Source organism: Halichoerus grypus, chromosome 11 (assembly GCF_964656455.1).
Source record: "Halichoerus grypus chromosome 11, mHalGry1.hap1.1, whole genome shotgun sequence".
Classification (NCBI taxonomy): Eukaryota; Metazoa; Chordata; class Mammalia; order Carnivora; family Phocidae; genus Halichoerus; species Halichoerus grypus.
The window spans coordinates 12895582-13039760 of NC_135722.1; the positions used below are offsets into that span (position 1 = coordinate 12895582).

Consider the following 144179-nt stretch of genomic DNA (forward strand, 5'->3'; position numbering starts at 1 on the left):
CTCCGACTTCCTTTTATGAAAGGCTCTTTGTTCCCTATGTTTGAATATTGTTGAACCATATCCTCTTTGGTGGGATGATTTTGGCATCTTCAGCTAAGTTCTGCACTGGTTGTGCCAGTAATGCTAGGTTGTAAGCTGCATGAAGGGAGATGCCCTGTCTAGCTTCCTCATTTTATGCCCTCACTCAGCGTAAAATATGACACCAAGCATGCATCCCAAAAGCATTTGTTGAAGAAATGTATTCCTGAAAATTGATTAGGAAATGCCAAGCAAGATTGAAAATTGAGTTGAGTTGATCAAGTAAGATTTGTGTAATATCATCAGAGACACCAGAGTTGAAAAGGAGTGCTAAGGATCAGAGATGCAATGGGTTGTAATGGAAAGGAAACAATAAAAAAAAAAAAAAAAAGGGACACCTGGGTGGCTTAGATGGTTAAGCATTTGCCTTGGGCTCAGGTCATGATCCCAGGGTCCTGGGATCGAGTCCCTCATTGGGCTCCTTGCTCAGCGGGGAGTCTACTTCTCCCTCTGCCTGCTGCTCCCCCTGATTGTGCGCTCTCTCTCTGACAAATAAATAAATACAACATATAAAAAAAGAATAAAAAACAACAAAAAAACCCCAACTTGTAAATGTCCATCTTGGTTTGTGATTCTCTACCTGAGGGATTTGGAAAACCATTGGACCATTCTGAATATGGTTTTCTTTGTCTATAAAGGGGACCAATGACAGAGTGGATTCATAGAGTTGTTATATCATATAAGGTGGCATGTGCAAAAGCACTTTGCAGATTTTTGGACACTCTATATAGTTCTGGTGCAGAAATTAAGGAAAGGAAATGGCAATTCTAATGTAAGTTGAAAGAGAACAGTTGATTTAGAAACTAAGAAAATAGAGGGCTCTTTCTCAGTCAATTGACTTTCATTTATTGGGAGATCTGGTACATTCACCAGTTGATGTCAAGTTAAAGAGCATGCATCTCTGAAAACTTTCCCTGTTTTGCTGGGCTGGGCCACAGTATTCCCTCCACTCACAAGAGTGGTAGGAGACAATGGTGGTGGGGGGCAAGGTTACACTATACTCAGATCTTCCTGACTGAAGAAGCTCTGCTGAGACAGTTCTCTTAACCCGAAGAAACCCCAAACAGGCTGATTTGAAGTCCCCAGGACCATGCTGACTCTGAGTTCTTGAACTCAGGTAAATAAGCATGTGGATCAAGCACAGAGCTGGGGTCTATAGCCCCCAGGACTACTGGATACTGGAACATGTGAAATAGATTCAGTTGAAATAGCTGCTTGGGCTTCTCTGAGCCAGGGGATGGCTTCCTTTCACCAGCCAGCCACTTAGGTCTGGGAAGCAGGAAGCCATCGGCCACCTGAGTCCGTGAAACACAGCTGGGACCATTCCTGGTGCTCAAAAAGAGTTTCTGGGACTTTCTGGGTGTGTATGTGGGGAAGGAGTCCTGGAAAAAGAGGAAGCTCGCAAATCACATTTCTGAAGTCCTAGTTGAATCTTAAAATAGTAATTTTCAAGCTCTTAAGACTATATAGGGGCATCCATAAAAGGCTTCAGTGACTCAGGATGTGATGGATGTCTTGGGTTTTATATAATTTTGGGCTTCTGTGACACAAGGTAGGAATGGATGCAGCATAATTTAGTAGATAGGATCTCAGGTTGTGGAGAGAGATATGCCTGGATCCAAATATAGGCTGCATCTTTCACTATTAGTGCAATTCTAGGTGTTTCTGAAGCTCAGATTTCTCATTTATTAATTAAGCATTCATGTAAGCTTTGGTTATTAAACACACACTATGTGCCAGGGTCTGTGGTAAGCTTTTTACTTACATATCAAATTTAATTGAAAGTATCAACCTCATACAATGGTACTAAGGATTAAATAAAATCATGCATGTGAAGTATCTATTCCAAGCACATAGTAACTATTCAATAAATAAATGATTGCTGTAATTATCATGAAGGTGTAGTTAAGCTTGAAATTGAGTTTTTTATAATACTCTTTTACCTTCTTATAATCTTCCTTATGCTTAAGTCATACCCTTGAGAATTTATTGGTGCTCAGTTAGTTTTCTGTGGGTGTCTGGTCCTGATTTGTGAACCAGAGCACACTTCTTTTTAAAGGGATAATGGAATTCCAGTAACTCTGGAATGCCATGGCAGGTCCAAATTTCCACCCAGAGAACTCATCTATTAAGAAAGGAAGAGGGAATAAAGGATTGATCTGGTTTTGTTTTGGGTCTTGATGTTTAGGTCTAGATTCTTAGTGTCCTGAACAGTTGAGTGGCCTTTACTATAAATGGTGTTATGCATTGAATTGCACCCATTCAAGATTTAGGTATTGAAGTCCTAAACCTCACTACCTCAGAATGGGACCTTATTTGGAGAGAAAGTCTTTACAGAGATATTTTAATTAAATTAAAATATCATATAGTTGGTGTCCTTACACAACAGGGGAAATTTGGAGACACACACACAGATACAGAGAACACTATGTGCACATTAAGACATCCATCTACAAGCCAAAGAGAGAGGCCTGGAACAGGTCCTTTATCTTACAGCCCTCAGAAGGAAGCAATCTTGCCAACAACTTGATTTCAGACTTCTAGCCTCCAGAAATGTCAGACAAGAAGTTCCACTTTGGTGGTATTCTGTTATAGCAGCCCTACCAAGGAGTACAGATAGTAACATTTTGGCTATTCTAAGGCCATAGGTGGCATCCTGTTAGGGGAGGTATGGTCAGGGAGAGCTGATGGGTAAGAATGACCAACCATACTTGGAACTGAAGTAGACCCCATCTGGAATTGACTTCTACTCTTTGGGTCAGCCTGAGCTGGGATTCCAGAAAGTGTTTACAAAGTTTACCTGCCTTAGGTGAGGAAGAAAGCTGATTCGTATTAAAGTTAGTAAATAATGATGATAATAAGTGTTTTCAAGGATAAGGAATTCACCAAAATAGGTAGATTGTGTGAAATGGCCAGCCTGAGTCATCAAATACTTTTTTAAAGAAATAAAGACATTTAACATCCACAATAACTAGAACAGAGTAAACAACATGCTCTCCATTGGAAATCTTTAAGGCACTTGTGTTAATGACTGAATAGAATATTGATTATTCATATACAAATGTGGTATTCTGTTTAGAGCTGAAGATATCCTTCAAATGGTGTTTTCTGGGAAGTACTTCAATAGTCTACCCACTTTAGTTACTTTTATAAATGCATTTAGCCAGCTCTTTTTAAAAGACAGGTATTTTTCAAACTGTTCTATAGGAAACATGAGTTCCAAGCTGTTGAAGTATATTTCCTTTATTATATTTAGTAGATAGATAGATTGACAGTCACCACCAATTTTATAATAATTTTATTGCCCTGTCAAATGTACATTGGATTTTAAGATAATCCCAACATTGGGAATATTAAAACATGAAAGAAATGTACATTTTAGATTTGAGACAATACACCAAATGGCCCATAGATTACAAAGGGTCCTGTGACCCAACACGTTTGGGAAATACTCCATACTCTTTCTGTCTTAGAGATTCAAAATGCACACTTCCATGTACTATACTTCTGAGAAGTCCAGTGGTAAACAAATATGATATTAACTTAGAATTTTTACTACTTTTGGCCTTGGAGTCCTTTTCATGTTGAGCTTGTGAGAATGAGTTCTCAGGACTCCATTTTGGGAAATGCTGGGTTAGGGCAAATTTTGTCTGCATTGACACAACGCTTGTCTGCATTGACATAGCCATCAGATTTTGTGATGCTGGAGTGAGAGAAGCTTTCTATTGTTTTGCCAGCCCATGCCACTGGCTGGGCAGGATGCTGCTCGGCCTGATGTTAGAAGCCTTTGGTATGGCAGCTTGCTACTGGCCACGGCTGTCAGCACGTTGGCCAGCTGGAGGTGTCTTCTGTCTCTGGGGCCATTAATGGCTTCACATCTTGGCAGAAGGCATTTGGGCACTGTCGGGTGATGGGATAAGGTAAGAGCTGTATACTTCCAGGATCTGGGGAAAGTTTTCTATTCTTGACTACCCCTGGAAATTCTGCTCTGCTCACCCTTCATGGGTGTTTGCTTAATATTTTCTTTTGTACCCCAGTCTACCTCAAATGTCTTTATGGAGTCTTGCCTGCTATCCTAGTGCACAAAAATTCCCTTTTCTACCCTTAACTTTTCATGCTCCCATATACATATCAGCATGGCAATCACTGCCTTCATGGAGTTTAACTTGATTGTCATGTTTGGTCATCATATTCTCATCCACATATATCCTGGCTACTGTCCTGAGGATGTCCTCAGGGAGGGGAAGACTTCCCTACTGGGGATCCCACCTAATAGCTGGCACAATGTCCATAGGACCCTCTGTTATGTGTTTACAGCTTGATTCTAACAAATCCCAGGAGAATATGTAAGTGATCACCATGTTTTACAGCATTGTGATTCCCATGTTGAACCCTTGATTTAGAGCCCAAGAAACAAGGAAGTGATAGAAGCATGAAGTTGATGTTGCTTTTCTCAGATTAATATTGCATTGGCTGGTTTTCAAATACTCTTTGAATGATGTTGCTGTAGCATATTGATTGCTGATTTTTCCTTTTTTTTTTTAAAACATAGAAGCACGAATATGATAACAAAGAATTATTTATGAACTGGACTTCATTTCCTAATATTAGGTACAGGGAAACATTCAAGCAAAAGTTTTTTACAAGAAGCTATTTGCTCATGGGACGCCTGGGTGACTCAGTTGGTTAAGTGTCTGCCTTCGGCTCAGGTCATGATCCTAGGGTCCTGGGATCAGGTCTGAGTCAGGCTCCTTGCTCAGTGGGGAGCCTGCTTCTCCCTCTGCCTGCCACTCCCCCTGCTTGTGCACTCTCTCTCTCTCTGTGACAAATAAATAAATAATAAATAAATAAATAAATAAATGAATAAAATCTTTTTTAAAAAAAGAAGTTTTTTGCTCAAAACAATTTCTCCAATAGCCTCAGAAACATGTTGAGATTCCTAAATCCCTAAATTACATGAAAGGTTATAAAATTTTCATAGAGATTGATTTATCTGGAGAGGTAACATAGCCCTTCTGCCTGATGAACAAGCCTCTCTTGCTAATGACTGATCTTCACAAAAACTAGGAAAAATCAGCAATCAATATGCTACAGCAACATCATTCAGAGTATTTGAAAACCAGCCAATGCAATATTAATCTGAGAAAAGCAACATCAACTTCATGCTTCTATCACTTCCTTGTTTCTTGGGCTCTAAATCAAGGGTTCAACATGGGAATCACAATGCTGTAAAACATGGTGATCACTTACATATTCTCCTGGGATTTGTTAGAATCAAGCTGTAAACACATAACAGAGGGTCCTATGGACATTGTGCCAGCTATTAGGTGGGATCCCCAGTAGGGAAGTCTTCCCCTCCCTGAGGACATCCTCAGGACAGTAGCCAGGATATATGTGGATGAGAATATGATGACCAAACATGACAATCAAGTTAAACTCCATGAAGGCAGTGATTGCCATGCTGATATGTATATGGGAGCATGAAAAGTCACTGGGAGCTCAGAACAGACAAAGTGATTGATGGCATTGGAGCTACACATACATACGTATGTATAGATCTGTGTCAAGAGTGCAGTCTCTGGAATTAAATTAAAAACCTGGTTCCACCATTTAGTTATGTGGCTTAAACAGGTTGTTCAATTGTTCTGAGTTACATAATGTGAAAATAGGGATTATAGGTTTTTCATAATCTGAAAATGGGGATTATTTTGTTAAAGATCAATGAGATAATAGATTTTGTATATGTGGACACATAGAAAGCCTATACTAATGTTAGCTAATAATAAGTATGATTCTCTCTCCAGGATTATAATAAAATTTCTTACATAAAAGAACATTCCTGGGACACCTGGGTGGCTTAGTCGGTTAAGCGTCTGCCTTTGGCTCAGGTCATGATCCCAGAGTCCTGGGATGGAGCCCCATGTTAGGCTCCCTGCTCAGCAGGGAGTCTGCTTCTTCCTCTTGCTTGCTCTCTCTCTCTGTCTCTCAAATAAATAAATCAAATCTTATAAAAAAAGAACATTCATGGCATTTGTCCATGAAATGATGCTGTTGTAAAATTTGATTCTTCCACAAAATGATTTTGCAAGAGACTTATTCCTAGTGTTTGATTTTTTCCAGCTTCCTCTTTACAATTCTTAGAGCAAAGGTCTCATTTTGTCTACCAATTTCTCTGCTTCCCTTTATGTTCACATCTTCCAGAAAATGTGAAAACTCACAAGGATCAAGGAAGCACATTCCTTACCTTTTATTCTTTTAAAAATCATTGGATTATGGTGCTACTGTGCACTGAGGTTACCTCAATGAAGTTTTTGAAGTTTACGATAAAGTTCTGCAGAATAATTTGCCTCAAATAGGAAGCTTATGTTCACTTATTAAATGGGTATTTCAACATTAAAATCACCTTTACAGATTGGCTTCTGACAAAGTGGCTTTGTGTTATAGTGGGTTAAAATTTCTTGATTAAAAATTATAAAATTTGTGTTTAGATAAATTTTAATTTATCTAAATGTGTTTAGATAAAACATAATATGCTTTAAACTTTTCCTGGGAACAAGGCAGGAAATAGATAAAATGAAGGAATGAAGTCTCCGGTATGCTTTTAAAGTTATTTTGATCCCTGTGTCATTTACTAGAAAAGAGAAGAATTGAAAAAAAGCTCATTGTATATTTCTACAATTTTAGGCACAGATATTACATTAAAAAAATTTTTTTTTATCATTATGTTAATCACCATACATTACATCATTAGTTTTTAGATATTACATATTTTTATTGAAAAAAAAAGAGTCTGCATAGAGGAAGAAAGCTAACTCAGTGACAGGTGAAAAGGAATAATGAGAAAATTCTTTTTTTTTTTTTTTAAAGATTTTATTTATTTATTTGACAGAGAGAGAGATAGCAAGAGCAGGAACACAAGCAGGGCGAGTGGGAGAGGGAGAAGCAGGCTTCCTGCCGAGCAGGGAGCCCGATGTGGGACTCGATCCCAGGACCCTGGGATCATGACCTGAGCCGAAGGCAGACGCTTAACAACTGAGCCACCCAGGCGCCCTAATGAGAAAATTCTAAAAGAAAGTGGTTGAAATCACATTGGTAGAATTTTTTATAGTTCTAGGAGCTGGTGAAGTCCAAAGCTGGGGCTATTTGGAGATCTTTATTATTTTTATGATGATTTAAATCCTCACGTGCTGAATTGCTAAGCTTCTGAATGTGACCATACTCATAAACTCTTACCTGTCTCTCTGGTCACCAGCTTTAGGGCAACAACTTCAGAAGTTGCCGGGAGATAAGAAAACAATATGTTCATTTGGTTAATCATTACAGGTCTTATCTTTGTTAATATAAATAACCTTAGAACTGATTCTCTATCATTAAGATAAAGTCAGGATATGGCTTTGGCATATGAGCATAATGTAAATGAAGTTATCTGTTATTATTGACATCTCTGATTCCCTCAAATTCCTTGATATATAGGTACTCACAGCTAAATAACCTTTTAGCAACAAAATAAATGACAGTTCAACTTCAGGTCAAATTTTATGCAAGATGCTTCTTTGAGGAGAGTTTGTAATATTAGTGAATATTTGGTTTCTTCTTATAAGCAGTTTTGAATCTAGTGGGGAGAGAGCAAGATGGTATACAGGGATAACTAAACTTGCTTTAGGTATGGTGGAACAACACAGAACTTTATAAATCATTTTAATTTATCTTTTTTTTTTTAAAGATTTTATTTATTTATTTGAGAGAGAGAATGAGATAGAGAGGGGGAAGTGTCAGAGGGAGAAGCAGACTCCCTGCTGAGCAGGGAGCCCGATGTGGGACTCGATCCCAGGACTCCAGGATCATGACCTGAGCCGAAGGCAGTCGCTTAACTAACTGAGCCACCCAGGCGCCCCCATTTTAATTTATCTTTAATAATTTTGAAATTAAGATACCTAGACAGTAACATATAAAAGGTGAAAAGTGATTTAACATTTTAAGGGTATTTTTTTTCCCCCAGAGAAACAAAAACTAATTTTTTAATATAAATAAGTGTTTCCCATGCAATATTAAATCCCATGCAGTTTACCTGGGCATCCTACATTTTATCTGGGAACCCTAACGTTGGGGGAAACACAGTAAGAGACTTATTCCTAGTGTTTGATTTTTTCCAGCTTCCTCTTTACAATTCTTAGAGCAAAGGTCTCATTTTGTCTACCAATTTCTCTGCTTCCCTTTATGTTCACATCTTCCAGAAAATGTGAAAACTCACAAGGATCAAGGAAGCACATTCCTTACCTTTTATTCTTTTAAAAATCATTGGATTTTTTTTTTTTAACTGTTATGTTAATCACCATACATTACATCATTAGTTTTTGATGTAGTGTTCCATGATTCATTGTTTGCGTATAACACCCAGTGCTCCATTCAGTACGTGCCCTCTTTAATACCCATCACTAGGCTAACCCATCCCCCCACCCCTTCCCCTCAGTTTGTTTCTCAGAGTCCATAGTCTCTCATGATTCATCTCCCCCCCGATTTCCACCCCCTTCATTAAGGGTACTTTTTGAGTGCATTGCAAAGTCAGAAGGATTCACTGTGTGTGTATGTTAAGGAAAGGGAGGATATGAAATTATTTAGTCTATTATAAAAGCATTTTTTTCTTTAAATTCTTTAAGATGTTGCTCCATTGTCTTTCTACTGGCATTGTTTCTGAGAAATCTGTTTTATGCTTACTCATGTTCTGCTATTCACAATGTGTCTTTTTTTTTGCTTGAATGTTTTTAAGATTTCCCTTTATTACTGGTTTTGAGCCATTTGATTTTGATATGTCTTGGTGTCATTTTTGCATGGAGTTTTTTTGTGGATCTTGAATTTGTGGGTTTCCAGTTTTCATCAAATTTACAAAATTCTCAGCATTATCTTTCAAAAATTTTTTTATATCAACCTTGTTTTTCCTGTCCTTCAGGGACTCCAATTACACAGATGTAAACTTTCTTGAAGTTGTTCCCAGCTCACGGATGTGCTGTGCATTTTTCTTTTGATTCACTTTTCTCTTAATTTGGATGCTTTCTATTGCTGTGTCTTCACAATCACTAATCATGTCTTTTGGAATGGCTAATCTATAGTTAATCCCATCCCATTTTACAATCAGACACTGTAGTCTTTACCTGATCTTTCAAACCCCTTCTTAACTTTTTTTGAACATATGGAATACAGTTACAATAATTGTTTTAATGTTCTTGATGGCTAATTCCAACATCATTGGCAGTTCTCAGTTTGACCATTGATTTTTCTCTCATTATGGTTGTATTTTCCTGCTTTTTGTGTGAATGGTAATTTTTGATTGGATGCTAGGCATTGTGAATTTTACCATGTTTAGTGATAGATATTTTTGTATTCTTATAAATATTCTTGAGCTTTGTCTGGAACACAGTTAAGTGACTTGGAAAGAATAGGATACTTCCCCCGCAAGTTTTTATTTAAATTCAAGTTAGTTAACATATAGTGTAGTATTGGTTTCAGGAGTAGAATTTAATGAGTTGTCACTTACGTATAACACCCAGTGCTCACTACAACAAGTGTCCTCCTTAATGCCCATCACCCATTAACCCCTCTCCCCCAAACAGTACAATACTTTTGAGTCTTGCTTTGTAGATTTGTTAGTTGGAACAGGAGCACTGTTCAGTTTAGGGCTAATTATTTCCACTACCGAGGCAAGTTTTTTCTGTGTGGTCTATCCAATGCATCATGACTCCTGAAAGTTCTCCAGTCTGGTTAGTGAGAGCAGCACTATTCCCAGCCTCATGTGAGCATCAAGTGCTGTTATCTATCTTTTCAGTATTTCCTTCTCTAACCTCAAATTCTTTCCTGATGTGGTGTACTGACAGTACTCAGCTAAATAATTAAGGGGGACCCTCTGCACATCCAGGGTTTTGTCTCTGTGCAACTCCTTTTCTTTAGTATCCTGTCCTGCAAATTCTAGTTGCCTTGGTCTCTCCAGATTTTCAGCTCCATTTCCTTTAGGAAGTCTACTAACCTCTCTGCACTGTGATCTGGAAACTTTCTTAAGGCAGAAACCTCGGGAAATTTTAGAGCTTATTTGCTTTTGCCTCTCAAAAATCTTTATCCTTTATTGCCTGATGTGTCTTAAAACTATTATTTTATAGATTTTGTCCACTTTTTCATGTTTCAAGTAGAAGGATATATCCAATCCCTGTTACTCCATCGTGGCCAGAAGTAGAAGTTCTGGAAGGGGCAAGTATTTTGAAGTTGTCCAAACTATATTAAGTCCAAGCCACCTTGAAGTTTTATTTTATACTACCTGCAATGAAAAGTAGATAGATTTTGCAGTGGGAAAGATCTAGATTTGAATCTTGAAACTACTATTCAATAGGTATGTGATCTTGGGCAACAGCTGTAACTTCCCTCAACCTCAGTTTAATCTTTGATAAAATGAGATGGAAAAAATTTACTTTAAACCCAGGGAATTCTATGCATTATTGTTTTGATGTCAAAATATAAGCAGTAGGTAGATTGATGCTAAAATAAATAAGAGTTAATCTGTAGTTTGTACTTCCATGAAACACCTAAAAATAATGAGATAGATCTATATGTATTCTTAGGAAAAATGTTAATAACATACTCTTAGGGAGTAAAGCATTTTGCAGAAAAATGTGTGGGATGTGAAGTGATTTTTAATTAAAACTCTGTGTGTGTGTGCACTTATGTAGAAAACACCATCTGGAAGAATATATGATAAATTTAAGTAAGTTGAGGAGTAGAAATAAGGGTAACAGAGGCTCCCTCTTTTTAACTTTAAAACTAGCTATATTTAAAAAAATGGACACATAATTTCTTTTGAGATAAGAAAATTAATAACAGAAAGAAGCCAGATTCAAGAGAGATAAGAGAAGCACATGGCACCGTTCACACCATCAATGCGCAGTAGCCAACAAGCACCAGGAGCACTTATGTGTCAGGCGATGTTAGGCTTCTTTCACGTGCTACCATGAGGAAGACCACCTCACACCTCAGAGGGACTATAGCGTTGAATGAGAGGAAACTGAGAAGACTTTTGTAGGATTTAGGCCTGTGCTGGGTGATTCTAAAAAGGATTTAGGAAGTGGAGGCAAATTCTGTTTTGAGTGTTATCAGGAATTTGGTGATTAGATATTTTTGCAATTGGTACCTAAAAAGAGAGAAATTAAAAGTGTTTAGGGAATAAGTGTTTACTCATTTTAGGTGGAAAGTGGAATGTTTAGCTACTTTTTTAGCTGTCAAGAGTTCTTGTTCATGTTTTGTTTCAGACATCGTCACAGAGTGGCCTTTTCTCAGTCATGGAGTGGCTTTGTCTTATTATTGCTCATATTCTATAAAAGTTGTTTAAGTTCAGTTGGGAACATTATGGCTAAAATGCCAGCTGTCCTCTCCCTGGTCATTGTATAACTTCTCGATATAATTGAGAATTCCTCTCTCCATTTATATATATATTTTAAAGATTTTATTATTTATTTGAGAGAGAATGGGCAAGAGAGAGAGAAGGAGCAGGGGGAGGGAGAAGCAGACTTCCCGCTGAGCAGGGAGCCTGACATGGGGCTCAATCCCAGGATCCTGGGATCATGACATGAGCTGAAGGCAGATGCTTAACTGACTGAGCCACCCAGGCGCCCCTCTCCATTTATATTTTTTACTTTGCTGAAGATAAGATGACTCTACCCAGCCTTGGAGTTAATTATATTGGCATATTGGCTCTAATCCTATAGATTTTACTATGGTTCCTATCTGTCAAAATAATGTACAGCAGAATAGGAAAAATGCAATTTGGTTTATTTACAGGGGATTTGTCTTGAGATTTTTTCCCCCAGGCTAGTGCAGGCTAATTTTTCACCAAGTGATTTCTCCACAAAGAGAGTTTACAGTTGAGGTCTATGGGGGTAGTACCTGTTCCTTTGAGCATCTGTAATTCTAGATGCTGAGATAGGATCAAAGAAAACAACCTTCATTAGTTAGCTTTCTGCTGAAGGAGAGAGGAGTTTCCCAAAGGGGAAAGTTTTCATGTTGAAAACCTTGGGAGACTTTCTATTGACTCTGTGTGTGTGTGTGTGTAATGAGGGCATTTTTATGTCTGCCACACCCATGTTGAAATAATCCTTGTTAATACTCATTTACGATTCACATTTATTGAGAGTTTATTAGTGCCACGTACTATGGTTTCTATTCATTTGCTTACCTATTTATTACTAATGAACCGGCAAACAAAAGAATCTCATGAGATATGTACTAGTATGGGAAGCAAGGTTTGAAAGCCCAACTAACCTGTAAAGGGACGCTGCTGGTGAGTGGCAGGGTTGGGATATCAATGACATACTAAACCATTCAAAATCCTGTGCTCTTAAATACTACTTTCCTGTGGACCATGCAACTAAAGAAACACTCTGCATATATAGATAATTATAGATATTTGGCTCTGACTAATGTTACTGAATCAAAACCTCCAGGGCTAGGCTATAATTATTTGTACTTTAAAAACTTTTCCTGGTCACTTGAATGCTGCTGTCCATAGACTGGTATTTAAAGACCACTAGTATAGGCTACATACTCACATAACTTCCAGTTAGAAAACTGTCCATATTATTGTATTTTATCACCATTTCTTCATTCAATATTTATAGACTACCTACTGTGTCTAAGTCTCTATACCAGATGTTAAAGGGTCATAGAAAGACAATGTATCTCAACTACCTTATAAATAATAGTGAGGGTCTTATAGATAAGTAAATAATGTAGAGGGGAAGTGATAAATAATAAATAATATTTATTGCTGCAAATAAAGTGCTATGAGTATTCAGTGGAAGAAGGAATTATCTCCAGGGGTAGAAAGTTGGTAGGAAACAAGTGCTAAGCTGGGAAAACTTCAGGGAGAGACTGACTCTTGAAGTAGCAGTACAATTTGGGCATATAAAGGTGTGCTGTTTTACATGGTATATACACTGATTAACTGTATATGGCTTCCTGGCTTTGAAGAAGTAAGCTGCCGTGTTATGAGAGAGGTTATGGATAGGGCCATATGGATAAGAACTGTGGATAGACTAAGAGCTGGGAGCAACCTCTGGCTCATGGCCAACAGGAAGGCAGGAATCTGTCTTACAACTGCAAGGAGATAAATTGTGCCAATAACATGAGGGAGCTTGGAAGCTGATCCATCCCCACTTGAGCCTCCAGATGAGTTCCCAGTCCTGGTTGACACCTTGATTGTAGCATCTCAGAGGATGTAGTTAAGCAGTGTCCACATTCTTGACCCATAAAACTATAATATAATCATCATGTTTTTAAGCCCCTAAATTTGTAGAAATTTATTATGAAGCAATAGATACAGATTTTGGAATTACAACAATACAGATTTATTTCCCTATTGAGGAATACTCACTGTCTTGGTCTTGTCTTCCCAAACAACGCTGCAATAAATATCTTTAAATATATGGCCTTATAGACAACAAATGATCAAACTAGAAGCACTTCTTTCTAATCCCTTTTAGGGCTTCCTTTACATCTTGGTTTCTCAGGATGTAAATGAGGGGGTTTAACATGGGGATCATAATGCCATAAAACACAGAAGCCACTTTTTCTTGCTCTTGAGACTCCTTTGTCCCATGGTGCAAGTACATGTAAGAGAGAGTCCCGTAGAACACAGTGACGGCTGTCAGGTGGGAGACGAATGTGGAGAAGCCTTTTTTCCTCCCTGCAGCAGCAGATATCATCAGGATGGCAGCCAGGATATGTATGTAGGAAAAGATGACAACCAGCACAGTGAACATCAAGTTAAACCCCACAAAGACCGTTACTAACATGATGTTGAAGTCAATGTTAGAGCACGAGAGGGCAAGAAGTGGGGGTTCATCACAGAAAAAGTGGTTAATTTTATTGGATTTGCAAAAGTTCAATGAGAAAGTAAAACTTGTGTTTACTGAGGCATTCAGGAAGCCTATGAAGTATGAACCAACCAGGAGCTGAATGCAGACTGTCTGGGACATGACTGTTGGATAGCGGAGTGGGTTGCAGATGGCCACTACCGGTCCACTGCCATTGCAGCCAGGATGTAGCAGTCAATTGTTGCAAAAGCGCCATAGACTAGTAATTGCACCATACATCCTATGAATGAGATGGATTGCTCTGTTTCTACAAAATTTTGCAGCATCTTGGGAGTGATAGCGGAGGTATAGCAGAGATCAACAAATGCCAAGTGTTGGAGGAAGAAGTACATCGGGGTGTGAAGGCAAGAATCAATCTTGATGAGTAGGATCATCCCCATGTTACCCACCAGGGTGGCCACATAGATCACTAGAAATAGTATGAAAAGGATATGCCAAGACTTGCGTTGACCATCAAATCCCAGGAGAATGAATTCAGTTACTTCAGTGCCATTGTTTTGTTCCATAGCTAGCAAAGATTAAGTATCATCTGAAAAGGTGCCAAGAAATAAGAGCTGAGAAAGCTAAGACCACGTGATCCTTTAACTTAATTCTGCAATTGGCAATGATATAATATTTGGTTTCACAGTGGAGTCAGAGGATATTTTCTATGGAATAATTGACTCTGCATTTAAAGTCTATACCTTGACATCTGACTTAGATAATTTAGATCTATACTTTGGGGAAATTGCCATGGATCAGTTTCTTTGTTCTCAGGGTGCAAGCTGACTTCTTAATTATATTAAGAATTTAATTTTTCTTAAATATATTTCTTAAATATATCAATTAGGGAGCATATAAAAACATACTCTTAAAAATTAAGCTTTCTTTTATGCTGCATACATTTTAATTCACAAATCCCAATTTACATAAATACAAATTATTATGTATGAAAATCTTGAGTTACCCATAAATTTCTATATAATCTTGCTCTAATTTATTTCTGTATTCTCATCTTACTCTTTCTGCCTCCTTAGTAATTCTGCTCTGGCCATCATGAACTCATGCCCAAGTAGAGTGTTTATCAAGTTATCTATGGTAAGGGACCATTTTCTTTGTAAAATTTGTAATATGTTGTGGACCAATATTTTTGCATATAGCAATAAAAAATTCTCAGCATTGTCAAAATTCTGTAATAGTTTTAGATTCTCAATCTCACTTTCAATAGTTATCACATCATAGAGTGGAAATAGAGAGTCCAACGACTGGTGCTGGTCCAAGGACCACACATTGAGTAACACTACTCTATGGTATCCATACATCATGATTTACCTATATGCTTTCCTAGCAATGGAAAGTAGGTTGCCTACTACTTATTTCCACTACAAGTACCTCAGTGTGAAATTTTTTCTAGTGACAAACATTTTGAATCTTGGGGCATGCATACATTTAACTTGACCAAATTTTTCCAGATCACATTGCATAATGGATGCACCAATATACACGCCTGTTAACTGTACATCAGGGTTCCCGTATCCTTACTTTTTTGTGAACATCATTGGTATTTTGTTAATATTTTTTATACCAGGAAAATAGTTGTAAAGTGACATCTCCATTTTAATTTGTTTTTTTTTTTTTCTAACCAGAAGTGAATTTGATCATTGTAGAATATTTTTCTTAGAATTTTGGAATCATATTTTTTGTCAATATCTCTATGAGTTAATTTATGGATGGATGCTTTTTTATGTAGATTTGAACACTCTGTTGTTAACTTGACAAAGATTTTCTCACATTCTGTTATTTATTAACTTTGTCTATAGTATTCTTCATAGACCAGGAATCTTTAAATTTAGAATAATAATTCATCATTTTTTTGCCTTTTGGTTTGTTTTTTTGAGAAAAAATTGAATAAAGCCCATTCCTGCCTCTGTTCATTTACCCAGGAGAGTCAAACATAGTAATAAAACTTAGTTTCCATTTTATACTGGTTTGCTACTACATGGTGTTTGTTGAAGCATATTTTATTTCATCCATATAATTTGAAAAAGTTATTTTGTTTTTACTTAATTTTTTTATTTTTATTTTTTTTTTTTATTTTTTTTTTTTAAAGATTTTATTTATTTATTTGAGAGAGAGAGAATGAGAGACAGAGAGCATGAGAGGGAGGAGGGTCAGAGGGAGAAGCAGACTCCCTGCCGAGCAGGGAGCCCGATGCGGGACTCGATCCCGGGACTCCAGGATCATGACCTGAGCTGAAGGCAGTTGCTTAACCAACTGAGCCACCCAGGCGCCCGATTTACTTAATTTTTTTAGAAGAAAGTAGATTAAGTGGATAGAGAGTGCTAGTAGTTGGTGTGTGTGTGTGTATGCATGTGAAATATTTAAATATTTTTAAACCATTAAATTATTTTACTTGCTATTTTAAAATTTACTCACACAAACACTGCCCCTGTTATGTTATAGGAAAGTTATATCAAACATTTATGAACAACTAATTCTAATATTATATAAACTTTTTCTGAAAATCACAGTAAAGAACATTCTCCAATTCATGTCAATATAACATTGAAACCAAAATAAGTAAAATATGAGAAAAGAAAATTAGAACCAAACTCATTTGTGAATTTAGATGCAAACAGTTTAAATAGACATTCACTGAACAAATCCATCCATGTATTAAACAATTTATAGGGTCTCAAAAAGGTTCTAGAAAATAGCTATTCTCTTCCTTTTCCAGGATTTGAACAAATTGATAAATAAAAGATAGTGTCTGTATGGGGACCATAATATCACCTTTGGACACCTGGGGGAAATTTTAAGTTTATTAATTTATTTTTTTAAGATTTTATTTTATTTATTTTATTTTTTAAAAGATTTTATTTATTTATTTATTTATTTATTTATTTATTTATGTGAGAGAGAGAGAACACAAACAGGATGGGCAGACACAGAGGGAGAAGCAGGATCTCCATGGAGCAGGGAGTCCCGACTGGGGGGACTCAAACCCAGGACCCTGGGATCATGACCTGAGCTGAAGGCAGATGCTTAACTTACTGAGCTCCCCAGAAACCCCTAAGATTTTATTTTTAAGTAATCCCTACATCCAACGTGGGGCTCAAACCCACAGCCCCAAGATCAGGAGTCCCATGCCTTACCGATTGAACCAGCCAGGCACCCCGAAAAGTTTTTTATTAGTCAAGTTATTTGCTGTCAGTGAATGCCATAAGCAGATAGCTTTTCCACCCAGTCTTGATGGCAGGGATAGGAACATGCACCTTGCATGTGGTGGGAAAGTGCATCTGGAATGCAGGGGAGTGAGGGATTCAGCGGGCTGGCTGCTGCCAAGAATATGGGCAGAACAGAGCATGCCAGGTTGTTCTCTTTTACCAATCAGATATATCATACCATCTTTTTAGGACCTTAGTGGATAAAATGGAGAGAGTCTATGATTATACAAACAGATTTCTTCGCAGGAAAGAAGCATCAGAAGCAGGGAAAAGGTATTTTCCATCAGTAATCAAGACCTATTTGTATTTATCTCAGGAATGAAGGCATTTTTAAATACTGGATTTTATTGATAAAGTTGATAAAATATATCAATTTATTGATATAATTTGTCATAGTAATATATTCTTTGAAAAGCCATATGATTTTCTCAATAGATATAGGACAACTATTTGGCAAAATTCAATAAATTTTCATGATTAACTAGAACAAAAATGAAAACAGGTGGGGACTACATTGCTGGACTAAATATTATATTTACTATTAAACCATGAGATGCAATGCCTGTAAATTAAAGAACAAGACAAAGATGCTTATTATGACTGAATCTGTTTAGTATTTTTCTGGAAGCCAGGACAAAATGCAGAAGACATGAAAGGTAAAATGATTATGAGGAAGAAACATAGTTGTTACTATTTTTAGATAATGTAATTGTCTCTATAAAAATCCTGGAGACTTGACAGATAAATTCTTAGTGAGCCTAGTAAAGTTACTAAATAGTAGCTTAATATATAAAAATCAATTGCATTTCTGTTCACCAGAAATAATTAAAAATGTTATTTAAAAATTCATATTTACAATAACATAAAAAATAAAGTACCTAAACATGTTCATGACCTTATTGAGATAATACAACTTTATTTAAAGGCTTAAAGAAGACCCAAACACAGACCAGGATCATGGAGAGGAACTCAATATTATAAACATTACATTTTCCCCCCATATTAATCTACAAATTCCATATAATTCCAACCAAATTTTGAAAGAATTTTACATACAGCTTGATGAAGTTATTCTAAAATTTATATGGGAGGGAAAAGATCTAAAAAAGCTAAGACAATTTTTTAAAGGACAACAAGGTGAGAACTTATTCTATCAGATATCAGAACTTCTTAAGAAGTGGTAATAATAAAGACATTATGGTATGGTATGATGTGAAGGTGATCAAATGGATCAATGGAATTGATAAAAAGAAATAATAAACAAGTCCACAGGTCTATGGAAACTTGATGTCTGAAACCAAGAGCATGTACTTGAATGAAAAATGGTCCAATAAACTGGAGCTATAAATGTTTATACATGTGAAAAATAATACTGTATTCCTACCTTACATTTTACAAAACTAATTTCCAAGTGGGTTAAAGATTTGAATTGTAAGGCTTTGAGAGTAAAACAACAAAATATCCATGCTTTAGATATATAGAAAAATATTTAAACAGGACGTGAATGCACAAAAAATGAAACATTGAAAATTCAACCATATTTAAATTAAAAATACCAACATTATAAGAGAGAAAAGACTAAATACTGACTAGAAATTTACTTAGGCAAATTTGTTTACAATACATATAAATATTAAGGAATTATTAATCAGTATATATAACAAATTTCTATAAATTATCCCAAGGGAAAAATTTACAAAATATATAATCAGGATAATTATAGAAGAGAAAACCTAAATGGTCAAAAGAAATATGAAAATACACACAAGTCTCTCTGATGACTTCCCATTCAGTTTTCCATTCCTTCCCCTATGATCCTCTGTACTGTTTCTTATATTCCACATATGAGTGAAACCATATGATAACTGTCTTTCTCTGTTTGACTTATTTTGCTCAGCATAATGGGAAGTCATCAGAGAGAGAGAAAAACCATGAAAGGCTCTTAACTATAGGAAACAAACTGGGGGTTGTTAGAGGGGAAGTGGGTGGGGGGGATGGGGTAACTGGATGGTGGGCATTAAGGAGGGCACACGATGTAATGAGCACTGGGTGTTACATGCAACTGATGAATTGTTGAACTCTGCGTCTGAAGCTAATGATGTATGACTATATGTTGGCTAATTGAATTTAAATTAAAAAAGTAAATAAAATCTAAACATTCTCTCCAGTGAGAGAATGCCTTTTTAAGAAAAAAATACAACTCACTAGTAATTTGATAATTGTATATTAATACTGTATTGAAATATAGTTTTGCATTCCTTAGTTTAAAATGCCAAGTTTTGGTGAAGATGTGGAGTCACGTATTTCTGGTGAGAAGGTAAATTAGCACAATCATGTTGGAGGCAAATTTGGAAATATTAGTAAAATTAAATATATGCCTTCCAGAATTTCCATCATAGGTACATATTCTAGAAAAATTCTTGACCACATAAACACACACGTAAGTGTATACATATAAATATACTCATACACACACAGGAAGCATTGTTGATCATAGAAAAAAATATAAACTATTAAGTAAGTCAGTGAAAATTCAGCAAACTGGTGCCACAACGTCCACGTGGATAAATTTCTCAAATGGATGGCTGGGTAATAAGAAGTAAGTTGCAGAAGTTAGATGGTGGCTCCCTGGATGGTTGTTACTTTATCGTAAATATATTTTCATGCACTTTAAATACTATTCTATGACAGAAATCCCTCACAAAGGAAAAGCCACATCCCCAACACATCAGTAGAAAGCGCCTGCACCCTGATGTCAGTAATGCCAGGCAGAGCTGTAGCTCCGTACATGAGATAGTCAGTTTTAGATTAAAATGTAACTTTAGTGGTGGGGAGTATAACAAACTAAACCTGTTGTTAATGTTTCTTGGGCAATCTGGTTCTTCCAAATAGCTTGAGGAATAAACAGAGTGGCTTAACTCTGTAGTGATGTAAAAAGAAATAATTCTTTTCAATATTTAGTGAGGGCTACGGGTTGAAATGCAGTCCTTTCAGGGAGTTTCCACCAGTGGGTAAAAGCACTTGTCAGAGGAAGCTAGAATTGGTCATGCTTCCGCTCAACTTAGAATCTTGATAGCGCAATGACATTTACCATTTCAATTTAATCATTTTGAATTTAAATAAAATGTATGACATATTGGGGGACACTTTTCAAGAGCTATGAGAAACCAGAACAAGGGATATACTCCCTCCCACAAGTACCTGAGTATTATGAACATGATTAACCTATATTGAACCCTGGTGCTTCTGAAGCATCCTTTATATTCAGTACCATGTGGTAGAAAGGAAGTAAGCTGACCTGGGTTTGAATTCTGGTCACACCACTTCATAGAGAAAAAGGATGTATGTAACTCCCCTTGGCCTCTGTTCCATTATCTATAAGATGGGATCACAAAATTGCTTAGAAGGTCATGATTTTTATTGTAATACTGCTTATAAAAGCAAAAATTTGGAAATAGAGTTAAATAAATCAGAATAGATTCATATTATTAGATTAATACACTGTCCAAAAAGTATGATATAAATATATGCTCTTATGGAAAGGTGCTCCTGTCATATTGTAAAATGAGCAAAGCAAGCTGCAGAATAATATGTAAAGCATGGACCCCCCCCCTTTTTAAAGGTTTATTTATTTATTTGAGCAGGGGAGTGGTAGGGAAGAGGGAGAGAGAGAATCTCCAACAGACTCCCACTGAGCGAGGAGCCCCATGCGGACCTTGATCCCACGACCCAGAGATCATGACCTGAGCTGAAATCAAGAGTCAGACATTTAACCAACTGAGCCACCCAGATGCCCCAAGTGTGGACCCTTTTAAAAATAAAACGTTTATTCACATCCATTCTCTCTTTTTCTCACTTTCTTATCTATCCATGAAAAAGGTCAAGAAGGATCCACATCAAATGTTTAGTGGTTATCCTTGGGCATGGGAGTTGGGAGAGAAAGTCTTTAAACTTATAAACTTCAGTACCTTTTCTTTTTGAAATAGCTTTAACTGTTTTAAAAAGGAAGAGGGATAGAAAGAAGTAAAGGCTGCTTGTAATGATGTGACAAAGTGAGGTGATTTATGTAAAATTCCCAGCACAGGGCCAGGCATCGAATGGCTACTCAGAATTGGTCATAATAGCCCATGCAAATAATATATGAAAAACACATAATTTTCATTCATTCATTCATTCATTCATTCAATCTTTCAATCATTTGGTCATTCATATCCAGTCTAATTCAGATCCCTTCCTCCACTGGCATTAGATCACCAGGGATCAAGGGCTTATTCCTGGTCTTGGGTGAAACACACTAGAACTCTTGGTTTTAGCTCTTTTGTTCCACCATTTTCAGCACACTGTGGGATGATATGTGGCTGATTTTGAAAAATGGAATTTGCTTTGTTTTACTTACACCAGAGTTGCCTTCAGATTCTCTTTCTGCAGCCAATGCAGGCTGATTGCCACCATGGTCTTTCTGTGTGCTTTCTTCTAATTGGGGAGTTTATAGCTGGGGCCTAAGGGATCAATACTGGCTCCTTCAGGAATCTGAGATTCTAGGAGCTGAGCTGGAATTGGAATAAACAATGGGTAGTAGTTATTTTCTGCTGAGGAACATTTAAGCTTTCTAGAAAGGATAAATTTAATTCATGTTACTGTCATTAGGGATCTGTGTGTGTGTTGCCTTGTTATAAAACAACTCTTTAAAATTTTTTTTCTTGTTATAAATCAGGTTGAACAATTTTTATTTTTATTATTTATTTATTTATTTTTTAAATTTTATTTTATTATATTATGTTAGTCACCATACATTACATCATTAGTTTTTGATGTAGTGTTCCATGATTCATTGTTTGCGTATAACACTCAGTGCTCCATGCAGTACGTGTCCTCCTTAATACCCATCACCGGGCTAACCCATCCCCCCACCCCCCTCCCCTCTAAAACCCTCGGTTTGTTTCTCAGAGTCCATAGTCTCTCATGGTTCATCTCCCCCTCCTTCATTTGTCCCTTCCTTCTCCTAATGTCCTCCATATTCCTTATGTTCCACAAATAAGAAAGTCTTTAAATTGGGGAGTTTATAGCTGGGGCTATAAACAAAATATGATAATTGACTTTCTCTGCTTGACTTATTTCACGTAGCATAATCTCCTCCCGTCCCATCCATGTTGATGTAAAAGTTGGGTTGAACAATTTTTTTTTAAAAGATTTTTTATTTATTTATTTGACAGAGAGAGAGAGAGACAGCGAGAGAGGGAACACAAGCAGAGGGAGTGGGAGAGGGAGAAGCTGGCCTCCTGCCGAGCAGGGAGCCCGATGCGGGGCTTGATCCCAGGACTCCGGGATCATGACCTGAGCCGAAGGCAGACGCTTAATGACTGAGCCACCCAGGCACCCCGGGTTGAACAATTTTTAAAAAAAGATTTATTTTTTTTTGAGAGAGAGAGAATGTGGGGAGGAACAGGGGGAGAGAATCTTCAAGCTGACTCCCTTCTGAGCGCAGAACCAGAGATGTGGCTCGATCTCAAGATCCAAGAGATCATGACCTGAGTTGAAACCAAGAGTCAGAAACTTAACCAACTGAGCCATCCAGGCACCCCAGGTTCAACAATTTTTAATATGTCTAAGAATCTGTGTTTAGATCCAGAAAGTTGACCTTGTCACCATAGTCAGCAAAAAACATGGTTATCTGAAAAAAAAAGAAATCAAAGCTAGTCTAAATTTAGGGGCATAGGTCCCTAATGTGACAAATAGGGTTACTTCTATTTGAACATATATTTTTAAAATTATTATTATGTCCAGTTAGCCAACATAACATCATTAGTTTTTGATGTGGTGTTCAATGATTCATTAGTTGTGTATAACACCCAGTGCTCATCACAACACGTGTTGTGATGAGCCTCCTTAATACCCATCAGCCAGTTACCCCATCCCCCCTTCTGTAACCCTCAGTTTGTCTTCTGGAATCCAGAGTCTCTCATGGTTTGTCTCCCTCTCTGATTTCTTCCCATTCAGTTTTCCCTCCCTTCCCCTGTGGTCTTCTGTGCTATTCCTTATGTTCCACATATGAGTGAAACCATATAATTGTGTTTCTTTGCTTGACTTATTTCACTTAGCATAAACCCTCCAGTTCCATCCATGTCGATGCAAAAGTAATATGGCCAAGTAATATTCCGTTGTATATATGAACAAGATCTTTATCCATTCATCCGTTGAAGGGCATCTCGGCTCTTTCCACAGTTTGGCTATTGTGGACATTGTTGCTATGAACATTGGGGTGCATGTGCCCCTTCTTTTCACTACATCTGTATCTTTGGTGTAAATGCCTAGTAGTGTAATTGCTGGGTTGTAGGGTAGCTCTATTTTTAACATCTGGAGGAACCTCCATGCTGTTTTCCAGAGTGGCTGTACCAGCTTACATTCCCACCAGCAGTGTAAGAGGGTTCCCCTTTCTCCACATCCTTGCCAACATTTGTTGTTTCCTGTCTTGTTAATTTTTGCCATTCTAACTGGTGTAAGGTGGTATCTCATTGTGGTTTTGATTTATATTTCTCTGATGGCTAGTGATGTTGATCATTTTTTCATGTGTCTATTAGCCATTTCTATGTCTTCATTGGAAAAGTGTCTGTTCATGTCTTCTGTCCATTTCTTGACTAGATTATTTGTTTTTTGGGTGTTGAGTTTGATAAGATCTTTATAGCTCTTGGATACCAGTTCTTTATCTGAAATGTCATTTGCAAATATCTTCTCCCATTCCGTGGGTTGCCTCTTAGTTTTGTTGACTGTTTCCTCTGTTGTAAAGAAGCTTTTTATCTTGATGAAGTCCCAAAGTTCATTTTTACTTTCATTTCCCTTGCCTTTAGAGACATATCTTGAAAGAAGTTTCTGTGGCTGATGTTGAAGAGGTTACTGCCTATGTTATCCTCTAGGAATTTGATGGATTCCTTTCTCACATTGAGGTCTTTCATCCATTTTGAGTTTATCTTTGTGTATGGTGTAAGAGAATGGTACTTATTTTCTATTAACACTTTGATAATTGTTTATTTGAAGAAAAAATTTACTCTTAATCTCTTCTTTCTTTTTTTTTCTAAAAATGTATATATTTTAAAAATAAGCCCTGGATAATTTCTTTCTTCCAATTGCACTTTATGCCATCAGAATGTTTCAGATAACAATTTGTGGAATAAGCTATTATAAGAAGTTTTTTGGCTATAAAGTTGCTAGGGTTAAACCTTTAATTTAATCAGTGAGAGTAGAAGGCTAGATTCAGTGAGTCTGTAGCTTTTGATTAACAAGCATACCTGTGAAGGAGAATTATGGTCAAAAGTCTGGTGAATCAACATTCAACATTACTTATCACATGACCAGTGTCTCAGTTAGGAATGTGTTCTACTCCTGGTAGGAAAAAACCCCAATTTACTTTGGCTTACAAAAACAGGGACTTATTTTTCCTTTATAACAATAGTTTGGAAGTTTTGACTTGCATTTTTTTTTTTTGACATAGAAAAAGTAATAATTTTTATCTGGAATTATTTAATTTCATTTGACATGATTGATCTCAAATTTTTAAGAGTCTCCTATATTTGCTGATTTGAGTTCTAACAAAATAAAATATAGTAGATAAAATAATTGTCATGTAACGTTTTGAAAGAAAACCTATGGAGGCATTTCCTTTACCATGAAAATTTGGGTAAAATACATTTGTATTTGAAAATCACACCTTAATCCAAAAGAATACACACAGAAGCAATTATGTTAGAGATTTAGAATAATAAAACTGAAATATTGAATCAAAATCCATCTTACAAATTGGAAATTGAGTTCATTAACCAGTTAAAATAAGGTTAATCAGGCTTGACATTTCGTTTTCTTATTCTCTTGTTATATTTTTCCCCCAAATTAAATTGATAGATGAAGTAGTAGCTTCTCATTTTCTAAAAATTCAAGTAAAACTATAGTCATAGGTCAAACTATATATATATGTGTATATATATAATGTATAAATAAATATGAATATGAATATAAATATAAATATATGCTCTTCATTAGGAAAATGCAAGGTTTCCCCAAATCCAGCAGACGTTTACTCACATCTTACTATCTGGAAATGTGTTATATAAGTAGCAGAGATCTCAGTGTCTTGTACCACATCTCCTCAGCTACTTGATTTCATGCATCTGTGGTGGACAGTGCTGTCTGTGCTACTAGTGACCAGTTCCCTATGGTCTCTCTCTGCTTCTCTGCCTCAGGAATATCTCCGAAACTGTGGAAGATCTTGGGTGACCTTCAAGCAAGGGTGGAGAAGGATTGAATAATTGTCTTGTCCTTCAGAGACTGAGACTGAGTTCTAGTTTCCAGGGTGTAAGCCAGCTTTCCTTCTATAGCTCACTCTTCCTGCTCTCTGCTGCTTGGGATAACTCCCACCAAAGAGGTTAGCAAACTGCATAGTGTGAGGGAACAGTTCCCATCGGACTGGTGTCACTTCAGACACCAGTCAAAAGTTCAGGGGTCTCTAGGGCCACCCCCATCTGTAGTTGGTTACAAATGTGGGGGCCTTTCCACAATCACCCTCAGGTTTGACAATTGAGTAGGATGACTCACTGAACTCTGGTGATATGGGCTGAATACTTGTGCCCCTCTAAATCCTTCTGTTGAAATCCTAATCCTCAATGTGATATGTGCAGCCCTGATGAGTGGGATTCATTCTCTTATAGAAGAGACCCCACAGAGGTCTCTAGATCTTTTTCTACCACTGAGGACATAGCAGACATTGGCAGACTGCCATCCAAAATGTGGCTCTCACCAGACCCTGACCATGCTGACACCCTGATCTCAGACTTCTAACTTCCAGAACTGTGAGAAATAAATTTCTGTTGTTTAGAAGCCACTCAGTCTATGGTAATTTGTGATAGAGCCCAAACTGACTAACACATCAGGAAAAAACTCTACATACAATTTTAGTTTTACTATAATAAAGACATACAAATTAAAAGTAGCCAAAGGAAGAAATGCATAGGGCAAAGTTTGTGAGGATCCAAACACAAAAATTGCGTTGTCCTCAGAGATGTATTACCCTCCTGAACATCAACATGTAGCAACACACATGGAATATTGCTGACCTGGGAGATTCACCTTTAGTATCCAGTTTCTTTGTGGCTCTATGTATGACATATTGCTCATGTGGCTGATCTTTCATTCTCAACTTGTCCTGGAGGTTGGGGATAGTACCTTTGGTCCCAAGTTCCTCTGTGGAAGTTAGAACTGATGAGGCATGTCTCAAAGCTTCCATCATAAATCACAAGGTGAGGCTGTCCAGTGGCCAAATTCTCCAGGCAAACAAAGACACTCATATTAGGAAGGACATTTCAGGGGCTTACAGATCACCCCAGTAGCTGAGGACATTGACCAGACTGCTCTTTAGGTTATGGTTAATTCTTCACGATACACCTCCTGCATATGTTGCTTTTACCCAAGTCCATATCCCAGGGATACAAACTAAGATACATGCCATCCTAGCTACAAAGAAAGCTGAGAAGTGTAATAACTTCTTACCTGGCTGCATCATCTTCCACACAAAATAGGAGTAAGAGGAGAATGGACAGACAACCAGCTACATTTTGCAGCAGCTAGTGAATACTCATAAGGGATGGTGAGTAGACTCTTTGCCTTTCAGCTTCTGTAGTTATTCTTTTCTCTGTGTTGTTCTTTTCCAAACTTTTGTGTGTGATGCTATATTTTCTTCCATCTCGGTCTAGACTAATATTTTCTGTAAAGTTAGCCATCTTGCTAATCATCGACTTCAAATTTTGGTTGAAGAATTGAGCTTCTATCATAATGTTTTAGAGACAGTTGCCAAACCCAAAACACCCTTTAAATCATGGGCTGCTGCTGATTTATGAAACAATAAAGTGTAGCTGGTGATTTATGAAACAATGTATGATTATACATCAGACAATTACGGCTCTGTAGGTGGGAAAGGAAGTTTTTCTTTTGATAAGGGCTAACAATCACTAACCATTTCCTGGTCATGGCCCAGATCAACCATTTCCTCCTTCATATAAATTTCAGGGATTTCACTGTTTATGTCCATTTGTCACAGAACTTATTTCCTTTTAGGGTTTCTTTCACCTCGGTACTGAATGCAGAGTACTGTGTGACTCTCCATTTTGCACCTTATTTCCAATTTGGCCACTTAGACTTCCCAACATGTACTGCTTTTCTTTGTTTTATCATCTTTACCCTCCAGCTTTACTGAAGTATAATTGGCAAAGTTTGTATATATTTGAGATATACATCTTGATATTTTGACGTAAGTATCCATTGTGAAATGATCACCACAATCAAACTCATTGACATATCCATCACTTTATATGATTATAATTTTCCTTCTTCTGCCCTCTTAGCAAATTACAAATATACAATACAGTATTTTAACAATAGACACCATATTGTACATTAGTCTCTGATTTTCCAGGGTCTCAGGACACACTTTGTCTACTTTGCCAATGACTCTCTAGCAATTGTTCCTGATCCTGGTCTTTGAAGGTACTTGGACCTTCCTTTTATAGAAGGTCTCCTCCTTTACAAAGGTGGAGTCTTTGCTGGAAAGATTCTGGTCATCCCACATTAACTCCAGGTTAATTTTTTCTCTTTCAGAATTAATGCAGGATATCATATTTGAAAAATATATCTTCTTCTCTTGCCTGATTCTTTTTCTGCTGTTGTTTAATAATACATTTTCTCACCAGATCATTGGTCTGGTGTTATTTTCATGTGAAACTTTCTTTTTCATGTAGCTAGCATGGCCTCTTTAGATTCACCATTTTCCACCATTTACCCTCAATCTACCTACTAAAGCACTTCTGTCAATAGTTTATCTTCTGATTCAAAGGGCTCTTGGACTCCCTTCAACTTCTTATTGAATTCCTATGGTTTAAAGTTATTTGTCTAGATTAAAATGACTGGTAGCCTTTCATAAGTGAATTGTTTAGGTTTTTGGATCAATCTATATTCTAGTTTTTCTATTTTTACTGGGGAGAGATATAGAAAATGTTTCTGGAAGTTTCCTCACCTTATGCAAGAAAGAGATGGATTCAGAATAAAGAAGGTAACTAATGACAAACATAAGTCATAATTACATAAGAAATAAGTGTTTTCAACTGCTAGAGAGTGTAACTAATATGGGACTATTAAGTAGGAAGTATAGCCAGATTCATAGGGACTTTTCAAAGCAGACTATTTTCTAGTCTTTAAGAACATATCTGAAATATATTTGAAGCAACTAAATACTTTGTGAAGTCTGTATATACTTTTTAATATTTTAAATATTCTCAATAAAGTATGGGTAGTATGAGACATATTTCTCAAACTATATTCAGGGGGAAAATTAGTTCCATGAGATGTTACTATATTTCTTGCATCTTTCTTCTCTATTGAAAGAGGTAGCATTGGCTTAAGTCGTGAACATGTTCCCAACTTTAGAAACATTACACAGTGGTCAAACATCCCTACTTGATGCTTTGATGTGTTGAATTTTAAAAACTTGGGTCCAACCTAGAAGTATTTTTTCTTCATCACTTTTAGAGCTTCTTTTACCTCTTTATTTCTCAAACTATAGATCGGGGAGTTCAAAACGGGAATCACAATGCCATAAAATACAGAGGCCACTTTCATATTCTCCTGGGAATTATTAGCCTGAGGCTGTAAGTACATATATGATAGGGTTGTATAGAAAATGATGACTGCTGTCAGGTGGGAGGCACACATGGAGAAGGCTTTTTTCCTTCCTGCAGCAGAAGATATCTTCAGGATGGCGGCCATGATATACATGCAGGAAAAGATGACAACCAACACAGTGAACATCAAGTTAAATCCCACAAAAACAACGAGGAGCATGATGTTGATGTCAATATTGGAGCATGAAAGGGCAAGAATTGGAGAGACATCACAGAAAAAATGATTGATGGTATTGGATTTGCAGAAGTACAGTGAAAATGTAAAACCTGTGTGCACAGAAGCATTTATTGAACCCATGATGTATGAACTAGCTACCAATTGGATGCAGACTCTTTGGGACATGATTTTGGGATAGTGAAGTGGGTTACAGATGGCTACATAATGGTCCACTGCCATAGTAGCCAGGAGGTAGCAGTCACTGGTTGCAAATATTGCATAAACCAATAATTATATTACACAGCCCTCAAATGATATAGACTTATTTTCTAATATGAAGTTTTGCAGCATCTTGGGAGTGATAGCAGATGTATAACAAATATCAACAAAAGCCAAATGTTGTAGAAAAAAGTACATAGGTGTTTGAAGTCTGGAATCTGTTTTGATGAGTAGGATCATCCCAACGTTACCCACCATGGAGGTCACATAGATGACCTGAAATACAATGAAGAGGATATATCGAAACTTGTGTTGGGCACCAAATCCCAGAAAAAAAAATTCAGTCACTTCAGTGTTATTTTCTTTTGTCATGGCTACCAAAGTCTAGAAAGGACCAGGGAGAGGACCAAGAAAAGAAAGAAAATCTTTGTGACTTCTTGAAAGAACAAGTCTCTTATATTTCAGCCACCTGTTTTTAAATTTGATTCTTATGGCAAACACTCACAACAGGATTTATTGCTTTCTATATTTCTTCTACTTCCTTGGTAAGTAATCACCACATAAAAAGTGGTATGTGAGCCATGATTTTTTTTTTTAAATTTTATTATGTTATATTAGTCACCATACAATACATCATTGGTTTTTGATGTGGTGATCCACGATCCATTGTTTTCGTATAACACCCAGTGCTCCATGCAGTATGTGCCCTCCTCAATACCCATCACCAGGCTAACCAACCCCCCCTTCCCCCTCCCCTCTAAAACCCTGTCTGTCTCTCAGAGTCCACCATCTCTCATGGTTCATCTCTCCCTCCAATCCCCCCCCATTTTTCCCTTCCTTCTCCTAATGTCCTCCATGCTATTCTTTATGTTCCACAAATAAATGAAACCATATGATAATTGACTTTCTCTGCTTGACTTATTTCACACATAATCTCCTCTAGTCCCATCCATGTTGATGTAAAAGTTGGGTATTCATCCTTTCTAATGGCTGAGTAATATTCCATTGTATATATGGACCACATCTTCTTTATCCATTCATCTGTTCAAGGGCATCTCGGCTCTTTCCACAGTTTGGCTATTGTGGACATTGCTGCTATGAACATTGGGGTGCATATGGCCCTTCTTTTCGCTACATCTGTGTCTTTGGGGTAAATTCCCAGGAGTGCAATTGCTGGCTCATAGGGTAGCTCTATTTTTAAATTTTTGAGGAACCTCCACACTGTTTTCCAAAGTGGCTGTACCAACTTGCATTCTCACCAACGTGTAAGAGGGTTCCCCTTTCTCCACAACCTCTCCATGATTTGTTTTTAAAATGAAGGCTATCTCATAGAAGGAGATCGACTTCTAATATGTGTGATTCTAAGAAACACAGATTAACACACGTTTTCACTATATTGAACAGGTATCCATATTTGCTGAAAGCAATATTCAAATATGATTTGGCACCTTTTCAACACCTGTAGGTTTTCTCAGCCATTTATCCATCTAATCCTGGTCAAGCTCCTGAAATTAGTAGCATTAATTAGAGAAATTTTCCGAGACCTGTTCAGGGTATACACATGTTTGAAGACTTTAGAGTGTCTTTCTACTACTATCCTTAGCATGCAACTCCCATCTTTTTTTTTTTTTTTAAAGATTTTATTTATTTATGTGACAGAGAGAGACACAGTGAGAGAGGGAACACAAGCAGGGGGAGTGGGAGAGGGAGAAGCAGACTTCCCGCTGAGCAGGGAGCCCGATGCGGGGCTCGATCCCAGGACCCTGGGATCATGACCTGAGCCGAAGGCAGACGCTTAACGACTGAGCCACCCAGGCGCCCCGCAACTCCCATCTTTACATGCCAGATAGTCCTCTCATTTTATATATACATGTATGCATATATATGTGCATATATAGAAAGAAGGGTAACAACATCACTTATGTTATTTAAATGCCAAAAGTGTTTCTCTTGGATCTAATTAGCATGAAGCAACTTGAAAAAATCCAGATGATGGGAAATTCTACAAATTAACTGGCTTAGACACTTCAAAAATATCAATTTCATAAAAGACAAACAAACATAAAACAAAACAGGGGACTGTTCTAGATTTAATAAGAGTAGAAAGACATTGCAATGAAATTCAATACACAATCCTTCATTGGCTCCTGAATCTGCAAATACAACATCTACTAAAGATATTGTGGGGAAAAGTGGGGGAATTAGAATAGTGAGTATATATAATGTAATTTCATCCGTATCAAATTTCTTTGGTGGGAACAGGTGGTTATAACAGAGATTTTCTTTGTTTGCAGAAGGTACATGCTATATATCTCTCATCTATCCATTTGTATGTGTGGAGATAAAGCAAAAGGGAAAGAAAAAGAATTGGTTAATGTAGGTGCAGTGCTCACTGCACCATCATTTTAACTTTTATGAAGGTTTTATATCTAAATGTAAGAAGTTAATGAAAAGCATGGATAAAATAAAACACTGTCATGCAAAAAAAAAATGGAGAGAGTTAAGCATCAATTGTTGTGCACTAAATATGCTTCTAAAGACTGTTGTTCGGAAGAGAGTAATATGATCCTTTAAAAAGTCCCAGAAATAAGAAGAAATGGGGAGCTTAGAAATTGGTAAACAGGTGAAAAAGTTGGAATAGAGGTGGTATAAAATATTAGTAATATTTTCCATTGGGAAGGGGTCAAGAAACTGAAAATATCAGCTAACACTGACAGATTAGAGGGTTCAATAGATTTAAGATGCTCTAAAATTCTTATACTTTCAACTTTTACTTAGATGTATATATTTTCAAAAATTACAAAAGATAAAAGTGAAGTTTTCTTTTAAAGTTTAGGGGAAGAGAAGGAATTTAAAAATCAATCTAAATAACCTTAATGAAGGAGATAAAAAGAATAATAGAAAAAAAAATCAAGACAAACAGAAATCACCTGAAAAGGCATAAGTCTAAATGAATTAGTGAGGATAATAAATATAAAAGGAATAAACTCATCATTAAAATTCAATGATTATCAAATTGGATTTAAAAACGTAGATCAGGCTATGTGATAGACAAAGTATTAAAAAGAACCCAAACAAGTAATGATTAAATAAATAATGGTATAAAAATAATAGAAAATTATCCATCAGTTAAATTGAGTTCACTAGGCCCACATTTCTCTACCCACATTTTAAAATCTGGAACTGGAAGAGATTATGCTAAGTGAAGTAAGTCAAGCAGAGAAAGTCAATTATCATATGGTTTCAATTATTTGTGAACATAAGGAATAGCATGGAGGACTTTAGGAGAAGGAAGGGAAAAATGAAGGGGGGTGGAATCGGAGGGAGAGATGAACCATGAGAGACTATGGACTCTGAGAAACAAACTGAGGGTTTTAGAGGAGAGGGGGGTGGGGGGGGATGGGTAAACCCGGTGATGGTTATTAAGGAAGGCATGTATTGCCTGGAGCACTGGGTGTTATACACAAACAATGAATCATGAAACACTACATCAAAAACTAATGATGTACTGTAAGGTGATTAACATAACATAATAAAAAAAATAAAATCATAATGTTGAGGAAAAGAGCTTCTTGACCAATTACAATAAGATAGAATACTGGGACTTCCATAGTATTGGTGATATTTTATGTTCATAGATATGTGGTGGTTACATGTGCTCATTGTATTTTCTGTATGCTTTTTTTCTCTCTTTTTTATTGTTATGTTAATCCCCATACATTACATCATTAGTTTTAGATGTAGTGTTCCATGATTCATTGTTTGTGCATAACACCCAGTGCTCCATGCAGAACGTGCCCTCCCCAATATCCATCACCAGGCTAACCCATTACCCCACCCCCCTCCCCTCTAGAACCCTCAGTTTGTTTTTCAGAGTCCATCGTCTCTCATGGTTCGTCTACCCCTCCGATTTTTCCCCTTCATTCTTCCCCTCCTGCTATCTTCTTTTTTTTTTTTCTTAACCTATATTGCATTATTTGTTTCAGAGGTACAGATCTGAGATTCAACGGTCTTGCACAATTCACAGCCCTTACTAGAGCACATACACTCCCCAGTGTCTATCACCCCGTCACCCCATCCCTCCCACCCCACCCCCCACTCCAGCAACCCTCAGTTTGTTTCCTGAGATTAAGAATTCCTCATATCAGTGAGGTCATATGATACATGTCTTTCTCTGATTGACTTATTTCACTTAGCATAACACCCTCCAGCTCCAACCACGTCATTGCAAATGGCAAGATCTCATTCCTTTTGATGGCTGCATAATATTCCATTGTATGTATATACCACATCTTCTTTATCCATTCATCTCTCGATGGACATCTTGGCTCTTTCCACAGTTTGGCTATTGTGGACATTGCTGCTATAAACATCGGGGTGCACGTACCCTTTCGGATCCCTACTTTTGTATCTTTGGGGTAAATACCCAGTAGTGCAATTGCTGGATCAGAGCTACCATATGATCCAGCAAATGCCTTTTTTCTAATTATTAAATATTTTTTGTACATATTTTACATCCCTAAGTTGCTTTTAAAGTACAGGTTACAGGCATACCAATTCTCTGCAAGTCAAAATGCTGCCAGTTTTTTTTTTTTTTTTTTAAATCAAAGCCACACCTCCTTTTCAAGACATTAGAGAAACAGGGTATTACCATTTTAAGGGTTAGAAGAGGTCAATTCAGTCCAAAGAAAAAATTGAGCATTTCAGGTGTTGAAAACAATGGTCAGAGATTTTGGGTCTAAAGTGGCAAGGAAATTACATCCAGTCCTCAAGTCTAATTTTTATGTTGGTTCTCTTGACAGAAGTTAGAGTTAATAGTGTCCAAAAGGAGATACAAACCATATGCTGTTTGACTTTAGTTTAGCAAATAATCTCATTTTATCACAGGATATAGAAACCTTCCCTAAAATAAATGGCTTTACAATTGGTTCTAGAAATATGTTTGGGATTGTATAAGATGGAGAGCTATATGGCCAGAGAAGGCAGCTCCAAGCAGAGGAAGTATTTGAACAAATGCATGGTGATGTTGCCCCACAAGCTAAGGGAAAGAGGCAATAGGGAGTCACATTATATACAATTAAGGAGTGTTGCTCTAATTAGGAGTAATTTCTATATTAAGTTACCATGGACTTTTTTTGTACCTCTTTCAGAGATATTCTCTCCCCCCACCAGTATTATTGACATATAATTGAATGTAATATTGTATACGTTTAAGGTATGATTGTGAGGATTTGATACACATGTATATTGCAAAATGTTTACCACAATAAAGTTAGTTAACATATCCTTCACCTCACATAATTATCATGTTGTTGTTACAGTGAGAATATTTAAAATCTACTCTTACAGCAACTCTCACAATACAGTGTTGTTAACTACAGTCACCTTTCTGTGCATCAGATCCCTGGAACTTATTCCTTTTATAACTGAAAATTTGTTCCCTTTGACCAACATTTCCCCATTTCCTCCACCCTCTGGCCCCCAGCAACTACTGTTCTACTCAGAGATATTCTTAAATAAAGTAAACTTTGTGTGTGGATCCGACTTCTTCCATTCCCAAAGTGTTAGCTGGTAACCAAGATGAACTATTTTAGTTATAAAACTTTTACTGTGCATTGACAGTATTCAGGTATTTTAGGGGCTGAATGTTGAAATGCTCCCAATTTACCCCATCAGTAGATCCTGCTACTTTGTTTCAAATTTTGATTTTCTGGAGTCTGCAAAGAACAGAGATAGAATTCCTGGTATATTTCTCTGACTTCTAGGCTTGAATTTTCCTTCTAGATACTGAACCAAGTGTCTCTTAGAAAAACGCTTGCTACAAGGTGATATTTTTGCTTTTGCTACAAATGGGGGGGGGTGATATTTTTGAGAGCTGTGGGATTAAGATCTATTCCCATAAGAATTTCAAACACTGGGGGCTGAATTGAGTGCATAGTATTGAACTTCTCAGTTGAGACCATTAAAAAATTTTTTTTCAAGTTTCTATCCCTTAGGGAATTTGCATCTTGTTTACTTCTATGAGTTTGGGGACCATCTGTTCCAACCTGGGGCTGATCTTGGATTCTGGAAATCTGCTTTTGCATCCTGGATCTTTCTTTTACTCTAAAGCTCAGTTTCTCTTTAAAATAGGGCAGATGTGGCTGCCTCTGTGGTGTTGGAAGAGCAAGTAAGGGAATACACACGCATATATCTTTTGAACAACAAGGGGATTTGTCATGAGGGGGTTATCAGGATTATCATTGCTAGAAGTCTTCTCCCAATCAAAGTGCCCCTTCTCATTTCTGTGCCTGTTATCATTGTCATTTACCTCGATGACTCTCTGGGGTCTTACACAGACAGGCAAGATCCTCAACTGAAGCTCTATCTGCAACATCAGTGAAGACATTCACATGCCCTTCTAACTTGATTATGTCCATGCTTCATTTCATTAGCTCCGTGGCTAATGAAAGTTAAAAGAAAGTTCACAGGTGGTACCTTATTGTTCTAGACCATCACTTCAGAGAGCTTTTTTGGACTCTTCCCTGAGTGCCAGTGCCTAATGAGTGATTCTGCAGAGTTGAAATCCTTCTCCCCCAGACATAGATGTCCTGGCAGGGACTGTGGCTGAACAACAAAAGGTTGTTATAAATTCCTGCTTTATTGCCTCTTCTTCTCATATTTGGTGTTCTTCCAGTGGTTATCATGTGGTATTAAGAGGGTGTCTCTTTTGTTCTTCTTCCTAGGAAGATGGGTGAGGTGACAGGCTCGATGGCATTTAAAGGGGTTTAAAGCATGAACTTTCAGAGTCCTGGCTTTCCCCCTTACTAACTGGGTGAACATGAGCAAGTTACTAAACCTCTTGGAGACTTTGGACTTTAGGTTTCCTGGGTTTAAGGATGGTATCATGCATTCAGTTGTTTAATCCATGTTTATTGAAGTGCTCAATAAATTTAAATCTGTTGCCTGATTACCTACTAAGTAGCAGACATTGTTCTAGTTGTACTTTGATTGACCAAATGCTATCTGTATTAGAAGGATGATCCATGGAATAAACACATGAATGGGTGTGATTGAAAGAGGCATAATCTCTGATGGGGAAACCTACCCCTTCTACTTTATGGTGGTGACTACTGAGAGCACCAAACCAACACTGATAATAGCAATAATGTGTATTTAGTGTTTGCCATTTGGAGACATTGGGCTCAAAGATTTTACATGCATTGTCTTGTCGAATCTGTGCACAACCCTATGGCATAAGCACTGTTATTATCTGCACTTTACAGATAAAGGAACTGCAGCTCAGAGATGTGACGTGAGTCAGCCATGACCACAAGGGTAGTTATGATATGAGTATGGAATTCAAATAAGTCAGTTTGAATCCAGAATTTAAGATCTCAGTCACCAGGTCTGAGCCAGACCCGAAGTTGAAAAAGAACCCAAATGGCAAAATCCTGCTTTTTTGAGGAAAAACATAAATTCAGTGATTTTATGTGAAATGTTCTATGTCAATGCAATAGATATTATTACACCTGCCATATGGGAGGCCCTGCTCTAGGCACTGGGGTCACATAGGAAATAGGAACATATGGATATGACTCTCATGGAAGTTGCATCCTAGTGTGTGTGGAAAGCAGAGTAAACACAGAGAAACCCATTAATAGGCAAGACAATTTCCAACAAGGATAAATGCTTTAAGGAAAATAAAATGCTGTGGAGTGATGGTGCCTGATATGAGGTCCCACCTCAGTCTGGAGAGGCCTCCTTATAGAGATGGCACAGTGGGAAAAAGCAAAGCCACCTGTGGGAAAGGATAGTGCACAATCCTTAAAGTGGGAACTAGAATGAGCTTGGTCTGTTGGTGTGTTCCAAGAACAAGAAAGTGGGCTGGAGGGACTGAAGGGGGACATGTGACAAATGGGGTCAGAGACATGGGCAAATGCCTTATCACACAGAGCCTTCAGAAGTTTGAATGTTATTCTAGTGTGATAAGGAGTCATTGTAATAGGGTCTCATCGTGGGAGAAGTGACATTAGACATATAATTGCATTGGACAGATTATTCTTGTGGCTGACTAGACTCAGATGATAAGAGCAAGAATGGAAGTTGGAAGACCTTTGATGAGGCTTATGCTGTCTTTCTTTTGAAAGATAACAGGGGCTTGAATTAGAGTAGTGTAAGGGATATGGAGACAATGATACTTATTTGCACTGTTTTGAGAAGGTAGTTTACAGGAAAATTGCTTTTGGTTTGAATATAGGAAGTGAAAGAGAAAGAAAACCAAGTTGGGCTCCTAGATGCTTGTTCTGATCAATTGTGTGAGTGGTGGTCCATTTAACTGGGATGGAGAAGACAGAAGAAGTAGGTTAAAATAAAGTGCAGATAAAGCAGATAAGACATTGCCACAAAATCAACCCTCAGTATAAATGACACATAAAATGGACTTCAAAAGGCTTTGTAAGGGACTTGGTCAAAACTGAAAATGGTGAAAAGCTAACAGTGATCCAGAGGGGTCCAAGGAGTCCAATAGCTTTGAGGGAGGAGTAGCTGGTCTCCAAATCTCTTCCTTTCTGACAGTCTAGCTTGTTATTAAAGCAGCATAAGTAAGGCACATTGATCCTTTTCACTCGAAATACTTACCTGTTTATTACGGCTCCATCCTGCTATTTATACAAAGAGTGTGAGGCTTACCTGGATGGACACCTGGCTCTGATTCATTTGTGTCACCTTCTTTGTGTCAGCTGGTACTAGGCTTTGGCCCTCAATTCCAAAAATACCTTTGGATGGAGGCATTTCCTAGGCTACTAACATCATCATGATAATTTAAGATGTTCTATGAACAGGGAAAGGTGAGATTTAAAGTGATACCAGCTTTATTGGATTGAAAAATTTCCAAAATGATTGATGCCTCATGATTTCTATATGGCTAAGGGATTTTGTTACAAAAGATGGAAGAGCTCAATTTAATCATTCAACAGATATTCACTGAGTACCTGATATGATGCTGGCACTGTTCTGGGCACCGAGGGTCTCACAGTGAACAAGAGATAAGTTTTGGACTCTTGATAGGTTCTTGACTGTCAGGAAGTTTACATTCTGGTAGGGGAGAGATATGAAATACTATTGAAAATTATTAATAAAAATTTTGAGGGCATGTGAGGACCTACAGGTAATGATAATCCCTCTGGCTATGAAAACTACCAGAATATCAGAGCCAGATGAGAACTTAGCTACCTTCCTGTCTCCCTCCCTAGCTTAATTTAGCACATGAGAAATCCAAGGCAGAGAGGTCAAAGCTCAGTAGGCATTGTTGCCCGTGCAGTGGGAATGTCTTCCTGGTCCAGTGCCTAAGCAGTACTTGGCTATGGAGATAGGCATCCTGGGTTCAAGTTCTGCGTCCACTACCTACCACCTGTGTGACCTTGGGCAAGTTACTTAAGTTCTCTGTGCTTCTGTTTCCTCTCTTATAAATGGAAGACAGTAGTATCAATTTTTTGGTGGGGATATGTGTAAGTGACTAACACAGAGTAAGTGCTAAATACATGTTAACTGGTATTATAATAATTAATATTGCCTGAGCTTCCCAATAATCTGCGGCAAAGTGCATGTGGGGGAGGACAGTGGGGACTGCTTTCCTTCCAGCTCAGCCACAGCACAGCAGGTTCTGGGCCGGTAGCTGGGGCTGGTTGGGATGCCATTCTCCAGCAGGAAGTCACCCAAGTCCATGTATGTACTCTGGGTGGAAAGACAAGCCCTCAAATGGGAAGGTAACGTTCCTAGACGCGGGGGAGCAGGGAGGCGGATTCTGCTGCGTCGGCTTCGTTTGCCTCTAGCTTTTCCAACCCCCTGTCCCTGTGGAGGCCCTCCTGCGAGGGCTTCTGGAGCCTGGCAGCCCCTTCCCACACTGCTCGCCCGCAAACACCCCTGCCCCCTCCTCTGCGATCTCCCCCGTTGCCCCTCTCCCCACCACCTCCTCCCTCCCCCCAGGGGCCTTTCCCTCCTGCAACTCTGCCCCCCCAGCCAGTTTCCCCCCGCTGCTGTTGTCATCCATCCCCCCTTCTCCTCGCCCCCCCCCCACATTACCACCCTTGACTCCTCCCCCTGCATCCTGACAAAGGCAGCTCCTGCATAGGTACCAAGTGGCACCCTAGTACCCCACTCCTTTCTGCTATTTTTGACAGCGCTGGACTGTCTTAATTTTATCCTTCTTTTTAATTTATATCAATCTTGGCTTCTTTATAAAATTGCCAACTCCTCGAGGGCAGAATAATGGCATGCCCACATTCTATGTGCCGGCAGCCTGGGTTAACCCCAGTACAGGGTCTCCACAGTTCCTTGTTGGATGCTCTGAAGCGGGCATCAGAAGTCCTTCTGCAGATACTACTGCACGGGCTAGTGCTGGCGGCTTTGCCCTAGGAGATTCCAGCCAGGTCCAGACCTCGCACCCTCTGCAGGACCACTGGGAGATGTGGTTGATGGCTTGAGGAGGAAAAAAGCAGTCTCTCAAGGAGTATCTATTGAGCACCAGCTCTGGGCCTGCACTGGTGCTAGAGATAGAATAGTAGACAAATCTGCCAAAAATCACTGCTCTCAAGGAGCTAATATCATTTTCCCATTCTCCTTCCCCTTTATAAATGACAAAGACACATTTAAATTCATCCACTCATTTAGGATGCACTCTTCTAGGTTTCTGGATTAAGACCTATATTCCAGTGAGATGAGGTGACCAACAAAGATAATTTCAGATGGCATGAATGTTATAAAGGAAGGAAAACAGGTTAGTGGTTAGGGAACGATAGGCAATGGTGGTGGGGGAGAGCACATGGATTCTGTGCATGAATTGGGAGTGGATAGAAGGTGACCAGAATGATAAACAGGTACTTCTAGTGCAAATACCTAGGGGATTCCAGGTAGGTGGGACATCAAGTTCAAGGGTGCTGCTGAGAGAGGAGACGAGGAAGCAAGGAGAATAGTCAGGAAGCTAGTACCATGGCTCCCGAAAGGTGAGCAGTGACAGGCCTGATTCTGATACATTAACATACGTTGTATTTTTAAAACCCAAATACATTGGACATTTATGAATAAAGGAGATAATCTCTAGGAAGGCGCAAGCTTATGGTCACATGGTTAATTAGTAGATGTGTAACTTTTATTTTGCTTTTTTTTTTTTTAAAGATTTCACTTATTTATTTGAGAGAGAGTGAGAGAGCCTGAGAGAGAGTGAGACAGCACAAGCAGGGAGCAGAGAGAGAAGGAGAAGCAGACTCCCCACTGAGCAGGACACCCGACGCGTGGCTCGATCCTATCCCATGACCCTGGGATCATGATCTGAGCCGAAGGCAGACGCTCAACCAACTGAGCCACCCAGGTGCCCCTAGATGCATAACTGTTAAGAGAACCTTAGTTTGGGGCTCTGGTCACTGTGCTACTCTGGCTGGAAACTCCTCATTGTGGCTTAGGGCAGCCTCACTCCCTCTCTCTTCAGCTCTGCCTAGTCCTGCCCCCAATAAATCATGTGTCAGAACACTAATTCTTTTAGTGTAAGTCAATGTTTGCATTTGTCCCAGTGAGAAAGGGACCCAAATTGCTCTTGTGCAACATTTTCCAGTTGTTTGAACAGAGTTCCAAGTTACAGGCTTTAATAATTCCAGCTACTTAGTCATTTTTTGGGTCATACTGAACAGGGAGCACTGATATGGTATGACAGTTGGATTCTGGGCAGCAATTATCAGGAATGTTTGGAATGCTTGTCCTAAGCATAAAGCTTATTGACTGTTTTCATCACTAGGTAGTGACATTTTGTGGCTTTGATGGTTGTTCTTAATTGGGAGATTTTGTTGGTCACATTGAAATGGTCAAGCTCAACTCATCTGAAGCCTAGACTTTAAATTTTATTTTGGGTAGGATATTTGTCTTTGGCAAATAAACTACTTCCTCAGCACATTGGAGAGGGTTTAAAAGGTATGGAAAATTACTACCCACCTACCCACGCACCCACTTCCATTCTGGGACAAATGGGGGTGTGTGTCCTGGTAGAAGGGGTTGGGCATCACGGAGAGGGAGTTGGTAGGACTTAGGGTAGAGAGTAGTGGCTATTTACCAACTGACATGGAAGTGTCTCAATCTTTTAATAAATGATACACTTGCAGGGGCTGTTTCCTATTTCTGTCTGGCAGGACTAGTAGTGAAATCCAGACATGTCCCTTGAGGTGGTGTAGACCAGAACTCTGGTGTAGACCAGAACCCATGTGCTGGGACACCCTGATTTGCCGAGACCTTGATCCCCTCCTCTCTCAGTTCAGCTGCGTGGGGCCCCGAGTACAGAGTTTCCTGGTGGGTCTTTTTGCATGATGAGCATCCTATTCCATTTACCCTTGTGTTTCAGATGAACATTCTAATTTTATGTCTGTGCCATTACAGAAAAATTTTTGGGTGGTATGCAAATATAAAATCCTTATCTGTGTTTTTTTTTGAACAATGGCAAACTTGCAAACATTAGCCAAATCTTCCTTTTAGAATATAGCACAACATGTTTAGGGCACCATCTTCAACCTGGATGTTTCATTTTTTCTTGAGATGAACCGAACTCAACTTTGCAAACTGAACAAACTTCAATGAAATGTAATGGGCTTTCCTCTCTGATGCCTTCTCTCAGTATTGGATTTGTTTCCTAGCTGCTCCTCTAGGCCTTTCTTCTCTCCCACCTCCTGCCTCCAACATTCCCTTATATTTCTTGCAAGGACTGAGCTAATGTCTTTTTTTTTTTTTTTGTCTGGTCCATTTTTTCTCCCCCCAACTCGACTGAAATTATCCTTAAGATGTTCTGTCAGAACAAGTCTCCCCCGCTACTCTCTTTTTCGGTGACCTCTCTGGAGAGTATGTCCAAGCTGGTATCTTTTGCCCTTACTTCCCTTCCAAGTTCTGCAAGGGCATTTTCTCCAATTACCTGCTGGCCATCCCCACTTAGATTTTCTTTCAGTACCAAAAGCTCAAGATGTTTAAGTGTAATCTTTCACTTTTACTCCATCTTCTACTTTTTGCCCCTTGGTTAATGTCACCACCTACAATGCGAAATTTGGGTTGTCTTTAGGCTTCCCTAATGTTTAATTACGTGCCATGTTCCATGGATCCAGCTTCTACAACGTGTCTTATTTATTCTTTTCCATTTCATTATTTATCCCATCAGCTGAATTCAGGTTCCCATTGTCTCTCACCCAGGTTGTTGAATTAGTCACCTCACCGGTATCCCCTCCTCCATGCCACTCATCTTCCAATCTTCTCTTTATGTGGTTCCAGAAGGGTCCTTCAAGAGCCCAGTTCCAATTACACTGCTCTCCAGTTCAAAGATTCCCTGTGGATCCATGTAGTGTACTAAATCAAGCATAGATTTTCCAGCCTGGCATTTTAGATTTTTTTCATCGTGAACTCAATGTAACTTTCCAGGCTTATGTACCATAGCTCTAACTAACTAATTCATTAAAACACTTACTGAGCACCCACTCAATGCCAAACAATGGGCTGGGTTGGTAATAAAATGATGAGTGACATCTCCTCTGGCATTTTCAGTGTGGTGGGTATATAGGCAGGGATAAGTAGTATCAGTGAGGTGCACAGGGCATTGAAGCTTATCAAGGGAGACTTAACCTGGTTAGTTAAGTCTAGGAAGATGTCCCAGAGAAAACCATGTTTGTACAAATAATAGAAATTATGTTTGAATGCTGCTGAAAAGCCAAGGCAAAATAGATTCACGAAGAAATGAAGTAAAAGTGAGGAGAGAACCTGGCACACTATTCCACAGTCTGACAGGCCTCCTACTCTGTTCTTTGAACAGTAGCTTGTTCCTACCTCAGGGCCTTTGCACTTGCTTCTGATGATCCTGCTCATCAGGATCTCATGGCAGGCTCTTTCATGTTCTTCTCACATTCACCTTCCCCTGACATCCTGTTTATCATTCTCTCATACAACACCCTGTTTATGTTCTTTGTACATAATCATCTTGCTTTTTCTTCCATTTACTTGTTTATTAACTGTCTTCTCCAGCAGAATGTAAACTCCAAGAGACCAGGCTCCAGCCTTTCTTGTTCATATCACCTGCCCAATGCCTGACACATGGTAGGTGCTTAATAGCTGTTGCCAAATGAAAGACCATGATGAAAATAAATGTATGAATAAGTGAAAAACAATGAAAGATAAGTGTATGCCCAATATTTATTCTGTTTGGCTTAATTTTGCAGAAAGTTAACAATGTTATTTTCTCTTATAGCAAAATTCCCTTAAAATTCCTTGCAAGATGAAGCTGCTCCACAATTTTCACCAATTCTTTATTGAGGAAGAGAAATACACTTCTGTGGTTTGCCTAATCTGAGGCTTATTTTTAAAAGTAAACCTCTGGAGATTTACTTTGAAGCACATACAAACATCAGATGGATTAATGGACAGATAGGTAGATGGATAGGTGTGAAATGAGATGAATTTTCCAAAATGTTAGTGTTGAATTTAGGTGATGGCTACTCAGATGTTCACTGTAAAATTCTTTCAACATTGCCACCTGTTTGCAAACTTCCACAAATGATGCTGGGAAAGAAAAAGTCCCTGAGTATATTCTTGCCATCAAGACAGTTTAAGTTCAATGTCCTATACCTTCTGCATCTTTAAGGTTGATGATTAGCATGGGAATAGTCAAGAGAGTCCTTTATAATATACTGATTAAGTAACAAATGGTACGCTTATATTGGGTATGATTTCCAACAATGAGAGTTGAGCCTTCACATGGTTAACCAGGAGTTTGGATAAGTAGAACCTCTGGATCTCTTCTATCTCTCCAGCCTGAGATCTGGATGCTGGTCCCAAGGGATTTAATAGAGCCAGATGTGGAAGGTGACTCATGGGTGTTACTTGTTGCCACAGGAGAAATCATTTTCTCACTTGTGACTCATAAGCTTCTCATTTAGGGAAAGGTGCCCCTGTCATTATTAAAATAATTTAGTGTCTTTCTATCCTGTGGGTCTGTGTGACTCTATGGCCTCTCTTGCTTTTGGTAGGTCTCAAATGGGAGAAACCTCATTATAACAAAATAACAATAATGAGCATCTGAATGGGTGTTCTCAGCTTATGAAACTATTGCTTTACTCATTTTGCCTTACTCATTTGTCCCAACGATGCTATGATGCATGTAGACCAGGTAATAGTAGACACCACACCTATTTCACAGACTAAAGTATGAAGGGTATAAATGACCTGGCCAATTTCATTGTAGGGTGTTAAGGAGCTGTAATTAGAATCTAGGTTCTGACTTCTATTCCAGTCACTCTTACTTAATGCCCAACTGAAAGTGCATGCAGGTTCTTACTGCCTCATTTTACCAAGAGGAATGAGGCTTTAGAGGAAATAGGATTTCAGGGAAGGCCACATGAAGAAAGACACAGGGAATATGAATTTTCCTTTAGCTGAATTCATGTTAAATCACCACAAAACCTCAAATCCATTTCTTCATCCTGTTCCTCTAGGTTTATGCAGTGCCTGTCATTTCTGAAAACTTACTTCTCAGCTTGACTACTCCCAAATGAAATTTCTCTGAGCAGGATACCCTTTTAGGATTGGTGAGTAGAAGTTAGTCAACAGGAATCCTTTCTGAGTTGGTGCTGTGCCTGTCATATGCTCCTCCAGCCTTCCCTTCCCCAGGACGCCTGTTCCTGCTGAGGTGAAAAGCTAACTACCTCAGTGCTTATTCCATAAGCTCCTGGCAAGCTATTGGAGATATTCCAGAAATGCCAACTGTCCATGTCTATGAATGTCACATAATTCTCCTTTACTTTGAATTTCTTGGCATAGAAATTAATAAGCATTGACTATGAAGTCAGATATCCCTGAGTCTGAAACTACTCCACCACTTCCTACCTGTGTCATCAGGCAAGTTGTCTGGCTTACCTAAGCCACAAATTGAAATGAGATTAATTATAGGAATGGTCCCATAGGGCTGTTATGAGGATTAAATGGAATAATGGCATGAAGGGTGTAGCTCAGTACTTATTGCTTGGTAGATGTTCTCAAGTTTTGATAAGAATTTTATAGATCGTGGATCACCACATCAAAAACTAATGATGTATTGTATGGTGACTAACATAACATAATAAAATTAAAAAAAAAAGAATTTTAATAATTCAGAGTTAGAATATAGAAGTTATTTTCATATATTTGACAAAATTTACCTTTCAATCTAAGTAAGAAGAATTACATTCATGTACTTCTCTTCCTTCTCTCCCTCCTCTCTCCCTACCTCCCTTCCTTCCTCACATCTTTATTGTGTGTGTCTAACATGTCAGGCAGTTCCTACTCTCATGGATATTGCAAGCATGGGTAGAAGACAAACAAATTAAGGTATCACACAATAGAATGTAAAATTTTACCTGTAGTAATGGCTAGAGAGCATATCACAATAGGCATTGACTTAGTGGGGAAGCTGCCCTGAGATCAGCAGGTGAGTGGCACATACCAGGGCAGAAGTGAGGGCAGGAGGGTGACAGAGATGTTCAGACACTGGGTTCAGGAGCAAAAACCCTGTGGCAGAAGGGAATGTGATGACTAGAAGAAGCCATGGGGTCTGAAGCAGAGGGAGCAAGGGCCAGAGTGGCATAAGGAGGGGCAGGGTGCACGGGGAGGGCCAGTGTAGGCAAAGTCTGTTGGCAATCTTAGGGCTTGGTCTTTATTTCAAGACAAATGAGAATCCACTGAAGAATTTTAGGTAGGGCTGTGACTTAATTCTCAGGATTGATTGATTAAAAGAATTGTTGAAAATTCTTTCAACATTGCCACCTGTTTGCAAACTTCCACAAATGATGCTGGGAAAGAAAAAGTCCCTGAGTATATTCTTGCCATCAAGACAGTTTAAGTTCAATGTCCTATACCTTCTGCATCTATACCCAGTGCTTGGGTTGCATATATACCCAGTGCTTATCACATCACATGCCCTCCATAATGCCCATCACCCAATTACCCCATCCCCCCCCACCCCCCCTCCAGCGACCCTCAGTTTTTTTCCTATAGTTAAGATTCTCTCATGGTTTTTCTCCCTCTCTAATGACTTACCATTCAGTTTCCCAACCCTTCCCCTATGATCCTCTGTGCCGTTTCTTATATTCCACATATGAGTGAAGCCATCTGGTATTTGTCTTTCTCTGACTTATTTCGCTCAGTATAATACCCTCCAGTCCCATCCACATCAATGTAAATGGTAAATATTCATCCTTTCTGATGGCTGAGTAATATTCCATTTTATATATGAACCACATCTTTATCCATTTATCTATTGATGGACATAGTTTGGCTATTGTGGACATTGCTGCTATAAACACTGGGGTGCAGGTGGCCCTTTGGATCACTACATTTGTATCTTTGGGGTAAATACCCAGTAGTGCAATTGCTGGGTCGTGGGGTAGATCTATTTTTAACTTCTTGGGGAACCTCCATACTGTTTTCCAGAGTAGCAGTACCAGCTTGCATTCCCACCAACAGTATAAGAGGGTTCCCCTTACTCTGCATCCTTGCCAACATCTGTTGTTTCCTGACTTAATTTTAGCCATTCTGACTGGTGTGAGGTGGTATCTCATTGTGGTTTTGATTTGTATTTCCCTGATGTGGAACATTTTTTCATGTGTCTCTTGGCCATTTGGATGTCGTCTTTGGAAAAATGTCTGTTCATGTCTTCTGCCCATTTTTTGACTGGATTGCTTGTTTTTTGGGTGTTGAGTTTGATAAGTTCTTTATGGATCTTTGATACTAGCCTTTTATCTGATATGTCATTTGCAAATATCTTCTCCCATTCTGTAGGCTGCCTTTTAGTTTTGTTGACTATTTCCTTTGCTGTGCAAAAGTGTTTTATTTCAATGAAGTCCCAATAGCTCATTTTTGCCCTTGCTTCCCTTGCCTTTGGAGACGTGTCTAGCAAGAAGTTGCCAGCTGAGGTCGAAGAAATTGCTGGCGGTGTTCTTCTCTAGGATTTTGATTGATTCCTGTTCATATTTAGGTCTTTCATCCATTTTGAGTTTATCTCTGTGTATGGTGTAAGAAAATGATCCAGTTTCATTCTTCTGCATGTGGCTGTCTAATTTTCCCAGCACCATTTATTGAAGAGGTTGTCCTTTTTCCATTGGATATTCTTTCCTGCTTTGTTGAAGATTAGTTGACCATAGAGTTGAGGGTCCATTTCTGGGCTCTTTATTCTGTTCTATGATCTATGTGTCTGTTTTTGTGCCAGTACCATACAGTCTTGTTGATTATAGCTTTGTGATGCCACCAGCTTTGGTTTTATTTTCAAGATTTCTCTGGCTATTCTTGGTCTTTTCTGTTTCCATACAAATTTTAGGATTATTTGTTCCAGCTCTGTGAAAAATGTCAATGGTATTTTGATAGAGATTGCATTGAATGTGTAGATTGCTCTGGGCAGCATAGACATTTTCACAGTATTTGTTCTTCCGAAGCATGGAATGTTTTTCCATTTCTTTGTGTCTTCCTCAATTTCTTTTATAAGTCTCCTGTAGTTTTTATACATAAACAATGAATCATGGAACACTACCTCAAAAACTAATGATGTACTGTATGGTGACTAACATAACATAAAAATAAAAAAATAAGTCTTCTGGACTTTTTAGAATACAGATTCTTTACCTCTTTGGTTGGGTTTATTCCTAGGTATCTTATGGTTTTTGGTGCAATTGTAAATGGGATCGACTCCTTAATTTCTCTTTCTTCTGTCTACTTGTTAGTGTATAGAAATGCAACTGATTTCTGTGCTTTGATTTTGTATCCTGCCATGTTGCTGAATTCCTGTATGAGTTCTAGCAATTTTGGGGTGGAGTCCTTTGAGTTTTCCACATAAAGTGTCATGTCATCTGCGAAGAGAGAGAGTTTGACTTCTCCTTTGCCAGTTTGAATGCTTTTTACTTCTTTTTGTTGTCTGATTGCTGAGGCTAGGACTTCTAGTACTATGTTGAACAACAGTGGTGAGAATGGGCATCCCTGTCACGTTCCTGACCTTAGGGGGAAAGCTCTCAGTTTTTCCCAGTTGAGAATGATATTTGCTGTGGGCTTTTTGTATATGGCTTTTATGATATTGGGATATATTCCCTCTATCCCTACACTGTGGAGAGTTTTAATCAAGAAAGGATGCTGTATTTTGTCAAATGCTTTTTTCTGCATCAATTGAGAGGATCATATGGTTTTTGTTCTTTCTTTTATTAATGTGATGAATCATGTTGATTAATTTGCAAATGTTGAACCATCCTTGCCTCCTAGGAATACAACCCACTTGGTTGTGTTGAATAATCCTCTCAATGTATTGTTGGATCCTATTGCCTAGTATATTGGTGAGAATTTTTGCATCCCTGTTCATCAAGAATATTGGTCTGTAATTCTCCTTTTTGGTGGGGTCTTTGTCTGGTTTTGGGATTAAGGTAATGTGGACTCATAGAATGAGTTTGGAAGTCTTCCTTCCAGTTCTGTTTTTTTGAAACAGCTTCAGAAGAAAAGGTATTAGTTATTTAAATGTTTGGTAGAATTCCCCTGGAAAGCCATCCGGTCCTGGACTCTTGTTTGTTGGGAGATTTTTGATTACTGCTTCAATTACCTTCCTGATTATGGGTTTGGTCAGTTTTTCAATTTCTTCCTGTTTCAGTTTTGGTAGTTTATAAGTTTCTAGGAATGCATCCATTTCTTCCAGATTGCCTAATTTATTGGCATATAGTTGCTCATAATATGGTCTTATAATTGTATTTCCTTGGGGTTGATTGTGATCTCTTCTCTTTCATTCATGATTTTATTAATTTGGGTCCTTTCTCTTTTCTTTTTGATAAGTCTGGCTAGGGGTTTATTGATCTTATTAATTCTTTCAAAGAACAAGCTTCTAATTTAATTAATATGTTCTACTGTTCTTTTGGGTTTTTTTTCATTGATTTCTGATCTAATATTTATTATTTCTCTTCTCCTGCTTGACTTAGGCTTTATTTGGTGTTCTTTCTCCAGCTCCTTTAGGTGTAAGGTTAGTTTGTGTATTTGAGACTTTTTTAATTTCTTAAGAAAAGTTTGTAACGCTATGTACTTCCCTCTTAAGGCCATCTTTACTGCATCCCAAGGGTTTTGAATAGTTTGTCTTCATTTTAATTTGTTTCCATAATTTTTAAAAATTCTTCTTTAATTTCCTGGTTGATCCATTCATTATTTAGTAGGATGCTCTTTAACCTCCAAATATTTGAGTACCTTCCAAATTTCCTCTTGTGATTGAGTTCAAGTTTCAATGCATTGTGGTATGAAAATATGCAGGGAATGATCTCAATCTTTTGGTACCAGTTGATACCTGATTTGTGACCCAGTATGTGATCTATTCTGGAGAAAGTTCCATGTGCACTAGAGAAGAATGTGTATTCTGTTACTTTAGGATGGAATGCTGTATATATCGTGAAGTCCATTTGGTCCAGTGTATCATTCAAAGCCCTTGTTTCCTTGTTGATTTTCTGCTGTGATCTGTCCATTGCTGTGAGTGAGGTGTTAAAGTCCCCTACTATTATTGTATTATTATCAGTGTGTTTCTTTAACTTTGTTATTAATTGGTTTATATAATTGGCTGTTCCCAAGTTAGGAGCATAAATATTTATAGTTGTTAAGATCTTCCTGTTGGATAGTCCCTTTAAGTTGATATTGTGTCCCTCTTCATCCCTTACTACAGTCTTTGGTTTAAAATCTGATTTGTCTGGTATATGGATTGCTACTCCAGCTTTCTTTTGATGTCCATTAGCATGATAAATGATTCTCCATCCCCTCACTTTCAATCTGGAGGTGTCTTTGGGTCTAAAATGAGTCTCTTGTAGACAGCATATGGATGGGTTTTGCTTTTTTATCCAATATATTACCCTGTGTTTTCTGATTGGAGCATTTAGCCCATTTACGTTCAGAATAACTATTGAAAGATATGAATTTGGTGCCATTGTATTACCTGTAAAGTCCCTTGTGTGTCTCTTTGCTTACAGGATCCACTTTAATATTTCTTGCAGGGCTGGTTTAGTGATCACAAATTCTTTTAGTTTCTGTTTGTCCTGGAAGCTCTTTATCTTTCCTTCCATTCTGAATGACGGCCTTGCTGGATAAAGTATTCTTGGCTGCAGTTTTTCTCATTTAGTACCCTGAATATGTCATGCCAGCCCTTTTTGGCCTGCCATGTCTCTGTGGATAGGTCTGTTGCCAGTCTAATGTTCCTACCTTTGTACGTAAAGGACCTCTTGTCTTGAGCTGCTTTCAGGATTTTCTCTTTATCTCTGAAATTTCCAAGCTTCACTATTATATGTTGGGGGTTGATATATTTTTATTGACTTTGAGGGGGTTTCTTTCTGTCTACTGGACTTGAATGACTCTTTCCTTCCCCAGATTAGGGGCGTTCTCAGCTATGATTTGCTCAAATATACCTTCTGTTCCTCTCTCTCTTTTTTCTTCCCCTGGGACCCCAATAATTTGAATATATTTTGCTTTATGGTATTGCTGATTTCAAAGCTTCCCCTCATGGTATTAGTTGTTTTTCTCTCTTTCCTCAGCTTCCTTCCTTTCTATCCTTGTGTACTCTACATCATGGGCTCTCTTCTGCCTCATTTACCCTAGTTGTTAGAGCATCCATCTTTAGACTGCATCTCAGTTAAAGCATTTTTAATTTTGGCCTGATTAGATTTTATTTCTGCACTAAGAGATTCTCTAGTGTCTTTTATGCTTTTTTCCAAGCTCAGCTAGTAACATTATAATCATTATTCTGCATTCTAGGTCTTATATTTTACTTATATCAATATTGATTAGGTGTATGGCAGAGAGGTCTATGATTCTTTCTTTTGCTGTGAATTTCTCCTAGTTATTTTGTTCAGAGAAGAATAGATGAATGAGAGAACAAAATAAAAAATATCACCACGACCCTAGCAAGATACACACTAGAGAAATCTGAAGAGGTCAGGAACCAAAAAAGAAAGGAAAAAAAAAAAGGGAAAAAAGAGAAAATATAATCTCCCAGGTGGACAAAACTGGGTGATCCACTTGGTCCTGGGTATATTTTGGTCTGTTTGTTAGAAGACACTGAATCCCAAAATTGTAAAGAAAGAAAAACTTATATACATACAAAAAAAAAAAAAAAAAAACCATAATAGGAAGCCAAAACTGAAGAATATATCTATAAAATGTAAATGTAAAAGTGAAAATTAAAAAAAGACTTAAAAACAAAGAGTTGATAAAATAAGAAATTAGTTGAGAAGGAAAAAGAAGAAAACAGAAAAGGAAAAAGAAAATTGGAAATGGAAAGACTAAAGTTTCATGAGAAAAAACCTTGAATTCTGTATAGTGTTTTCCCCTAGCACAGGAGTTTTTCAGTTCTGTGTGTTCCATAATCTTGGTATTCACCTGAGATCCTGCTGGTCTTCTGGGGGAGGAGCCTGTTGTACTGATTCTCAGGTGTCTTTGCCTCGGTGGAGTTGTACCACCCCTTGCCAGGGCACGGGGCTCAGTGTAAGCTGCTTGGGGTTTCTCTATGTGACTTTTGTTCCCTGAAGCCTTTTCCCACTGCTTTAGAGGATGAAGATAAAAGTAAAAATAGCAGGGCCTCAATCTCCAGCCCCAGAGCTGAATGATCTCTACCCCCATTCTTCAGTGCGCCAGCAGGGAGAAGCAGTCAATCCCTTTGGTGTGCGCCAAACTCTGTAGACTCCTTTGGTGCACACCCACACCAGTCCTCCCAGGAGAGGGATGGGGGGCCTCACCACAGCCCAGCCACTTCCTGTGCCCCTGCTTGGGGAGTGGTTGCCTCATCTCACAATGGTTGCCATTTGCTGGGCCCCTGCTTGGAGAGCCATTCACGGTTTATGGCAACACCTAGCTGAGAGGCCACTCCAGGGCTTGCTAATTGTAGCTGGCTTCCCTGCTCCAATGCTTGGGAGCTCTGCCACACTCAGGCACCTCTTTTCTTTCTGTTACCCTAGGGATCCTGAGATCCCCGCCACACTGTCCCACCTAGGATTCTGCCCCACTTTGTCACCTGAGCACCTTTCAGGTAGGGACATCCTTCACTGGAGCAGACTTTTAAAAGTTCTGATTTTGTGCTCTGCTGCTATATCACTTTCCAGTGCCAGTTTATGAAGGCTCCCTCTCCCCTATGGTTTATCTTCCAATATATCCCTTCAGAATCACATACCTGCACCTCCTACCTTGCAAAAAGTGGTCGCTTTTCTATTTGTAGAATTGTAGCAATTTTTTTGTTAGATCTCAGGTTGAATTCACAGGTGTTCAGAATGATTTGATAGATATCTAGCTGAATTCAAGGGGCCAGATGAAATGTGGGTCCCCTACTCTTCTGTCATTTTCCCTCCTCTTCCTATATTTATTTTTTTGAGAGAGAGAGAGCAAGAGGGGGGAGGGACAGAGGGAGAGAGAGTCTTAGCAGACTCTGCACTGAGTGTGGAGCCTGATGCAGGGCTCAATCTCAGGACCCTGAGATCATGACCTGAACCTAAACTGAGAGTTGGATGCTCAACTGATTGCTCCACTTTCAGGAGTCATTTAGTTTAAAGAGGCAGAAGTCTGGCCCACCTTCATTCATGCAGCCATAGAGCAGAACCCTATGTTCTGGAGAACAGAAATGAAATACTCTGAGTATTGACCATCTAGCTTCTAACTCAGCGCTCAGTGGTCTGGGAAGCTGTGAACATGACAGGGCTTGGTTCTCCTTCTCTAGGAGGCTTGTTGTAGAAGTAATAAAATAAAAGAAGTAATAAAATGCCTCACCAACTACAAATACCAGTCAGCACAGGGTGAGGGAGAGAAATCAGTTGAGATAGTTAGTTCAGGAAAATGACTGTAATGCTGACATGAGACCCACTAAGCAGGTTAAAATTTACTCCATCATAAATTTGTATTCTTTAGTAACTTTCTTGAACTGATTTCACGGATTTCCCCTACATAATGTGTCTCAATCTCCCAGATTTGTTCAGTCCCACAGTAACCAACTTCATTTGGGCAACTGCCAAGTGGGTTAGTTTCAACACTGATGGAGGGATGTTTTTGAGGCAGTGAGTCTGTCCAGAGAGAGGTCTGGTTGTTATTTCAAGTGACCAGGAGAAGAAACAGTGCTGGAGCATGTCTGGGAGCTGGGCCAGATAAGGCAGAGAAAACCAACCGCTGTACCCCACAACCATTTGCAACCCTGATTTCAGGCAGGAGAAATCATGTGTAGATCCACCAACAGGTGGAATGTGGTTTCTTGCCACAACAATTCAGGGATTATATCATAAAGAATCATGAAGTTAATAAAGCCTTTCTTCCCTTCTATCCTCTGCCCAACTTCCCTATTTGATATCATTGGCATTTCAGTGTTTCTTCCTCCTGACCAGTTCTTGCTTTCTGAGCTTTGACATACCTGGTTAACTCTCCTGGACCTTTGAGTAACCTCATGTATTGTTCTTCAGTGTCCTTCTTGTACTACTCTGGCCTCTGCTCCCAATGCTTTAGCACCAGTGGCTTCTTTCAAGTCATCGCACTTCCTTCTGCCATAGGATCTTTGCTCTGGAACCCAGGGACTTAATTAAGAAACAAAGAAAAAGAGTATTTTATAGGGTTTGGAGAAAGGGAATGAAATACTTCCTGGTAGCATTTCAGACAACAGATAACCCATAATGCTGACTTGCTTGGAGCTGCAGATGGAAATTTGTGCTGTTTGTTTTCCCTCCCCACAGCTAGGGTCAGCTCTAACATGACCCCATGAATAGATGAACAAAAGCACAGATGCTAGATACCAGTACGGTGCTGAGCGGGTCCACTAATGCTTCTAGAATTGAAACTCTCTTGTCCTAACATGTGCTTAATTCAATGCTAAGCTTAAAAAATGCCTTGACACAGCCCAATGTCTACATTACAGAAAACAAATCTCTTTCCTTCATCAGAGTTACCCAATAACAAGGTGTAGTAATTCTGCTCTGGTGGGTAAGGATTAGACAAATCAATCGGATGCTCAGGGACAGTTTATACTTTAGCAGAAGACCAATAATTTTAAAACATAGAACCTTAACCTCCTTGATCAATGGTTATTGGGCATGGATATAGGGAACTCCTTTAAGAGATTTTATAATTTAGAAGCAAAATATATATACACATCAATTACACACATGTAGGTACAATAATGAAAATCCAAAGTGAAGATTGAAACATTTAAGGAGGCTTTAATGTTAATTAGACTCATTTTTTAAAGGAAAGGAGGTTCACACATTTAAGTAAGGAATAAGCAAAGATTTGTACTCCAGTAGAAATTTCCTAAATACACCATTCTCTTCTAAGAGCAATTGCAGTGTTTCCCAAAGTGCCCATCAGAGGTCTCTCCTTTGGCCCACTTCTTCCTATACCCACCCCATCAGTAAAATTTTGTCTGGTTCCTGTGCTTATGTCACAGTGATGGAGATGATTCAATTAGGTCTATTGGTAGGACTAAGTTCAAGATTCTATTGAAGAAATAAAAGAATTTGACTCCCATTTCCCTTTTGTTACCCTAACCACCTTGTGTTTCCATTGCTTTGCATTTGCAGAGAAAATCTTCAGGGAAGGGCTTATCATGTATCCTTGGAATTCACACTCTTGGCACCCTCAATTATGCCAGTGACACCAGCAGGTAAGCAGGAAAGATCCCTTGTACATTCATGAACCCTCTTCAGAGATGCAGCTACGTGTGTGTTAAGGTTGATGATCTGTTTCCTGTTTCGTAATAAGCATCCCTCCAGAGGGCTGCAGATTTCTTCAAGGCCCTGCAGGAGAGGTAAACAAAATCATCAGTAGGTGAGACTTTACAGTACAAGGAGCTTCTCCATATAACATGTGCTCTTTTACTTGATTCAGGGCAATGTTGTCATTTTCAACTATATCTGATAGACATTTTTTTCTGTTGCCCAGTGAAGGGAGTCAAATACACTGCATTGTTTTTTAGCAGATGAGTTCACCTTTCCTATAAGGAAGAGATTGAGTTTTTATTTCATTTTATTCTCTTTTGTACCCCAAATCATCAATTGTTCTTTTTTCTAGTATTAAAAAAAGTCTCTGAGTCCCTATAAGATAAAGCATATACTTCTATATCAACCCATCCTATATCTACCCACCCATCATATTGTATAATGTGAAGGATATTTTTTTAGGCTTTGGGGATATAGCAATGAGTAGGAGAGACATGAGTCCCATCTACATGGAGTTCTTGGTCTAAGTTGGGAGACATATATTAAATAATATATTACCACAATGTTATTTAATCATGATTGTGATAAAAGTCACAAGTGAAGAGAAGCAGGTGTTGCAAGAATGGATGTTAGATTTAGTCCTGGGGATGAGGGGAGACTGAGATGAAGAAAAGGCATTTATGAGCCTTGGAAAGCAGATAGAAATTGAGAAGGTGATATGAGGGGAGGTAGTGGGCTGAAGAACATTCTCGGCAGAAGAAAAGGTGGCAAAGGACAGGAAATGGTAAGGGACAGAGAATTCTGTAACAACTGAAGAGAAGCCAGATATCTGGAAGGCAGAAGAGGGAAATGGGAGTGGCGGGGAGTCTGAAACTGGGAGCACTGTCCAGAGGTTAGATCAGGCCAGGCCTGGCCTTGTTGGCTTCATTCAAGACAGTGGTATTTTCTTTTTTTTTTCTAATTGAAAAGAAAGAGAAACTTATTACACCCAGATCATGGGCTGTTAATTTTTTGTAGGGGGGTGTGAATACACCAAGATGAGTACAGATTTTCAGTTCCAGCAAGCTTCTCTGTTCTTGGTCAGTTATCACTCTCTGATCCACACATTTATGTCCCTGGACCCTGTAGGCATCTAAGTTTGTAACTCTGAGCGAGATGATTGGAGAGTCCCCTCCAGCACATAAATTATAAAGCCTGATAAGGCTCTGCAGGGGATACAGGGACAAATAACACAGAGCCCTGGTCTTAAGAAGCTTGAAATTTAGTAGGGAAGCAAGGCATTTTCACTAAGAAGTACCTAGAAGGCAGTAGGAACACGGTAAGAATTATTTATTATCATTGCATTGTTGATGCTGTTCCCTGAAGGGTCTCATGTCCATGCTGGGCATACAGATGCCCTTTAATAAATAGTTGTTGAGTAAATGATTCACAAGGCAGTGACAGTCTGGGGACCAGCAGGGTGGGGAAATAAGAGCTGTGAGCTGAAAGACTCTGTAATTACCGGACAATATCTCCAAATGCTTCCAACATGGGCTTACTCACATACGGCAATCCATGCTTGGCACACAGTGACCTCACCAGGGGTGCCACCTTGTGATAATTGTGGCGTGGCATTGTGGGAAACAGACTAGGGAAACAGAGACAGGAGATATAAAACTTAGATCAAAAGATCTTAGATAAAACCCTGAAGGAGTTTTCTTTCCCCTATTACTAGATAAAACTCTATTAGCAATGCAGACCCAACCTTGACATTGTACAGTACTTCTGTTCTAGGAAGTCCAAAACTCTTGTCAAAACACTCTAATCTTATCTCTTAATCTTCTGCAAGCCCTGTGGGTGGCAAATGTTTGGGAAGACCTAAAAGAATTACCTCTATCAAATATATTTATTTTTGGCCAGGTCAAATGAAAGTAGAGGGTTTTCTACTATTTTGAATTACCTAGAGAGCTAGAGATACCCCCCCCCCCCAACTCTTCTGTCTCTCTCTGTGTATACATTTAACTCCTGTACAATGAATGTGTTGAGTATTCAGTAAGTTTCAGTCAAGGTATGTGGGGGAAAGTTCTAGGATAGAAATAAGAAGTGAGGAGAGATGGGTTTTATCCAAGGCTTTCACTAATCAGCCAGATGAACTTCTTGGCCTTTAACCTTCTCTTTGATAAAATATGAATAATAATCTTTACTGTTTTGCTGAGATTTTAAAGATTTTCTTTATTTCTTTATTTATTTAATTTAGAGAGAGAAAGTGAGAGAGAGAGAGAGAGGGCACTGGGGGGGGGGGCAGGGGCAGAGAGAGAAGGAGAGAATCTCCAGCTGACTCCGGGCTGAGAGCTGAGCTCAGTGTGGCACTTGATCCCATGGTGCTGAGATCATGACGTAAGCCAAAATCAAGAGTCAGATGCTTAACTGATTGAGCCACCCAGGTGCCCCTTGCTGAGATTTTAAAGGACTAACAGGAGAGAAAGAATGAGAAAATCCCATGAGTAGATAATAAGATCTTTTTCCTTCTCTATCATGGATATGGCTTAGATGAATAGGATGTGGAAAGTCTCTTCCTTGAATATTCTGGAGAGACTGACTTTCAAAGTACTATCATTTTTTCTTTCTTTAGTGCACATCCACCTAACTGCCCATTGGTAAAGTATTTCCAGATATCATTTGGAAATTGCAGCAGGAACTGGATTTCATTGTTATTTTGTAACCTCAGCTCTAAAGATTTAGATTGATATTAATATTAAATCTTAATTAAGTTTCAACACAACTTGGTTACACAAGTATTATGATTTTTCTTGGGTTTTGCCAACAAACCACATGCAAAAACAAAACAAAACAAAACAAAACAAAACAAAAAACAATCACCAATTCCTAAGTCCTTGGGGATCTAGAAACTGAGTCATTGGTATTTTTTTCAAGATTTCACTTCATTTACTCACAATTGTTACACCTTCTTTTCTTTCTTCCCTTCCTTACCATTAATGTTTATAGAAAGATAGCAGCCTTTAGAAAATTCTGGTTCATTTTTTCCCTCTGAAATCTTGAGTGTAGGGCTCTGCTCTGGACTGTATGGGGGGGACTGTCCTAAGTGACAGCCCCTGCCTTTTACCATGGACTGTTGTTATTACTCATTGGTGCTCGATTTGGAAGTTCAGGTGCCCAGTGAACCAGTCATTGAAAAAGGACTGTTCAACATTACAGGTGGCCAAGACCTGCAAAGAAAAATCTTACATTAGATGTAAATGAGCCAAGTGTTAAAGAAAATATTTATTTATTCCTTTAATAAGTTAATTGTTCAACAAGTACCTATTTTGTAAGTTTTCATGGATGAGGACTCTGGCAGAGGAAAGTGGGATTGTAGGATTTTGGTAGAGATTGTAGGGGTTAGAATACCATTTCCATAGAGTACACTTGAAGGACTTCTAGATGGGAAGTAAGGCATTCAATTGTTCTAACCCTGGGTTCTGGGCATAGAAGTGCATTTCAGTGTAAGTAGTTTTCTTTGTAATCTAATATATTTTATTTTATGAATTTAAAACCCTTATGCTAGGAAGGGGTTCATGGGCTTATCCAGACTGCCAAGATTAAGAACTCTTATGAGTGTTATTTTATTCAATGCCTTTCTAAGGTTTAATTCTAGTTGGGCTTGCCATTTTGAATGTTATTTTTGTGGTTGTTCTATGTCAGTGTTTCTCAAAGTGTACTTCAGCACACCTTGGGGTTCTCTAGGATCCTTTCAGGGGATCTGCAAGGTCAAAACTATTTCCAGAATACTTCTAAGATAGAATTTGCCTTTTTCATTTTCAAACTCTCATGCCTGTACAGTGGATTTTTTTTCCAGAGGCTTCTAAATATGAGATGGCATCATCAGTCTGATGTTTAAAGTGTATTGATTGGTTTTATTTTTGTTATTTTAAAGTTAATTAATAAATAAATGTTTTAAAATTCTGTTTCAATTTCAAATATAGTAAATATCAATGGATATAATCTACATAAACAAAAGCTCTTTGACATTCTCAGTAACTTCTAAGAATATAAGGTGGTTCTGTGGCCAAAAAGTTTGAGAACCAATACTCTATGCTCTAATTGAAGGTCCACTGAATTTAGGAATGAGCTTGGAGAACAAAGTGGTATAATAACAGGATTCTCCAGTTAATTATGACACAGTCAGTGGAAAGCTTAGGAGGCTGGGGTATTCCGCACTGATCATAACTCTGTTAATCTTTTTTTTTTTTTTTTTAAAGATTTTATTTATTTATTTGAGACAGAGAGAATGAGAGAGAGAGAGAGAGAGAGAGCACATGAGAGGGGGAAGGGTCAGAGGGAGAAGCAGGCTCCCCGCCGAGCAGGGAGCCCAATGCGGTACTCGATCCAGGGACTCCAGGATCATGACCTGAGCCGACGGCAGTCGCTTAACCAACTGAGCCACCCAGGCGCCCGATAACTCTGTTAATCTTTAACAGCATGCTCAGAGAACATGCCATGTCTCCTCTCTGGGCCTTTCTGTCTATACAATGAAATGAGGTGAATTCCAGGGTCCTTCTAGGTGTAAGATTCATTTTGTAATTCTAGGAACTCAGATTCACTTGAAAGGCTGTGTTGTGTGGGGGGTGGGTCAGCAAACTTTTTCTATAAAGTGCAAGGCAATAAATACTTTGATTCTCTGTCATAGTTACTCAGTTTTGTTGTTGTAGAATGAAGGCAGGCATAGAAAATATGAAACTGTACAAGCATGGCTGTATTCCAATAAAATTTTATTTACAAAAACAGGCAATGGGCTGGATTTGGCCCTTGGACTATAGTTTACTGACCCTTAGTTTAGAGGAATGGCTTTGAAATCAGACTGCCTATGTTTAAAACTTGCTTTCTACCACTGACTAGCTGTGTGATCTTATACAAATTACTCAACTTCTTTATGCCTTAATTTTATCATCTATGAAGTAGTAAAACCATAGCACCTGTGTCATGTAGTTACATGCAAAGCAGTGGACAGTGCCTGGCCCCTAGTAAGCATTCCACAAGTATAAATTATTATTATTTGAGGTAACCAGACTAAATCAGTATGGTCTCAAGGATCTTCTCTTAGGAACTTCACATTACCTGGGTGCTGAACCAGTCCCGGTTCTCCTCTGTGCTCATTTTCATTGGTATATGGCTCATTTGGGTAACATATGTCATCCAGGGACTTTCAAAAAACCTTTCAGAGAATAAAAGGAGGAAGTGATGACTCCTTGGGGTATTTCAGTTCCTATCACTGGGCTTGTACAACTGCTGGCAGATCTGGCTGAGCATTGGAAGAAATGGAAGGGAATCAAAGATTCCAAGAAGATGGTAGTCCTTTGTTTTCCTCTTTGGAGGCCTTTTATATATAGAGATGACACACTAGGCTTTGGTCACGTGACCAGCCTCACAGCCTAATGTATGGGAGCAGTAATCTCAAAGTTAGCTGCAGCATTGGCCCAAGGATCAAAAGATACCTAGGACATACGCAAAGTGATGACAACTTTGGCTTTGTCATCAGATAGAACTGAATTCAAGTTCTGGTTTGGCACCAGCACTGGCCCTTACTTGCTCAATAACCTTGACAAATGATTTAATCTCTCTGAGCTTCAGCTCTCTTAGCAGAAAAATGAAGATGATGCTATCTTACATCATCAAAGGATTGTTCAAGGATTACATCAAATAGGATAACGCAGATAAATCCTTTATCCAAGTGCCTGATGTATAGTAGCTGTCAATATCCTTATTATTATGTAGGGTTTAGAATAATAATGTGAAAGAATGGGCAAGGAATAAATTGGAAAGTTGAAGAGAGCTCTTTAGTCATTTTGGTTTTGGGAAAATCTCTAGTCATAAAATAACCAGTAAAAATTCCTGTCCTTCCATTATTTTTGGCAAGGATTATGGTGTCCAGCTGGATTACAATTCTAAAGGAATTGGGTGTCGGATGGAATTTTGCAATTGGGAATTAAACATGTGGAAAGAAAAGGACAAGATTAGGCAAATTCTTTTTCCAAGGAACTTTTCTTTTTCAACTATTTCAACTTTTTTTTTTTTTTTGATATTTTCATGGAAATGTCTCAGTTACAGAGAATCGGGCCTGCTGTCCCAATCATCTGCTAATCACAAACAGCTCAGATGAGGAAGGTAAGAGGATCATTTAGGTTATGGGAATAAAAGAATATTCTTGCTTTCTTACTTGACCACATATATGAGCAATATGGTTCCGAAGATTCCATAGAAAGGGCCTAATGTGATGAAATAGCGGATGTAAAAGCTGCTGACCCAGGCAATGTCCTGCATAGAGAATGATTGACCATTAAATGTCCTGGACACAATTTCATTTCCCCTTCATTGGGCGAGGGCTAAGTCTTATGCCTTATTAGTCAAGGAAGCTACATCTGGAAGGGACTAAGCATTTTCATGTCCCCTTTTCTATCTCATCTAGCTTCAGAGGATGAGTCAAGTTACTCACGTCCCAATATCTTTGGAAGTACATCAGCTGCATGGATTTCATGTTGAAATATACAGGTATGAGGAGGGGGATCCCAACTGAAAAAGAACAACAACAAACAAATATGGTGAGTAAATGAGTAGAATGTGACCCTAGTGCATGTCACTCCTGGAATGTTGCCCTGGGAAGCGATGCAAAGTGGAGATCCACAGCCACATCCTGGACTCCATGGGGGTCTTTGAGTCTCTGAGGCTGAAACAGGAATTTGGTTCAAGCTCTCTCAAGAAGACTAAGGAAGCTTTGAAAATTTGAGTCATTCTTGATAGAGGCATCCCAGAAAAGCTTCTGCTTTGAACTTTCATGCTTTCTCAAGGTACATGGAATCCTTCAGTCCATCACAATCCTTAGGATTGATTGGGCCCTGTCACAATATGTCAAGGTGGTAGAAATACAGAAGCAATACTCATTTTCTGACCAGATGGTTATTTACCTGCTTCTCCCCCAGGACCAGTGAGGCTGCCTAGAGTACAAAGGAGTCTAATGGAGTCCCTCTGAGTTTTGACAACTCTGTCCTTGACCAGACTTTAGTTAGAGCCTTCTTTTTTGGCTAGGTCTCACCATTGGCCTCCAGACTCTCAGACTCTACAAACTCTTAGCACAAATGATTTTGTCTATACCCCACACTGAGAGACTAGTACAACAGGAGCAGAGTTTCTAACAGCTCAAGGCCACACCTTTGGGATGACCCCAGACCCTTAGAGGTCTGCCTGAGAAAGTTCAATACTGCCAAAACTGACTATAGGTCTCAGACCTTCCTTTTCTTAGAGTATTTCTGTTAGAAAACTTACAATTGTAAAATCCTTTCTTTTGTCTCTTTGAAATGGATCTCCTACAACCCAGAAATATCTTTCTCAAGGACCTGGGAGTCATTCCTTTGAATATAATTGTCCAGGATAGACCCTGTCTCCCAGTCTCTCTGTGGGGTGGGGGAAGTGGGACCCTAACTTTCATAAGCACCAGGTAGCAGACACAGATGGCCTAATCACACTGACCAACTTTCTCTCCCCTCAATGTCTCTTGGTAATTTCCTTAGCACACCCAGTGTTTAAAAAAGTCTCCCACCTTTTGTTTTAGCAGAACTAAGCTCAGTTTATACTGAAGTCCCTTTCCCCTACTACAGAAGCCTGAATAAAATCTGTCCTGTCAACTTTAAAAAATTCCAGTTCTGTTTCTCTTTGACAGTTTGAGCATGACGTACTTGTACCTGAGATGCTAAGTTGGCAATTGAAGGAAAAGGACACAATGAAACAGCTCCCAAGGGCAGAGTTCTGTGAGATGGGCATTCTGCAGTGAATCCACACCATCCATCTATTACTCATAAGCTAAGGTCATATTGCAGCACTACAGACAGGGAAGAAGGCTCAGAAAAGAAATTCCAACAGCTTTTTTCTTATATGAATACACCTCTGGTTAGGCTGGAGATCAGCTACCTTTCAAAATGGGGCACTGATATCCTCATTCCTCTTTTTGGTCATGCAGGAGGAGAGGGTGACTATCATAGGAAGGGGCTGCAGAATTCCAGCAGTGGAAGGGGCAGCAGTGGGGATTGACCCTCATACCTCAAAAAGTGGGCCCACAGGCCATCCTGGTCAGGCATGTTACAGATGACTACTGGTGCCCAACATTTGGGCAAATCAGATAATCTGCAACAGAGTCTCTCAATCTCAGCAATGTTGGCATTTTGGGCCTGGTAATTTCTTGTTGTTAAGGGCTGTCCTGTGTATTGTAGGGGGTTTAACAGAACCACTGGCTTCTACCTACTGGGTACCAGCCCTATCCCTTCCTCTCCATTGTGTTAACCAAAAATGTCTCCAGACATTTTTGTCTAAGTCCCATTGGGACAACATTATTTCTGGTAGAGAACACTGATCTACAGGAAATGTTTGGGACCTTCCCTGATTTTGTCTTATTTCTCAAATGTGTAAGCATTTTTTAGATGAGCGTATTTTGGGGTTCCATGAAAACTTTGTGAACTGACATGAATTTGATTTTGGTTAAGAACAAAGCATTTTTAATTCTTTCAGAGAAGCAGCTTCTAGTTTTGTTGATCTATTCTACTGTTTTTTTTTTATTTCTATATCATTGATTTCTGCTTTAATCTTTTTTTTGTGCACTTTTAAAATTTTATTATGTTATGTTAATCACCACACATTACATCATTAGTTTTTGATGTAGTGTTCCATGATTCATTGTTTGCGTATAACACCCAGTGCTCCATTCAATACGTGCCCTCTTTAATACCCATCACCAGGCTAACCCATCCCCCCAACCCCCTCCCTTCTAGAACCCTCAGTTTATTTCTCAGAGTCCATAGTCTCTCATGGTTCATCTCCCCCTCCAATTTCCCCCCCTTCATTTTTTCCCTTCCTACTATCTTCTTCTTCTTTTTTTTAACATATAATGTATTATTTGTTTCAGAGGTACAGGTTTGTGATTCAACAGTCTTACACAACTCACAATGCTCACCATAGCACATACCCTCCCCAATGTCTATCACCCAGCCACCCCATCCCTCCCACCCCCCACCACTCCAGCAACCCTCAGTTTGTTTCCTGAGATTAAGAATTCCTCATATCAGTGAGGTCATATGATACATGTCTTTCTCTGATTGACTTATTTCGCTCAGCATAACACCCTCCAGTTCCATCCACGTTGTTGCAAATGGCAAGATCTCATTCCTTTTGATGGCTGCATAATATTCCATTGTATATATATACCACTTCTTCTTTATCCATTCATCTGTTGATGGACATCTTGGCTCTTTCCATAGTTTGGCTATTGTGGACATTGCTGCTATAAACATCGGGGTGCATATACCCCTTCAGATCACTACATTGGTATCTTTGGGGTAAATACCCGGTAGTGCAATTGCTGGGTTGTGTGGTAGCTCTATTTTCAACTTTTTGGGGAACCTCCATACTGTTTTCCAGAGTGGCTGCACCAGCTTGCATTCCCACCAACAGTGTAGGAGGGTTCCCCTTTCTCCGCATCCCCGCCAACATCTGTTGTTTCCTGACTTGTTAATTTTAGCCATTCTGACTGGTGTGAGGTGGTATCTCATTGAGGTTTTGATTTGGATTTCCCTGATGCTGAGCGACATTGAGCACTTTTTCATGTGTCTGTTGGCCATTTGGATGTCTTCTTTGGAAAAATGTCTGTTCATGTCTTCTGCCCATTTCTTGATTGGATTCTTTGTTCTTTGGGTGTTGAGTTTGATAAGTTCTTTATAGATTTTGGATACTAGCCCTTTATCTGATATGCCATTTGCAAATATCTTCTCCCATTCTGTCAGTTGTCTTTTGGTTTCATTGACTGTTTCTTTTGCTGTGCAAAAGCTTTTTATCTTGATGAAGTCCCAATAGTTCATTTTTGCCCTTGCTTCCCTTGCCTTTGGCGATGTTTCTAGGAAGAAGTTGCTGTGGCTGAGGTCGAAGAGGTTGCTGCCTGTGTTCTCCTTTAGGATTTTGATGGACTCCTGTCTCACATTTAGGTCTTTCAACCATTTTGAGTCAATTTTTGTGTGTGGTGTAAGGAAATGGTCCAGTTTCATTCTTCTGCATGTGGCTGTCCAAGTTTCCCAACACCATTTATTGAAGAGACTGTCTTTTTTCCATTGGACATTCTTTCTTGCTTTGTTGAAGATGAGTTGACCATAGAGTTGAGGGTCCATTTCTGGGCTCTCTATTCTGTTCCATTGATCTCTGTGTCTGTTTTTGTGCCAGTACCATACTGTCTTGGTGATTTCAGCTTTGTAATAGAGCTAGAAGTCCGGAATTGTGATGCCACCAGCTTTGCTTTTCTTTTTCAACATTCTTCTGGCTATTTGAGGTCTTTTCTGGTTCCATACAAATTTTAGGATTATTTGTTCCATTTCTTTGAAAAAAGTGGATGGTATTTTGATGGGGATTGCATTGAATGTATAGATTGTTCTAGGTAGCATTGACATCTTCACAATATTTGTTCTTCCAATCCATGAGCATGGAACGTTTTTCCATTTCTTTGTGTCTTTGTCAATTTCTTTCATGAGTATTTTATAGTTTTCTGTGTACAGATCCTTTGCCTCTTTGATTAGATTTAGTCCTAGGTATCTTATGGTTTTGGGTGCAATTGTAAATGGGATTGACTCCTTAATTTCTCTTTCTTCTGTCTTGTTGTTGGTGTATAGGAATGCCATTGATTACTGTGCATTGATTTTATATCCTGCCACTTTACTGAATTCCTGTATGAGTTCTAGCAGTTTTGGGGTGGAGTCTTTTGGGTTTTCCACATAAAGTATCATATCATCTGCAAAGAGTGAGAGTTTGACTTCTTCTTTGCCGATTCGGATGATTTCTGCTTCAATTTTTATTATTTCTCTTCTCACGCTAGATTTAGGCTTTATTTGATGTTCTTTTTCTAGCTCCTTCAGGTGTAAGGTTAGGTTGTGTTTTTGAGACCTTTCTTGTTTGTTGAGAAAGGCCTGTATTACTATATACTTCCCTCTTAGGACCACCTTTGCTGTATCCCAAAGGTTCTGAACAGTTGTGTTTTCATTTTCATTTGTTTCCATGTATTTTTTAAATTCATCTTTAATTTTCTGGTTGACCCATTCATTCTTTAGTAGGATGCTCTTTAACCTCCATGTATTTGTGTTCCTTCCAAATCTTTTTTTGTGATTGAAATCAAGAAATCAATCCCATTTACAATTGCACCAAAACCCGTAAGATACCTAGGGATAAACCTAACCAAAGAGGCAAAGGACCTGTACTCTGAAAACTATAGAACACATATGAAAGAAATTGAGGAAGACACAAAGAAATGGAAGAGGTTCCATGCTCATGGATTGGAAGAACAAATATTGTTAAAATGTCTATGCTTCCCAGAGCAATCTACACATTCAATGCAATCCCTATCAAAATACCATCAGCATTTTTCATAAATCTGGAACAAATAATCCTAAAATTTGTATGGAACCAGAAAAGAGCCCAAATCGTCAGGGGAATGTTGAAATAGAAAACCAAAGCTGGAGGCATCACAATTCTGGACTTCAAACTGTATTACAAAACTATAATCATTAGGACAGTATGGTACTGGCACAAAAACAGCCACATAGATCATAGAACAGAATAGAGAATCCTGAAGTGGACCTTCAACTCTATGGTCAACTAATCTTTGACAAAGCAGGAAAGAATATCCAATGGAAAAAGGACAACCTCTTCAATAAATTGTGCTGGGAAAATTGGATAGCCACATGTAGAAGAATGAAACTGGACCACTTTCTTACACCAAACACAAGAATAAACTCAAAATGGATGAAAGACCTAAATATGAGACAAGAATCAATCAAAATCCTAGGGGACAACACAGGCAGAAACTTCTTCCACCTTGGCTGCAGCAACTTCTTGCTAGTCACATCTCCAAAGGCAAGGGAAACAAGGCAAAAATGAACTATTGAGACTTCATTGAAATAAAACACTTTTGCACAGCAAAGGAAATAGTCAACAAAACTAAAAGGCAGCCTACAGAATGGGAGAAGATATTTGCAAATGACATATCAGATAAAGGGTTAGTATCAAAGATCCATAAAGAACTTATCAAACTCAACACCCAAAAAACAAACAATCCAGTCAAGAAATGGGCAGAAGACATGAACAGACATTTTTCCAAAGAAGACATCCAAATGGCCAACAGACACTTGAAAAAATGTTCCACTTCGCTTGGCATCAGGGAAATACAAATCAAAACCTCAATGAGATACCACCTCACACCAGTCAGAATGGCTAAAATTAAGTCGGGAAACAACAGATGTTGGCAAGGATGCAGAGTAAGGGGAACCCTCTTATACTGTTGGTGGGAATGCAAGCTGGTGCAGTCACTCTGGAAAACAGTACGGAGGTTCCCCAGGAAGTTAAAAATAGATCTACCCCATGATCCAACAATCGCACTACTAGGTATTTACCCCAAGGATACAAATGTAGCGATCCAAAGGGGCACCTGCACCCCAATGTTTATAGCAGCAATGTCCACAACAGCCAAACTATGGAAAGGACCCAGATGTCCATTGACAGATGAATGGATAAAGAAGATATGGTATATATACACAATGGAATGGAATATTACTCAGCCAACAAAATGAATGAACTCTTGCAATTTGCAATGACATGGATGGAACTAGAGATATTATGCTAAGTTAAATAAGTCAATCAGAGAAAGAGAAATACCATATGATTTCACTCATATGTCGAATTTAAGAAACAAAACAGATGAACATAAAGGAAGGGAAGAAAAAATACAATAAGGTGAAAATTGGGAGGGAGGCAAACCATAAGAGATGCTGAACTCTAGGAAACAAACTGAAGGTTGCTGGAGGGGAGGTGGTGTGGGGAAGGGGTATTTGGGTGATGGGCATTAAGGAGGGTGCTTGATATAATGAGCACTGGGTGTTATATGCAACTGATGAATCACTAAATTCTACCTCTGAAACTAAAAAAAAAAAAAACAACAAAGCATTTTTGCTTATGATATTTTTATCAGTATCAGAATTATTTAGCTACTCGATTGTCTTTCAAGCCTGAACCCATATTCAGATTTATTATATATATATTTGTGCATACATGTGATTTTCACTTATATTGGATTTCCAGTGACTTGTGTTTATGAGGTGGGAGTTTAAACATTTGCAGGATTATTGAACTTCAAACGTTGAATAGAAATGCCAACTGTTCTCCACTGAGAAACTGAACAAAGTTCTATGTCTTAACAGCTATGCTCTTGTTGAAAGCTTTTTGATGTCAATGATACCAGCTTAGAATTTAAAAACCCTTTATCTTACAAAATACACTTTGAAAGATGGAAGGTTTCTTTCGTGTTTTAAAGCATCTTTATAGTTGATTGTTCAAATATTGGCTTTCTGTAAAAAAAATTATCATGCTAATTTTAGGCTGTTTGTAGTTGAATATTAATAAATTTTGCTGCTTGGGCCATTTTAATTACTACCTTAAAAGTAAAATATATACTGACACGTATCTACATGTCTCTGCCCACCAAAATATCTTCTGCCGCTGTAGGTAGGCCATGGGAGTAGCCACTTCTCTTTCACACAGAAGCTTTATAGGTGCCTTTTATTCCTGAGACTACATTTTCTGCCTTCACACTGTCAATCCTCTGGCATTCTTTTCTTATCTCTTTTTCTTCTCTATCCAAATACCACTATTCTTTTCTTCTTGAAAGGTGTTTAGTCTTTCAAGGACAAGAGTCCCAGATGCAAGATCCCTTGATTGGCATCGTGACTTCCATCTCTCTTGAAGCATCTCATGAGATGCACATTAAAAATGTCTATTTGCTTTTCCATTTTCCTTTTCAGAGTTTTGCCCCAAGAAGCCTGAAATAAGACATGCTGCTTTTCCCAGTCACAAGAAGACATGGGCTGATCTCTCTGTGAGAGCACTGCAATCATGCCATCTGGCTTGACTTGACGGGATGATAAAGAATGTGGCTTGGAGCCACTTGGAGACTCACCCATGTAGAAATACAGGTGCTGCTTTTCATAGTCAATGTATTTGATTTTCTTCTTGCCATACTGAATGGAGAGAGAAATAAAACTAAAATAAGAGACAAGACTTCTGGTCATTACACTTAAGGACAATGCAGTGTGTGTGTGTTTGTGTGTGTCTAAAATCTCTGTAGAAAGAGCCATCTGGTCAGAGTTTGTTGGCTGTCAAATTTGAGGCACTAGAAGAACAAGAACTGTAATAAGAGGAAATACTGAGGCATCTTTTTGCTTTAATTAAATGTGGGTAATTCTCATATTTGACTATGGGGATTGTGATTAAAAAAAAATTTCCTATGGAAGCCATTTTGAAACTTTTTGTACTTATATGGAGTGGAGTGGTGATCAAAAGAAATATTTCTGCTGAGTTTTCCTAGCTCATCTTAACTGTGGTGTTTAGAATTCTGCTTGAAGCTCAGTCTCCATCTCCATCCATTCATCCAACAGATATTTATCAAATGATCATGTGGTAAAAGATACAGGCATAGCCCCTCTTGTCTGTCCCATCTTCTCTCCTTTATGTTCTTATCATGGATCTCACACTGTGATTTACTATTTCTAAGGCACAATGATATTACATATATCTTTTTAGGGGGAAGGGAAGGGCAGGGAGAGGGAGAGGGAGAATCTTAAGCAGGTTCCATGCCCAGTGCAGAGCTGAAGTGGGGTTTGATCTCACAACTTTGAGATCATGATCCAAAATCAAGTCAGATGCTTAACCGACTGAGCTACCCAGACACCCCTACATATAATCTTAATACTGGGAATTTGATTCATTTTCTAGGAATCTGCTTAGTTAATTTAGTCTGTGCTCAGCACACAAGGGCAGCAAATACCCCCGAGGGGAGGCATAGAGGTATTGGTTATCTCTCCAATACCTAGTAGACATACAATAAATCTTTAGTTGAAAGAAAGAATGAATGAATGAAAATTTATATCTCTATATTTTTACTATAGTTCACTTGGTCACAACACTATGGGCAGCATTTGATTTCTTCTCTCCCCCATTCTGTTGATACCTTCCCTCTTACATATAGACTTCTTTTCCTATTTGGATAGCAGTGTTGACTCTTTCTTTTCTTACTGTCATAGATAAAAAGAAATATCATGGTGATGATATAGTAAGAGCTATTTGCAGTTACTCCCAAACCTCCAGATATTTAAGTAGTGAGAAACATGGAAAAAAGAGCAGGTGGAAAATTCCTGGGAGATGGCACACCTAGATGGAGGACTGATTTTGAGTATCATTCCCAAAGGAGGGCTCTACGTCTTCCAGAACATGAGCATAGGTAGAAAGGTTGGCAGTAAAATGAGAAGGAAGGGAAAGTTCAGGGCTCTTCAGAATCATTTTTTATGTAAGACAACTGAATGTTAGAGTTTAAATAATTTTAAGCAATGCTTTGGACAGTAGCTGTGAAATTATATCACATAGAAACCTAAGGTCTAAGGACATGTCCCAAGAACAGCTGTAAAACTAGGACAGGTGACCTCCATCATTTGTAAAGAGGTAGCATATGTATTGAACATAGCCCTAAAGAAGGTACTTCTGGAGCGGGTCTGCCTGCTTTATAAAATTCAGTAAGACAAATCCTTGCTCTGTGGGGATGATTAGAGAAATCAGTGTCACAATTTTGGTGATGAGTATAGGAGTCCACAACCATCAGAGAGGTCCAACTTGATTGTGGAACCATTGTCAAAAGCAACCAATTCATGATCACAGCCAAAGATTTTTTTTTTTTAATCTAGTCAAGAGACTGGTTCTTAATTCAGCTGGAGAAGGTTGGGTCTTCCAAAGCTGGGAAAACTTATTTTCAAGAAGTTGCACAATTTTTGGTTTATGTGGCGCCAAGTGCAGGCAGCAACTGACAGAGCTATACTCTTTTATTTTAATAAAACTCCTAAATTCTTTTAGGAAATAGCAGCCTCTTTCTAAGTACCAGGATCTATCATTTCCCTTGGAGGAGAAATACCTTTCTGTGATTATCCTTGTACCTCTTTGTTGAAGTAAGACTTTCTCCTAAAAAATTTGGTAAAAGTCCTTCCTTCACATGATGATTTTAAGTTGAGGTTACAAAAAAACCCAGCAACTGAGAAATTCTGGAATTGACTTTTCCCCTCCTTTTTCTACTGTTTAAGAAGTCCAAATTAGAGGTGAGATCTCTCAGTGTCCTACAAAGCATTTGGCCTGTGGTTCATGTATAAATGAACCAAATAAACATGAACTAAAAATACCAGCATAGCTTTTTCTAACTGAGCTAGAATTAGTTGAGATAACTAGTTATTCAGGTATTTGTGATTTAATGCTTACTGAATGTACTGACATGTTTTTTTCTGAACGAATGTCTCCATATCCTCATTAAACTTTGGAGAGTCATTGTCAACCTTAGTCATCTGGTTTCACTATCTAACATCTTGTGTTTCCTCAGAGGTAGTGATGGCCATTGGGCAGGGATCTGTCTGTCACTGGGATTGCTCAAGCAGGATGATATGGGTTATCATATTTCCTGTTGTAGGAGGTTGGCCGGATGTCCTTTAAGGTCATAGAATCACATGCTCTACATCTCCTTCTATTCAAACAACCCCAGATTTGGTTATCTCACGTTTGTGTCCTGGACTTAAAAGAAAGAGACATGCTCTGAGAATGTGCTTGAAGTGGGAATCTCCCACTTGATTTTTCCTGGACAAGACCATAGATGTTTCCAGGAACCACTTCCAGGAACATTTCTCATGTGCTCGGGAATTCTAAACATACCTTGACAGGTTGTAAATCTCCAACCAGGAAAAGTGGGCCCACATTAATATCTGGGTCTTTGGGGTAGATGTTTGGTTTTACATGATGTTGGAAGTGTTGGTAATTCCACCATTTTGTTGATAGGCCCTGAGGAGAAGAGAGGGTTCATTAGTGGTGAGATTTCTCTTCTGAAATGTCCTTCTCTGTCAGAGTTTTTTACATGCATCTCTAAAGTCAAAGTAAGATATCTTAGCTTCTTGAACTTGCTTCTGGGCCACAGAATGACACATTGGACAAAGGCTTTCAAAACCTACAAACAAATAATTATCTGATCCAAGAACACAAATTCAGACTAATGCAACTCCTGATCATGAAATTTCATAAAAACCTGTTGCAATGAGGTGTTTTTCCATCTCCCTTTCTTTGGAGGGGGTTCCTCATTTAAAAAAATTCTAAAAGTGGGTAGGGCAGAGAGTATTCTTATTTTACAAATAAAGAAAACTCAGCTCTTAAATTTTAATTAGCTCTGGGGGAACAATGGTGCTAGGAATCCTGCTTTAATGAGTATTTCAAAGAATCATGGATCTGAAATGATTTCTTAGGGGGGCTTGGCTCAGATCATTGGATGTTCAGGCTTCAATGCTCTCATATAAAAATAAATTAGAATAAAAATATTTGAATTGATGCCAAGCTCAAATCATCTCTGATTAGGTTGTTTGTGATTTTCTCTCTCTCAATGACAGTCTGAAGGTTTTAATAGAGCTAAGATTTGGAAGTATATTGATGTGGTTTCATATCCTGGATGTATAAATACTGTTGTGTGGTTTTGGTAAATTTCACCCTCTTTGAGGCTCTATTCCATCTTCAGTAAATGTAATATAATGACAATTACCTCCATGAGTTGTTTGTGGAGACATGAGATGATGTATGTGAAATGTTGGCATACTGAGATATTCAATTTCTCCTCTTTTCCCCTATTACATTAATCACTATGGAAGAATGAAGAGCATTTGTGTTTTTATTGCATATTTGACCTCTCTCAGTAACTGGCCTATATGTATTTTAGATCTTCACTGTTCAATACAGTAGCCACGAGCCACATGCTGGTTATTGAGCATTTGAAATATGACCAGTCAAATTAAGATGGGCTGTATGTGTATAATACTAGATTTTGAGACTCAGGATGAAAAAAGGAGTGTAAGATACATATTACTGATTTTTCTATTGATTACATGTTGAAATGATAATATTTTGAATATATATATGGGGTAATAAAGGTACCTTTTAAAATTTGGCTATTAGAAAATTTAAAATGATTTATGTCATTTTAATGTGGCTTGCATTATATTTCTGTTGGACTATGCTGGTCTAGACACTGATATCTGCTGTAGAGGGGTATGGGCATGTTTGAAAATCTGCAAGTGTTAACCTTGTCTTTCCATGGTCCTTTTGCAGAGTCCTCTCTTAGCAAACTCCTCCTGACCCCATCCATCAGGAGAGATAGTCTCTTTTCACCTCTAACTCACTCCCTACCATCCATTAGTGAAATCTCTCTTCCTCCATCCCAGGTCTCTCCCCTGAACCTCATGTTTGAAAGGGCAGTCATTTTCCAAACATTGCCTTTTGGATGGCTCATGATATGTCAAACTCAATGTGTATTCATCAGTTTTTATTCCCCCTTCTGGGGCTCCATTGCGCTCTGCGCTTCTCCCATCAAACTGCATACCCCCCACTCATTCTTACAGCTGTGCGTTTGCCCTTTTATTGACCCATTCATTATTTATTTTGAAGTACATCCCATGTATCAGACATGGAGCCAAGCACTTGGAATATAAAGTCAGACATGATAAAATGGGGTTCCCGCACTTATGAAATATACAACCTCAATGGGACCAGTAAGCACATAAGGACACTGTGATAAGCAATGATTCACTTTGTTAATTAAATCTTTTGAGAACCAACATTTTGGCCCTTCCACCAGCTGACTGTACCTTTGCAGTCATGGCTATCTGTGGAAACTGGTAATAGGAGAGACAAGTTTTGATTCATGATAGGTCGGGAGCAGATCTTGACAGCTCAAGGTTCTGAAGTTTTAGAACAGTGGTCAGAGTAATTATGGGTGTGATCTAAAGCAGCAGGCGCTACCCTCACCCCGGGTCTGGAAGCCACAATTACTGGAGCCAAAGGATAGACTGATCCATGGGGAAGTGAAGATTATCAGTTGCATGCAAATAGGCTAGGCTGCCCACACCAAATGCCATCTAGAAACTACCCTAAGTCATTTCTTATTTCCAAGTGAGGTCCTTTCCTGGTGCTGTCTAAGGAATCCAAGCCTTGGCTTCAGGCATTTTTTGGCTTGAATTCAAATCCCTGATGCTGGATGTGTGTGGGCTTGAGCAAAATCCTCATCTGTGAAATAGATAAGAAGAGGATTACATGCTTGACACTCCTCCCCCAAATTATTTTCAGATGTAGTCATGGAAACAGGATAGGCCAGATTTTCAAGGTAGGTCTTAGTATCAAATATTTTGTCTCTTTGTCCCTGTGACATACTTGATTCTTATAGTTTTCAAAATGTGTGGGTGTTGGGGGTGGGCAGTTGAAAGATATGCTACAGGGAGTCCATTTGGATTTTGGCTTTGCACAGAAGTCCAAAATGTGTGCAGATATTTGGCAGTGTGCTTTCAGAAGGGCTCTTTTATTGCACAAATATTATGAAGACCAGACATACACATTTACTTAGTGTAGTGAGTGAAAAAAAATCCCCCCCCCCAAATCTCAATATCTGTGCTTTTCCAGGGGGAGGGTAAATTGACATGAAATCAAGTTTTGAAATTTAAAATTGTGATGTATGTAGAAGGTGAAGGTGTTGCTGCTTATATTATAATTTTCTTTGTTACCTCCCTCCTGCCTTCCTTTCCTTCCCACAGATAGTTTTCTCTCCTGCACAGAGTGAAGCTTATATTCATTTTTCTCATGAATCACTGGTTTTGCCTGCAAAAAAGGCAGAGTACACTCAATTTGCCTTTAGAGCAGTTCCCATTTACTTACTCCGTTCATGAGTGATCAAGGTTATATTCATTTCAACTAGTGCAAAATTGTTTCTGGCAACACAATTTACAGAGAGAGAGAGCAGTGTAAGAATTTGGACCAATGGGAAAGCAGTGACTTTTTAAAAGCACCAGCAAGGGTGGAGCTTTAAATATTACCTATACTGGCACCACATCAACTGTCAATTATCTCCGGGGCACACGAGTCCCCCTTTTCCTCTGACTTCCTCAAAACAGAGAGAACTGGAGAGCCTATTACCTAATTCTCACAAGGACAGAAGAAACTGTCTTTGTTTTTATTCTGTGGTAAAGATTTGTGAGTGAATACAGAAACACTTTGTCAATCTAGCACTGGTGGATAGAAGGCAGAGCAGTGTACCTACAGGAATTTTCCAGTTAAATGAGACTTGTCACATAAAATGACAATATATTATTCATTCTAACCATTTTGAGTAACAGACATAATTCTAATATGAATCTAGATCCAACTCTGTGCTATTTAATCTAATTAAACTTAGTTTGCTCAACCGGAAAGAGGGTTGATAAAACTGTGATTTTAAGTATCTTCCAGTTCAATATAAAACCAGTGTGTTAGGGCAAAACAAATAGGCTCTGAGTCAGTGCTTATGAGTTTTTCCTAAAGTGACCTGGCTCGAATGCAAGATTTAGCTTAGTGGAAGCCTTAGATGCGCTTCCCCCCTTTTGGGCCAGAGTACATAGTCAATAAATCCTAGAATGTTGTAGAAGAGCAGAGATTCAGTTTAAGTCCTAATATTAGAGATGAGAACACTGAAAGCCAGAGATAGAATATGACTCAGTCAATATCACACAGGGAGCCTTATCATAGCCAGGCTAGAACCCACTTCTAGCAGTCCTGTTCTGTTACCTTGGTTCACACATCCATCCATCCATCCATCCACTCAACAAATGCTATTGAAGGCCTAATATGCACCAGGAACTCTGCTAGCTGCATTGCAGGGGCACATAGGACAATGTGCCTGCCCTCCTAGAACTTATGTTTGGGTTGGGAGGGGAGACAAGATCAACTACCATCATAACCACTGCTTTTTCCAGAAGTCTGGGGTTTGCAATCCTCAACTCTTGAATGGTGCCATCTGACCTTTCTTGTCCATTCTCTTTCTCTTCACTTTTATCTATTCTGCAGTCTTTCCTTTACTTCTTCATACTCTATCCTTCCAAGACTATTCAGGCTTTCTGGATTCCTGTAGCTTCCCAGGAGTAAATGTTCAGACTCCTTCTATGAACACTCCCATTCATGATTTTACAAGGCACAGTCCTTCTCCTCTGAGGTGGTTTCTTAATGGGGTTCCAGGGATTGGGCCAAAGAGTTTATTAGGGTAAGAAAAGATGTTGGAACTTCCTAAATAAAAATAAACCTTTCCTCTTAAAAATTTAACATCCTTATTTTAACATATATGCTATAACACTATATACATATTAGCATATATATAGTATCTACATTATTAGTATATTTACACTTACTTGCAAATCTATTTGTGCACTTGTGCACAAACATTTTTTACTGACATGAGTGCCCAAACTTGGAAACCACTGCATTAGGAAATGATATTTGAGAATCCCATCACACTCCCCTAACATCCTGTGCCTTGAGATGACTCAACAGAAATTTCTGCATCAGGTGGTTCCACTTGGACTTCATAAACATGGAAAGGTGTCCCGTGTCATGCTGCAGAAATGAACTCTGACCCTAGAAGAGAGAAGTTGTTTTTAGAGAAGTTGGAAGGGGAGGGAGGTCAAGAAGAAATTAATAAATAAGCCTGCTTGTAGACTCAGGAGCCCTTTGGAGAGGAACGGTGGGAGATCTCATCTGACCCCCAGCCACAGTCACTTTCTATTTCCCACATGGTGCATTCTTTCCCACTTGTGTGCCTTTGTCTATGGGGTTCTTACAGCTTAGAATATTTTCCTTGCCACTGTCAAAATCTTTCAGTGAGAATTAGAAAGAGTACGGCCTTTGGAGTCAGGCAGATTTGGGTTCTCAACTGTTCTTCACCATGTATGTGTTGCATGGATCTTGGCAAGATACTCAGTAATCTGAACCTCAACTCTTCATATGATAAGTAGGGATAATAATACCTTACTCATGGACCGTCGGGTAACTTAAATACCTACAAAGTGCCTGGCTTATGCTAAGCACCAAAAAATGTTTGTTTCCTTTCCAGTTTCCAAAAGAATTGCTTTTCAATAAAAGCAAGTTGACATTTCAAGAAAAAAAAATTAACATAAAATTCTGGAATTAACATTGAAACCTTCCCTAGATATTCCAATGAGAATTAAATGCCTCTTTCTGCTTCAACAGCACACGCTTTTTCCTCTTCTTGGCGTTAATGTCATTTTGTCATGTAGTATGTTTAGCAATTTGAACATCAATCTCCTGCACTTGAAGACTCTTTTCCCAAAGGCAGGAACCAGGTGCATTTCCTGTCATGTCCACAACAGTGTTGCGCTCACAGAAGGCCATATTCAGAGATTCATACTTCATTCAACAAAGATTTAACAAATGTTCTGCTATGTGCCAGTTGATTATCATTTATGGTGGAATCCATACATTCTCTTTTTAAAATTTAAATTCCAGTTAGTTAACATACAGTATAATATTAGGTTCAGGTGTATAATATAGTGATTCAACACTTGCATGCAACCCCCATAGTGTTCATCACAAGTGCCTTCCTTAGTTCCCGTGACCTATTTTACCCACCCCCTCACCCCCCCTCCTCTCTGGCAACTGTCAGTGTGTTCTCTGTAGTTGAGATTCTGTTTCTTGGTTTGCCTCTATCTCTTTATTGGTTGGAAGATGAATACAAGATAAAAGTGAGTGTTACATGGCTGAGAAAGGACTTCAGTTACTAAACTGGTATGTAGAGAATTGGGTGAAAAGTAGCACATGTCATAAACTGAATATTTCCTATGTGCCAGTCACTGTGCTAGGCATTTTACACATTAACTTGTTTAGTCTAGAATATTTCCAGAAACAATTGTTATCCCACTTTTACAGAAAAAAGAACTGGGGTCTGGCAAGGTGTGTCAGTCACTTGATGAGAAGCTTGCCAGGAAGTGTCAGGCAGCAGCTGGTGCCAGTCTAAAGAGAGAAGGAAACATTTTGAACCTTCCCTCTAAGCCACTGCCTGAGCTTCGGTACCTGCTTACCTGGGAAATTACGAGAAGGAAGGAAATGAATATTGTCACAAACCAGCCATTGCCAAAATGCCACACCATTAGCCAAGCCAAGGTCTCCAAAATCAAGATCTGGGCCAAGTGAAGGAAGAAGAACACCCAGTTGGCCTTGAACATGTTCATGGCCTCTAATGTTCTTCGCAATTCTTGGAAATCTTCCACCAACTGGGACTGAGAAATAAATATTCAGGGAAGGAATTAGTTCCCTCAGGGAACACAAATGAACACAGTGAATAATCTATTTTATTAGCTTATTAATACCTTAATCTTAATGAATAGAAATTTATTGATATTAATATGTTTAATTGGGCAAAATTAAAAACATAAAACCATGAGCAAACAAAACCTTTTAAAAAGGTTATGATAATATATATATATATATATATATATATATTTTTTTTTTTTTTTTTTTTTTTTTCTGGAGAAGAGAAAGATGAGTAGTGATTTGTAAACTGTCTTCAAACTGTTTTGGAACTCAGAATGGGGTTTGTTTTGGGGGGTGGGGGTGGTTATTGTGTCTAACAGTTACCTTTTATTTATTTATTTTTTATTTTTATTTAAGATTTTATTTATTTGAGAGAGAGAGAGAGAGTGCATGAGCAGGGGGAGGGGCAGAGGGAGAGGGAGAAGCAGATTCTCCGCTGAGCAGGGAGACTAATGTGGGGCTCAATCCCAATCCAGGGACTCTGGGATCATAACCTGAGCTGCAGGCAGATGCTTAACTGACTGAGCCACCCAGGTGCCCCTAACAGTTGCCTTTTAAACCATCAGTATTGTTTCAGGTGTTGATTGACCTCTGATTATGCTATTGTCTATATGGGTACCCCATACTCAGGGGTACAGTTTACACAGCGTTTTCTATGTCATCAGCAGTTTAGTATGTGTGAAGGGCTCTTTCATTAAAGATGATGACATCAAAATACAGTTCACTTAGATTAGCTCAAAGCATGACTTTCCTGTGAGCTGCTTGATGGAACCCCAGAAACAAGGCAGGATCTCTGGTGGTGTTAGTGTGTGTCTGTTGCCCTGTATGGGGGTCCTGGTTTTTTGTCTGTGTAACAGGTGTACGTGCATGTGTGTGTATGTACAAGGCTAGTATTGGTTTACCAGCTTGCCAGTCAGACTGGAGAATCAGTGCAAGGTCTGGGAAGAGATATCTTTTAGCTTAACGACTAATGGGTTTGAAACCAGGACAGTTGACACAGTGACCAGGGTATAAGAAAGAGAGCAGGATGGTTCAGATACACCAAAGGAGAGACATTTGCAGTATCCCAAAAGAAAAAGCTATGAACAATTCTAGAAGCAAACATTTTCATTTCAAAATTCACTGATTCAACTTTTAAAAGATCTGCTGCCTAGGTTCATTTCTCAAGCCGCCATCAACTTCGGAATTCTGGTAGCCATGGATAATCTTAAGAGGCCATCTCTTAGAGTGCCTTCCATCCTGGTCATCTTTTCCAAACCATTTATTGTACAGAGTAGGAGGTCAGCAAGCCCAAAAGAGTGACTGCTCTGAAATCAGCAAGTCAGTGACAGATGCAGGGCTTCAACTTACGCTACCTGACACAAGTGTTGTGCTCAAACTAATTGTCTATATGCATATAGCTGAGTATATATGTGTTATTTTACACACACACGAATATGTATATCTGTGTATCCATATAGATGTACTAAAGAAAATTTACAGCAGACCTTTTCCCCCAGAGACCAATACTCTTTTAGATAATGAATGGTTGTCTTACAGCTCTCAACCATTAGTGGACTTTCTTTTCCATTGAGAAAATTTTAGGAAAAACAATTAAGCTCTGCATCACTTTCTCTTTTTAAACCGAGAGCCTCCTTCTCTAAATGATGGGGACATATCTGGAGGTTTGTCAATTGCTGGTGTCACCACTGAGCTCATGATAATGATAGTATCTAAAATTTATCGAGCATTTACTATGTTCCAGACACTGTGCTAACTTAAAATGCCTTTAATTCTTTCCATACTCCCCCAATATCTCCTAGGAGGTTGGTGTTACTGTTGTTGCTATTTTATAGAGAGAGAGAAACTGAGTCATGGAGAGGTTTAGTAACTGGCCTGAACCCATAGAGCCTATGGCAGGGCTGGGGTGTGAGTTCAAATGTGCAGCCTCAGAGCCCTTGCTGTCAAATGCAGGGCTGTGCGTACGGACACATAGTTGTGCGGGATGCACGTGGACCTGAGGGGTGAGAATAAGTGTTTGTCTGAGGTCTGTCCCAAACCAGTTCTTTGTCCTCAGATTCTGCTGTTTCTTGGCAAGTTTGTCCCCTCATTTCTTAAAGCAGAAACATAATCCTTATTCTATCTTCCTCACGGTGACATATGGATCAGCACTTGGTACAAATTATTTCTGAGGAATGTAAACTGTTTTAACAAAACAAATTGTAAAAAAAGAAAAAGGAAAGAAAGAAATGCTCAATATTAGTTAAAATCCCTTTAAGCTTTATGTAAAATCATCCTAGTGAATGTTTCATCTTACAGAGACCCTGTCCTTTGGAAGACAGTATTTTAGGTAGCCAAAGTATTAGAGAAAGAAAGAGTGACACCCTTCCTTGGGAATACCTAAGGGACTGGGACCAGAGAAGTGACTTGGAATCCCAATTCTTTGACACACCAACTGTGGGACTTCCAGAAAGTAATTTATTCTCCCTGGACTATAATTTCACCAAATTTAAAAGGGGCTGCTGTTAGGATATATTCACATCTTTCATTCAATAGCTATTTATGGAGTCTCTACTACATGTCTGATCCTGTGCAGATGGGTTCTTGAGGACACAGGGATAAGCAAAATACACATATTCCCTGCTCTCATGGAACTTACTTTAGCAGGAAACATAGACACAGACATCAAACAGTTACAAGCAGCCACTGAAAAAAAAACTGTATGTGTACATTGCCTGACATGAAGTAGGTACTTAGAGACATGGAATTACTGTTTGGTGCAGGACCAAAAATTTCATTCCTTTCTTACACAAAAGTTTAAGTGTTCTGAGGGTCTAAGGAGGATGACATTGTTTTGAAATATGCAGAATCAACTCATTCATGTTATGGCAGGTTCACCCAGGCATGACGGCTGGTGTCTCATGGAAAATGATCAGTTCTTGGATATATCAGGAAAGAGTCAACTGGCTCTTGTCCCCATCCCTCCACATGCTCCTGGGTCCCAAGACCTCACTCACATTTTTGTTTCTCTCCTGGCTGGGCTCTCCCAGGGCAAGCTCTCCGATGAGCAGTGGCTTAAAGTACAATCTTACAATGTCAGGCTTCAGGTGCATGGCTCTGAAAACATCCTGTAAATCAAAGAGAATTGCTAGACGCTTAGGAGACACACACTTACCTACAGAATAGTCCCCTTCCTTACCTCATCCTGCGCCCATCTTGGGAATCAGTAGACTCTGTTACAGAGGATTTCTTCTAACTCCAGGTGGATGTTTCAAGTTGAATAATCAAAATTACCCTTGGAAATCCTCTATGAAAGCCTCATGCTGGAGATCCACCTACTTAATGCACTGCTTCACTAGGCAAGCCCAACACAGCCAGGACATTCCTGAGCATTGAAAGAGATCACTCTTTATTTTGTTGAGCACCAGAAGAAGTGGTTGGCTTGAGTTAATGAGCCATGGTAACTCTTTAAAGCCCAACATCAGGCTTGGTGGAAGTTGCTCACACTATCTGAGGCACGGAGTAAACACGACTAGCTATGAAAATCCCATCTCCCATCAAATCTTCCTCTTGGTTCTTGGCCAAAGCCAAGAGGAATGAGGCCTTTGAATTACATTATTTCTAAACAAGGACAGGTTAAAGTTGACAATGGTAGTGTAGGACAAGTGCACAAGAGAGCGTGGGAGCACAGCTCCGAGGTCTGGGTTGTCTAAAGTAGTAAACTCTTGGCACAGTTTGGCACACAAGGGGTCTCGTCACTTTTTCTAAAAAAATGCTAAGACAATCTCTGCAAGGGCTTGTAACAGCCAGGCACAGAATAGAGGTAACCAACTGTGTTTTTTCCCATGTCAGCTCCATGTTAAGTAGCACCTCATAGAGTCAATGAGAAGCACTGGTGGTTCTTATAACCTGCTTATATTTGGAAGTAAGAGATGTTCTCTTCTATTCCAGGGATTTAAACAGTTTTTGGGGAAGGAGAATTCTCCAAGAGGTAGATGCTAGACTTTCTGCTAGTGTGGCTTTGGGGACAGGAGTGATTAAAAATGAGGAAATATAACCAAGATCGTAACTTGAACACATGGAAGTCTTACACATGACTCTAAAGCACTGGGTGTTCCATAGTCTTCACTAAGAAAGTGAACCTTGGAGTGGCATTCCTACATCTAAATTCTGGTTTCTACTTAATATCTGTGTAATTGTGGACAAGCCTCTTGACCTGTTTGTACTTCCATTTTCTCTAACATAAGGGTGATGATAATAGCCAACCAAATCATAAAGTTATTGTAGGGATTAAGTGAATAAACTAGAATCCAGTTGGCATATGGTAAATTCTCAATACATAGTAGCCATCTTTCTTGTATGTATACTTCTAGTGCTAAGAACTTACTACCTACATTCTCTTCAATACAGCAATTCATAGATTTTCTTCATATATTCCAATGCCTAATGTGGTATGAGCTCTGACTTAGTGAATATAATGAATCCCCCATCTTCAAAGTGTAAAGCAACTTTAGATACATCAATGAACTACATAGAAGCCTACTTATTAGAAGGTGTTTATATAATGAATACCATTAATTAGAGGGGTACAATATCGACTCTTTAGACTTCCTTCACCTAAGGATCTCTAGAGTCAATGATGTAAAAAGGGCTTTGTATTTGCTAGAACCAGTCCAGGCTCTACTGTCCATTCTGCTTATGCATACTTTCCTTGGGAAATGCTACACTATATGATTTCAAACGTGTTTCTTAACTGTCACATTCTACAAGTCTAAAACTTAGTTCCCTGAACCAAGAAGAGAGCCGTTCAATGATTAAGAAGGTGATTAAAGTATTTTGAGATTGTCCATAGTGAAAAATCATATTCTGCTTGTGTAGGAGCAGATTAAGATGGAAAACATTCTGATGGATCAAGGTAAGAGTGTAGAAGAAAGGTAAGCCATTGAAATTTCATTTTACTTTGAGCAGTCATGCAGAGTCCTGGAACAGTGGGCTGACAATAATGTTCTTCTGGGTTCATTGTTTTTTCTGATTCCCAGCAAGATTTGCAGGCAATACTGTGATAATAGATCCTGAAAACCTACAGAGTTTTCCAGAATAGTAGGCATTGTCCTGCTATGTGGAAGTCTTTTCATTGTACTGATGAGCAGTAAAACAAAGGAGTTTAGGTAGTCTTAGAATATTCAATTAAAAGAATTTCCTAATAGAGGCAGGATATTGTGTAAGTCATGAAATCCTCTTTTTGAAAGACCTATAAAAATAAGCTAAGTTATTTACACTCTTGGGCAAGTATAATCCTGATAAAGGATATAGGGGTAATAGTATAATCCTGTTAAAGGAGAGGGGGTAAAAGGAAGGGGATAAGGGATAGTACCAAAATCTGTTGAATGTATCCTATGTACAAGGCACTCTATGGACCAACTCATAATCAACACCTAAGTTCTGTGAGGCTCCCTCTTCAAATCTCAGAGGAGAGAAACATCTTGTCCACAATGCCACAATAAATAGGTAAATAGTAGAGCAAAGATTTGAACTAAAGACTTCGTGACTTTAAAGCCATGAAGCTGTAAAGGTTTATTCCAGCCTTAACATGCATAATTCTTTTCCTGAAAGCCCTCTCCAGAGAGAAATGATGCCAGATTGTTTTGGGATGATGCTAAAAGTCAGTATGTATCTGCTGAACAGATAGTAATGATGTCTTTCTACATTAGGGTTTTTTTACTTTTTTATTGTTATGTTAATCACCATACATTACATCTTTAGTTTTTGATGTAGTGTTCCCTGATTCATTGTGCATAACACCCAGTGCTCCATGCAGAACGTGCCCTCCTCAATACCCATCACCAGGCTAACCCATCCTCCTACCCCCCTCTCCTCTAGAACCCTCAGTTTGTTTTTCAGAGTCCATCGTCTCTCATGGTTCATCTCCCCCTCCGATTTCCCCCCCTTCATTCTTCCCCTCCTACTATCTTCTTCTTTTTTTTTCTTAACATATATTGCATTATTTGTTTCAGAGGTACAGATCTGTGATTCAATAGTCCTGCACAATTCACAGCGCTCGCCATAGCACATACCCTCCCCAAAGTCTATCACCCAGCCACCCCATCCCTCCCACCCCACCCCCCACTCCAGCAACCCTCAGTTTGTTTCCTGAGATTAAGAATTCCTCATATCAGTGAGGTCATATGATACATGTCTTTCTCTGATTGACTTATTTCGCTCAGCATAACACCCTCCAGTTCCATCCACGTTGTTGCAAATGGCAAGATCTCATTCCTTTTGATGGCTGCATAATATTCCATTGTATATATATACCACTTCTTCTTTATCCATTCCTCTGTCGATGGACATCTTGGCTTTTTCCACAGTTTGGCTATTGTGGACATTGCTGCTATAAACATCGGGGTGCACGTACTTTTGGATCCCTACATTTGTATCTTTGGGGTAAATACCCAGTAGTGCAATTGCTGGATCGTATGGTAGCTCTATTTTCAACTTTTTGAGGAACCTCCATACTGTTTTCCAGAGTGGTTGCACCAGCTTGCATTCCCACCAACAGTGTAGGAGGGTTCCCCTTTCTCCGCATCCCCGCCAACATCTGTTGTTTCCTGACTTGTTAATTTTAGCCATTCTGACTGGTGTGAGGTGGTATCTCATTGAGGTTTTGATTTGGATTTCCCTGATGCCGAGCGACATTGAGCACTTTTTCATGTGTCTGTTGGCCATTTGGATATCTTCTTTGGAAAAATGTCTGTTCATGTCTTCTGCCCATTTCTTGATTGGATTCTTTGTTCTTTGGGTGTTGAGTTTGATAAGTTCTTTATAGATTTTGGATACTAGCCCTTTATCTGATATGCCATTTGCAAATATCTTCTCCCATTCTGTCAGTTGTCTTTTGGTTTCGTTGACTGTTTCTTTTGCTGTGCAAAAGCTTTTTATCTTGATGAAGTCCCAATAGTTCATTTTTGCCCTTGCTTCCCTTGCCTTTGGCGATGTTTCTAGGAAGAAGTTGCTGCGGCTGAGGTCGAAGAGGTTGCTGCCTGTGTTCTCCTTTAGGATTTTGATGGACTCCTGTCTCACATTGAGGTCTTTCAACCATTTGGAGTCAATTTTTGTGTGTGGTGTAAGGAAATGGTCCAGTTTCATTCTTCTGCATGTGGCTGTCCAATTTTCCCAACACCATTTGTTGAAGAGACTGTCTTTTTTCCATTGGACATTCTTTCCTGCTTTGTCAAAGATTAGTTGACCATATAGTTGAGGGTCCATTTCTGGGCTCTCTATTCTGTTCCATTGATCTATGTGTCTGTTTTTGTGCCAGTACCATACTGTCTTGATGATGACAGCTTTGTAATAGAGCTGGAAGTCCAGAATTGTGATGCCGCCAGCTTTGCTTTTCTTTTTCAACATTCCTCTGGCTATTTGGGGTCTTTTCTGGTTTCATACAAATTTTAGGATTATTTGTTCCATTTCTTTGAAAAAAGTGGATGGTATCTTGATGGAGATTGCACTGAATGTGTATATTGCTCTAGGTAGCATTGACATCTTCACAATATTTGTTCTTCCAATCCATGAGCATGGAACATTTTTCCATTTCTTTGTGTCTTCGTCAATTTCTTTCATGAGTATTTTATAGTTTTCTGAGTATAGATCCTTTGCCTCTTTGGTTAGATTTATTCCTAGGTATCTTATGGTTTTGGGTGCAATTGTAAATGGGATCGACTCCTTAATTTCTCTTTCTTCTGTCTTGTTGTTGGTGTATAGGAATGCCACTGATTTCTGTGCATTGATTTTATATCCTGCCACTTTGCTGAATTCCTGTATGAGTTCTAGCAGTTTTGGGGTGGAGTCTTTTGGGTTTTCCACATAAAGTATCATATCATCTGCAAACAGTGAGAGTTTAACTTCTTCTTTGCTGATTCAGATGCCTTTTATTTCTTTTTGTTGTCTGATTGCTGTGGCTAGGACTTCTAATACTATGTTGAATAGCAGTGGTGATAGTGGACATCCCTGCTGTGTTCCTGACCTTAGGGGGAAAGTTCTCAGTTTTTCCCCATTGAGAATGATATTTGCTGTAGGTTTTTCATAGATGGCTTTTATGATATTGAGGTATGTACCCTCTATCCCTATACTCTGAAGAGTTTTGATCAAGAAAGGATGCTGTACTTTGTCAAATGGTTTTTCTGCATCTATTGAGAAGATCATATGATTCTTGTTCTTTCTTTTGTTAATGTATTGTATCACATTGATTGATTTGCTGATGTTGAACCAACCTTGCAGCCCAGGAATAAATCCCACTTGGTTGTGGTGAATAATCCTTTTAATGTACTGTTGGATCCTATTGGCTAGTATTTTGGTGAGAATTTTTGCATCCATGATCATCAGGGATATTGGTCTGTAATTCTCCTTTTTGATGGGGTCTTTGTCTGGTTTGGGGATCAAGGTAATGGTGGCCTCATAAAACGAGTTTGGAAGTTTTCCTTCCATTTCTATTTTTTAGAACAGTTTCAGAAGAATAGGTATTAATTCTTCTTGAAATGTTTGGTAGAATTCCCCTGGGAAGCCATCTGGCCCTGGGCTTTTGTTTGTTGGGAGATTTTTGATGACTGCTTCAATTTCCTTAGTGGTTATAGGTCTGTTCAGGTTTTCTATTTCTTCCTGGTTCAGTTTTGGTAGTTGATACATCTCTAGGAATGCATCCATTTCTTCCAGGTTATCTAATTTGCTGGCATAGAGTTGCTCATAATATGTTCTTATAATTGTTTGTATTTCTTTGGTGTTGGTTTTGATCTCTCCTCTTTCATTCATGATTTTGTTGATTTGGGTCATTTCTCTTTTCTTTTTGATAAGTCTGGCCAGGGGTTTATCAATCTTGTTAATTCTTTCAAAGAACCAGCTCCTAGTTTTGTTGATCTGTTCTACTGTTCTTTTGGTTTCTATTTCATTGATTTCTGCTCTGATCTTTATTATTTCTCTTCTCCTGCTGGGTTTAGACTTTATTTGCTGTTCTTTCTCCAGCTCCTTTAGGTGTAGGGTTAGGTTGTGTATTTGAGACCTTTCTCGTTTCTTGAGAAAGGCTTGTATTGCTATATACTTTCCTCTTAGGACTGCCTTTGCTGCATCCCAAAGATTTTGAACAGTTGTGTTTTCATTTTCATTGGTTTCCATGAATTTTTTTAATTCTTCTTTAATTTCCTGGCTGACCCATTCATTCTTTAGTAAGATGCTCTTTAGCCTCCATGTATTTGAGTTCTTTCTGACTTTCCTCTTGTGATTGAGTTCTAGTTTCAAAGCATTGTGGTCTGAAAATAGGCAGGGAATGATCCCAATCTTTTGGTACCGGTTGAGACCTGATTTGTGACCTAGGATGTGATCTATTCTGGAGAATGTTCCATGGGCACTAGAGAAGAATGTGTATTCTGTTGCTTTGGGATGGAATGTTCTGAATATATCTGTGAGGTCCATTTGGTCCAGTGTGTCATTTAAAGTCTTTATTTCCTCGTTGATCTTTTGCTTAGATGATCTGTCCATTTCAGTGAGGGGGGTGTTAAAGTCCCCCACTATTATTGTATTGTTGTCAATGTGTTTCTTTGCTTTTGTTATTAATTGCCTTATATAATTGGCTGCTCCCATGTTAGGGGGATAGATATTTACAATTGTTAGATCTTCTTGTTGGATAGACCCTTTCAGTAGGATATAGTGTCCTTCCTCATCTCTTATTATAGTCTTTGGTTTAAAATCTAATTTGTCTGATATAAGGATTGCCACCCCAGCTTTCTTTTGGTGTCCATTAGCATGGTAAATGGTTTTCCACCCCCTCACTTTCAATCTGGGGGTGTCTTTGGGTCTAAAATGAGTCTCTTGCAGACAGCATATTGATGGGTCTTGTTTTTTAATCCAATCGGATAGCCTGTGTCTTTTGATTGGGGCATTTAACCCACTTACATTCAGGGTAACTATTGAAAGATAGGAATTTAGTGCCATTGTATTGCCTGTAAGGTGACTGTTACTGTATATTGTCTGTGTTCCTTTCTGGTCTATGTTTCTTTTAGGCTCTCTCTTTGCTTAGAGGACCCCTTTCAATATTTCTTGTAGGGCTGGTTTCGTGTTTGCAAATTCCTTTAGTTTTTGTTTGTCCTGGAAGCTTTTTATCTCTTCTTCTATTTTCAATGACAGCCTAGCTGGATATAGTATTCTTGGCTGCATATTTTTCTCATTTAGTGCTCTGAAGATATCATGCCAGTCCTTTCTGGCCTGCCAGGTCTCTGTGGATAGGTCTGTTGCCAATCTAATGTTTCTACCATTGTAGGTTACAGATCTCTTGTCCCAAGCTGCTTTCAGGATTTTCTCTTTGTCTCTGAGACTCATAAGTTTTACTATTAGATGTCGGGGTGTTGACCTATTTTTATTGATTTTGAGAGGGGTTCTCTGTGCTTCCTGGATTTTGATGCCTGTTTCCTTCCCCAAATTAGGGAAGTTCTCTGCTATAATTTGCTCCAATATACCTTCTGCCCCTCTCTCTCTTTCTTCTTCTTCTGGGATCCCAATTATTCTAATGTTGTTTTGACCCTTATGATATCGCTTATCTCTCAAATTCTGCCCTCGTGATCCAGTAGTTGTTTATCTCTCTTTTTCTCAGCTTCTTTATTTTCCATCATTTGGTCTTCTATATCACTGATTCTGTCTTCTGCCTCATTTATCCTAGCAGTTAGCACCCCCATTTTTGATTGCACGTCATTAAAACCCTTTTTGATTTCAACTTGGTTAGATTTTAGTTCTTTTATTTCTCCAGAAAGGGTTTCTCTAATAACTTCCATGCTTTTTTCAAGCCCAGCTAGTATCTTTAAAGTCATGATTCTGAACTCTAGATCTGACATCGTACTAATGTCTGTATTGAGTGGGTCCCTGGCAGTCAGTACTACCTCTTGTTCTTTTTGTTGCAGTGATTTTTTCCATCTTGTCATTTTATCCAGAGGAGAATAAATGAATGAGAGAACAAAATGCTAACAGGGTAACAACATCCTCAGAAAATATACTCTAAACAAATCAGAAAAGACCTGAAGCTGGGGGAAAAGAAAGGGAAAGAAAGAAAAAAGAAAAATAAAAAAAAAGAAAAAGAAAAAGATAAAAACAAACAAAAACAGAACAAAACAAAAAAAAAAAACCAGAATATGATCAAATATGATCAGGCTGGTGCATAGATCAGTGCCACACACTAGATTTTGGGTGTATTTTGGTCTGTTAGAAGAAAGTGCCTCCCAAAATTTTAAAGAAAGAAAACCTTATATATGTACAAAAATAAGGGTTGGTATGATGAAGGGATGGAATATGACTGTAAAGATGAAAAGTATAAAAAATTTTATAAAAGGAATTGATAAGAAGTTGTTTGAAAAAAGAAAAAGAGGATTTAAAAAAAAAGAAAAAAAAAGGGGAGAGAATGTGATCAGGCAGGAGACTAGAATGAAACCATACACTAGAGATTTAGGGTATATTTTGATCTGTTAGAAGAAACTGTATCTCAAAATTTTAAAGAGAGAACAACTTATATATATATATGCCAAAAATAAGGGTAACTACTATGAAGGGATAGAATATGACTCTAAAAATGAAAAATAAAAATGTTTTTTAAAAAAGGGATTGAGGGCGCCTGGGTGGCTCAGTCGTTAAGCGTCTGCCTTCGGCTCAGGTCATGATCCCAGGGTCCTGGGATCGAGTCCCACATCGGGCTCCCTGCTCGGCAGGAAGCCTGCTTCTCCCTCTCCCACTCCCCCTGCTTGTGTTCCTGCTCTCGCTATGTCTCTCTCTGTCAAATAAATAAATAAAATCTTCAAAAAAAAAAAAAAAAAAAAAAGGATTGATAAGATGTTGGTTGAAAAAGGGAAAAAGAAAAATTAAAAAAAAAAAAAGACAGTTAAAAAAAATTAACTTTGAAAGACTAAAGAATCATGGTAAAAAAGCCATGAATTCTATGTGCAGTATTCCCCTAGCGCTGGAGTTCTGCCGTTCTCACTGATCGGTAAACTTGGTCTTGGCTGGCTGTTCCCGCTGATCTTCTGGGGGAGGGGCCTGTTGCCGTGGTTCCCAAATGTCTTTGCCGGAGGCGGAATTGCCCCGCCCTTGCCGGTCCGGGCTAAGTAATCTGCTCGGGTTTGCTCTCGGGAGCTTTTGTTCCCTGCAAGCTCTCCGTACAGCTTTGGAGGCAGAGAGTGAAAATGGCGGCCTCCCAGTCTCCGCCCCGGAGGAGCCGAGAACTCGGGGTCCTGCTCCTCAGTGCGCCCCCAGAGAAAAGCCGTCAGTCACTCCCGTCTCCCCGGTCTCCAGCGGCACTCCGTGTTCACCCGGCCTGTGACCGCGCGTTTCTATCTCTGGCACCCGACCCCGTGTGGAGTCTCCAAACCCAGCAGATCCCCGCAGTGCGCTCCCGCCGCTCCCCCCGGGGGAAGAAGGTGAGTCTCCCCGGATCTGCCGCTTGTTGGGTCCCTGCTGGGATCCGTGGCCCGACTCTGCCGCGGATCACGGTTTATGGCAACCCCGAGCTGAGAGCCCGCGCCTCGGCTCCGTCTCCGCAGCCGGCTTCCCCGCTCTGATACCTGGGAGCTCTGCCACACTCAGGCACCCCCAGTCTTTCTGTGGGTCCTGAGGGTCCTGAGACCACACTGTCCCACGAGGGTTCCACTCCCCGCGTAGCCACTGGAGCGACGTCCCTCAGCGGAGCTGACTTCTAAAAGTTCCGATTTTGTGCTCCGCGGCTCTATCACTTGCCAGAAGCGGCCGACAGAGGCACCCCCCCCGCCATCTATCCTCCCGAATATCGCCTCGGTTTCACTTCTCCGCACGTCCTACCTTCCAGAAAGTGGTCGCTTTTCTGTTCAGAGAGTTGTTGCTATTCTTTTCTTCGATCTCCTGTTGAGTTCGTAGGTGTTCAGAATGGTTTGATCCCTATCCAGCTGAATTCCTGAGACCAGACGAAATCCAGGTCTCCTACTTCTCCTCCACATTAGGTTTTAATCCCCTGAATCACTTTGCCTCTGGCTCCAAATTACCTCTCCAGGCTCACCATTCACCATTACACTTCATGAACCATCTTGTCCACCAGACCTCTCCCCATTCAGTAAACACTCCATACCTCATGTTCTGAAGCTTTGCACATTGGTTCCTTTGCCTTGACTGCCTTCCTCCATTTTCTCTCTATAAAAACTCCTCCTTACCCTTCCAGATTCAGATTATATTGCCTCTCCTAACTCACTCAGGAAAGTTATTTATGATCTCCTCTGGGCTCCCATAGCTCCTATAGCTTTTCAAATTATGTTGTAATGAAACTGTGTATTTGTTCCTTCTTTAGCAGTCTTTGTGTTTTTCTTTTTTAATTGAAGTATACTTGATATATAACATTATATTAGTTATAGGTGTAAAAAGAATGATTTGATATTTGTATGCATTGCAAAATGATCACCACAATAAGTCTAGTTAACATCTGTCACCTTACATAGTTCCCCCAATTTTTTTCTTGTGATGATAACTTTTAAGATTTAATATCAGCAATTTTCAAATATACAATACAGTATTATTAACTATAGTCACCATGCTCTACATTACATCCCCATGATTTATTTATTGTAACTGGAAGTTTGTACGTTGGAACCCCTTCACCCTTTTCTCCCACCCCATACTTCCCGCCTCTGGTAACCACCAATCTGCTTTCTGTATCTATGAGCTTGATTTTTTGTTTTCTTTTTTAGATTCCACATATAAGTGAGATCATATGGTATTTGTCTTTCTCTGTCTGACGTATTTCACTCAGTATAATGCCTTCTGGGTCCATCCATGTTGTTGCAAATGGCAAGATTTCATTCTTTTTTAATGGCTGACTAATATATATATTATAACATATATATATCACATTTTATATATATATCACATTATATATATATTTACATATATATATATATCACATTTTCTTTATACATTCATCTGTTGGTGGAGACTTAAGCTGTTCCTATGTCTTGGCTATTGTATGTAATACTGTTATGAGCTTAGGGGGGCAAATATCTTTTTGAGTTAGTGTTTTTGTTTTCTTCAGATAAATACCCACAAATGGAATGCTGGATCATGTGGTAGTTCTATTTTTAATTTTTTAAGGAGCTTCCATACTGTTTCCATAGTAGCTGCACAAATTACATTCCCATCAATAGAGTACAAGTATTCCCTCTTCTTCACATCTTCACCAACACTTGTTATTTCTTGTCTTTTGATAATAACCATCCTAACAGGTGTGAGATGATCCCTCACTGTGGTTTTGATTTGCATTTCCCTGATGATTCAGGTCTTATGTTCAAGTCTCTAATCCATTTTTAATTTTTGTGTATGGTGCAAGATAGTGGTTCAGTTTCATTCATTTGCATGTAGCTGTCCAGTTATTCCAACACCATTTTATTGAAGAGACTATCCTTTCCCGTATTCTTGGATCCTTTGTCAAAAATTAATTGTCCATATATGTATGAGTTTATGTCTGGGTTCTCTATTTTGTTTCATTGATCTGTGTGTCTGTTTTTTATGCCAATACTATACAGTTTTTATTACTATAGTTTTGTGGTATGTATTGACATCATGGAGTGTGATGCCTCTAGCTTTGTTCTTTCTCAAGATTGCTTTGGCTATTTGGGGTCTTTTGTGGTTCCACAGAAATTTTAGGATTGTTTATTCTATTTTTATGGAAAATGCCATTCTCCTGGCTTCCCTATCCTGTAATGGATATAGCCACCTACTTCCCTATACTCTACATGCACAAGTCACCCAGGCTGCTTCTCCCTGATTATTCAACCAGTCACTCACCACATATTGTAGATTACGTCTCCTGTGTATCCTTAGCACCCACCCTCTCTTTTCCATTCCTATAGTCAAGGCCTTGTTCAGGCCTTCAACATGTTCCCTGGGCTCCCTCCTTCATTTTGGCTGACTCTTCTTCAGTTCAGCCTTTACTTAGCTGCCAGGCTGGCCTTTCAGAAAGAAAGCATCTCCTCACGGCCTGTCTTTACCTGTGAGCACCTCAGCACCCCTCTCTTTCTACTTCTCTGTCTATTTTTCTACAGGAACCATTGTTTCAGTGAGAACCAGATTATTTAAGAAATACTGGCAACCCAGAGAAGATGCAACTATGGTTACTGATTATTACTTTCTTTTTGTCAATAGCTTAGAAATCCTGTTGGTTTTGTGGTGGTTGAGGGTGGGAAGGGATGCTGTGCTAGGGCAGTGTCACTATGTGTCATGGAAGAAGAGGAAGACATGGCTCAGCTCTCTAAGACCCTCTCTCTTCTCTACCTTTCCTCTCCATCCTCTCCTCTTCATGCCATGATAGTCACCGATGCTAACTGAGCACATCGTATGTGCCAATATTATGCTAAGCCAAGGAGGTGGCTAAGCTGGGATGCCCATTCTGGCTGGGTGTTTGATCCCGACATGAATCCCATTTTCACTCCACCTCTATGCAATCCTCTCTTTCTCCTGCCCTACTCTCACCTCCCTTGGCTCCATATCACCCTTTTGGAGTTGCACACAATGCTTCTGTCTTTCACATGGTAGTCCTCTAAATAGCTGAAATGGACTTTTCTATATTTCCTCTAAGTTTTTGTCATCCCTTCCCTGTCAAATTGACCTTTGACCCACACAAGAAAGAACTCGAGTTTCTCAGCGTCCTTCTTAGAGTGTGACTGTCCAGAGATAAGGAGGATAATTAACTTGCTTTCTTTGTTCTGGACATGCTGCTCATGTGCATGTATCACAAGATTGCATTTGTTCCTTTCCTACTGTTGCTTTACATAAAACTTGTGGCCAAGTAGTGTTTCATGTCCTGCCCTCAATGCTTTGTAAGCCTCATTTCAATAATTGCAAAATAGTCCATCATATAGATATATTGTTAATTATATAATCAATCCTACTTGGACTTTTCCCGTAAGCTCTTTTCAGGTAAGAAGACTAGGCCTAGACTGTAATTATTAGCACCGTGTCATTAGTTTCTTTTTTTTTTTTAAAGATTTTTTTATCCATTTTTGGGGGCGGGGAAGGGCAGAGGGAGAGGAAGAGAGAGTCCTAAGCAGACTCCTCACTGAGCGTGAAGCCCAACATGGGATTGGATCCCATGATCCTAAGATCACAACATGAGCCAAAACCAAGAGTCGGATGCTCAACCAACTGTATTATCCAGGTGCCCCATCGTGTCATTAGTTTTAAATCATATAGTTGGAAAACAGTAAGATAATGCATACGTGCAATAACAGGAGCTGATGTACCCATTTTGTTTTATGGACTTATTTGTCTTGTCTTGTCTTTGGAGAAGATTACAACACATCTCAGTAGAACTAAGTAACAATAAAGCACAAACACTGCCATTTTTTCTGTATTTAATCTATGCCAAGCACCACAGGCATTATTGACTTTCACAAGGCTAAGATGAAGGTATTATTATCCCCACTTTCTGGATAAAGGAGCTGAGGCTCCAAAAGCTTCAGCAGCCTCCCCTCAAGACATTCTTTGTAAGTGGTAGAGCTCAGATACAAGCCAGGCCTGTTTCATTCCCAAACCTGTACTCATAATCATTAGGTTGGACTCTTAACAAGGGTTTTAGAATGGCTGACTACGTGAGTGAATGAATTAATCATCCTACAGGAAAGACTATCATTATTCACCTTTTATGAGGAGGATGGAAGCTTGGAGAAGAGTTTCCATGTAAATAAAAGAAAGGTGTCCCCCTCTGGGCACCTTTGGGTCCAGGGCCAGCACACAGAGACTATACTTTCTTTGGTCCACAGTTGCCTTTCAGGGCACAACCTGCAAACACCTCTAAAGTTGTAGAGTAAGCATCTGACTGCAGGTGCTGTATGTTCTGCTCTCCTTCACTAGAGAGTATGAAGCTTCTCTACCACAGCCCCCTCTCTTCCCAGTCAGATGAAATCAAAAGAAATCAAAATTTCTAAGCTGGTGGTAAACAGGAAATAATAATTACACCTCTGAGGCTAGGGATGCCAGTGAGATAAATAATAATACGTACAATTTAATGAAACTTTATTAAGTGTCTGGCATTGTGCTGAACATTTTACAAGTATTAGGCCCATTTACCATAAACCCGTCAGATGGGTAAGGTCATTCCCATTTTGCAAATCATGAAGTAGAGGCTGGGAGAATTTCAATAACTTTCCCATGTTCACACAACTAGTTCCAAAGTTCAGAATTCAGGTTCCCTGAATTCTGAGTAGCTATGGAATATTACATTTGTCAGAGTTCTTTCTGAGCCTCCCATTCTTCTTGAGCCATCTTCCTTTGGAAGAATCTTTTCTCTGAATATTTTTGGATTTATTCACCTCAGGTCTAGGGTACATGGCTGATCATGCTCAGGATTTTCATTCTTAAGATATGAATCCTTAGGTGGCATGGGTATTTTCCCCTAAAGTTCTGATGGTTTCTACTTTATAACTCAATTCCTCCTTGTTGGCCAGAATTGGATGCAGAATCATGGCCTTTTCCTAATTTCTTTTTTTTTTTTTTTTAAAGATTTTATTTATTTATTTGAGAGAGAGAATGAGAGAGAGCATGAGAGGGTCAGAGGGAGAAGCAGACTCCCTGCCGAGCAGGGAGCCCGATGTGGGACTCGATCCCGGGACTCCAGGATCATGACCTGAGCCGAAGGCAGTTGCTTAACCAACTGAGCCACCCAGGTGCCCTCTTTTCTTAATTTCTGGGAGATAAACATCATCAGCAAATTACAGATTTATTAGCCCAGCTGTCTCAAGCTGAGTGAGTTTATCAGTTATTTCTAAGGTGGTTGAAGGACCACATCTTTGCCAACACATTGTCTGAGCTGATTCTGTGACTTGGGTTAGAAAAGCACCATCCAGAATTGTAGGTTTGCATTATTGTTATTAACATTTTGATACCTATCAGATGAATAGCTGTCTCTCTTTTACACACCCCGTTTATAAGAGTCTGAGAAATTTCTCCTTGGGCACAGACGTTTTTTTCCCCAGATTTTACTCGCCCATTTGTTACCTTCTTCTTAAAAGACAGTGACAGATGGTAGCCACACTTGTGATGAGCATAGCATAATATATAGAGTTGCTGAACCACTATGTTGCACATCTGAAACTAATGTTAACACTGTGTCAAGTATTCTCAAAATACAAGGCAAAACAGACAGTGACTTTAATTCAAAACACAACAAAACACCAAGAACAAAATAAAATCCAAAATACACAAATAGTATCCACTGTCAACATCTGAGCTCATCCCAAAGTAGGAGTTAGACCTTGAGGCTTAATTTGCTTTCAGGTTCTTGCTGGATAGGAATCCTGAGAAATTGGTTTGGGAAGAGATGAGCAATTGTGGAGTTTGCGCACATATTCAAAATACTTTTGGGAAGAGAGCCAAATCCCAGCCACCCAGCAGCTGGAAGAGAGAGGGCAGAGCTCTGAGTTCCTTACCATGGCATCTTCACCAGCATGGTGGTTGAGGACCTGGTGCCCACCTGGATGCCTCTTGGCCCAGCCAGTAACATCGTAGACCTTGCGATCGATCACCAGCCACTGAGCGGCCTCCTGATTGTGTCTCTGGATCTCCTGCCAGCTATACACGTTGAGGATTTTTCTGGGTATGTTACCTTTCCCATTTGCCTCCTGCTTTACAGAGTCCTCACTTCTCCCATTTGTTACTGGTTTCCCATTTGCTTGACGCTTCTCACCTAGATACTGCTGACCCTTTCCTGTAAGGATCCCATTACCTGTATGCTTGACTTCAAGATTCATTGTCACTACACCCCTGAGATTTCTGGGTTGACTCCTGAAATTTCTAATCCTTGCCTCTGATTGAATAATAAAATGACTCTTTTCCTTTCTTCTTATTCCACTGCAATGTGATGTCTGCCCAGAAAACTTCTTTTTAGACTAGTTACCTCTTCACAAACCTGATAGTGAGCACATCCCCAGCTTCTCACTTCTCTGTCTGTCCTGAATCTTTTCTGCACTGATAGGGGTTGGATCACATTTTTTTCCTGGGAGGTGAGACCAACATTCTCTCCTTGCTTCTCCTTTCTCTGCTGGCAGGTGTCTTAGCAGCATCCTCCTTCAGCATTAATTGTCCCTTAAGAAAGAGCTTGAGCCAATCAGTCGGTCTGAAAGTTGTGGCCCGCCCCAGGGCGGAGGGGCAAGGCTCAGGTCACTGTGCTGTCCTACACTGCTACCCCATGGGGTTGGGTTCACTAGGTCTCTGGCATGCCTGTGGTTGGAGAAATTTAGGTTTGTTAATTCCACATGGGAGCAAAAACTTTCACAATCTCCAGGATGACATGAATGCTTGGTGGACTTGGGAAGTGTTCCTTGTGACAGCTGTTATTTCTCCTTAGGGTTTTCAAATTTTTTAAGTTTTATTTATTTTATTTTATTAAGTTATGTTAGTCACCATATAGCACATCGTTAGTTTTTGATGTAGTGTTCCATGATTCATTGTTTGCGTATAACACCCAGTGCTCCATGCAGTACGTGCCCTTCTTAATACAACATTTTTAAAAGAATGGTTTCTGGTGCTGGTTATTAAGGAGGGCACGTATTGCATGGAGCACTGGGTGTTATACGCAAACAATGAATCATGGAACACTACATCAAAAACTAACGATGTGCTATATGGTGACTAACATAACATAATAAAAAATTATATTATAAAAAAAAGATAATGGTTTAGGTTTACCAAAAAAGCCAATGAGCAGAAAACTAGTTTTTCTCTTTTATCTTTGAAAGCTGTCTAACTCTGTCGCACTCCTAAAGGAAACAGCAACTGATGTTTGCCAGAATGCACGATGGTTTACAAAGCCCTTGTCACACGCTATATCTGATTTAATCCTCACATCAATCTTTTGAGGGAGGTACTCTTAGTGTCCCATTTTCCAGGTGAGAAAACATGAGCTGAAGACCTCAGGTAACATGCCAGAATCACTTCAGTGACAAGTAAATTGGTGCAGGAATTCAGACTTTCCAGATTCCAGATCCCCGACTTTCCCCCCTGCATTCTTCAAACCTAGGGTCTAGACATATATGATAATAACTTGACTCAGTGGTTTAGAAATGAGGCAGAAAGAGAGCTTCTGGGGTAGTGTAGTGGTGGTAGGGGGGAAGGGTCTTAATTTCAAGAAAAGAAGGAGCATGAAATGATAGAAAACACCCATTCTTATATTTGGGAATCAGTCCTAAGTAAATCATCAATAATTCAGCCCAAGATTTATATGCTAAGAGTTTTATTCTAGTGTTGTTTATAATTGCTAAAAATCAGAGATGGCCTAAATGTCCAGCCATAAGAAAGAAGACTGATGAACTATGTATATGTTGAATATTATATACATATTTTAAAAAGAAGTTTTTATAGAATTTTTAAATTCATGGACTCATGTATACAATATAATGAAAAATACCAGTTGATGAAATTCTATTTACTGAATGGTATATGATTGGAAGGGAAAATGTTAAAATGTTGCCATTAGTTTGGATTATAGTGTTATTGAAACATTTTTTCATCTTTATTTTTAACAGTATTTCCCAGATTTTCTACAAATGAATACATGTTACTTTTATAATTTAGAAAAATCAGGTTTTTTAAAAATAAGGATCCAAGAAAAAAAAACATATAAAGCATGAATTTTGGAGCTAGATGAACCTGGGATCATATTTCTGTTTACCATTTATTAGCTGTAGAGCATGATGCAAATCACCTTACTTCTCCGGGATTTAGTTTTCCCATCTGTAAAATGAAAGAAGCACTATTCTCAGTATTACATTGAACTAACATAAACGCTATGGTATTTACAGAAACCTTCAGTAGTTTCCATGACTTCTGTATGGAGGGTTCATGAATCTAACATATATACCCTTGGTATTTGTAGGCTATACAAATACATTCAGGCTACCTGCAGAATTTCAGTGTAATTGAGGTTTGAGGGCAACAATCTGATTGGAAATTTGTCAGGGGCAGGTAAACGGCTTGCCCAGGGGAGTAGGCTGGCCCCTTATGTAAGCTTGAAATAATGTCATTTTCCTATACTACAAAATGCAAACACACTGATGGGAAGTGTGGGTGTGTGCTGGGGGAGATAACCAAAACTCTCTTATCCCTCCATTGGTGTTGCATTGGAAACACTTGGCACGTAGCAGGACTTCTGTAATTTTTAGTTTCTGTCTATACTTGCGTGGATATTGAGTCTAGCTACTCATTCCTTTAAAGCTTTTGTACTTGTTTGTTTTGGGGGTAAGGAGGCTGCTTATAACACTGGAAATAAACTCTGGATTCAGAAATACCTAAGCTGAGTATTCTTGCACAAGATTCGTATGATCTCTGTGTGTAGGTTTCCTTATTCTACAGAGTGGGGTGAATGAAAACCATACCTATGAATTTATAAAGAAGATTAAATTATATTATGTATTGGAAGAAGCTAGTTTAATGCCTAACACCTGGACATAATTAATGTAGTAGCTGCTATTACTGTTATTTTATGTGTTTTATTTTTGCTTTGGAACATAGTTGTCTGTGTTTGGGGCCTCACTTCATATTATTATTATTTTTTTTAATGTTGTGATTAAAATGACCATCATTATTAAGGTCCAGGAGAAGAGACTAAAGGTGTTTGACTACGGAAGGTGAGGCTCTCTAGATTCTACCTCTTTCCACTCCCAAAACAAAGAGCCCCACATCTGGCACTTTCTAGGCTAGGAGTTTTGTTCTATCTTCTTTTAGGAGAGACTGACGTCCAGTGGACTCCATTTTTGTTTTACTCAATTCTGTGGAAGAAAGAGAGAGAGAGGGAAAGTGAGAGCGGGAGAGAAGGAAAGTGACAGAAGAAATGATAAATGTGAATGAAACGAGAACAAAACCCCAGAGGAAGTAGGTAAGAAAGAAGGAAGTGATATGGAGTAGAGAAAGGAAGTACGTCCAACAGTGGTGACTGGGATGCCAGTCCCAGCTTCGTCCCCGACTACTGCAAGCCTGGCCCCTTCACTGGGACTGTTTCTTCATTTGCAACATGAGATGTTAAAATTGATGGCGGCCAGTAGCCCTTCAAGTTTAACAGTGTACAAAAAGAGAGAGAAAGCGTCTTTACTTCATTTCGTAGGAAAGTGTAACAATTGGCTTCTGAGTAGTTTGTGCATCAGTAGCACTAGGATTGTTGCTGGCCCTCTCCAGAAGGACCTCTTGTGGTTCAGGGGACAGTTTAGAATGATTTCTTAAACTGGCCTTGTCACAGAGAGAGAGAGAGCACAAGAGCCTTTGCTAGCTGGGGACCAGAACCTCTTTAAATAAGGTAACTGGGCATGACTTGGTTCCTGCTTTATGTGCAAGGTGTCTGGAAGGCTCAGAAAGTATTGGTAATGGAGATTTTCCTGGCAAAAGGCCTCAGTACACTTGGTTCCTGCAACACATTCCTTTTCAGAATGGATGCAAGTGTGTCAGAATATGGGTGTATGTGGCTGTGTTCCAATCTTTCCCAGACTTGGAGGGGCTTTTCCCAGCCTCATAGAGAGTGATCCCTCCTCAGTAACTATCTTCCTCATCATGTTCTCTTTTTTTTTTTTATTATGTTCAGTTAGCCAACATATAGTCCATCATTAGTTTTTGATGTAGTGTTCAATGATTCATTAGTTGGTTATAACACCCAGTGTTCTAACTCTTCCTTGGGGGGGTGGAAATGAGGTAAATGCCTCACCTAAGAGGTAATGCTTAAGATTGTTCTGATTACAAAAAGGTGTGTTTAACCCAAAATTTCCTTGAAAGATATGATTCTGAGATGTCAATCCCACAATGAGCTTTTTGAAAAGCTAACATCTCTTAGCAGGGGAAGGTGAATCATTCATGTATTTACAGATCCATCCACCGAGCCTGTATTGAGGAGATGATGCGGGCTGGCATTGTGCCTCCAGGCCTCTCTGGCATCTTTAAAAACAACGTGAATCTTCTTGACATCATTACTCCCTAGGAGGTCAGAGTAGGGGTTACTATGACTTGAATGTATGCATTCAATCACTTGGGGGACTCAAGGCAGCGCCCTGGGTCAGGCAGGTTAGATCAATACAAGACTTTCCGAATCCAAGTGCCCGCGTCTCTGAGCCTGGAACTTGTCAGAAGCTTATAGAAGTTCTTCTTGCATCAAGGGCTTTCTTGCCTTTCCATAATTCTTTGAAGATTTACAGACAATGTAATTATTTTCTAGTTGCCATGCTAGATAACCTGGAAATAAGGAATGGACAGAGCTTCCTTTTCTCTGTATGGAGAGTTGCTAAAAACCAAACAACTGAACAAAATGCATTTCCCCTCCCCTTAACCCCCAAGCATTTAGTATCTTTGTGGAGTCAGACTTTTAGGGTTCAAAATCCAGTACTAATGCTTCCAGCACCGTGAACTTGGGCAAAAGCCTTCACTTTCCTGTGCCTCATTTTCCCCATTTGTAAATTAGGTATGAGACTAAAAAACCTTATAGATTTTCTTTTGTGACGATTAAATGTGCTAATTCACGGAAAGTGCTGGACAATGCCTGGCATGTATTAAGTTCTCTATAAATGTTAGCCTCTGGGATTCTCTTATCTCTGAGTCAGCATATTATTCACCCACAGCAAATATTTGATGAGCGCTTGCGATTGCCAGATACGGCGTCTTTACAAGAATTCTGTTCTCTTAAAGGAAGTGGGAAGATAGGTAAATAGGCAAAAAAAGGAGACAAAGATGTATCAGTACATCTTTGTACAACAGTACAGCAACTGAGGTGGGGACACAAAATATCAAAGTATAAGTTACAGACTGAAGAAGCAGGCGGAGGCTTCCTCCTCACCCTATCACTGGCTTGGGTCTCTGCATCACCTTCTACCACTTGGAATCTCTTCTCCAGGCTCCTTGTCTCCTTTTAGGTCAATCGGTGAACATTCTCCAGCTCTGCAGTGTCATAAAAAAACCGTGACATAGGGCGCCTGGGTGGCTCAGTCGTTAAGCGTCTGCCTTCGGCTCAGGTCATGATCCTGGAGTCCCGGGATCGAGTCCCGCATCGGGCTCCCTGCTCAGCGGGGAGTCTACTTCTCCCTCTGACCCTCCTCCCTCTCGTGCTCTCTGTCTCTCATTCTCTCTCTCTCAAATAAATAAATAAAATCTTTAAAAAAAAAAAAAAAAACCGTGACATAAAATGAAATGCTACAGTAAGCGCTGGTGCCGCTTGTTGTGCCTGAGGATTCAAACTGTCACGAAGGGAGAAAGAAACACTTGTTTGAAAACAGCGTGGAGAGCGAGAAAACTCTGGTCTTAGCAGAACTAATCACACCTCTTTCATGCTGCTTCCTTCTTAAAAGCTGAGCATGTTTATTGAAGTCATTTATCCTCTTTGAACCTCAGTTTCTACCCTTGCTAAATTGGGTATAGTGATACCCATTCTGCCTGTTTTTTATTTTATTTTTTTGGTCATTATAATGCTACTTTATTTATTTATTTATTCTATTATGTTATGTTAATCACCATACATTACATCATTAGTTTTTTTTCTTTTAATTTTTTTATTGTTATGTTAATCCCCATACATTACATCATTAGTTTTTTTTCTTTTAATTTTTTTATTGTTATGTTAATCCCCATACATTACATCATTAGTTTTAGATATAGTGTTCCATGATTCATTGTTTGCGTATAACACCCAGTGCTCCATGCAGAACGTGCCCTCTTCAATACCCATCACCAGGCTAACCCATCCCCCACCCCCCTCCCCTCTAGAACCCTCAGTTTGTTTCTCAGAGTCCTAGTCTCTCATGGTTCATCTCCTCCTTCGATTTCCCCCCCTTCATTTCTTCCTTACTACATTCTGCCTATTTTTTAAAGTGTTGTGAGGTTCAAAAGAGATAATGAAGCTGGAAGTGTGGTTTTAATGCAGAAACTTGTGATTACAATCATTGTGATTTTATAGTGAGTGCAAGGTTTTCCAATTTTCCATGAGATCTATTCCAACCGGATCTCCTCATGGCCCAGAGAAAAATGAAACCTTTCTTATTAACCACAATATCACGCAGCGTGTTGGACTGACTGTCGGGGATTCAATTCTTCTGTTGACTTGCTACGATTAGTTGCTATCAGCTACCTATCTTTTATAAAGTGCTTTGAGCTCCCGGAAGACTGACATTGTATAACTGCCTGTGAGTGTAGCTGTTAGGATAACCTGTGATCTGCTTTCCACAAGGGTTCATTTGGTTCGGGCACGCCCTGGCTCTGTGAATGGAGTGACTGTATGAAATGCACACCCATTTTCCCAGGACGACTGTTCTGAAGTTATCATTTCAACAGTTTGTTTGAAAAACGTCCTAATTAGCTACTGGTGCTTTGGCTTTGAAGAGTCTCATTGTCTCAAAGCTGACATTCAGGAAGAACTGCCTTAGTTGCAGACACGCCCAGCACCCAACTGGTCCCCCGTCCGCTGCCGTTTGCCTGGCCCTGGTCCTGCCAAAGGCTGGACTCCTGTGTGGCGGCATGGCTTACTCTTCTCACAGACTCCATGGTGATCTCAACGGCTGCCTTATCTCATGGGGAGAAAGGAGATGGTTCCTGAGAAGGAAAACATGAACACCCATGGATTCGTGTTCCACCAGTCAAGGAAGGGGTGGGGAAGGCTAGAGGACAGAGTGGGGGATTAAATTCTAAGGTCCAGGGGCGCAGGGCTTTTGCCTGTTTGATTCTCATCACCCTATTTGTAGAGTCCAACCTAGTATTAGGTCCTCACCAAATATTTGTTAAGCACATGAATAAACACATGAATGAATGATCAGGAGAATGGACTGAGTTTCAGGATTGCCAGGGGCCTTTAGCTGGCCTCCTATCTACATTGTTTATAGAGAGAACACATGGCAAAAAGAGACATTTGTTAAGCGTTTGCTGGGGTCCGTCTTATTTACCTCCCTCATTTTACTTACTTCTTACCAGAGTGGCATAGGAAGTGCTATTAGCTCTATTTCTCAGGCAGGAGAAAGCAGATTCAGAGGGATCGAATATATTCAATACTGTGCCAGGGATTACACGGCTCAAAAGTGGTGGAGATGGAGGTGGTTTGCATCTACTCTCTAATATTAAAAATAAATAAACAAAGACGTGCCCTGGGGGTCATGCTTCAGGTGGCTTCATGCCACTGGTCACCGCAGGTTTGTTTTAACACTTTCTGGCGACTTTGCTTCCTGCTCAGTAATAGTCCATGCAAGCTCATGTCGGTGCTGGCAGACACTGTAAGCCTACTGTGTGGTTTCATGAGAACCTTGGCAATGGTCCCCAGGTTTACTGAACCTCATGTGAGGTCTTTTGGCCTCCTGGAAGCAGAAGCCATGTTTGCAAGTATTTACACACCCTTCCTACATACCCGCCGTGCATCGGTGGGGTCTAGTTTGTGGGGAGATGTGATTGTAACACGTTGGTTTATTAAAACAGATGCCATCCCACAGCTGATGTCTTTTTTTTTTTTTTAAAGATTTTATTTATTTATTTGACAGAGAGAGAGAGAGAACACAAGTAGGCAGAGAGGCAGGCAGAGGGAGAAGGAGAATCAGGCTCCCCACTGAGCAGAGAGCCAGCGGCCGGGCTTGATCCCTGTACCCTGGGATCATGATCTGAGCCTAAGGCAGACGCTTAAGTGACTGAGCCACCCAGGCGCCCCCACAGCTGATGTTTTGATGTTTCTTCTCTCCTTTTCCTTTTCTCCATCCCGGGCTAGCCTCTTTGTTTCCTCCTTCTCTCTCTTTTCTGCATTCTCCTTTCTTCTTCCTTTCTGCAAATCTTTCAGAGATTCATAAAGTATGTCTCTTTAGGTGAAGAGAAACTAGCATTGTGTTTCATCAAAATCTTGATGGTACTTCCCCTAAGTCCATGTGTATGAGAGTGTGTGTGTGTGTGTGTGTGTGTGTGTGTGTGTGTGAGTCACAGTGAAGAAGGAAGATTTGACCTGCCAGAGCAAGTTGCTTTGGGGGAAAAATCTAGACAGGTCTTCATGGGTGGACATAGGAATTCACTATAGTGATTCATATGATACGTGAATAGAGGAGGCTCTGGAGGTGTTTTGAAAATATATATTAAAATAATTTTATTGGTTATCTTGAATTCAAACATTTCCCCCCTTATTTTCAGCACCACTATTATATAAGTCTTGAACATAGCATTAGGAACTTACTAGTAGAGATACATACTATGCATCACATCAGAATAATTTACCTTTTATAGGAATTAAAGTGGCAAAATTTAACGTTCTGACGAAATGGAACATGATGGCCATCTAAATCAAAGAGTTAACTAAATTTCAAAAATAATGTGGATGATCAGTGCTCATTGAATCCCTTGGTTTTAAGGAGAGATGAAATCTTTTTATTTTCAGAGAGTTTTTGAAGTCCATAGTTGATAATCATTTAAGAACAAAGTCACTTGGTTCAATTCCTCCCTCAAATTTGTATTTTTAAAAATCTGAAACATAAAAGTTACAAGAATAGAAAAATGAATACTCATATACCTATCATGTCAATTCACCAACTGTCAGAATTTTACCACATTTGCTTCATCTCTTTCATGGATGTATAAGGACTCTATCATCTATCTATCTATCATCTATCATCTATCTATCATCTATCTATCTATCTATCTATCTATCTATCTATCTATCTATCATCTATCTATCTATTATCATCTATCTATCTATCATCTATCTATCATCTGTCTCTATCTATCTATCATCTATCATCTATCATCTATCTATCCATTTATCTTTATTTATATGAATAAGTACTCATGGATTATTTTTAGATTAATGAACTCTAATCATTCCTACCATTATTCATTTTACCAATTTTACCAATTATGGCTAAAGAAAGCAGACTTCTTGTCCTATTGATATATTCCCATCAACTTTTGATGGGAATCTTTACTTCCTGGCATACAAAGACGTGCCAGTCTTGTTTTCCCTGGAAGCAGATACTTGGTTCATGTTAACAAGACATTGTATTCAGAAACTAAGATCTTGGAGTGATCAGGAAATCTCTGAGAATTTGAACGTGTCTGTGTATCCAGAGAATTTATCATGGTCCCAACGTGTCCTGAGAAGGTCACAGTATACTGAACAAGAAATAAAGTTACTTTCAGCCAGTAAATGACACTAAATACATGGTCAGTTCAGAAAAATATGACCAATTTATAGAATAGAATCCATCCCCCTCCTTTATTACAGTCTCTTGTTTGGGATTTTGTATGTAGTAAAGAAGGAGAAAAATCAAATGTCAGAGTTGGGATTTCATCTTGCTTTACAAGAGAAAGCTGATTATCAGAGAAGGCATGTGACTCCTCCTAAGTTACACAGCAAGCACTTGAGAAATGGAGGTATTGGCCACCTTTCTTAAGGGGTTGTTATGAGGAGTAAGAAAATGCATGTAGCTCAATGCATCTCACAGTGGAAGAATCAGTAAATATTGACCGTTAAAAATAGTTTTGTGTAGCAGAATGATCAGCAATGATGAGGGCAATTGCTATACATGAAGAAGGGGCATCTTCTATCATTTTATTTCCCTCAGGACCAAGTAAACCCTGAGGCTCTTTTACCATAAGGGGCAAGGGATAGCACTAACAATGCTTGATTTGAGGCATTCTTGCCATAATTTGGGGTCTGGAACTGGATTCAATATGAGGTAAAAAATAAAGAGTATATTCAGTTAGGCTGGTGGTGGAAGGTGAAATTTTCAGGGCTTTAGAATAAAAAGATGTGGGAACAGCTGAGGGATCCAGAAGATAGGGGATCAAGACAGAAGAGGGGTGTTGCAGAGAGTTATTGCATATAATTCAAGAAACCCAAATAAAGAACTTGAATTAAATCACAATACTATTTTGCATCCCACTTTTATTTATTTAATGTATTTTTTCTTTTTTTTATGAAAAAAAATTTTACTCTTAATTTTCAATAATAAAAAAGCTGTAACATTTTAAATAGTTAATAAGACTTAGTTGATATCTAGTTAACCTCTTATAGCATTAATGTTTTGTATTTCTTTTCTTGAAAATACTCAAATACATTTGCATTGTATCCTTTAGAAAATAGCCTAAAAGATAATTGCCTTTAACAAGTTCTATGAAGAACAACATTCTAACACATCCATGTCTTTCATGGTACTTGAAATACTGAGTTATATGTCATTTAGCCTATCTCTTAGAATAATAAATAACACAAATAACACAATTGCAGTAACTGATTCTCTAATCATTAGTTGTTTCCACAAATAAAACCTATCATTTTTCATGAGAAAGCAGTAAAATAATACAGAAACAGAGTTAACCTGAAATCATTTATCCCCTTGATCAAAAGATAACAGATTAAGTGTGGGAGGCCAACATCATGAAAATAGTCACCAGTTTTTTACTTTACCATTTAACTCTGGCTTAAAGATAATAAAAATAACGTACAATCTATCAGTGTATATTTATTCCCTATCACATTTTCCTTATTTTACAAGAAAGAAAGTAGGTGTTATGTTTAAGAGGAAGATAAGTGAAACACTATTACTGAAAGCCAATTTTGCTATCATCACTGCTCAAGAAGTATCCATAGGACCCTTACAGCAAACACGTTGCTATACAAGCCCCAGAATGTGAGATCAGGTGATCCGACGTAAACATGAGGAAAAAAATCAAAACATTTCTGTCCTTATTCATATCCCTTCCCCTGCCCGGGAAATTCCGATTGAATGGATCTTAGATTGTGCTTTTATTTCACTATATCTATTTTAGCAACTTAATGTAAATGAAAAGCAACATTCATTTTTAAATGAAAGTCATAACACTGTTTTTGAAACTGCAAATGGGATTCTCACCATGAAAGAAGTTACATAGCAAATTCTTGAATCTGGACAGTTATTTACCATAATCAGGTCAAACAGAACTTGAAGCTCTCCAATTATTTGCTTTCACCTCAAACAAAGGACAATTAGGCCACTGCTGTCATTTCCTCATCTGAATCACTTGATTCATCTTTTAGTTCCAGTTCTCCTAAATCTTTGTCTACAGCCGTCACAGTCTTTTTCTTACACTTCTTGGGGACTGCATCGTTAGCACAAATTTTTCTCATTTTAATGTTTGGCAATTTCTTCGGATTGAAATCCCATTCCCTAAAAGTTCTCAGATTACCTGCATTTACAATGTTTGGAATCTCAAGGCCATATTCTTCATTCTGTTGTCGCTCACACTCCATTGTCTGCTTGATGACTGTCTCCTGGGAATAGCGCCGCCTTCCCTGCCTGTCTTTGATGCTGTTCTGTAATTCAATCTGCTCTAGTTCACTGCTGAATCGATTAAAATACCTTTCAATTAATTCACAAGCATCTCTCTTTGAATATCCTACTTTTTGGGGATCAAGATGACTTTGAAACCACTGCAGTTTTTCACCAATAAGTTTGAGACGCAATGCCTTTTCATTCTTCAATTTTTCCTTTTTTTCTTGTTTGTGGGCCTCTCTTGTAATTTGAGCTGCTTTTCTACTATATGGATGGATGACTTTTTTTTTCCCTGTCCTACAAGTTTTCCCTTTAAGGCTTTAGGCATGGTGACGTCTTCACGGCCCTGCAGGACCTGGGCAGCCCAGATCAGGGCCACACCAACAACTGCAACAGCTCAGAGGAAGTGTCTTAATGTATTTTTTCTTAACATTTCCTCTCTGCAAAGTATTCTTTGAAAAACATAACTTCAAATAGCTAACAAATTCCACATTAGGGAGGTACCATCTTTTGTTTAACAATATCTAGGCAATTCTCAAATTGTTTCCATTATTAATAACAAAATAACCAAGTCCCCTTAAATAAGTATTTATCTGCATTATATCTACAGGAAAAATGCCTTGAAAGGAAAATACAGGGTCAAAGGATTGACTTTTTTTATAGTTATTGACAACTGTTATCAAATTGACTTTGAGAATTTATGCTTATCAGTTTCATAAAAGTTTAATAATTACAAAGGCAAAGGAGTATATGAGAACTTTTCTAAGAGTCTGAATTCATATTGCCATACATCCGCTGCTAGATTACTTTCCAGAATTTGCCATCTTACCAGCAGATTGATTGGCTGATGACTATACCCTTTCCCAGAGTTTGGGGTGGTACTGAGTTTCTAGTAGGTGCTGATAGGATGCTGGTGGATTCATTTCTGCTGACACTACATACATTACCTGAACCAGGGCAGATCTTAAAGAAATAAAGAGGGGTTGTTTATTTTCTGTGTAAGAAGATATCTCCTGAGCAACATTTCTTATAGTACTTTAATCAAAGTCACTCAGGAAATATATAATAATTTTAGATAAGTATATAAGAAAGTCTGAGCGTCTTAAGTGTCCAGGGGGGACACCTTTACTTTCCTCTTGCTGACTTATTTCACCAGTAGCAAGTGTTTACTTTTATGGCAATAATTTTAAAGAACAATGACAACAAAAAGCTGGCAGAACATGATGTTCTAGCCTATTTGCAATCTTTATGTGCTTCAAAGGGAGAAAGAATTCAAAGGCATTGAGTAAATAGGTAAATTTAAAACTGGCTTTTGCTACCACTCCCTTTTTAATTCTATATCACATTTGCTCCAGGACAAAACACTCAAGATGTCAGCTCACATTTATGGCATTTCTACTATTGGCTATGTGTTCACATGAATTATTTTATTTCTCCTTCACAACAAACAGGTAGGTATTTGCATTGCTATCATATAGATGAGGAAACTGAAGGTCTGGGAGATTAAGCAGGTTATTCTGGATCATATATTTACCAAGGGACTGAGTGGAATTTGATCCCTAGTGTGTATGAATCCAATGTACTCTGCTAAGTTTATTATAGGTGATTCACCATGGATAGTGTGAAATATTCGTGGCTAGTGTGTTTGGGTGATGTAGGGTTTGTCAACCATTTTAGTTGGTTGTTAAGAGTTCTTATTTTGCCCCTTCTTGGTCTTAGTAATTCCAAGCTGGTAAAGGGAATTCCTCTCAGTAGTGGAAGTCAGGACTCCCTTGGTTCCTTGCCTTTTCCAATCATTCATTCGAGTCTCCTCCCATCGGGTGAGCATTTCCTGAGGTTCTACCTCCCTCACATGTACCTTCTCTCTTTGTGCAATAGTACTTACTCTCATGACTTCTCCACAAAGGTGTCTCAAAGTCTCTCTACCTCTACTTCTGGTCTTTTACTGTTGCCTCTAAATCATATTTGGCAATTTGGTGAAGGCTATGAAATCCTCCTTGGAAAGATATTTTAAACACACAAAACAAAATACATTATATTACAAAAACTCAATTATTTAAAAATATGATCAAGAGTATAAGGATTTGTCTGCTCTATTCAATAGAACTTCTTGCCTTTTCGGCAGTGCTCTATATCTGTGCTGTCCAATACATGTGCCTGGTGATGACCCATTTTTAGTTTCACTTAATTAATTAAAATTTTATTATGAATAGCCACATGTGACTGGAGACTTACAGATAAGTGCAGATCTAAATATTTATTTCCCCGTACCTGCTAGAAAACTCTTAGCAAAGTACATTCAATCTACCTCAAAAATCATTGAACCCTATTCTGAAGCAGCCCCTAATCCTGACATCTCTTTTAATATTAAGGCATTATCAGTCACCAGGAATCAAAACTTCTGTCATCTTTTGTGCTACCCTCTTATATGCCGTAAAGAGTGAACATTTATTAAGTATTCACTAGGTCTCAGGCATTGCTTTAAGTGATTTACATACATTATCAAATTGCATAAAAATATAATAGAGAGACTGTTGTTTGCTAAATTTATAGTAGGTTGGAGAGGTTAAGTAATTTACCTGATGATATATCCATATCATGAATTGGCAGATCCAGTTGCTTCCAGGTTCACTAAAAGTACTAATTTTTCATAGAAGGTCAATGAGACTCACTGAGAAATCAGGTTCCTTGCATGTGGCTTGAATTTGTTTATCTCAGTGATGCCACGAGTTATCACATGGTGATCCGAAGCTCCAAGTGGCAGTTACTTATGTGATAAAAACTGGGAATAGAAATTTGCCTTTCAGGGTGCCTGGGTAGCTCAGTTGGTTAAGCGACTGCCTTCGGCTCAGGTCATGATCCTGGAGTCCCAGGATCGAGTCCCACATTGGGCTCCCGGCTCGGCAGGGAGTCTGCCTCTCCCTCTGACCCTCTCATGCTCTATCTCATTCTCTCTCTCAAATAAATAAATAAAATCTTTAAAAAAAAAAAAGAAAAAAAAGAAATTTGCCTTCAGAGGAAATGATATTTGCTGACATAATGCTCGAGTGAGGAGTCTCTACTTGTTGAGAAACAAAGATAAAGGTTTTATTTTCTTTAATAACTGTTACCTCCTCTGTTCTTTGGATCCTCCTTTTCCAGGTGAGCAGTGAGTTCCATTAATATGATTGCAGTCAGATGCCTTAGCTGTGCAATCATTTTAGTTATTAAGGCAGTCTCATTATGGTTGTTAAGATATAGCACTTTCCATTTTAAAACATCAGTCTCATATATGGATCTCATATGCATTGCTGATGGGAATGTAAAATGGTACGGATCCAATGCAAAACAGTTTGGTAGTTTCTTCTAAAGTTAGATATGCATTTGTTGTATGAATGATGCAGCAATTGTGTTCCTAGGTATTTGTCCTAGAGAAATTAAAACTTATGTTCCCACAAAAACCTGAACACAAAAGTTCATGGCAGCTTTATTTACCAAGGCTCCACACTGGAAACAATCCCAGATGTCTTTTAACAAGTAAAGGGTTAAACAAACTGTGGTGTATCCATACAATGGAATACCATTGATCAGTAAGAAAGAATAAATTATTGATACATGCAATAACTTGGGTGATACTCAAAGGCATTATGCTAAGTGAAAAAAAGGGCTATATACTCTATGATTCCACTTACATAACGTTATTGAAATAACAAAATTATAGTGATGGAAAACAGATCACTGGTTAACAGAGATTAGTGCTGAGGGAAGAGAGGTGACTATCCAGGGGTAACACAAGGGAGTTTTGTTGCAATGGAACAATTCTCTATTTTGATTATGGTGATGGTTACTTGAGTCTGCACATGTGATAAAGAAACAAAAAGAGTGGGTGAAATCGAAATAATGTCTGTACCTGAGTTAGTAGTATTGTGTCATGGTCAGTTTTCTGGTTTTGACTATGTACCGTGGTTACATAACAATATCAGAGGGAGAAGCTAGGGGGAGGGTTCATGGTAACTCTACACTATAATTCTTGCAACTCTCGTGAATCTTAAACTATTTTAAAATAAATAGTTACTAAAAATCAACATGTTCAGTTTAAAGCTTTTCCTACACTTCCCAAAAACCTTGCACAAGCTGGCCGGGTGGCTCTCTCTCTCTTCTGGTTGGAGTGGGAATGAGAACGTTTCCTGTAATTGCTGTTCCATTATATCATAGCTCCTCAACCTCAGCACTATTGACATTTTGGGTCAGATAATTCTTTATTTCTGGGGGTGGGCTGTAGGAGTGGGGCTGTCCTGAGCTTTGTAGGATGTCTGGTAGCATTCCTGGCCTCAACCCATTTGGTGTCGGTAGAAAGCTGCCCCCATCCCTCTGCTAAATCATGACATACAAATTGTCTCTCCAGATATTTCCAGATGTTCCCTGGGGGGACAAAATCATCCATGGTAAGGAATCAGTGCCTTATCTGATCATTCCCACAATGACAAGGATGGTGTGGATGGATGAAGCAGCCATAGGCCTCCTGGGGGAAGAAGACTCAACTCCAAGCAACTCTTGGGCATTTGGCTACAACTTCTAGTTAACTCATAGCTGATGACAAAATGCTGTCCCTGTACTGTGGTGGTCTGCAGGAAGCATGCAACTGCCAATTTTGCCTCCCTGCCTGACTCTTTCTGGGGTTTATGTGATTCCTCTTCTCTGCTGAAGGAGCTGTAATTGCCCACTTTTGCCAGGCCATGCCACCACGTTAGGTGAAGTAAAAATAAAATATTTGTAAATATAGTGACTATAGAGGAAAATAATAAGTAGTTCAGGCCCATCCTCTCTGAAAAGCTCTCTCCACCTGTAATAGTCTTGGAGATCGTCCTCTTCAATCCCCTCCGTTATCTGTAGTCTGCTTCATTCATTTGGCATGAAGCCAGGATGATTCGATTGTTAATTACCTAATGGGCTATGTCTAGCATATCAACTAGAACAAAGAGAATAGAATGTCAAATGACCTAAAGAGAATGACCTAAATGACCTGAGAAAGGCTAGAGTTCAACCTCCTTACAAACAGATGATTGGGACTTAACCAGGGTCAGACATGGAATAAGTTATAGGCCCAGGCCTTACCCAGGGTTTTTAACCCAGGGTCTCTAACCCACAGTCAGTGACCTTCTAATAAAAGTACTTCCCAAAGACAAAGGTGTTTGGTTGTACAGCATGATGATTGAGTTTTAATTATGGAACTAGATAGATCTAGATTCCAATGTCAGTTCCACAATTACATAGGCTATGTGACCTTGAAAAAAATCTGTGCCCTCTCTGAATCTTATCTGTGAAGTGAAGATTGTGATAAGATCTAATTTATAAATACATCAGTGAAGATTAATTGAAATAATGTACTTAAATTGTTTAGCACAGCACTTGCCTCATGCAAACACCCCATCATCCTCATCCTCATCATCATCGTAGCAAGAGTTTTAGAGTTTAGAAAACTCTTTTACATCCATTTATTTTCCTAACCCACAGGTGGCTTTTGGAGGTAGGTGTCAGTGATATTTTATAGATGTGGAATAGGATCAGAAAAACAAATTGAGGGTTTTAGAGGGGTGGGGGTGGGGGGATGGGTTAGCCCGGTGATGGATATTAAGGAGGGCACATACTGCTTGGAGCACTGGGTGTTATAAGAAAACAATGAATCGTGGATCACTACATCAAAAACTAATGATGTATTGTATGGTGACTAACATAACATAATAAAATTAAAAAAAAAAAAGAAAAAGAAAAACACTTGACTAAATCCACACATCCTGTTGACACAAAAACACAGGCATAGGTCTTCTGATACCAAGACTCGTGCTTCTCCACCAACGTACCTGCCCAACCAGTTAAGACTTTTGTCCTTGATGGCTATCTTGGGGCCTTGCATGTATACAGTAGGTGCTAAATATTTGCTCGCGCCAATTGTTCTATTGTTTCTTGTGTGTTCACTTGCCTCTCGCCAACATACTTCCCTAAAAATTCTTAGAGGGCAGGTCCTCACCTCAGTATAGGACCACACACATATGGTTTGGAGCTGAACCCATAACTTGTTTTCCATAAATACTCATTGATGCAGATGATGCAGGGAGATAGGACATGAGCTCTGATATCTAGGCAGCCTATACCTCATGCAGGGATCAGAGAGAGGCCCAAATGAGAGTGAAGTTCAGACAGATGGAATGGGGCAGGAAAAGATCACCAGATCACAGCTCATTAAATGCCTTTTGTCACTTTGATTCTAGGCAAAAAACCCCAAACCAAAACAAACCAACAAACAGTAGAGCAAAGAGAATACAAGGTGGGGAAGTTGGAGCTATCTTCTATAATTCAAAATGCCTCCAGAAAAACATACTTTTACCCCAAGATTCATAAAAAAGTATGAAGGTATGTGTCCTTGCTTTTTGCTGGTGCAACCTAAGTTATGACAACAACTCCTAGCTGATGAAGTTTTGACATGAGTTGAAATTTATAGAACTTTTTTGTTATTTTTGAAATGAAACACCCTTCCCCTGAGCCACAGATGTAAAAGAATCTTGTGGGGGACCTGGACATGAAGGTCCATGTGCCCGCTGTCTTTGATGGGGACTGTGGGAGTGGCATGGAAAGAATTAAACAGATAATAAATGCCAAGGTCAGACTGATACCTTGATGGGATATGTGTTTTATTTAAAGCATAACTGGTCACCACTGGGAAGTTTTAAGTAACTGAGGAACATGATCTGATTTGAGATTTTCCAAGATCATTCATTTGAATACTGCATAGGAAGAGGGGAGAAGAAACGTAAGTGGAGAGACCAGTTAGGATGCCCTGATGGCCCTTGTCTAGGTAAAAGGTGATGGTGGATTGGATAAGAGGAGTGACAGTGGAAATGGGTTGTATGACTGAATTTATTCTCCAAGATTCTTCTCTGATATATTGCTTTTCTAACCAGAAAAAAAAGTAAAAGTTTAACTTTCAAAAGGCAGCTCCTTGGTCCTACTTCCCCGCTCTCTCACATTGTCTAATGCTTAATCTTATCAGAACTTGTATTAGATTGAATTATATATAATTTCCACTTTTTTTTACATGTCAAAACAGTCAAATATCATTAGTTTCATATGGTTCCATGTAATAAATAAACAAATATCAGTTGAACATACACTTGTTGAGCATATATCTTGTGCCATCCTTGTGCTGGTTCCTACCACCTTGTATGTGTCTATTTTTAATTGCCTAACTTTGTTATCACACAGGGATGCCCTACTAAGGGGCAGAGAACATGACCTTCATGCCTCCATTTCCAACCTCCTGCACAGTGATTGGCAGATTTTAGCAGAAAGAGCATTATTTGTAAAGAAGAAGCAAGCCTGAAAGGGTTGAGGGTCCTTGGCTAACCCAGGAGAAAATATAAATAGAATTAACAAACTGTGTGGTTCTGGGATGGCTTTTCTGGTTCAAAATGTTACTATCCTCACTGTTGGTCATTGATTAAAGAGATAGAGAAAAGAGAGGAAGGAATAGAAAGAGTTCTGTAATTGCTACCCAAACCTGAAGGGGTATGGATCTCATCCCTTGAGTGGAAGTCCTAAGCACAGGCAGCAAATAGTTCTTAAAAAAAAAAAAAAAAAAGGCTTGTCTGCACCAAGTGTGAAAAGTAAGGAAATATCAGGAAAAAAAAAAGTCAAGTTTATAAATTTAGGGAAATCTCCTGGATAGAATTCTCATAGTACTACAGTCATGAGATCACAGGCTCCATGAAAAGATGGTGATTTATATTGTATTTACTATTATATCCTCAGGTCTAGCACAGTATTCATTTAATAATTATTTGTTCTATGATTGAATAAGTAGGGTCCCAAGCAGAGGAAATAGCTGGATGAAGGAAAGGGACCACTCGTCCCAATTACCTTGATCCTGGAGGGTCTCATTTCTCATGCTGGATTCCAACTGACTGCCATAACTGATTTCATCATTTTAACTTAGAATCTTTTGCTCTGAAAAACATGGCAAGAGTTTATTTGGGTAGATTAGATACTCATGGGTTACCTAGAGACCCACTGCAAATGTTGAATTCTGGGTACCAGGCTGTGGAAATTCTGATGCAACTAATCTATGGTTGGGGTTTCAGAGTCTGCATTTTCCCAAAGCCTCCAGGTGATTTTGCTAAACAGCCAGGTTCTTAGGAACCATGCTCTGTGGTTCCATGAATCCCCACACCTTGTAGCACACTCACCTCCTAGTTCTGAGATAGGTTATTTACTGTATGAAATGGGTGTTTTAGATAATGTCAATTTGCTATTCATTCAGTGACTACTTATAAAATATCAAATATAGGTAAAGCACAGCAAAAAATTGGTTGCTTGATCTGTTTTAAAAATTTCCTAATAGGAAAGCAGTTGCTACACACTTCAATGAACAAAAAAGCAACACCTACTTTAAGGTCAGAAGTTTCATGGTACCATCTAATCAGGACATAAGAAAAATCCCTCCTAGTATATGTGAAGTCATGAATTCCGCAATACAAGCGGGTCAGAGAGTGAGGATTTTTTAAAAATCTATTTTCATTATCCCAAGCTGGAGTCATTTATCCTGAACTTTTCTGCTTGCTTCTCAGAGGTGGAGTACAGACGTAGTCTAAGATAAACTGGAAGATGAAACTCTGACCATAAAGGTAAATCACGGTTGTGAATTATGAAGTTGGATATGTCCTTGGAGGTCCTGAAAGTCATGGGACTGGTGGCTGCCTGTTCAGAGGGGTGGTGGCTAATTTGTGATAAAGCAAATGTTGAGCCAGGCATCTGGGCTTCTAGTCTGAGTTACTGCTTAGCTGGATGCATTAGGAAGCCATTTGCCCTTTCTGGGTGTCACACTGAGGGATTGTATCAGATACAGTTGTTCTCAAACATAAGGGCTTGGGGATCCCCAAGAGTACTGAATCAGAAGCCAAAGCTATCACTTTGGCTGATCATTTAGTATCCAGATATTTAAGACCAGAAACATGAAACACTTGAGCACCAAAATTGCATGGCAGAATTTGCTAATAAGGTGGTCATCCTAATATACATATTATTTTCATAAGTTGAATGAAAACAAAATTTTTCACAGAGTAGTTGAGGATGCCAAGAAACACTACATTGGATAGTATCTGAGGTTCCTTCCAGCTCTCAGATAAAAAGAAGCCATGTCTGATTTCCTGGCTGTGACTTAGGTCCTCTTCTCTGACCATAGCCAAAACATACTTCTGATTCTTCTCTATCACATAGGGAAATTAATCCTACAGATAACATGAGGTTTAATAATAAACACTCCTCTCCTTAGAACATCCTAGTAGGGCATTCTTAGAGGATCCATAAGAAAGGGTAAATGTGCAATCTCTGCCCACCACTGGTTTACCGTCTGTTACCCTGTTGCATTTTCTGTGCTGCTACACTAGACTATGTGTGGACTCACAAAGGGGGCACTGTGCCTTGCTTGTGCAAACCACCCTGCCTTCCTGGGAGACTCCTGTTCATCCTTCAAAACTCAGGTTAAGCAACACTTTTATTTTTTCATGATCAACCTTGCTAGAGCTAGGACTCTTTTGTGTTCTCCCTGTCCCTTGGGCACAGGGTGATTATAGCTCTTGTTGCATCTTGATTGCATTGTCCTTGTTGTCTTTCCTCCACGAGAGCATGAGTCATTTGAGGCACAAGCCATTTTCATTTCTGCATTTTTCAAACCTGGCACTACGTAGTGCTCAGGACTTGATTACAGGGTGAATGAATGGATCAATGCCTAAAGAAGGCCCAGAGATGTTCATGTTCTACTCTGTCATATATTCTGTATGATGGAGGTGGAAAGTCTCAGTTAAAACAAACCCTAGGCTCCCTTCCCATCTCAGCAGTACCAAGCCTTGTGGCTCCTTTCAGTGTCATCCCTGACTGTTCCCTCCCACCCTGGTTAGAAGTGTCCTTAGGTCTTTCATTCCAGGTGCACTCTTTTTTTTTTTTTTTGGATGTGCTATCATAGTCTTGTGTCCTCTTCATCTTCTTTAGATCTGATGATAATTGGGAAGCCTGCAAAACAAATTCTCAGGAAGGGAGAAGGGTGATCTCTGAAGGCCTAATAAACTCTTCAGATGACAAGATACACTTCGGGTTTCTAAGAGCTGTTTGCTGCTCCAAATGCCTGTTTCATGCCTGTGCACGCTGACTTCAGTAGTAAATATTCAGCTCTGCAGTTGATTTTCTGATTCTTGTAACCGTTGTTACTTTTTATGGCATAAATATTAGGTTCCAAAATGTTAATTGCAATTTCTCAGGCAGTCTTCATGGCTGACCCTTAGCCTGGTTCTGCAGGAAAGATTCAGAATAGATGGGAACCTGCTCAAAGTCACACAGCTGGAGAGTGACTTGACCAGAATGTGGACATGGCTGCAACTGGTTCCAGCTGAAGCTCTTTGTATTTTGTCACAGTGTCACTTGGCTATAACTAATTTTATTCGGTGTCTATGTATTGTCAGGCTGCACCCTAGTGACCCTCCATTTTTCTCCCTGTTTGGGCAGAGCCTTTGAATATTCATAAAGGAATTTATCTTCAATTTCCGACCTATTGTCTGCAGACTGATCCTAAACTGGAGGAATGGAATACTGAGGATCTCTCCATCCTGTCCTTTCACCAAATATGGTACCGAACACTCACTGTGCCCCTGGCAGTCTGTGAAGCCCTTTAGGAGATGCCAAGATCAATAGACTAGTTCTTCCCTTACAGTATATAAGGGGAACAAAATAATTTCACAAATAACAACAACACAAGGCAGTTAAAACTGCCATTCCAGCGTGGGGAGTCAAAGTTGGAAGAATTCTTATTTGTTTGTCATAAACAAGGAAACCTTCATAAAGGGGGTGACATGGAATTAGACCATGAAAGATAAAGAAGCTGTCCAATGGCAGCACTCGGGGAGAACATGAGGGTAGAGGTAATAAGCAAAGATCTATGTTTGTAAAAATAAAGAGCACAGTGTGGGAATGAGGAACACTCAAAATTCCTGGGTCACAGTGTGAATGGAAGCAGGATTTGCAGACAAAATGGGAATTATAATGTTAGTGTTGGATTGCAAAAGGCTTTGAATGCCGAGTTTAGGTGATTGGATCTGAACATTCTTGAAGATTCTGGGATTTCTATGATCTTATTTGTAGGAAAGCCTCAAGGTTGTATGTGAAGGAGAATGTTTTTATAAGAGCTTTACTTGAAAGATATGAATTGGGCAAGACTGTGGAGGGCAGACTGGAATGGGGAAAGACTGGAGGCAGAATGAACAATGAGATGGTTTGTGCAATGGTTTAAGGTGAGAAGTAATGAGGATTTGAAGAAGGATGAGGATGGTGGGAGTGAAGGGGGGAGGAGGATGATATCTCCTAGCCTTTTCTTTGCGAACACACACATCATCCCTTGATTCTTTTGTTGAGATACCAAGAAATAATATTTCTAGTAGAAGCTCCAGTTGGTAGAATTAACAGCTGCAAAAGATTCCCTTTTTCCTTCTCATCTTCCGCTGTGGCAAATGGTGTATTTATTACCCTGAGCAAGTTCTACAGATCTTTGCTTTGTCTCATAAGGTGGAGAGATAATATAAATGTTATGCTGTATTTAAAATACCTGAAAGAAAACATACTGAAAATTATGGATGGGCATGATACGATGTATGAGAAAGAGTCCTAGAATGGGAACCAAGAGGTTGGAGTTCTTGCAATGGTGTGTCCCTATCTAACTGAGGCTTTGGGATAGCCATTTACTCTTTCTGAGCTTCAGGTCCTCTCACACTAAAGGGTGGGGTTGGGGCTCTGTAGATTTTCAACTTTTCCCTATATAGAGCCCTTGGTTCTAGTAAGTCCTTGTGAGGAACCCAAGATATGAAACAGATACATGAAATATGCAGTGGTAAGGCTGGAATGAGGAGCTTGAATTTTGCTTGACCTCTGTATGAACTTCCTTGTCCCCAATCTCTGGGGCTCTATGGGGCATTGTCAGAATTCTAGGGGGCATTGCAGGTTATCAGATAGTCTCAGATGTTTCTTTAAGCTCATCATAGTGAAGCACGAGTTTCTAGGTGGAAGTTCCACATTAAATTCCTTAACACCTTTGTTCTCCTGAGTTTGCTAGAAAGATGAAACTACATCTTATACATGGTGGCTTTCTTCCAATGCCTTAAACGTCTCAAATTTGTTCTTGCTTTGAGCCTTTGCACTGGTCAAATCAGTGCAATCTCTTCCAAAGATACTGTTTCTCCATATTTTCACATGATTTGCTTCTTTCTCATCATTTAAATCTCTAAATAAATAGGTTCCCAAAAGGTGCTTCCTTTAGAGGTCAATTTGCCAAGAAACCCCTCACTTGGATCAGTCCCTTCCCAGGCCCTGTGAGGAATCCCAGGAATGTGCTCACACAATCATATGTTTTTGCAAAGTTTACAAAAGTGAGATATTTTAATTGCAATTGACTATGACCACTATCTCCTCCTCCTCTTGCTTTTCTCTCTGTCACACTTTTCCTTGTGAGTGGCTTTTGAAACATAGTGCCTCACTTTCTTCATCCATGAAATGACAGTCACAGTGTCTACCTCCCAATGTTGTCGTGAGGATTAAATATGTTCATACATGAGATGTACTTAGAGCAGTGAGTGACTGGCATGCAATAAATGTTTATTATTTTATTGTTACCACCATACCATGAGGAATCGACACAATAGTAGACATACTGCTGGGCTCCAGGTCTGGCCAGACCAGCATAGACCGTAAGTAACTTATGAATGCAGTACTCCTCCCTTATGTGCAGTTTCATGTTCCACAGTTTCAGTTGTCCATGGTCAATGCAGTCAGGGAGCCCACGACCCCCCTGTCTATGTATTATCAGAAGGTCAACGGTAGCCTAATGCTATGTCATAATGGCTACACCATTCACCTCCCTTCATCTCATCACATGGGCATTTTACCATTTCACATCATCACAAGAAGGGTGAGTACAGTGCAATAAAATATTTTGAGAGAGAAAGACATTCACATAAGTTTTATTATAGTATATTGCTATAATTGTTCTATTTTAATATTAGTTATTGTTAACCTCTTACTGTGCCTAATTTATGAATTCAACTTTATTGTAGGTAAGCATAAAAACAGAGTATATATAGGGTTTGGTACTATCTGTGGTTTCAGGCATCTCCTCGGGATCTTGGAATGTATCCCCTGTGGATAAATGGGGACTACTGTACTAAGAATATCAAAGCACAAATGGCCCAAATACCTCTTATAGTTGATGTGACTTAGGCCGAGGGGAATCAAGTGGCTTGTCCAAATCTCATAGCTAGGAGGGGCCCAAGGCAGGTGTAAGATGTGGGTTTCCTGATAGAAAGTGAAGGGACTCACAAGCACATCATCATGAGCCTTCATTTCACACAGAAGAAGGCTGCCTTCTTTCGACAGAAGAGTTATTCAGTCCCTTTCTTAGTAATTTCTTTTGAGGAGCTTAGTCATATTGGCTCTAACCCTTAGAATAGGCTGGAAAAGAATGGCATGTCCCAAAACAGCCTGCCATGAACCTGTAGAAACTTGCGTCACATGGGTCATTAACCTAATTTTGATGGGGTCAGATAGGCATTTTGGAGTTTGAGTAAATTTCTTTTTAGTTTCAGAGGTAGAGTTCAGTGATTCATCATTGCATATAACACCCAGTGCTCATTACATCAGGTGTTCTCCTTAATGCCCATCAGCCAGTTACCCCATCCCCCCACCCACCTCCCCTCCAGCAACCCTCAGTTTCTTTCCCATAGTTAAGAATCTCTCATGGTTTGTCTCCCTGATTTCTTCCCATTCCATTTTCCCTCCCTTCCCCTATGATCCTCTGCACTGTTTCTTATATTCCACATATAAGTGAAATCATATGATAATTGTCCTTCTCAGATTGACTTATTTCGCTCAGCATAATACCCTCCAGTTCCATCCATGTCGATGTAAATGGTAAGATTTCCTCCTTTCTGATGGCTGAGGAATATTCCACTGTTTATATATACCACATCTTCTTTCTTTTAAGGGCTACTGCCAAACTTTAGGGTGCAGCCAGAGAGGTTTGGCAGATCTGAATTTATATCCTGGTTCTTGGAAGTTAGATTCATACGTCACTACCATACACAAGGATAAACTCCAGCTGGTGGAATGATATAAATATAAAAAACAAAACGAAAATGTTGTTTGAAGAACGCAGCAGTGAATTCTTTATAATCCTGAGTTGGCCTTTGTAACTATACATAAACTTCCACATGCCATAAAAAAAGGATTGATAAATTTGCTCACCTTAAAGAACAAAACATAATTAAAAAAATGAAGTCTTCCACATGGCAAGACAAAGAACCATCATAAGTAAAATGAAAAGACAAATGACAAATTGAGAAAAAAAATCGCAACTTATGTGCCAGACAAAAGGTTAATTTCTTTAACATAAAGAGAGCTGCTGTAGATTAAGGAGAGATGATATTTCTCACCTTTCCAATGGGAAAAAATCCAAAAGTTTACAAAACACTCCTCTTGAACTTTGAGAACATTCCATGAGGTACTGGTGGGAGTAGAAATCTATTACCTCAGTGGAAGGCAAAATGGCAACTTTTAGCAGTACTCTGACCCAGTGATCTCTCTTTTACGAGATGAAATATGCACAAGGTTATTCACTGTTTGTACTCGCAAAGTCCTAGGAATAAACTAGGTTTCCATCAGAGGAAGACATTACATAAACTATTGTTCACCTCTACACAGGAGGAGCTTATGACAAAATAAGAAACTATGTGGTCATGGAGCGGCCTCCAGATATAGATATATAGGATTTTATTTATTAATTCGACAGAGAGAGAGAGAGCGCACAAGCAGGGACAGCAGCAGAAGGAAGGGGAGAAGCAGGCTCCCCGCTGAGCAGGGGACCCTGGGATCACGACCTGAGCCGAAGGCAGACGCTTAACCGACTGAACCACCCAGGCGCCCCTGCAGGATATATTTTTAAGTGAAACAGAAAAGCAGTACATTTTATGTAGTATATATTGTTTTGGGATAAGGAAGGAGGATAAGAGTATGAAATTGTATTTGCTTGTATTTGCATTAATGCTTGAATGATGGTCACAAAACCAAAACTAAACCACTTTTAGTTAGTGCTAGGGCATGGGGATGAGGGATGGGGTGGGGTGCACAGGGAAGAAGGGAAAGCGAGACTTCCAAATGAATGCGTTTTTATGTTGCTTCAATGAAACGTAAATGATTTGCCATCCAAAAAGGGAAAATAAAGTTAAAAGAATTCCCACAAGTGGAACATATTTGTAAAGAACTTTGGGCAACTTTTTAAAACTCAAATTTCTTAGCTATACAATGGGGGAAAACGGAGTTTACTTAAAGCCTTTTTTTAGTTGTTTATGCAAATCAAGCTTATTCTTTTTATTTATTTATTTATTCATTTGAGAGAGAGAGAGAGCGGGGGGGCGTGGCAGAGAGAGAGGGAGAGAGACAATGTCAGGCAGACTCTCTGCTGAGCGCGGAGCCCCACACAGGACTGGACCCCAGGACCCTGAGATCATGACCTGAGCCGAAATCAAGAGTCGGACGCTTAACTGACTGAGCCACCCGGGCGCCTTGCCAATCAGGCTTATTCTTGACTCAGGACACACGCTTGTGTGCCTTCTGTGCGGAAGGGGTTTCGAGAGCCCGTTCATCTGACAGTCTTCTCTGTTGCTAGTTTCCTCCTCCGAAAAGTTAGCCTCTGGACTATTTCTCTATTTTGTTTTTCTCATAACTTCTTAAAGTTGGCTAAACCTCTCTCTCTCTCTCTCCTTTTTCACTTGTTTATTTAACATTTGTGTGTTGAATCCCAAGAACCCAGAGCCATGTCTCATGTCTAAGATATTTTTCGAATGAATGAATGTTTGTACCCAATGCAAAATTTGTAGAAAAGACACAGCTTTCTGTCAGGGGCTACTTATCAGGGATCAGGCCATGCTGGGCATACGGCCCCACTTCTGTATCCAAATACGAGCTTGTAATAATATATGTCTTTGTTTAACCTTAACAGTAAGACTTATCTCATGTGGATAGCATTTAGAGTAAGAATTAAATAAAATTAAAAGACTTTCTAAAAAGCAAGACCACTCTCCTGCTCCCTGGATCGAGCTTTCATATTTAATTAGACTTTTGGTGTTCTCCCAGCCTCATTACAATCTCACTCTGATTTTATTCCATAACAGACAGAAACCAAGGAACTGTGCCCTCTCTAAGATGTAGGCTCAGAGTAAAAGCCCTGCAGGTGCTTGTACCTTGGTGTCAGATAATTGCTCATGATTAGTTTGCATATCTTATCAGAGAGAAGGAGCTTAATTATCTCCCTCTGCAGAATCTCTGGAGAAAAAGTTCAGGGTCTGTTTTTCTTTCTTTTTTTTTTCTTCCTTAAGAAAAGTAGTATCTTTGAATTTGATTTCACCTTGGGGATGGAAACAGGAGAAGGAAAAAACCTATATATATATATATACACACATATATATATAGGCTTATATATATATATATCACCTTCTTTGTATATATATATATATATACATATATATATAGGCTTATATATATATATCACCTTCTTTGTGGTGTGTGCAAATAGTTTTTTTTTTTAAAAACCTGGTTTCTTGTTTTGTAGAGAAGTATTTAACCGGGTGCCTGGGTGGCTCAGTCATTAAGTGTCTGCCTTCGGCTCAGGTCATGATCTCGGGGTCCTGGGATCGAGCCCCGCATCGGGCTCCCTGCTCCGCGGGAAGCCTGCTTCTCCCTCTCCTGCTCCCCCTGCTTGTGTTCCCTCTCTCGCTGTGTCTCTCTGTCAAATAAATAAATAAAATCTTTAAAAAAAAAAAAAAAAAAATAAAAACCTGGTTTCTTGTTTTGTAGAGAAGTATTTAACCGGGTGCCTGGGTGGCTCAGTCATTAAGCGTCTGCCTTCGGCTCAGGTCATGATCCTAGGGTCCTGGGATCGAGCCCCGCATCGGGCTCCCTGCTCCGCAGGAGGCCTGCTTCTCCCTCTCCCACTCCCCCTGCTTGTGTTCCTTCTCTCGCTGTGTCTCTCTCTGTCAAATAAATAAATAAAATCTTTAAAAAAAAAAAAAAAAGAAGTATTTAGAGTGGCATAAGGGAGTTATATCCTTAAATACAGTATGTGCTCTAATTCACATATTTTTTCCTTTGGACTCTCTTCCCCCATGCCCAAACATGATGGGGCCTATGGGAGGCTTATCCTCATGCTTAATTTCCAGTGTATACAATAATTTTAAAAAATTAATATTAATTAAACATAATTAAAATAAATACAAAATTAATATAAAATTATAAAATACAATAATTATGTGTGAAAAAAGATTCTCAAGTGGAGTAAGCATTGCTAAGAGCATCATTCAAAATAGGGTGGGGAGGATCTTGAGGAAGCAGGACCAATGCACTTTTTGTGCTTCAATTTTCGGGGCACTGTGGACTTGTGAATTTTGTCAGCTGCACCTCGACCACCTCCTGGAACTCATCCTTCTACTTTGGACTGAAACTGAGATAGTATAGCGTCTGTTAGCTAAATGGCCAATCGTGTCTTAGACAGGCAGGGCAACTCTGTCAGCACCAATCTTAATTCCTTCAAAACAAGTTATATAGCCTTGTGGTTTTTGCCTTTCTAAGCCTACACTCTCTGCTTGCAATTCAGAGCACACTTTCAATTTTTGGCCTCTCTGTGTCTCCCAGATTGCAATCCCTAAGACCCCAAATAGATGCTTTTGGTTGTTTATAACCTCTTCTTCTTGGTCAACATATGGTAATATAACATTATATATACATCTCTCCCTCTCTCTCTCTCTGTATAGTTTTAGCAAAATGAGGTGGCGAGGTGAGTTATTTTCCAGCCACTTTGCAGAGCATCACCAGCTTCTCTGGCTAATTCCAGGCCCTGCAATAACAAATTCTCAGGTGTTCATTATTTGGTTGATTACTTCAATTTCCCGCTACACTGATAGGGACTGAATTAATGAGGTAAACAAGCTGGGAGATTTATATACAATATTGCAAACATTATGCAAGGGAATCATCAAAGATTTTCCTTTGTGCTTGAGAGCATAGCAGAGATGTCCGACGTGGGAGTTTGGAGAGGCAGAGCCATTTCAGTCCCTCTGCATGCATGTGTGTGCGTGTCTGTGTCATATTTCTTGCATACCTGGTGTGCGAGCAAACAGTTTGGTGCAGGTGCTGGATCAGGGATCAGGGAATTGTACATGATCCAGTAACTCATTTCAGGGTAAGAGACTGGAACCAAACCTCTCTCTAAACCTCCTTTCTCAGAATGAAGTAAACGGATTTCTGATAAGCCAGAGCAAGACTGAGAGGGTAAGCCAGATGAACCTAAGGTATGACTGCATTAGATTATAAAAAGCTTGAGGCAGGAAATGTGTCTGTTCAAATTTGCACCCTGCAGCAGCATAAGTGGGCAATCAACTGATGGGACTTTTCAGCATCCATAATAATAATGCCCTAAGTTTACAGAGCACTTTGAAAAGCATCAATCTTTTTCATATTTACTTTTTTTATTTACTACAAATGCCCATAGTTCAAAGCTGGGTATATTGTCCTTATTTTACAGATAAGGAAACAGACTCAGATAAGTTAAAGCATTGCCCAAGTACTAGAGCGGGTAACGGTTAATGGCTCTGAGGACTGGTGGCAGCTCTTTTATCTCTAAGTTGACTCTTCTTGCTATACCTCAGCTGCCCTCATTTATTGTAACAATTGAAAGAAAAATGAATGAATGAATTAATGATGGCCTGGGTAGTGTGCAAAGCCTCAGGATTGGAGAGGCTAGCCTGGCAGAGAAGACCCAGACCGAAGATCCATCAAGATCCCTTGGAGAGATCCAGACTGTGGGGTTGGATTGCAAAAGACAAATGTAGTGGTGGTGGTGGGGGGGAGATCCATTTATATTGCATTCAGATGCACAAATAATGTGTATTTGAACATTTTTTGTAGCTGATTTCATCTTAAGGGCCCACATGCTGCTAAGTAACAGGGACCGTTACACTTGAGTTCAATCTGTGAAACACAAATGAACAGATCTCTTAAGGTCCTGTTTTTCAGATGTTTCATCTCTCTGCTTCTCTCCAGGTTGGCCTTCTGAGGAGACTTCTGAGGTGAATGAAATGGGAGGAGTCTCTTGGGGGAACTTGTCTATGGTAACTTTCCTTGCCAACCTCGTTGTTTCTCATCATCCGGTGGCTGCTGGCTTCTTCGTCAGCGGGTCATCTCCAGGCCTCTTCTCTCTTACATGGGAAGGCTACTGAGGACTTCTTCATTTTCAAGGCCTCACTGGTCTTGCTGGTGATGATGGCGTGGGTTATAAGAAGAGGTGCAGAGGGTCTGGGAAGGCTCTGGGATACCTAGTGATGCAGTCCATAGATGGGGTCCCTAAGTGTTCAAAGCAAACTAGACCTCTGACTGCTCCTGTCAGGCCTAAGAGAGTACCCTCTACCTACTATCCTACCAGATCACATCTCTTTCCAAACTTGTTTGCGTCAAGTGTACAGAGTTGAAGGGGAGGAGAAGTGGTGAAAATTCTAGTTTATCAAAGGATCTTGGGAGGTAACCAGTTCTTATAGGAGGATTTGATTAGCATCCTAAGGAGGGCTCAAGGGCCATTGGACTCAAACTTTCATATAAAGGACTATAAAACCTCAGTGCCCTTCACCCAACTTCTCAGTGTGTGTGTATATGGGTGAAGTGGTCTCGGTATAGGTGAGTTAGCCAGACATGAGCTATTCAGGCCTTTGGATCCTGGATAGTGGCTAGATATTGGCTGGGGAGGAACATCTAGTTTTGACCCAGAATTATGAATCTCAAAGCTCTTGACCTACCCCCAGGAAATTTCTTGCAAATTCAGAGGTGGAGTGAATGTGCTATGAGAAATAAGAGCAATTAAAATACAAAAGAATATTTATTATCAATGACATGCCAGACACTATTTTAGGTACTAGGGAAAAAGCAAGGGAATGGGAGTTGGAGGATTAGGAGGAGAAAAATGACAAAAAATGTACACCTTCATGAAGCTTATATTCAAGGATCGGTGTCAGATAATAAGTAAAATAACTAAGCAAAATATATAGTACCTTAACTGGTGATGATTGTTTCAGACAAAGCAAAAAAAGAGGGGAGAGGGAGTGTGTTGGGGGGGGAGTGCAGTCAAAGTTTATCTGGTCAGGAAACATCTCATGAATAAATGAAATTTGAACCAAAAATTGGAAGAGGTGAAGAAGTGAGCCACATGGATATGTGGAAGAAGAGACTTCCAGGTGGAAGGTAGGACTATTTCTTGTATGTGTTGGAGGACCAGGAAGGAGGCCAGTGGGGCTGGAAGGTAATGAGTCAGGAGAAAAGTAATTGCAAATGAGGTAAGAGAAATAAAGGACTATGGTCATGGAAAGGGCTTTTTGTTTTATTCCAGGTGAGATGGGAACCACCACTGACGTCTTGAGCAGAGGACTGACCTGGTCTGACTTCTATTCTCAAAGGATTATTTAGCTGCTGTGCTGAGATTCCATTTCATGACTCAGGGGGAAAGGTGGAAGCAGAAAAACCAGACAGGAGAGGGTTGCAATAATTCCAGTGAAAGAATTATCGATAGGTGGACCAGAGTGGTAGCAAGGGAGGGAGTAGGAAATAATTGGATATGGAAATATTTTGTTGTAGAGCCAATAGCACTGGTGAATGGATTGGATGTGGGGTAGAAAAGGAGGAGGAAAATCAGGATGACTTCAACATTTTTGGCTGGAGTATCTAGAAAAATGGAAATACCATTAGGATGGGGAAGGCCGTGGGTGGATGAGGTTAAGAGGAGAATATCAGGAGTTTTGTTTTTGAATGTATTAATTCTGAGTTGCCTATAAAATATCCAAGAATATTTGTCAAGTAGATTTTGGAGTCTGTGTTTGGAGAGAGGTTTCAACGGGACATATAAATTCAGGAGGCATTGGCCAATGAAACCAGATAAGACCATCAAAGGACTGAGTGTAGACAGAAGCCAGAACTTAATAACATAGCAGAGCAGAGCAAATCCAGCTTAACAACAAAGCCTGCATAATTGCCCCAGAGAAGATGAGTTACGTAGTCTTTACCTGCTTTAAACCCAGAAACTTGTTTTTCCTTGGGTATCTTAGTGTGTCAAAGCATTTTCATCTCATATAGATAGATTTTGTCTGTGTGGAACATTTATCCTGGTCCATAACCTTCCCCACAATGAACCTCCGCTTTTCAATTTAGGTAAACACACACACAACACACACACACACACACACACACTCAATTGATAGGGAAGTCAGATGATACTCTTTCTTCTATCAAATTTACATTAAACAAGGAAAAACGGTTCTTAAAATTCTCCCACCAGCCTTTACTGGATGGTAAACATTGGGCAGGTTCACAGTAGCTTCGCCATTTATAATTTAAGGCTGTGTACTTGCAAGTTCCTGATTTTCCTACCTGAAGTATTTTTCTACCCAGAGGCTTTTATTTCCTGTGTTGATGCTCATGTGATGAGTAAACAATCTTTTCAGCCTGTGTCCCTAAGTGTTCAAAGCAAACTAGACCTCTGACTGCTCCTGTCAGGCCTAAGAGAGCACCCTCTACCCACCATCCTACCAAATCACATCTTTCCAAACTTGCTTGTGTCAAGTGTAGAAGTGCATACCACTTCTGACTTCATACTTTTGTCTCTCACTTGATGAGTAATTTTTTCACTGAGACAGTTCTGTTGAAGTTCTGCTTTTGTGTAGAGAGTACATGGAGACGTAAGCTATAACTAAATTTGATATTCCACTTATTCATTCAAGCAGCCCTGTTTTCAGCCTGAGAACCACTACTTTCTCAGACTCCCCATCTCCAAACCTAGAAGCTGGCTTTCTTGATAGGGCCATTTTTTAAAATCATACCCACCTCTGTCCAAAAAGGGGTTCATCCCTTTAAGTGAATTACCATATTCACAACGAAGATAAAACAACAAAGCTTCATAAATTATGGGCAGAAGGCTAGGCTTACTCACTAGTTAAGAGATTCCACTTATGTAGACAGTGTGATAAAAATTTGTGATATAAGAAAATGAAAGGTGGTTGCATATCGGTAAGGTGGGCAAGTCTCCCTGAGGATCTCAATCCCCTTTGGAGATACGTGTTCCAGACTGTAAAGCTTAAGATAGGTCTTCATCCTCACAAACCCCCAAAATGACAATGGGTCTTTCATGTCTATAAATGTCCATTATTCTCCTATTGACGTAAAAATTGATTTTATGTTAGTCATTCAGGGTCTATACTGGTACCAGGAGCCTGCCTCCCTGTTCGAACATTTTTTTTTGTTTTAACACATTTTTTTCATGTGTTAATAGGTGTTCATTCGTCTTTGGTGAACATCTCACTTTTATTCCTTTTTCCTTTTTTTTAACCTTTTTTTTTTTTTAGCTCTTCAAAGGAAGGAACTGTGTTTTTAACATTTAACATTTACTGAAAGCCTATCAAATTCACATTTAAAGTGAATATTCTTCACCTGTTCTGTCCTGTCATTATCTAGCACTTACAGCTTCCAGGAGCCACTCCGTTTTTCTTTCTTTCTTTTTTTTTTTAAAGATTTTATTTATTTATCTGACAGAGAGAGACACAGTGAGAGAGGGAACACAAGCAGGGGGAGTGGGAGAAGGAGAAAACAGGCTCCCCGCTGAGCAGGGAGCCCAATGTGGAGCTCGATCCCAGGACCCTGGGACCACGACCTGAGCCGAAGGCAGACGCTTAACAACTGAGCCACCCAGGCACCCCTCAGTTTTTCTACTTTAGAAATTTCCTGCTCATTTCTGCCATCCCATCTCTGGTCTCTCCTTCTGTAGTCTCCTGCCCAAGTCTTGCCTTCTGTGTGATGAGCTGCTCACATAACATCTATATTCCCTGGTCCTAGCTCCCTGGAAAGGGGAGTTTGTCCTCCACTCTGACTGTTTTTCTTGCAAGTTTCTGTTCATACCACTTCTGACTTTTCTTTCCTCTTTGTGAGAGAGAAAAAGGGGGCACAGCACTAACTAGTCTGTGGCTAAATGCTATGCCTGGGCTGAGAAGCTGAGGAGAGAAGGCTGTAAATCTAGATCCGAGGACACTCTCACTCTGATCAATCTCTGTACATTCCTGTGGAGTGGTGTCCAATATCTGGCTTGCTCCTCTAGCCTTTTACTGAAATGTAAATTCATCCCTTGGTATTCTGGAATTGCTGCTGGGTGGAGCCTGGCTGAAGGCATCATATTCCCCGCTGCGTAAACCTTGAGGCTGGGGAACAGTTTTGTTCGGGAGCAAATTAATTAGAATTAGAATTCGGTCTTTCTGTCTAAGACCAGGCTCTTTGCTATCGGTAGGAAAGGGAACAAGGAGGGAAGCAACCACTAGATATCCATCTCTAACCCCGAGGTATTGGGATTTAGTCCATGCCCCCTGGGGCTCCCAGTTAGTCAGAGGGTGAGTGTAAATCACTTCGTGATTCTGACCATTCCCCTCATGGGTGCCAGTGTTGCCCTGGAGGAAACCAGGGACATGCATCTGTGCCCTCACCCAGACTGCTGTGGGGCGGGGATGACATTTACTCATCTCCACTTTCTGGGGCCCTCCTTGAGTTTCATTCCTCAGTTCTGCATCCTATTGGGCATGAGATTTGTTTCCCTGTGTCCCCAAGTCAAGTTTAGATTCAATTAACAGTTGGCTATTAACAATGTTGTGCTCTTAGCAACACTGCTCTACAATGTATAGAACAGCTGTTACGAGAGTAAATCCTAAGAATTCTCATTACAAGGAGACAAGTTTTTTTCTTCTATCTTCCTTCTTTTCTTGATATTTTATCTAAATGAGAAGACGGGTTTTAGCCGAACCTATGGTGCTAATCATTTTACAATAGTAAATGAAACCACCATGCTGTACACTTTAAACTTAAACACAGCGATGTATGTCAATTATTTCTCAATAAAACTGGAAAAAACCAGTTGGCTCTTGGCATTATTTAGTAAGTCCTGACTGTGTATTGCTCACTCAAAAACTCAGCTGGCTTACTTATGAGCTTCTAAGCATTGTTCCATTTGTGGTTGGACAGTGCCATGCTGTAGTGGTTTTTCAAGTCAGGACTGAATTACTAACTTGTCATCTGAATGTTTCTAGGACAGTGAAGTCAGGCTTTCAGAGAAACATCAATTTTAGTGGATTTGAGTCCATCAACAGCCCTTAGGAGAAGGCATTGCTAAAAAACTTCATAGACAGAGACATTTCTGGACTTGTGAATGCTTTCACTGTCTGCTTTATGGGTTTTTAGTTGTTGTTGTTGTTTTTGTTTTTTTTTTAAGTAGGCCCCATGCCCAATGTGAGGCTTAAACTCATGACCCTGGGATTTAGAGTCGGATGTTGTACCGACGGAGCCAGCCAGGTGCCCCTGCTTTATGTTCTAACCTTGACTCAAAATCCTTTCCTTTTCAACCATTGGCAAGTTCATCATGTGAATTCCTGCGATCTGAGTGGAAAGCAATTTATACCAGTGGCTCCAAAGTTTGTATGTGGCCAACCCTGCATCAGAAGACAAGGCCCAGAATATCCACCCTTAACCTGATTAACTCTTATTGCGGAAGATCGAAAAGGTTTTGCTTGTGGCAGGGAGAAAGCAGTGATTCTCCCTCTTGTGCTTGAGAGCAGCATAGTTTATGAGGTTGGAGAGAGGACCCACTACCTCCAGCAACAGAGCTGAGATTGGTCAGCCATGAGTTGGATGTACTAGTTAGATGTACTTAGTGGCAGCTAAGTCTGGCCTCAGAAGGAAGAGCAGGTGCCAGTCGCAATTGCAGCCAGTGGCCAACAAAACTTCAGGCATCTTCTGGCCCCAACAGGGGCTGAAGGAAAATATTTGAATAGGGAGAATGGAGGGATGAGAGGTAGGAATGGAGCCAAAAGGTGTCTTTCTTACCATTGTGTTAGCACTTTACCCTTGATTGTCCTCTTCTGGTTTGAGGAAGTGCAGGTTCTATGTGTAAATACAGAATTAATAGCAGCTGATCTGTTGAATCTTATGCTTATTTCCAGGGATGACTGGAGCCAAGGTGCAGACTCTTGCCAAATCAGAATGAAATTAACTACCTAGTGATAAATATTCCTGTGCTGGGGTCTAAGAGAAACGCAGTAGGCAATCTCTACCGGTTTATTAGCTTTGCTCTTAAAAAACAGATAGAAGGTTTTGCACTTAGTTTCTGTTGTGTTCTCTTGGTTTCTTCTATTGCTCTTGGCCATGAAGCCTAATTTTTCTGCTATGCAAGCAGAGGGGTATAATCCCACTCCATTGGAGAAGATTGTGGATCTCCTGAGCCCAAGGTCTCCTGCATGTACCTTAGTACTTCATGATTCAGAAACAAAAGTGCATCCTATGTGATTGAGGAAGCACCCTGCGGATCTGTGTCTGAAGTCCTGGACCTCTTTGATGTTTGCCTGTGCTTTCTTTTTTCCTGCTGTACTGGAGTGTCATGAGTCATTTCAATTATCCAACCATGTGTAATTGATGTTTTATGTTAATTTTGTATTCACTCTGGAATATGATTCAGTAAAAAGTCTATGTATATTTGCAGCTCATGTCTAGAGCAAATGTTAGGCTTAGCTGGATAAGGTCACACAGGTAATTGATAAATCAGCTTTTGAGGAACCCAAATTCTTGATTTTTCTACTCTCCTCTTCCCTTCACACTGTTTTTTTCTCCCATCCCCCTTAGATATAGAATGCATTCATATTTTTCTCTAATGTTCTCCCATCAAAACCTTCTGTGGATTGCTCCAGGAAGCCTTCCTAACTCTCCTCTACTCCAGCCCCCTTAAATAAAATTCGTTCTCAGTCCTCCGTAGCAGCAAGAGCATGTTTTCACAGAACTGCTGTGACATGTCACATCTTACTAGATCCCCTTTTCTCCTGATAGACTGTGAAATCTGTGAAGACAGCAATCCTGCCTTATTCATTTCCATGAATTCCACCAACTCTTAGCACAGTCTCTTAGAGGAGCAGGTACTCATTAAACACATGATCAAAGACATCAGTGAATCAACAAATAGCTCTTTAGAGAGAAAGGAGTTCTTTCATTTTGAAGAGTTATTGAGGGTTGACTGACCTGTGATGTATCTCCCAGATACATTTGCATTCCAAACGTAACAGGTAGATAAAACCTTAAGCTAAAATAATGCTATTTTAATCACAGCACGTCAGACACTGCCAGAGTATAGGTGAGTCAAGTGATCAGGCGTTTGCAAATATTCATAAATGGGGCACCGGGGACTTTCATGGAAACTTAAAATGATATCATGTAGATTACTGTGACCATTAATCCACTTTGGAACTTGGAAAGGTCAGTGAACACTCACTTGTTTAAGTTGGGGTCAATTTTAGCCCAAATAAAATCTCAATATTATTTTTATTGAGGTCATTTCTAGTATGGCATCAGTGTCCCCTGTGGTCAGCTTGCTGTCACCCAATAGTTACATGACCATGAGTCATGTTGCATGTGTGAGACCTTCATTTCCTTATTTGTAAAATAAGAAGTTGGATTCTATGATCTTTAGAGTGCCCTTCAGCTAAATATTTCATATAAGCATGAATAAATCAATCACCTAAGTATACTTGACTAGGAAGGACAGTGCTTTGTGTGAAATTAGTGAGATCAATCACCTTTCACTGTTTTGGCAAATGGAAGGGAGGAGCTGTGTCATGGAGGAATCATGAGTCACCTTTGAAGCGGCAGATAGATGTGTGATTATAACAGATTTTCAGTTGTCAATTTATTTCATCTAGAACAATATTACATCAAATTTGCTCCTCTTTGGGATCTACTTCACCAATTGACCTTAGTATTTTTTCTGATATCATCCAATTGTCTGAATGCCCGTATGGCTGAGGAAGAGGCTACGTGATACATTAACAGCCATCATCATTAAGTCTATGAAGTAACCAGGTGACCATTTATTTCTATCTCTGTAGAGGAAAAAACAGGAGTGTATATGTAAGCTGAATATTCATCAAAGGAGATTTGCTGATGCCTGAAAGTTAAGTCCCTGGACTTGAAGTGTCATGAGAGGAAGCTCAGAGGTTGCTCATAGATCTCACTAAAATATTTACTTTGGACACTTTGGGTCCAGGATCTAGTTAGGTTTTCAAGTACAGAATCTTGGTCTGAAGGGTCATTGGGTTGATGAGTTCTGACTTGTGCCAAAGAATATCACAATAGAGTGATACCTAAAAGCCCCCCAAAGCTCACAAGAGAATGATAGATAAAAGTAAAGTATCAATTTAGATTTTATTATTAGGTATTAGTTTCCATAGACAGTGAAATTCACATGGGCCTCATTCATTCAGGCTCCCTGGCGAATATCTACATATCGGTGTGTGGGATGCCACATACTAGTTTGAAGCTTGCTTGGTGGATATGGAAATGGGTAAAGAATTTGTGACTAAAATTGGAATATTTAGTGGCACCTGGCTAAGCCTCCATAAGCATGATATTCCAGAGTTCTTTACCCCATATAATACATTTGAATAGGGACTTTCCCATTTTGCCTTTTTTTTTTTTAAGATTTTATTTATTTAGGGGCGCCTGGGTGGCTCATTCATTAAGCATCTGCCTTTGGCTCAGGTCATGATCCCAGGGTCCTGGGATCGAGCCCCACATCAGGCTCCCTGCTTGGCGGGAAGCCTGCTTCTCCCTCTCCCACTCCCCCTGCTTATGTTCCTGCCCTTGCTATCTCTCTCTGTTTATTTATTTACTTGACAGAGAGAGAGAGAGAGAGAGAGAGAGAGCGTGCGCGCGCGCATGAGCAGGGGGGAGTGGCAGAGGCAGAGGGAGAAGAAGGATCCCTGCTGAGCAGGACCTTGGGATCATGACCTGAGCTGAAGGCAGACGCTTAACTGACTGAGCCACCCATGCACCCTTAGTCTTTGTTCTTAGAGCTTTCTTCCTTCTTCCTTCCTTCCTTCCTTCCTTCCTTCCTTCCTTCCTTCCTTCCTTCCTTCCTTCCTTCCTTCCTTCTCTTGTGGTTGCATTACTGGCAAACTCCTCTAATTGGACGTATTCTATCTTTAGATAAGGAAATAATTGAATCTTATTTCTGTCCAATGTCAGGACAGATCTTTCAAAAGTGACTTTGTATATTTTTGCTCTTAATTATTTTCCACTCACTTAAACTTTTACCCTCAGAATGGGCAATCCTAATTTCCTTTTATTTCAAATATTTTATTTTTTAGAGCGGAGGGGTTGTGGAGGTAGCAGTGAGGCATCTTAATGTTATCCCCATGAACTGTGAAATATAAGGTGATAGTCTCTACTCAGTAAACACTAGAATGATTTAACGGGTAACCCTTAGATGAAGTGATGCTCCTTGAGTTCTTTTTTTTTTTTTTTTTTTGAAGATGTATTTATTTATTTGAGAGAGAGAGAGGTGGGGGGAGAGGTAGGAAGGGGGAGAGGGAGAGAATCCCAAGCAGACTCCCCAGTGAGCGCGGAGCCTGACTTGGGCTGGATCCCACGACCCTGAAATCATAACCTGAGCCCAAATCAAGAGTCAGATGCTTTACGGAGCATCTGACTGCACCACTGAGGTGCAGTTCTAGAAAGGCTGTTTTTGCCTTAGGAAATCAATTAATTAACAATAAGGCTTTCAGGAGCAAACTGCTGCAGGAGATTCTGTTTTGAATTGGTAGCAGAGTTCGTAAATGGGGCTATCTTACACAGGCAAAAGAGACACTGTGGCATGGGCAGGATATTAATAGTCAAGTTCAGATTTTCTGCGGTGATTTTGTGTCAGGAGAGGAAAGGCATTCTAAAAGACTGGAAATCAAGACAACCAACTTCTTTGTATATGAATATACTGCCACCCATTGGTCTTTTCTTGTCATTGGCCGGGTTTCAAAGGCTGCTTCTGTGGATTCTTAATATGGCCAGACCTAGACTCATCCTAATTATGACTTCTTGGGTTGAGACTTTAGCAGACTTTTTAATGTGTGTGTGTTTTTTTCCCAAACTGGGGCGGGAGTCAAGGAAGCTGGATTCTAGTGCCAACAATGACATTGACTTGCTCTGGGACCCTGGACATGTCCCTACTTCTTTGTGTGGTAGTTTCCTCATTTGCAAAACAGCCAAAAAAATTGATCATGATCAGCAAATATTTATTGAGCTTAGAAAATGACATTTGTTAAATACTTTGGATGTATTATGTTACTGGGGCCAAACAATTATATCCACCTGCAAATAAGGAAACTGGCAAAGAGAGCAAGCAAATGATTTGATAAATGACAGAGGTGGGGCTTGATCTCAGGATGTTCTGATTTAAGAACACATACCCTTAGCCATGATGCTAAATGTTTTTTAAAAGATTTCTTCCAGCTCTGTTTTTTCAATATCTTCTTTTCTTAATGAATTAATTATAATGATAGCTAAGGTTTATTGACAACTTGTTACTTGACAGAAAATGTGTTAAGGTTTTTAGCTGAGTTCTCTCATTAAATCATTGTTATAATCCTATAAAGCAGATACTGTTATTATTCCCATTTTATAGGCCAGGACACCAAGGCTTACATTAGTTGATTCCTGACTTCCTTAATTGTTTCCAGTGGCCCATTCTTAGTTTTTCTTCCTGATTCAGCTGACACTAAGGTGCCATAAAGGCTTTTAAAGGTAGCACTTGAAAATATATATATTAGTGAGTTCTTTTTTGGACAAATGATTGTACTAGGCGGCATAGGGAGGGGAAATACAGAGCTTATTCCAATATAGATCCATCCCCACAGGCGACTTCTATCTAGTACAGAACAGTGCCTTGTCATATGGTTTAGTATGTGTACCTGCCATGTCTGCAGTAAGAGGGGTCCAGCTAGAATAACAAGGAGTCCATGCCTGGGAAGATAACATTAGTCTGGGCACAAGGGAAGCTTCCTGGCAAAGGTGATGGTAAACTGACCCTCTAAGGACTGGCACCCTGAGGAGCTATGAGCCCAGTTTTGGGCAGCTTGGGACATAAGCTTCCTGGAGCCTCCTGGAAGCCACCCGAAGCACATTTATTGCACCCAAGCATCTATTCCTCTTCCTAACTGCATTAACAATTTCTGCTTTCCATACGTCAATACGACTGATGCTGCTCATGCTTCCTCAGGTCTAGGGATGATCTGTGATTCCACCAAACAGGCATCTAACTACTCTTAGTACTTTAGAATGTATCTCTCTCTCTCTTTTTTTTTTTTTTCAAAATATTGTCAGAAAGACAAAAATAAGTGTTGGCGAGGCTGTGGAGAAAAGAGAATCCTTGTACACTTGGTTGGGAATGGAAATTGGTGCAGCCACTCTGGAAAGCAGTATGGAGGTTCCTTAAAAATTAAAAATAGAGGGCGCCTGGGTGGCTCAGTTGGTTAAGCGACTGCCTTCGGCTCAGGTCATGATCCTGGAGTCCTGGGATCGAGCCCCACATCGGGCTCCCGGCTCAGCAGGGAGCTTGCTTCTCCCTCTGACCCTATCCCCTCTCATGCTGTTTCTCTCTCTCAAATAAATAAATAAATAAAATCTTTAAAAAAAATTAAAAATAGAACTACTATACAATCCATACTACCTAGCAGTTCCATTTCTGGGTATTTATCCAAAGAGAATGAAAACAGCAACTTGAAAAGATACATACACCCTATGTTTATTGCAGCACTGTTTATAATACCAGAGATATGGAAGCAACCTAAGCATCTGACAATAGATGAATGGAGTAGAAAAAAAAAAAGGAATATTACTCAGCCATAAAAAAGAATGACTGCTTGCCATATGTGGATGGACCTTGAGGGCATTATGCTGAGTGACATGTCAGGATTAAATAGTATTTAAACATCCATGATTGTACAAATACGTACATCCTTCCCTGCACCATGGCTGCTCTGTTCATGGGTTCATTGTGCTGGACTGAGGTGACTGAGGACACAGGCTGGCTGACATCCTGTCCACCTGGTCAGCAATGTCTGCACCAGGTGATATTGTTGGCAGTGATATAAGACACAAAGATCTGCATCCACTGGATACACTCTATCCATGTGCTTTCCCCCCAGAGCTTTTTGTCTCTGCTTTTCCAATCTTGAATCTTCCAGGTACCTGAACAACCAGCCAAGCCATGTGCTACATCTCAGAAGTCCAAGTATATTTTTAACCCAGGCCACTTCCATTTGTAGTAGAATCTATAGTGTTGTCACCTCTTTAATTGTTGATGTTCGTAATTTGTTTCTTTTCTTTTTTTCTGATCAGTCTGATAAGTGTATTGATTTTATTGATCTTCTCAAAGAACATCGTTTTGATTCCATTGCTTTTAAAAGAGTGTTGTTTTTGTTTTTTTACTTAATTGATTTCCGCTCCAACTCTTATTGTTTCTTTTCTTCTGTATATTAGTTTACTGTGGCTACTGTAACAGATTACTAAAAAGTGGGCTTAAATCAAGAGGGTAGCAGGGTCATACTTCCTTTAGAGGTTCTTGGGTGGGGGGATTTCATTCCTTGCTTCTTCCAGCTTTGCCAGAATTCCTTGGCTTGGGAAACATACTACTCCAATCTCTGCCTCTGTCTTCACATTGCCTTCTCCTCTCTCTCTCTTTCTCTCTGATGTCCTCTACATCTCTTTCTCTTATAAGACTACTTTTTTGCATTTGGGTCCCACCCAGAGGTCTAGAATAACCTCTTCATCTCAGATCTTCAATTTAATTATATCAGTGAAACCCATTAAACCAAATCAAGAAATGTTTACAGGTTCCAGGGATCAGGACCTGAAACCTTTGAGTTTCACATTGTGCTTATGTGGGTTTTATTTGCACTTCTTTTTCTAGTTTTTCTCAGGTAGAAGCTGAAGTCATTGATTGAATACTTTTTATCTTGTTCTCTGTTGGTGGTGAGTGCTAGAAATTTCCCATAAGTGGAGCTTTACGTTTTTTCCTATTAATTTTGATATGTCATGTTTTCGTTCTGTTAAAAATAATTTCTATATTTATTTAAAAATTTTTTACTCAGAGGTTATTTAGCAGTGCTTTATTTATTTTTCAAATATTTGGGAATTTTCCAAAGATCTTTCTGTTATTGTTTTATAATTCAATTGTTTTGAGGTCAGAGAATGTAATTTCCATAACTTGAATTATTTTAAATTTGAGACTTTTTTATGATGCTGTATCTTGGTAAATATTCTAAGTACATTTAAAAACAATATGCATTCTGCTATTACTGACTAGAGTGTTCTAGAAGGGCTAAGTTTTGTTCATAGTGTTGTCTAAGCCTTTTATATCCTTACTGATATTTTGTCTACTTATTATATCAATGACTGAGAGAACAATGTTGAAATCCCCAACTTTAATTGTGGACTTATTTGTTTTTTCTTATAGTTATGTTGGTGTTCACTTTATGTATTTCGAAGCTATGTTATCAAGTGCATAAATGTATAGAGTTGTTATATCTTCTTGATAAATTGACCCCATTATCATTATGAACTTACGGTCTTTATCTTGATAATTTTCTTTGCTCTAACATATGTTTGGCCTGATGTAATAGAGCTACACCACCTACCCCTTTGTTAATATTAGCAAAGCTTATCTTTCTCTAGCCTTTCAATATGAAACTATTTGTGTCTGCATATTTAAAGTGGGTTTCTCATAGGAGGCATACTGTTGTTGATCTTGCTTTATTCACAATATCAACTTTACTTTTTAATTAGGTATATTTATTTATTTTATTTTTTAAAAAGATTTTATTTATCTAATGATGTAATGTATGGTGATTAACATAACATAATAAAAAAAGATTTTATTTACTTATTTGGCAGAGAGAGAGCGTGCGCACACAAGCAGGGGGAGTAGGAGAGGGAGAGGGAGAAGCAGATTGCCTGCTGAGCAGGGAGCCCGATGCAGGGCTTCATCCCAGGACCCTGGGATTATGACCTGAGCTGAAGGCAGACGCTTAATGACTGAGCCACCCAAGTGCCCCAGTAATTAGGGGTATTTAGATGTAGAGTGATTATTGATATGCTTGACTTTAAATCTTCCATCTTGCTTTTTGTTTTCTTGTTGTACCATCTGTTTTTTTTTGTTGTTCCATCTGTTTTTTATTCATTTTTCCTTCATTTTCTCCTTTTTTTGGAATCAGTCTTTGGTTGAAAACTGCTCCCAGGGAGTGTTAATTTTGGGGGGGCATTTCTGGCACTACTAGTAGAAAAGTAGTAGGAAGAGAAATCCTCAAATAAAGAAATGCAGGTGGAGGCAGTGGAAGTTGGCTGGTAAGAGTGGGCACAACAGAGTCTGCCACACTACCCAGTGTAACAGAGGGAAGCAGTGTACACACTACACTTTCTAAAGTGCCTGAAGTTCATTCAAAGTTATGATTTTAAGCCTCTTTCTTGCTGGCTAGTAATTGGAGAGGCAATCTTAGGATATGGTAGGGGTGCCCAGTAAGTGGCTAAGGCTCATTTTAAATTACTGTTTCTAGATCAGGAGAAACTACAAATATGACTCAAGTAAATAGCTGGGAATATTAGGATAAGGTATTATATTATTTATCAAGGTAGCAGTATCAGCTTTATAACTTTACCTCTTGGCTTTAACCCAGGGATTAAATGGTGGACACAAAAGGGATTATGCAACAGTGAATTGAAGATGGTGGGATAAGTTGGGACATCAACAATCAGAAGCCACTTCAAGCTAGGACTCTCTCTGCCAACACTTGTATTATTCACGTTGAAATACATATACATTTTCTAAAGAAATAAATTTTTTGCTTTATGGCTGGTGGCTTACATGTTATGTTTATTTTTGGACAACTTTAGGAAGACAATTAAATTACAAGGTATAGAGGTAAAGACATGGATAAAATAGTAGATTTGGATGTAATTCCTTAGTCAGATCGTACATGCTATACATACTTCTCATATTCTTTTTTTAAATTAATAAAAATATGAATATCTATATGCAACTAATGATTTATTGAACACTGTATCAAAAACTAATGATGTACTATACCTTGGCTAATGGAATTTAAATATTTCTCCCCAAATAATTTCAAAGGTTTGTTGTTTTCCACTTATCAAGTATGATAGTGAGTAGTGCAAAATTTATATTGCATAAAGAAAATATAAATAAATGTAAATTTCCCATCCACTCCAGATTCCTATGAAGAGATTTCTTATCAAGAGATTTTTCTCTGCATATAAAAGCATGCATATTTGTACATATGTGTGCATTTTTACAAATAATGTAAAAGAAAGCTTACCTTATACACATCTCTACTCCTGGCTTATTTATTTATTTATTTTATTGAATGAATCTGACATATAATGTATACATTTAAGATGACACTGTGTTAATCTGATACATTTATATATTGTAATATGATTGCCATTTTGTGTTATTTATCACATTACATAATTATAATATAGCATTGTTATCTATATTCATTATTCATTATAAGCTGCTGTTGGGCTATTACTTGGTTGAACTCTAAGCAGTCTACAGTCATTCTCTAAGAGCCATTTGATTTCTGGATGGGCCAGACTGCTGAATTAAGTGGAGTAATATGATTACTTCTGCTGCATCCTCTATGTCTTTGGTGGTGGCAGTAATTTCTGTATTCAAGTGTTCTGGAATCCTATCATTCCCCTTGACTCTAGGAAGCTTAGATGCATAACAATATCTCATACAACTGGCTTTTCACCAGCTAGAGTCCCAAAAGATTTTATTTATTTATTTGAGAGAGAGAGCATGAGTGGGGGGAGGGTTAGAGGGGGATAGAGAGGGAGGGGGAGAGAATCTCAAGCAGCCTCCATGCTGAGCTCAGAGCCTCATATGGGGCTTAATCTTATGATCCTGAGGTCATGACCTGAGCCAAAATCAAGAGTGGGACACTCAACTGACTGAGCCACCCAGGTGTCCTTGGAGTCCCTCTTACTAGTGTTTTTCTTTATTGCTTCAGGGAAAGAAGTGTCCTCTCAGGGAACACAGTCACCTGATATCTTCTTTGATGGATATCTGATAGCATCATCATCATATATATTTACTTATAACATAAATCCTTTCAAGCATCCTTACATCTCTAAGCCTTTGGGCCCCTTTTTCAACACTCTTGCTTGGCAATAATGATATCTCTACTTCACTTACTGTAGGCTGTCAGTTTTTCCAAGGTTCATGGAGTCATCCAAGTGCATTAGGATCCGCTTCTGGTGTCTTGCCTACAAGGTAATTTTTGAGTTACTGGAGTTCTAGATCAGTAAATTCTTCCTTATTTAGCTTTATATTCCTCCCATCCTAAGCACATTACCTTCATGATGTATATTGCACATTTTCCAGTTCTGGCTGGTACTTATTAGCCAAGTCCTATAACTCTTTTGGTGACTAATAGGCCAATTCTCCTTAGTCATCAGACCATACTGTTCTGAGCTTTGCCCCTGGTTTAGGTCTAAAAGCTAAGAAGGGAGATGGGACAAGATCTTGAGAAAAACACTTATTATCTTGTGCTGCGTCTCACTCAGGTGAGGCCTCTTTATGTTCTCTGGCAAAGAAAGGCTTGTCTCTTCCAGCAAGGGGGTGAGGGCCACTTCTCTAGGGTAAGAAGCTTTGGGGGAACTGGAATATCTCAAACACAT

At 39.2% G+C, this 144179-nt stretch overlaps 3 protein-coding genes and 1 pseudogene across 3 annotated transcripts; all 4 read right to left on the reverse strand.

The window, feature by feature from the left end:
• Positions 1-13565: 13565 nt before the first annotated feature.
• LOC118525742 (olfactory receptor 5AK3-like) lies at positions 13566-14502 on the reverse strand. The gene is given in 2 exon segments (XM_036076611.2): positions 13566-14134; positions 14137-14502. Coding segments are annotated over 2 exon segments (927 nt in total). The 5' UTR covers positions 14495-14502.
• Positions 14503-28729: 14227 nt separating this feature from the next.
• Positions 28730-29659, reverse strand: LOC118525727 (olfactory receptor 5AK3-like). The gene is given in 1 exon segment (XM_036076598.1): positions 28730-29659. A coding segment is annotated over 1 exon segment (930 nt).
• A 25327-nt stretch (positions 29660-54986) lies between these two features.
• Positions 54987-96995, reverse strand: LOC118525743 (fatty acid desaturase 2-like protein FADS2B). Its single transcript, XM_036076612.2, has 12 exons — positions 96675-96995; positions 81225-81335; positions 77997-78194; positions 76435-76536; positions 71779-71904; positions 68996-69056; positions 61460-61536; positions 61184-61281; positions 60085-60181; positions 58117-58196; positions 56492-56617; positions 54987-55068 (listed from the first exon to the last, which is right to left on the reverse strand). The coding sequence occupies exons 1-12, from the start codon at positions 96993-96995 to the stop codon at positions 54987-54989; spliced, it is 1479 nt and encodes a 492-aa protein (XP_035932505.2).
• An 11195-nt stretch (positions 96996-108190) lies between these two features.
• Positions 108191-108866, reverse strand: LOC118525728 (translation machinery-associated protein 16 pseudogene; annotated as a pseudogene).
• Between the last annotated feature and the right edge of the window lie 35313 nt (positions 108867-144179).

What these genes read in the sequence shown, in the direction of transcription:
- LOC118525743 (XM_036076612.2), bottom strand. Translation starts at nt 96,995, where the DNA reads ATGAATCTTGAAGTCAAGCATACAGGTAATGGGATCCTTACAGGAAAG. An exon ending in ATGCTGGTGAAGATGCCATG is followed by an intron (nt 81,336 to 96,674) that starts GTAAGGAACTCA and finishes TTTGATTTACAG; the next exon opens with GATGTTTTCAGAGCCATGCA. An exon ending in TTGCTCATATATGTGGTCAA is followed by an intron (nt 60,182 to 61,183) that starts GTAAGAAAGCAA and finishes ATTCTCTGAAAG; the next exon opens with GTTTTTTGAAAGTCCCTGGA.